Source organism: Chiloscyllium plagiosum, unplaced genomic scaffold (genome assembly GCF_037043375.1).
Source record: "Chiloscyllium plagiosum isolate Xiang-an unplaced genomic scaffold, Cpla_swu_hap1 HiC_scaffold_18, whole genome shotgun sequence".
NCBI lineage: Eukaryota > Metazoa > Chordata > Chondrichthyes > Orectolobiformes > Hemiscylliidae > Chiloscyllium > Chiloscyllium plagiosum.
In genome coordinates this window covers 23735058-23879236 of record NW_028270156.1, presented here as the reverse complement: position 1 = coordinate 23879236, position 144179 = coordinate 23735058, and the positions used below count along the sequence as shown (strand labels likewise).

At 42.0% G+C, this 144179-nt stretch overlaps 1 protein-coding gene and 1 long non-coding RNA gene across 4 annotated transcripts; one reads left to right on the top strand and one right to left on the bottom strand.

Moving 5' to 3' along the window:
* Positions 1–44384: 44384 nt before the first annotated feature.
* On the bottom strand, positions 44385–96425 carry LOC122557683 (uncharacterized). The gene is made up of 3 exons (XR_006313908.2): positions 93549–96425; positions 48979–49066; positions 44385–45301 (listed from the first exon to the last, which is right to left on the bottom strand). It is a non-coding gene; the product is annotated as an uncharacterized LOC122557683 (long non-coding RNA).
* On the top strand, positions 65188–119200 carry chst1 (carbohydrate (keratan sulfate Gal-6) sulfotransferase 1). 3 transcript variants are annotated; one of them, XM_043705517.2, is made up of 3 exons: positions 65188–65688; positions 105240–106616; positions 118776–119200. In XM_043705517.2, exon 2 carries the CDS (start codon positions 105260–105262, stop codon positions 106595–106597), a length of 1338 nt encoding a protein of 445 aa, XP_043561452.2. In that variant the 5' UTR covers positions 65188–65688; positions 105240–105259; the 3' UTR covers positions 106598–106616; positions 118776–119200. The 3 variants fall into 3 exon arrangements, with proteins under 3 accessions (XP_043561452.2, XP_087852463.1, XP_087852462.1); XM_087996337.1 differs by lacking the exon at positions 118776–119200 and adding an exon at positions 110158–112231; XM_087996336.1 differs by lacking the exon at positions 118776–119200 and having other exon boundaries at positions 105240–108528.
* Positions 119201–144179: the final 24979 nt, after the last annotated feature.

Genomic DNA, 144179 nt, shown 5'->3' with positions numbered 1-144179 from the left:
AACATTTTACTATTTGTTTTAGCGCATCCAGTTATCCTTGCTTCATGCCTCCTGTTGGCCCTCCTTATTCCAGCCTTCGTCCTCTCTCTTCATTTGAGATACCTCTTCCTGATTTCTATTGCTATTTTTATTCTAGTATACATCATATACCTCCTTTCTCTTCCATATTTTCTCATCAATATCCTTAGTCATCCAGCTGCTCTAGTTTTAGAGACCCATAGTTATTACTCATGGCTGTATATCTAGTTGGCAACCTATTCTTCTCTGTTTTGAAAATCTCCCATTTTTCGTCCACTGTTTTATCTACAATATGTGTTTCCAATCAAGCTGCTTCAGTTCAACTTGTAGACCCCAAAAATCTGCCCTTTCCATATCTGGGATCTTAATTCTTGACTGATTTTTATCCTTTTCTAACTTGATGTTGAACCTTATTATATTATGATCACTATTTCCCAAATGATCATCCACCTGGATTTTCTCCACTTGGCCTTCCTCATTACCTTGGCCTAGATCCAGCACAGCTTCCTCTCTGATTGGACTGGTAATCCACTGTTCCAGAAAGTTCCCTACACACACTGCAAGAATTTCTTCCCTTCCATTCCCCACAATCTAGCTTTTCCCCAGTCCACTCAAGGGTTATTGAAATCACCAAGTAACACAACCAAACTTGTCAGTCAGATTTCCATAATCTGCCTACAAATGCTGTCTTCTACTTCCTCCCCACTATTTGGAGCTCAATAATAAATACCTAAGAAGGTCACTGTTCCATCCCGTTTCTTACCTCTAATCATATAGATTTTAATTAGGGTACTGCATCTCAATCAAGGACAATGATACCATCTTTGACCAAAACTATTACGCCTCCTCCATTTTTACCTGCCTTGTTTCTACTAAAGACATTATAACCAGGATATAAGTATCAAGTCCTGTTTTAGTTTGAACCATATTTCTGTCAATATGTCTATGTCATGTCCCCCAGAGCAATTTCTGCTTCAAGTTCCGCAATTTTGTCCACTTTACTCCATGTGTTTACATACATACAAGTTAACTCTGCCCTTATCTCTTTCTTATCCACTGGAAAGAGACCATTTCCTTGTTCACTGTCAACACTCAAGTCTTTGATGACCTCCTTTTCCCCGTTCCCCATCTACTCTCTTTTGCCTTCTCTGGTACTTCCAAAGCTAAGCCCATTAGCCAACCCACTCAGCCTGCCTTACAAGTTTAATTCTACCCCTATTCACTGTCTCAGCCAGGAGATTTCTGCTCAAGTGAAGCCCATCTCTTCTGAGAGCTTTCTCCTCTCCCAAAAGTGATCCCAATATCCCAAAAATCTAAACCCCTCCCTTCTACACCATCCATCAAGGCACACACTTCTCTCCCTGATTTGCCTTTGACTAAATAGTGAAGCACATGGCAGAGGTAGTATTTCTAAGATTACTACTATGTTGTTCAAGGACTGCTACCCTCTAGTGCTTCAGACAGATTTGACTTGTGAATTTAAAACCTCCCACATTTTACATTCCACACACAGCACAAGCTTTCCCAGAGGTTCTGCCATTCTAACTAGTTAAGAGGATGCACATTGCTGAAGCTCTGCTGCTTTTCTAACAGCCCCCCCCCACCTTATAGTTTTGGAGGGAGAGAGGGAAATACTACAGTAATGTAATATTGGGGCTTCACCATTTTAAACCAGGTACTCCTCAGTCACTTCTCACTACTGCCCTCTGTTGGATGCTCTTCCACCTATTGCTCCGCCACCAGTCTGTTCTCAGTTTTAGATTATATTAGATTCCCTACAGTGTGGAAACAGGGCCTTCGGCCCAACAAGTCCACACTGACCCTCCAAAGGGAGACCCACCCAGACCCATTTCCCTCTGACTAACGCATCTAACGTACACATCCATGAACACTATGGGCAACTTAGTCATGGCCATCCACCTGACCTGCACATCTTTGGATTGTGGGAGGAAACCGGAGCACCCGGAGGAAAGCCACAGACATGGGGAGAACGTGCAAACTCCACACAGACAGTCACCCGAGGCTGGAATTAAACCTGGGTCCATGGTGCTGTGAGGCAGCAGTGCCATCCACTGAGCAACCAGTTGTGGTGAATAGTCTAGGCAGTATGTTTTAACCAGACCAGAAGTTGTACAACTCAGGTTGCTGACGTGTGCACACGTTTTTTCTGCTGCTGTGCATCCTCGCAATTGTTAAGCTAACAGGGAACATTGTTTATAGATTAGATTTCTCACAGTGTGGAAACAGGCCCTTCGGCCCAACAAGTCCACACCGACCCGCCGAAGCGCAACCCACCCAGACCCATTCTCCTACATCTACGGGCAATTTAGCCTGCACATTTTTGGATTGTGGGAGGAAACTGGAGCACCCGGAGGAAACTCACGCAGACACGGGGAGAATGTGCAAACTCCACACAGAGTCGCCTGAGGCGGGAATTGAACCCGGGTCTCTGGCGCTGTGAGACAGCAGTACTATCCACTGTGCCACCATATATATACCTCAATGCATTCGCTGAAAGCCAGACTGTATTTTCTGCATCTTTAAATGAACATTTTATGGCACCAGTGAGAGTCACATTAAAAAGTGAAGTGCTTACACAATCACTTCTTCTTGCATATGTTGCACCTAATGTGAATAAAGAAGACTTTTTTTGTGAGTTTCACATTTTCTCTGCATCCCAATTGTTTACACTTTTGTTTTATTTTCTGCTAATCAGCTTTGAGATTCTCAGGAAATTCTGGTGTAAATTCCCTTTTGTAAAATGTTGATTATGCCACCACAGAGAAATCCCAGCATATTTTGTCTCATTACTGAGTGAATTCAGGAACATTCACTGCATCATATGGTGCACTGCCTCTTCTCCCTTGTTGTTTCCTCCCACCTTTCCGAAGCATCTTATGTTAATTTCTTTGTTGCTTCAACATTATTCCCTATAATCCACTAAAGACATCTTCCAAACCTGCAGCTGCTAATATCAGAAGGTGAAAGGCAGGAGACGTTAGCAGCTCAAAGGCAGGGTGGCACAGTTGCTCAGTGTTTAGCACTGCTGCCTCACAGCGCCAGGGACCTGTTTTTAATTCCATCCTCAGGTGACTGGCTGTGTGAAGTTTGCACATTCTCCCCCGTGTCTGTGTGAGTTTCCTCGTGGTGCTCTGGTTTGTCCCCACAGTCCAATGATGTGCAGGTTCAGTGAACTGGCCATGCAAAATTGCCCATAATATCCAGGGATGTGTAGATTAGGCAGATTAGCCATGGATATGCAGAGTTATAGGGATAGGGTGGGTCTGGGCGGGATGCTGTTCAGAGGGATTGGTGTGGACCCGATGGGCCAAATAGCCTGTTTCTACACTGTGGGGATTCTATGATTTGGGAACACTACTGCCTCCAAATTCCCCACAAAGATAGTTGCCATCCTGATTTGGAAAATTCCTTCATGACGGCACTACCTTCATGAAAGAACTGAGGGGTGTACGACACTACATGAATTGCATTAATAATTTACCACAGTCTGAAGGACAATTCAGGATGGGCAATAAATACAAGTGGTGCCTGTTTTGTAAGGACTATACACATGTTTTTGAAAGCCCCATTGAATTCTCATGTTTCAGATTTTATTTTATTGTAAATTCAAGTCTTCAGCATATCCTCAACTCTGTTTTTAGGTTAGCCAATGAATGCAGGCACCGATTATTTAGTTTCTTCATCCATGTCTGAAAATTCTTGAAGGAGAAAGTGAGGTCTGCAGATGCTGGAGATCAAAGTTGAAACGGTCCAAGTACCGTCCCCTTGACCATGACCCCACCCCCCACCACCAAACCATCATCTCCCAGACCATCCATAACCTCATCACCTCAGGGGACCTCCCATCCACCGCCTCCAACCTCATAGTCCCACAACCCCGCACCGCCCGTTTCTACCTCCTGCCCAAAATCCACAAACCTGACTGCCCCGGACGACCCATCGTCTCAGCCTGCTCCTGCCCAACCGAACTCATCTCGGCATACCTCAACACGGTCCTGTCCCCATTAGTCCAAGAACTCCCCACCTACGTTCGTGACACCACCCACGCCCTCCACCTCCTCCAGGATTTCCGCTTCCCCAGTCCCCAACGCCTCATCTTCACCATGGACATCCAGTCCCTGTACACCTCCATCCCCCATCACGAAGGACTCAAAGCACTCCGCTTCTTCCTTTCCCACCGTACCACCCAGTACCCTTCCACCGACACCCTCCTTCGACTGACCGAACTGGTCCTCACCCTGAACAACTTTTCTTTCCAATCCTCCCACTTTCTCCAAACAAAAGGAGTAGCCATGGGCACCCGCATGGGCCCCAGCTATGCCTGCCTCTTCGTAGGGTATGTGGAACAATCCATCTTCCGCAACTACACTGGCCCCACCCCCCATCTTTTCCTTCGCTACATTGATGACTGTATCGGCGCTACCTCGTGCTCCCACGAGGACGTTGAACAGTTCATCCACTACACTAACACCTTCCACCCCGACCTCAAATTCACCTGGACAGTCTCGGACTCCTCCCTCCCCTTCCTAGACCTTTCTGTTTCTATCTCAGGCGACCGAATCAACACGGACATCTACTACAAACCAACCGACTCCCACAGCTACCTGGACTACACCTCCTCCCATCCTGCCCCCTGTAAAAACGCCATCCCATTCTCCCAATTCCTTCGTCTCCGCCGCATCTGCTCCCAGGAGGACCAGTTCAAAATACGTACAACACAGATGGCTTCCTTCTTCAAGGACCGCAATTTCCCCCCCCGACGTGGTCGACGGTGCCCTCCACCGCATCTCCTCCACTTCCCGCTCCTCCGCCCTTGAGCCCCGCCCCTCCAACCGCCACCAGGACAGAACCCCACTGGTCCTCACCTACCACCCCACCAATCTCCATGTACAGCGCATCATCCGCCGTCACTTCCGCCACCTCCAAACAGACCCCAGCACCAAGGATATATTTCCCTCCCCTCCCCTATCAGCTTTCCATAGAGACCACTCCCTCCGCGACTCCCTTGTCAGATCCACACCCCCCACCGACCCAACCTCCACTCCCGGCACCTTCCCTTGCAACCGCAGGAGGTGCAACACTTGCGCCCACACCTCCCCCCTCACTTCTCTCCAAGGCCCCAAAGGAAACTTCCATATCCGCCACAGATTCACCTGCACCTCCACCCACATCATCTACTGCATCCGCTGCAGCCGGTGTGGCCTCCTCTATATTGGGGAGACAGGCCGCCTACTTGCGGAGCGATTCAGAGAGCACCTCTGGGCCACCCGGACGAACCAACCCAACCACCCTGTAGCACAGCATTTCAACTCCCCCTCCCACTCCACCGAGGATATGCAGGTCATTGGACTCATCCACCGCCAAACCACAACAACGCGACGGTCGGAGGAGGAGCGTCTTATCTTCCGACTGGGAACCCTCCAACCACAGGGGATGAACTTGGACTTCACCAGTTTCTTCATCCCCCCTCCCCCCACCTTGTCTCAGCCGAATCCCTCCAGCCCGGCACCGCCTTCCTGACCTGCAGTCTTCTTCTTGACCTCTCCGCCTCCATCCTACTCCGACCTATCACCCTCACCTTGACCTCTTTCCACCTATCACATTTCCAATGCCCCTCCTCCAAGTCCCTCCTCCCTACCTTTTATCTTCTCCTGCTGAACACTCTCTGCTCATTCCTGAAGAAGGGCCTGTGCCCGAAACGTCGAATCTCCTGTTCCCTGGATGCTGCCTGACCTGCTGTGCTGTTCCAGCAATAAAGTTTCAACTGAAAATTCTTGAAGTCATCCTTCATATCTCTGACACCTTTAATTTCTATTTCAATCCACATATTGAGACGAAGTGATAGTTGGACAATTAAAACAAAGATGCTGACAAACTCTTGTTCCTCCACCTAAAATCACTCACCAGCAAATGCAACATAATTGGTCTGCAAATATCCCCACATGCCTGTGACTATCCAGACCCTCAAGCAAGTTCTCTGTGGCCAGTTTCCAATCAGAGACCTCTAATCGTTCCAATAATGTGAAATGCCAGCCATTTCATTAGTGTGTCACATCTTGGAACAGTTTTGTTACTCAAAGGTGGAAGCTCTTCAACTAAAGTTGATATGTTAACTTGAACTTCTTTAATGTGGCTAGAGATTTTCTTTTACAACATTTGGTGATGTGGTCATTGATTTCTATTAACATGAATGCGGTCCAAATTTTAAAATGAGTCCAGTGAATGCCTGCAATTCAACAGATTTTGGATGCCCCGATCATATGTTACAGAAACTTTTTGAAATATCTTTCTTATTTCAGATTTGCATCTCAGAGACAGGCTCCTACTGAGCTTCTTCCCTGTTAATTCATCAAAACCCATTATTGAGCCTCTATGCCTATCTCCCTTAAATGCATAGATGATAGTCACTTCAACTACTCCACTAAAAATTATCTCTACAGAATAGAAGAGTTAGGGACAGACTGGTGAACATCTTTAAGATAATGAAAAAGTTTGATAGGATACAGCAGGAGAGGTTGCTGCCACTTGAGGGGAAGATTTGAACTAGATAGTCTTAAATATATAATTGTTACTAATAAATCTCATACCGAATTTAGGGGAAACTTATTACCCAAAGAATGGTTAGAATATGGAATGCACTACCACCTGGAGTAACTGAATTGATCAGCGTGCATATGTTCAACGGGAATTTCAGTAAGTGAGGAATCAAGAAATAGAGGGTTGTGTTGATATTGTAAGAGGATAAAAGAGGTTTATGTAGAGCACAGCTGGACCAGCTTGTGTACTTTGGTGTTGTGAATTTTGTGTCGCGTAGGAAGGTTTGTTCATTTGCTGTTTTTTGCTTGCAAATTGACAACTGCATTTGTCCAAATAAAAGGGAAAACCACATTTGATACAAAGTACTTTGAAACATCCCGAAGCCATGAGAAGCATTGTATTAATGCAAGCTTTCATTTTTGTGTATCTATTCAGTTGTAAATTATGCTTCTTGATTTTAAAATGACAATAATTTCTACCCCATTAACAAAATGGGTCCTAGTCCCTTTCTCTGCCAGTTTTCCAAGTAATGCACGAATAACAAAAGCAAATATTTTAACTGCGCTGTTGGAAAGCCTTCCTTCAATGTGACTTTCAGTGGAGGTCCTCTTAGCTGGCCTTAAAAAAATCCTGCTATCCTGCTATTCTAAAGAGAGGCAGCGAAGTTCTTTCTGAAGTCCTCGCCATTAACTGTCTCTCAACCAACATCACTGGTCCTCTTTTACTATTTGCTGGAATTTGTTTTGTCCAAATTCACCATTGCATTTCACAATTACAACTGTGACTGCACTTCACAGGTACTTTATTGGCTGTAAAACAGTTTAATGCATGTGAAGGTTGTGAAAGCAATTATATGGATGCAAGTCTTTCTTTCTGACAGTTACCTGGCATATTGTACATTTGACTATGAGGACTAAGACATTATGCTTGAGCACACATAACGTCGATGGAGATTGAAGACATCCCAGGCAAGAAACCAATTATTAGCTTATACAACTGGCCACAATTATCCTTGTATTAAAGACTTTAATTAGACTTGCCAATGTTTCAGCTGGCCAGTGCTTATGATAAAACCTTATAACAAGTGATAAAGCTGTGAGACACTTAGTAAATAAAAGAACCATGCTGTTTAATATAACCATCTTGCAAATTTAACTAGCTTTCTCTTTTGAAAAGAACACCAAAAATTGCTCACTGTGCATTTGAGTAATAATCCCTTAACAAGGACCACAGTTCTCTTTGATTTTCCACATGCAAAAATTTACTGCACAATTTTCCAACATAACCCTTGAGAATACTTTATGGAGAACACTCCTAACAAAATTATTCAGCTATTCCAGTAAGTGCTGACACCCAGTAATGGAAGCTTCTGAGCACATCACAGAGCCTCATCACTAACAGCTCAATAATATTACATGGAAAAATTAGATGTATTCTCCAAGTTATGAATCTGCAAATGAAACTGAAACACTTACTTTAGTTTTTAAAAGTCTGCGATAACTTGGCTATCTTAGCAGGTGAATATGTAATACATTTGTGTGATAGTTCTCTCTGCACTTTTAACAGCAGAATTGACCCACTTAACCCAGCATTAAATAGAGGTTTAGTTGCTATTGATTGCTTGAAGCAATTTCTAACCTATACTCTTCATTGATGTCCTGTATATCGTCACTGATTGAGGGTAATTTGAAGGTTGTGCAGTAACCAAAAAATGAGTGATAGTGAAATGACAGCCATTGCTCGAATGGGAGACCAAACATCATGAGAGATGTAAAATGGACTGTTATCTGTTTTGCACTATTGCAGAAAGTCAAGATATATTTAATCTTCCTTTCATAAGGACATGAGAAATAGGAGCAGGCGCAGACCATTCTGCTTCACAATTCAGTGCAATCTTGGCTGGTTGCAACCACGCATTATTAATGGCACAGATGATATTGTACTCTTTACAGGGAAAGCTTCCTGGAGTTCTAAACATAACATCACTCAGTACAGTGAATATCAAGGCTCAGGCATACTTCTGTGGGGGAGATCCAGCTAATTTCCCTTCTACCCATTTAAATGGTGGAAAATTGAGCTGATTGTTTTCCAAAAATGGGGTGTCGGGCAATTTAACCTGAATGGAAATCCAGGGAAATCTACCCTTTCATCTGCAGACCTGCTGCTGCTATCACCTACTGTATACAGACATGAAACAGGAGATAAATGCAGAGATAGATGGTTGAAATGAAGGATAAGTGGAGGGATGGATGAATAGGTAGAAAAATTCAAAATAAAACAGTAACTTCTAAGGTCATAATATAGGAGCAGCCATTGTTCTATGCTAATGGTACCTTAAACCTTCTCTAATAGTTATTCATTGATGCTTCCAGTCAACATCTTGCCACTTTTCATTCTTCTTGTTTCTTGCCTTAATCCAGCCATTTTCGTTTAGTCTTCTCACTGGTCCCTCAATACCGCAAACCATATTATCCAACCCCCATATTAAAGGTGGATCCTATTCCTTCAGTGCTAATAGATAAAAAAAACTTGCTGTTCAATAAACTCAACATTATCAAGTTAGCAATCAAATCAAATGTGCAGAATCTAGAAGATCCTAATGGAAGATTTCCTTCTTGCAACTTTCAAGACATAAAAAAATTATTGAGGCAGACTGCAAAACAGAACATCTAATGGAGAGAGGCAGCAGATGCATGAGGAGACCACCACCCACAAGTTCTTCTCAAGTCACATCCTGACTTGGAGCTATGCCACTGTTCCTTCAGCATTGCTGAGTCAAAATCCTGGGTCTTCCTGTCTGTGAGTACTGTAGGTATGACTACACCAGATGAACTGCAGCAGTTCAAGAAGGTGGATCACTCCCCTCTTCCCAGATGCAGTTAGGGGTGACCACAAAATGCTGCCCTTGCCAGCAACAAACAAAAACTTTTTAAAAAGCAGATGGAATTCATTAGTCCATACCTCAAGAACCAAATAAACAAAGGCAGGGATAGATAATAAATTTCCTCCAACCTGCTAGAATCAAGAACATCAAAGCTGTTGATCAATCTCAACACTTTACTTCTGTGCCTTAATTTCACTTGATTCCCTAGCGCTCAAAATAGGTCAATCTCAGGCTTGGAATATTCTCAACAACTGAGCATTTCAAACTTCTCTGGGGTAAAAAAATTCAAAAACAACAGTGAGAACTCTGTGATGAAAGAATTTCCCATCCTCTCATTTCTAAATGGTTGATCCATCAACCTGAAGCCATGGTTCCTAATTCTAGTTTCTCCAACTGGGGAAACAAACCTCTGTAAATCTGCCCACATAACCTCACTAAGAAAGTCTGACACACAATATGTTACAAAAAACACAAAGAGTAATACGGCTTTTAAAGTGATCCATCAGGCCATGACTGAAGATATTGATGTGGAGACAAGTGAGAACACCTTTTACGGGCATTACAATGAGAAATGATTGCCAATGTATAATCATCTAATGTCTGCATTACTTAGGAAATGACATATCCAGTTCAGCAGCCAACCAGATTCCCCCTAGGGGTGAGACAACCATCACAACTTATATTTTTTGAGTAATGGCTTTACTAATGGTTATGTTTGGCATGGCAGCCAAGCAAAAGAGCAGAATTTTATATTCAACCAACATAGAAATAAGAATAGATTATTCAAGCCTCCATTCATTTAGATCTTGGCTAATCAGTGCCATGCCTCTGTTCTTAGATCAGTCCATGGACTCATCTTGGTCCTGTAACCCTTTATACCTTGTCTCACAAAACTCTACCAATCACAGTTTATAAACCACTGTGTAAATAGCTGCTTCCTGACATTACCCTTGAATGGCATAATGCTAATCTCACAGTTGTTCCTGACCCCTATCCTACTATTTAATCACAGCTAGACATCATCAGTGTAGGCTGGAGAGAACATGAATTGTAACCAATGTATTCAGGGATGTCTGGAGCAGGTGGGGCTTGAACCAAGGTCTCCTTGGCTCAGAGGTGGGGAATCATGCCATCACACAAAATGAGCCTAGTCTATTTTTTTTGTCATCAGCTTCTTTGAAAGCCTGATTTGGAATAAATGCACTACAGAGATTTGAACTCAGGATCTCCTGTTTTACTAAGCAAATGCTTTAATCTACTCAGCCACAATGTCACCCTGAACTTATATTATAGCTGAATGGTTTCAAAGGATTTCACCTGACATATTTAAGCAAGTCAATATTCTTGAAATGATGTGTTCTTTGGATGGTAATTAATGAGCTGAGTTCAATAGATAAGGAGATGACCATTTGTGTTTAAAAAAAATCAAGAGCCAGATTTTCTCTGTGGAGGTTGGAATTGGAAGCTGGGAGTTTTCTGCACTCTCTCTTGCTGGCAGGCAGGATTTTCATCTCCTAGACAACAAGACACGCTAGAGTTGGATCTTCAGCACAAAAATGAGGAGGGCGACTGATGCAGGCTACGGATCAAGATATATATTAAAAGCCATGCCTCTATTTTTAGAGCCATCAACTCAGTTCTTCAGGTCAGTGCAATGGCTCAGTCATCCTCATTCCCATAAACCTTTGCAAGTTTACTCATTGATTCATCCAAACCCTTCACACCCCTTCAACTCCTCACTCACTAGAGTCGTACAGTCATAGAGAAGAACAGCATGGAAACAGACCCTTCGGTCCAACCCGTCCATGCCGACCAGATATCCCAACCCAATCTAGTCCCACCTGCCAGCGCCCGGCCCATATCCCTCCAAACCCTTCCTATTCATATACCCATCCAAATACCTCTTAAATGTTGCAATCGTACCAGCCTCCACCACATCCTCTGGCAGCTCATTTACTACTCATGTATTTCCTCACACCTTCAAAACTAAATTAGAAGTGACCACCTTATAAACATAACTCGGTAAAATAATAACATTTAGAAATTGTACAAATTTTCACATATGTGTCAAGGTAAACAAATACTTAAAAAATTATTATCCTATTCATAAGCTCATAAATGTGTCAAACCCATATTCTCCAAGACAGGCTTATGAAGAAATTCTGCAGATCAGTATCTCGTAGTGCCTGTGAAGGTAACTAAACATTCATACACAAGGCATTGAAATAGCCAAACAAATGGCTGGGTTATATTGCAAAGAATGAATGAATGCAGTGGCTTAGTTCGAATAATTAGATCTGGATCTCTCACTGGGCAAGCCTTTAAGAACAGCAATTCATCTATCTGATAATCAATTCTGTCATATCTTACCACTTTTACAATGTCATTCTTCCACAAGAGCTTAGAACATAAGATATGAGTTATTGGAGCAGAATTAGGTCAATCAGCTGATCAAAACTGCTCTGCCATTCAATCATGGCTGATGTGTTTCTCAACCCTATTTTCCTGCCTTCTCCCCGTTGCCCTTGATCCCCTTACAAATCAGGAACTTACCTATCACTATCTTAAATACACTCAATGATTTGACATCCACACTTTGCTGCAGCATTGAGTTCCATAAATTCACCATCCACTGGCTGAAGAAATTCCTCCTCAAATCAGTTCTAAAGGGTCAACCCTTCACTCTGAGGCTGTGCCTGCAGATCCTCGTCTCTCCTACTCATGGAATCACTTTCTCCAGGTCTACTGTATCCAGGCCTCTAAATATTCTGTAAGTTTCAATCAGATCTGGCCTCATCCTCCTCAACTCCATTGAGTGTAAATCCGGAGTTCTCAATCGCACTTTGTATGACAAGTCCTTAATTCTTGGGACAATTCTTGTAAACCCCCTCTGGACTCCCTCCAAAACCAGCGCTATCTAACCTTCCTTAGATACGGGACCCAAAGCTGTTCACAATATTCCAAATGTGGTTTAACCAGAACCTCACACAGCCTCAGCAATACATCTGTCCTCTTGTATTCTCGCCCTCCTAATGAATACTGACATCGCATTTGCCTTCCAATTGAACCTGCAACTTAACCATAGGAGAAGTCTGAACCACGACTCCTAAGTCCCCTTCTGCTTCAGAGTCCCAAAGCTTTTCCCTATTTAGAAAATAGTCTATGCCTCTATTCTTTCTACTGAAATGTATAACTTCACATTTTCTCATTATGTGTTCCACCTGCCACTTCTTTGCCCACTCTCCTAGTCTTTCCAAGTCCTTCTGCAGCCTGCCTGCCACTTCAACACTACCTGTCCTTCTATCTATCTTTATGTCTTCTGCATACTCAGCAACAATGCCCTTCGTTCCTTTGTCCAAATTATTAATATGTAACATGAATAGTTGTGATCCCAGCACTGACCCCTGCAGGACTCCAAGTGTCACTGAATGCCATCCTGAAAACAATTCCTCTATTCCCACCCTCTGCCTTCGACCAGTCAGTCAATCCTCTTTCCATATCAGCACCTTGCCCCTAACACCATTGGCTCTTATCTTATTTGGAAGCCTCCTGTGCGACACCTTGTCAAAGGCCTTCTGGAAATTCGAATAGATCACAACCACTGGCTCTCCATTGTCTAACCTGCTCATTGCTTCATCAAAGAATTCTAATGCATTTGTCAGGCATGACGTCCCTTTGACGAAGCCGTGCTGACTCAGCCCTGTTTTACCATGCACTTCTAAGTAGTCCGAATCTCATACTTAGTGATGGGCTCTAAGATTTTACTAACGATTAACGTCAGGCTAACCAGCCTATAGTTTCCTGTTTTCTGCCTCGCTCCCTTCTTAAACAAAGGCATTACATCAGTAATTTTCCAGTCTTCAGGGACACTCCCTGACTCCAGTGATTCCTGAAAAATCACTACCAATGCCTTCACAATCTCCTCAGCTTGCCACTTATCAGAAGTAACCATCTGACTACTGCATTGTCATGGACATTTATCTTTAAAAACACAGCACTGTCATCATTTACTTTAGTAAACACAGATATAACTCAGGCTACGGCATTTCACCCTGAATTGTAAAGGAGGCACACAATTTATACCCACATTTTTATACATATTTTCATCGACATATGTTCCAATATGCAATGACACACTCTGGAGTAGGTGGGACTTGAACCCAGATCTCCTGGCTCAGAAATGAGGACACTATCACAGCACCACATGAATCTTAACTTTATAATCTTTCTAGTTTTCAATCCATTGCTCACACCTCTACTCTGCAGGTGCGTCTTTGAAAGACTTCCAAACCATGGGTCTCCTTGCTGAAGACTCCAGAAGGTCTGAAATGCCACTTTCTACACTCATTTCATCAACTTTTAAAGAGAAATGAGTAGGGTTCCTGGCCCATTCCTGTTTCTGTGAAACTGAAAAGAGCCAAGCATGGAAATGGAGGTGGTATTCCCATTGTTGCCACCCAACAGACGTTTCTTTTTAAATCTCTACTCCACATCCCGCAAAATCCTGCCCCAATTCTTTACTATCATGTGATCAGGTAAGCATGGTGAATAGATTGTTCAACATTGTGGACTGATGCTAATTTACATTGTTGGTAAGTGATCCTTGATTTTGGATCCCAAAGTGGGTTCCTTGTCGCAAAGTGTGGACTCTGGCAGGATTTATTATACAGCATATTCACACAAAATATTAGATTAAGACGTCAAGGATTTGGCAAATGTTTTAAATTGTATAGGCTTCCTTCATCAATGCTCCTTGCAATGACTTATGTTCATGGGCATCAGTACAGGAACAAGCCCTGAAATGATCATTTTGTTTCTTTTTGCTTGATTTGGTTCCAAAATGAATGTGCTATCAACTGAGTCACAGTTAGCACCTGAAATTACACTGTATAGATACATCAAACTAAATTGAGTTAGATGTAATCAATCTTGGTCTTTACCAACTGTTAAGCATTTCCTGGGCAGAATGCTGTAAGAAACTCTAGTGACCATGATCACACGCCCTGCATTGAAGCTGTACATTGTCAGGGTATCCTACTCTACCTGGGAAAATGCCAAACACCTAAATTCTAAAGGCAAAAGGTAATTCCATGCTGATTTTCTGGCAATTCACTAGTTCAAAGAATTATTTTCAAATGAGAAAGAATCAAGAGATGCTTACAATAGGTGTCACAAAGCCATACAGTCACCATGACAGCAGTAATTGTATTATGACTGAACTTTAATTTCCCTTACTTTCAGAAATAGCTTTCAATGGATTTTAATTACATCTGTCATTCGAGTCTCACCAGATAGATTTCTTATCTTTCACCTATTCTGTGTGTTTCATTATTAAAGTTGAGAAGCTTTTGACTATTGATTCAGATTATTTCATTTTAAGAGAGAATTTCATTTGAAAACACTTCTGTCTTTCTGCCAACAATCACCACAGAGTCTAAAAGGAAATATGGTCAAGTTCAAGAAAGGAAAAAAAAAAGTTAATTTAAAACAAACATCATAATTTATTGCAGTGGACAGTTTTCAAATATCTATTAACCTTAGCTAGCTTTGGTGTCATTACATGGGAGCCTCATTTATTCCATTACTTCTGCATTGTCTGCTTTCCTTTAGCCATTAGTAAAGGTATAGGCCAAAGCATTATTATTCACCTTAGGGATGAGTTTCTGACATGATCATCAACAATGGAAAAACTTTGGAATGGCTAAGTTCAAAGAAAATACAAGAAGTGTATGTGCGTGTGTGTGTATGTATGTGTGTGTGTATGTGTGTTTGGTTGTGAGCAAGAATACTGCAGACAGCAGGCAGTTATCAATGAACTGGTCTAGGAAGCAAAAAGTGGCAAATGGAATTCAGTCTTGAGAAATGTGAGGTGATGCATTTAAAGATGACAAAACGTACAAGGGAAAAGTATAGAGGAATTCAAGAAACTTGAAGTGTATTTTCACAGATTGCTAAAAGTAACAGAACAGGTCAATAATTGGTTATTTTCCTTTATTAGCCAAGAAACAGGGAAGAATTCTTCCCTCCCTCAAGTATGGCTTGAGCAATGGTGCAAATATTGGGAAAATATGGACAGAATGAAAATCAGGATTGCAACATTGAAGACGTTTTGGTGATTTTCCCGTAGGATTTAAATAATGACCTCAGAATCTCACTATTGAGTGGTGACTATCTTATTTGCGTGTATTTGAATTTCATTACCATCCCAACTCAGCTTATTCATCCACCACTTCCAATTCTCCCCTCCTTTCCTGAGAAACTAGACAGTACAAATTTATAATGTAAATCAGCATGGGAACCTGGCAGCTGCAGCTAACCAAATGCTTACCCCAGCACAATGTCTCAGGGTGCTCTATGGATGCAATCCTCCTTGACCCTTCATCCAGACACATCAGCAAACCACCAGCCTCACCACATCAGCATGCTTGCTCCCAGTCCAACTCACAAACCGTTTCAATGCTTCAATACTTTGAAACTCAGGGACACTAAATACTTGCATACTTCTGCAAGGTTGCATCTGTGCAGGATGCATCTTATTGTTCTTAGGTTACCTTTCTTAGTCCACACTCACTGTGTGCTTGCTTGGAGGCTGCATTGCTTTCTTAATGCACACTCACTGACTCCGGAAACAAAAACAGAATTTGCTGGAAAAACTCAGCAGGTCTGACAGCATCTGGGGAGCAGAGTTCAAAATGATTCTGAAGAAGGGTCACTGGACCTGACACATTAACTCTGGAACTCGAGAATTTCTTTCATCACTAATTTTGTTCAGTTGTCTCCCAGCAATCAGTCAAATACTAATTCTGTGCACAATCAGCGGACAGAGATTCAGGCATTCCCTCAGGGAAACCAAAACAACTGCAGATGCTGTAAATCAGAAACAAAAACTGAGGAAGGGTCACCGGACCCCGAACATTAACTCTTGATTTCTCTTCACAGGTGCTGCCAGATTTGCTGAACTTTTCCAGCAACTTCTGTTTTTTGTTACATTCCTTCATGGTATGCCATTGCTCAATGTCCACCATTAAGCTGATTTGATCCAGTTTACTCGTCTCCACTGTAAGAATATGCAACAGGGAAGAAAATAGCAAACTACAAATATTTTTATTTCACAAGGGGAGACATGCACCACAAAGCTATCCAGAGCTACCAGATCTTTAACCATATCGATGTTATTCATTTCCCCAAATCATATCCTTGACTTCTGGCCATAAATATATCTGTTTAAGTAATGATACCCAACCTCAGAATCAATTTCTCTTTCCATTGCAGGGTACAGGGGGGTGGGATATTTTCATCTGTAATGCCAGCGGTACTCCATAAAGATAAAAGAATTCTCCAAGCTCATGATGCATGCTGAATTATTATGTGCCCTCTAGTTCTACATTTAGATTAGATGTTTACATCCAGATTATCAAGATTTCTCATTGACCTGTTGGCCAACATCTGCCTTGCTAAATAGGCAATGCAACTATAAGTGAATGACCATCCAGGAATATCCAACCTTATTGCTGCTAGGCACAATATTGTACATCTCACAAATATACTGCTTTAGAATGGGTTTGCTGGTTGGAAATTCTAAGGTCATGTTTCCTTGTTCTGGGCTCCCCTGTCATATCAATTATATCAATCAATCACTTATTAGAGATACATTAACTCAGATTAGTTAGTTAGTACAACTTGCAAATCCATAGCAGACTAACGAGCAGGCAGAGTCACAACATTGTATGCACATAGCACATGGAGTCCTTAAATGTGAACTTTTTGAAAGGCATGGTACAAATACAATATCCCCTGTTTTTTCACTAATTACAATAACAAGCAATTTGCTGATATTTTCAGATCTCATGATGGTGATGTCTGCAGGTACTATTGATTTCCACTGTCAATAGTGATATTACCCCTATAATTGCAGTTTATATTGTCACTGCTTTTATTTTATTTAAAGTAGTTACTGTTTCCAAATTTGTTTATCCTCATGAACTGCAACTAAATTTTGCACCTGATTAACCAATGACTGATTTTGTTCCATAAGCTGCTTCACATGGTTCGAATTTCCTTGGCATTGACTGTTGTTTCTCCTTTAAAGTTTCTAACTCATTCCGACTTCTGGTTTCATAACCTGAATTCTTATAATTTGATCAAAGTTTTAGCTTTCTGCTGGTGCAGTTTGTTTTTCTCCTCCATAAACTGCTCAAATCACTGTACAGCCTCTTCAGCTATTTTTCTTTTTGCTTTCTTCCAGATACAGCTTCACTGATTTTTTTTTCTTTTCCTCTGTGACCTACTTTCAGTAGAACATCATAACCAGCATCTATTTCTGGAAGGGCTGACTCATGGGTGATTTGCAGCTCTGTATTATCTGTGCTGTGCATCTCTACCTGTTTTGTAGGACTGTCATTTTCTTCAGCATTGTTGTGACTTCAAGCTGACATTTCTGTAGCTGCTCATGCTGAGCCTGATCCATTTTATATGCGCGTTGTTTGAGATCTTCCTGTAAACTGACAATCTTTTTATTGGTCAGCTCTTCATTCATCTTTGTGAGCTGAGTAGAGATATCCCCTAAAGACTTCCTCATTTCAGAGATGGTAGTCTCAAATGAGGGTATCTTCTGAGAAAGTCATTCCACATTTTCCACTTGAACTCTGAGCTCTCTTCATTCAGAAGAAAGTAAACTGTAGGAATTCTAATTCTAATTCTAATTCTAAACTGTTCCATTCCTTTTTTCATATTCAGATCTGCAAGTGCTTCTTGCATAATCGGTTGTAGTTTCTATTTTTGAATTTATTTCATAGATTTTACTTCATATGAGGTCATCATGTGCTGGTATACCTGCAATTGCTGATCCAGCAGTGTCAACAATGTAGAACATCTGTGATATTCAGATGGATTGATTGATTGATTGATCTAGCACCATTGATCCTGCACATGAATATGGTGAACCATTGTATGCTGGCAGTTTTACATTCATAGGTTTCATCATAGTTTCCCATGACTGCGGCCATATGTATTTTAGAATTCAAGGGAATGGTATATTACTACTGGCCATGTGTCAAATCTAGCCAATAGCAAATAGTCATCCATTTTCTGAGGTTGGATAATTTGGATTTTTGCAAACATTTCAGACAGTTTGATAATAATAATGTTTTCCACAATGTTCACAGTCTAAAACATATATTCACTGTGCTTTGTCTTGTCATGTACATCATCAGATTTTGGTTTGTCAATCACTTTGTGTTTATACGCCCTGCATGACACTAAATGATCTTTACTGTGTCTTTAAAAGTACAATTTGTGCACAATCTATTTGGTTGATGCATGGATCTTTGAACTACATCAACCTTTTCCACAATGCACCACTTCTGCAAATGGCCTTTTCTGCCATATGCTTTGACAAAAACGTTTTGAAAGCTGAGAATCTTTTTGGTGCATGCAGAAGGTCATCCCTTCCTCATAAATGCTATGTTTGGGTGTTCTGGTGATCGCATTAACCATTGAGTGTGTTCTTAGGATATGTAAGCTTCATCAGACCATGAGCATCAGTTGGACTTAATTCATTGCTTCAATAAATCTTTGATACCATAAGTCTTTTGTTTGTAATGCATATCTTTTTGGAAAACTTCCATATGAATTCACCAGCTCAGCCAATCTACTACCTCTTCAAAGGAAAAATCACAGAGAGAGCCATTTTATCTGTATCTACATATGAGGTAGTCTATGGTTTCTATTGGTTTCTGGATGACATGAATTCTGGTCGATGAATACAAATGTTTAAATTGACCTGAATTGGTCTTCTAAAGTACATCATAACTTTTGGGGACCTATCAACCCTTCAGCTATTAATCCTGATGTTTTAAGATTGCTGGACAAATCTTAATGCATTTCTTTTTCTGCATTGGTTTCATCCAAATATGGACATGGTAGTTCTAAATGCTTTTTGAAGGTTTTTCACTCCGTTTATTGGTTTGCTGTGTTCCAATTTAAAGTAGGGAATTTTGACAATATGCTTTCTCTTGCTCAAAATCAATCTAGCAAACAGACTGATCATTTGCCTTTCTCAAATGTTAAATTGGCCTCTTGACAGGGTTTTGTCTATTCGCCAACAAGCGATGTTTTCAGTATCTGGTGTTGGAATGAACAAGGATATTGAAGATTGCCTCATGTCCTTTGATAAAATTTAAAATTACCAACTATGTGTTTTCTCAGTACTTTAACTTGCTTGCTACTCGTTCGGCATGATAGAGCTCTTCAGCATGATGCTTTTACATGTTCATCATGTCATATTAACGATAATAGTCCTAGAATCAATCGCCCAACAGAGACTGATTAACTTTGTGGGATATTTTATTTAAGGCAATTTTACACAATAATGTATAAAGGAGAATTACATCAAAACAAATTATATGCGCAACCTGCACACCTATAGCAGTCTAACTGGCAGGCAGAGTCACGATATTGTATACATACAACACATGGAATCAATAAAGGTGAAATTTCTTAAAGTACGCTACATATAAAACACCTCCAATCAGACCAAATAGTTTCTATCCTATCAACCGCTTAAATCATCTTAAACACCACAATTATATCACTCCTTAATCTTCTATCCTCAAAGTCTATGACTGGATTCTCAAACTTTAAAATTTGTCAAAATTATCCTCAAAGTTTAACACTTCTAATTATTCTGGTAAACTTCTGTTACCTTCATTCCAAGACCAGTATATCCTTCCAGAGATACCGTGCTCCAAATTTGATATAATTTCTTATTGCTTTTACAGTGCAATGATCCATTTGTTTAAGCCCAATTGCTGATTTGTGGATTATTGTGCTTTGCCAACAAAAAGTGCCATTAGACCATGTTGCCAAGAAACATATTAGGACCACTTAAAGCTAATGACAAATACTTCTCTACAAGCATTACATTAAATAATTTTAAATGGGAATTTCAGGCATTAAATATATTTTCATTTTCAATTACTCTGACAGTTTTCTCCTTGAGGCTTTTCATAATAGTATTGTACAGGAAGCACTGTACCTGCATATGGGACTTCAAGTTGCTGTTGAGTCCCTACTTTAAATTTCCTTTTTTCCTCATGTTAGTAGATGCACCAGCTGGGAATGTTTCAACTTCAGGCATAAGGAAATTCTCCAGAGATTATATTGTTAACAATTGCATCTTTTGATATGCAAACAAGGTCCTCATTATCATTCTGCTCTCCGTTTTAATTAGTGAATGGGTGATACAGCATAATCCCCTCTTCACCTGCTCAGGAGTAAACTTCATTTCCACCAACATCAGTTGAACAACAAATCTACTGGAAATTATTGGGTTTGAAGTCCAAGTTCTGTAATAAATATCAAGTCACACTGACTTGAGATGAGTATTAACAAAAATGTTAGGGTTATGAAAACCCTATAATTTCAGTAACTCGTTCCAAAGAAATTTTTGTTTTGTTTTGCTAGAAAGTCATCAACTTGAAATGTTAAGCTGCTTCTCTCTCCAGTGATCTTCTGAGCTCCAAAGAAGAGTCATATTGGATTTGAAATGTTTAGTCCGTTTCTCTGTCCTCCCATGCTGCTGAGATTCTTCAGCATTTTCTGTTCTAATCACTCTCCATAGATGCTCACTGCTAAGCTGCTAAGCATTTTCAATTCTTTATTTATTTTGGGATTGCTTTCATTTGTAAAAGGTCATTCATTTTCCCCACACAGTACACAAAGATAGGGACCATTTGGTTCAGCTTAATGCTAGATTCTTCACTGGAGCTATCTTTAGGCAATGTGTTCTGCTCATCATTTTTTTTCCCTCTTTCCATGTTTCTGGGATGTGACAGGAGGATACAGGAGTGCAGCCAAGGTCACTCACCCCACATTTTTCTACACAATGGATTTTGATTCAAATCTACACATACAGCTCACAATTCACTGAATAAAATTATGTCTTCAGATGTTGTATTGCTGCATAAGGTAAGGTACTGAATTCTTCATTTAGATGGAAAGTTAAGTAGTCTAATCCAAAATGAGAGTCCTAAATCTGAAACCACAAAGGTATGAGAAATGAGGAGCCTAAGAACAAAGAGAACAAAGAAAATTTACAGTCAAGGAACAGGCCCTTCAGCCCTCCAAGCTTGAACTGATCTAAATCCACTGTCTAAGACTCTGTAATGCATATCTTTTTGGAAAAGATATGGTCAATTCCTAAGGCTCTGTATCCCTCTGTCCCCCACCTACTCATGCATCTGTCCAGACTCACCTTGAATGTATCTATCATGCCTGCCTCCAATACCTCTGCTGGAAATGCGTTCCAGGCACCTACCACCCTCTGTGTAAAGTACTTGCCGCATGTATCCCCCTTAAATTTTTCTCCTCTCACCTTGAATGCGTTATTCATTATTGAATCCCTTACCCTGGGAAAAAGCTTATCTCTATTCATCCTGTCTATTACCTTCATGATTTTGTAGACCTCAATCAGGACCCCCTCAATCTCCTTTTTATAATGAAAACAATCCTAACCTACTCAACCTCTCTTCATAGCCAGCACCTTCCATACTAGGCAACATCCTCGTAAACCTTCTCTGCACCCTCTCCAAAACGTCCACATCCTTTTGGTAACGTGGCCACTATAACTGTACACAGTATTCTAAATGCAGCCGAACCAAAGTCATATACAATTTTAACATGATCTGCCAGCTCTTATACTCAATACCTTGTCTGATGAAGACAAGCATATCATATGCCTTCTTGACCACTCTATTTAGCTGTGCAGCCACCTTCAGGGTACAATGGACCTGAACTCCCAGATCTGTCTGCTCCTCATTTTGGTAGTCAGGGTTACATCATTGAAAGGCATGACAGCACATAAGCAATGGTTAATATTTAAGAAATGAATGAACGCAACAGCTAAACATTCCTTTTGGGCAAAAGGATACATCAGGAAAATTGACCCAAACACGTTTAACAAAAATTAATGATAACAGTCAATCCAAAGAAGAGTCATATAAATTTGCTTGAAAAATTAACAAGTCTGAAGACTGGAATCATTTAGAATTCAGAAATAGAAAGGTCAAGAAGTTAATTACGAGAGAAAAATTAGAGAATGTCAGTCAACTTGCAAGGAACATGACAGTGGATGGTAAGACCCTTTATAAGTATGCAAAAAGAAAAAAGATTAAGAAAGACAAATCGACTGAGTGGCCTATTCCTATTTTCTATGTATTTTTCAGAAAGGGTTAATGTTCAAGACTGCATTAAGCTCCACCCAATCTGAAAATGCCATATGATGTTGGATAGAGGAGTCAGAAAAATAGCTCTGGATCTCAGTTCGAACAAATGAATCATCTCTGCCTCCAATGGTCTTAGTAATAATATCTAACTAGCTAATGTAATACATATTCTAATTGCTACAATGCAATAAACTATATTCTTTTAGTGCAAATCACTTCTCATTCAGACTCATTACTGACTGTTCCTCTATCCCTGTAAACCCAATAGGCCTATACATGTAATAAGGGAAAGAGGAATGGTAGCAATATCCTTCTATCCAAAAAAAACCATAGGTCACATTTTTTTCCTGCATAGAACTTGTGCCCTCCTACCACGCGTGGAGTGTGCAATGATTTAAGTAACTGGGGCTGATTTTAATCAACATATTAGTCTCTACTCACTGCATTTTTCTAACACAATCTTGCTTTTATCAGAACTGACTTGCAGTTCAGGTTTTGAGGCGTGTTCACCAGAACATATCAACATGGAGCACATTAAAAAGGGGAAATAGTAAATCTGAAATGTACCGGCATACATCCAAAATAGAAGTAATTAAAAATGTTTCTTGTATAATGTGAGCACATTGCAATTAGAGCCAGTGTCAGGGCTATTGCTATTGTCCTGTGGATCCTTACATCAATGGACAAGGGATCTAGTTCAAGTCAGGTTGAGGATTGGGAGTTTAGATGAGGGACGATGTGGGTGGGAGGTAGTTTAAAGTCTGAAATGGGACAGAATTGGGGATTGTGAGGGTTGTGAGAACTATGGGTTTGGGGACAGTATAGGGGCTGCATTGGTAGTCTCTTGATTATGGGGTCCAGAGGATCACTTCTGCTTCTCCCAGGTCCTTTTGTAAACTCCTTGCCTTCTTTGTTGCAGTGATCCCTATGTGAACTTATGCATGTAATTAAAATCTGGTCCATATACATTAACATAGTCAACATGCAATTAATAGAAAATAAACACAACATTTTCACTAGATTATTTGTTGCATATTTTACAAACGTATATATGGATGAATATGTATTAACATATTCATAAAGTTCTGAAATCAAGTATGAGAAAAGAATTCATGAGACAATTTTGATTTCAACTCTTAACTTGACCTTGGATAAGCTCTATACTATGCAATATGTTACACATATGCACACGCCAAAGTTTCAGCACACACTTCACATTATCTGGGTTTTTCTAACAACAGATGGCTTTGTTTTACAAAACAATGCTGGGATGCTAGCATGTAGTACCTATCCCTTGTTGATCTCGAGAAAATAGCATTAAGCTGCCTTCTTGAAGCATTGCTGTCTTTGTGATATTATTGTATGCACAAGAGGGAAGGAATGCCAGGTGATCCAATGTGGATGAAGTAACAACAACCCATTTCTAAGTCAAGTTAGTGTGTGCATGAGACTTGGAAATGAACTTGCTGTGGTAATGTTTTCATACATCTGTGCCTTTATCCTTCCAAGTGGCAAAGAGTGATGACCTTGGGAGCAATACCAACAAGATAAACATTATTGCCAGGGTGGCTTTACTGCTTACTCACTCACATTTCATCATCAAATTCAATTCATGGTTTTAAAGGCAGATAAGTCTGCTTTGCTTTCCCGTTAAATCCACATAGCCCATTCACACATTAAAATAAATTGTTGGAGCAGTTACATTCAAAATAAAGACCATCAATCCCCAACAGATGGCATGTCTGAAAACTTGGACATCTCACCACTGTTTGCTAAGCCAAACCAATATAAATCAGATCTAATTCATGTCTGGTATTGAGATATTGGATTATAAGCTCTACTGGGCACAGAATGTATTTATTTCCATCATGATGTAAGGATTTGTCTAGGAATTCTATAAATAATTTAGTTTTTCACTTTCCACACAGAAAACAATTTTGAAAAATTAGTTTAAGACTGAAATAGGTTAAGATAAATATATGTGAGACTCGTATGTCAAATACCTATGTACTGCTTATTTTCTAGTCAATCAAATGAAAGCTATTCTCAATAATCTCAGGTTAATGATGTGCTGATTATTGATCCAACAATATTTGCATCCAATAACTCACTAATACTGAACCAGGGCACATTCCAAGATGGTAAAATTACAAGAGAAAGTTTATATTAATTAAGATCACGTGATTTGAAGAGACCAAGGGAACATTAGTTGCATTGCAATAATGATGGAAGACAGATTGTTAGTTACTTGTTAGTTTTCAGGGAACTTCTTCACTTTCTTGTTTCTTTTCCTCAGGTAGAAATAAGCCAGTATCCTGTTGATATCCCTCATTGTCTTCACTATTGCTGACCTTGTCTTCAGCCAGCTAGGTCCTCGGCTTTCGAATTTCCTCACGAAACCTTTCTGATTAAAAAGTATCTTTTTGGCCAACCTTTTGAACACATGTCAAGATGACACTTCCACTACGAGCAAAGCCGTGACAGTAGTGACTACTATCTCCAAGATCTATTGCAGCAAGACTCCTCTAACAGCACCTTCTAAACTCACTATGTCAGCCACATAGAAGGACAAGGGCAACAGAAACATGGGCACATCACTTCCTGCAAGTTCCCGATCAAGCCTCACACCATACTGGAAAGTGGAAATCCTTGGAAATCTATTGTCAACTGTTACTGGGTCAAAAAAAAACCCTGCAACTCTCTCCCTAACCAACACCACCTGCCCTCCAGAAATTCACAAAGTAGTCAGCTCACTCCACCCTCTTGAGGGCAATTAGGAATGGACAATAATAGATGAATTTGTCAATGGTGCTTACATCTGAAGAAGAAACAAATACAGTTAGCTTTGTAGCACTCTGAAAAGGCAACACTCTGACAATTCAGCACTGCACTGGAGTGGCAGCCAAGAATATGTAATATAGAATTGGAACCAAAGCAAGAACACTACCAATTGAAATAGCTATACTCATTGTAAACTGTCATACTTGTAACAGATATGGCATAAAACAACTGCACTAATAGAAAAAGTTGGTTTGGTTAAGAGCGGAGTGGATGATGAAGCCTTTCAATGATTTCCTTTTGCTACCTATTCCCTGGAGAAATATGTAGCATTACAACAGAAGCAGCCACAGCATTTCAGAAAGCATCAGCAGCGGTGTTAGTAATGAAAATAAAGATTAGCTCCTAGGTGATTATTAAAAGATTGAGGGCTGCAAGAGTGGAGGAGCACCAGACTGTGATTACATGTGTTTGAAATTATCAAAGGAAGTGAATTGGGACAAGTTAAACTGTGCTATTGACTTCCCTCAAGAAAATCATTTGTCAAAAATTGTAAATTAAAATGTGAATGAGTTGATAAGGTAACTTGGTGAGATGTGAAAAGAATCTCCCTCTTATTTCTATAAACAGAGGGATAGGAAAACTGACTGAAACTTGATTTGTTGACGATTTTGCAAACAATCTCCAAGACAAAATACATCTGTTTTGCTATAAAGCAAATGCTTAGTTCATTTTTTTTGAAACCTACTTGACATTTAAAGATGTTTTAAAGTTGGAATGCTGGCCAGCTTTATTGGAGAACTGAGATGTTACAAGCGGCTGTGATGGATGTGAGGGAAAGAGCATTTTGGTTTATGTGCTAAACCAATGCAATATCAGTGCTGTACCTTCAGACATGTGCATCAAATGACCATTGTCAGTTGGGCAGCTTTAAGATATTGTCATTGCACATGGCAGACAGTGTACCTGATCTCTCTAGTTTCCCAATGGCAAAAGTCATCCCCCATGGCATGTGACCAGTAAAGTTCGTTGATGTTGGCAGTGGAGGGAGTGGGGTGAATGAGAGGAAGCAAGAGAGTGAGGGCCAGCAACAGATGAAGCTCTTTGCAAGACCTGGATGGGCTCAAACATGTTAGAAACAAAAGCACATTGTTGCACAAGGTGGTTGGTGGAATACTGAGGAAGTGCAGAATTCAGAACTCTTCCATAAATGCTCCATAATAGCCAGAACTTGGAAACATAGAAAATAGGAGCAGGGATTGGCCAAACAGCCCTTTGAGCCTTCTTCACCTTTCAATCTGATCATGGCTGATCATCCAACTCAGTCCCCTGTTCCTACTTTCTCCTCATAACCTTTGATCTCTTTAGTCCTAAGAACTACCTCTTACTCTTGCCTGAAAACATTCAATGTTTTGACATCAACTGTTTTCTGTGGCAGAGACTTCCACAGGCTCACCACTCTGTCAAAAGAACATCTTCGTAAATGGATTCATCAACGTATCTACAATTTTCCACACCCCTCCTGTCTTCTCGTGATGTTAAAATTTCCATAGCATCATGTTGAAAGAGTGAATTCTCTGGGTGCCACCTTTTATGTTTGTCCATTAACCAACTGAGGAAAGGGATTACCATCCAGCCTTTGTCATGTGCTGTCTGATGGAGGTTGCTGTGAGCCAGTTGGCTGCTACATATCCCATAATACAACAGTGATACACTCTAAAAATGCTTCATTGACTAGAAGTTACCTCGAAGTGTCCCTGAGATATTATATAAATGCAAAATCCCCTCTTTCTTTAGGATTTGAGAGACTTCCTAATGCCTGGAGTAATGGGTTTGTTCTGCAGTACCTAAACTGCATGTCTTGAACAGTTTCACATCACAGCCACACGACTGGGGGCAGCACGCTGGCTCAGTTGCTAGCACTACTGCCTCACAGCGCCAGGGACCTGGATTTGATTCCAGTCTCGGGCGACTTGTCTGTGTGGAGTTTGTACATTCTCCTTGTGTTTGCATGGGTTTCCTCCGGGTGCTCCGGTTTCCTCCCACAACCCAAAAGATGTGCAGGTCAGGTGAATTGCCCATGCTAAATTGCCCATGCTAAATTGCCCATTGTGTTCGGGGATGTGTAAGTTAGGTGCATTAGTCAGGGGAATGGGTTTGTGTGGGATACCCTTCGGAGGGTCAGTGTGAACTTGTTGGGCCAAAGGGCCTGTTTCCACACTGTAGGGATTCTAAGATTCTAAGACTGGCTTTAGTGACTGAGCAGCCTCTTGCCTATTTAGAGCAGGAATGCTAGATGCTCATTAAAATGCAAACCTGAAAGCTGAATCAAGAGGGGAAACCAAAATGCAAATTCCCTGCCAGCCTATTAGCAGCTGATCCCAGGCTTTACAAGTGTTAATCAGATGTGTACCTGTTTAATGTTTCTTTTCTACCTTTGTAATATAAGTGGAAGTTACTATTGACTTCATATAACCCTAGCCAAGTGGTTCCGTGAGATATTGGTAGACAACTGGTTTGCTAGCCATTTTAATACAAGTGACATTGGTCCATGATGTATCTGGATTTCATAGAATCCCTACAGTGTGGAAACAGGCCATTGACCCAACAAGTCCACACTGTGAAGATTAACTCACCAAGACCCATTCCCCTACCCTATCATTCTACATTTGCTCTGACTAGTGCACCTACTCTACACATCCCTGAACACGATTGGCAATTTAATATGGCCAATTCACCTAACCTGCACATCTTTGTGGGAGGAAACTGCAGCACCCAGAGGAAACCCATGCAGACATGGGGAGAATGTGCTAACTCCACACAGACAGTCGCCTGAGGCTGGAATCAACCCCGGGTCCCTGGCGCTGTGAGGCAGCAGTGCTAACCACTGAGCCACCATGCAACCATCTAATCTAATTGTGAAAGAAAGTGTTGCCAAGTCAAAGATCTGATGTACAAAATCAACTTACCTTAGGTTGATTAATCAACACATTAATTGTGCAACTTTCAGCCGATGTTACCTGCTACACAACATTTATTTATTTTATCCTGTTCACATCGAATCAAGTTCAAATTAACAAGAAGGGAATTCCAAAACTGAGGGCAGAGATTAAAAGCCAGTGATGGCTAAAGTTGGCAGAAAGGGAGGGGGATGTATAAGAGGTAAAGATCATTTCCCTGAAATGTGAACTTTGTTCCTCTCTACACAGATGCTGAATATATTCAGCAATTTCAATTTTAACTAATTAACAGTACATCTGATGCAGAAAGATTAGACTGAAAGGAATCATTCCGCTGGTCAAAAACACTGCTTGTGGCCCCATGAACTTTTGTGGAGTAAGATTTGGGGCAAAATCTTCCCAATCCCTGAACAACATGGGCAATGGTGAGAAAGTTTGGGAGAACCACGTGATTCCCGCCATTGATAGTAAAAAGTGCTATTTCTCAACTAAGCATTGAACAGTGAGATAAGTTTCTTGCTAGCCAGTGGTGAGAGGCATATTTGCATATATTAGCATGCACTAGCTCCCACAATGATGGCAAAACTTTGCCTCATTGATACACAATTCCCCATTCTCCTACCTGCTGGATAGAAACAAGACAGTGACAACCCCAACATGAAAGTCAGAACTGTAATCTAGTGACTCCAGCTCACCCTTGGTCCTCTGGCCCTCCATCATCACCAACACCTCAGGGCATACTCCATTGGCAGTGACCACATGCACCTTCGTTTCCCCTTCCAGGTGTCTGTTGGCAAAGCTGGAAGCCAATTTCCCTCTACCCATCATGTCTGGAGCAATTGACAGGAGCTGTGCAAGGTAGCTACACTCTCCCTGGTGCACATTCAGTTTTAAAGGTGGCACGAATGCCAGGAACCACAGGAGGTCCCACCAGTGGCTAATACTTCACCTGTGGCAGGTTTAGAGATGCAATGAGTAGAGCACCATGGGAGCACCGTGCGTAGGTAATGGGGCAAGTTTGGAACGATAGTGTCAGAAAACCCATTAGACCTTGGAGAGAGGAACCTTCCATGAAACTTGTCAAAATTGACCCTGAGTCAACTTCTTGAATACTGGAAACCATCATTGATGTGGGAATGACGACATATTATCAGATCCATTACATTAGGCCCATTGTATCTCTGCTGGTTCTCTGAAAGGGTTATCTAATGAATTCCACTCTCTCCCCCTTTTCTGATATTATCTTTCAAGTATTGATCTAATTCCCTGTTCAACGTAACTGTTAAATCTACTTCCACATTATTTCAGGCACCGCATTCCACTTCATAACAACTTGCTCCATATTGATCTCCTCACCTCCCCTCTGGCAGGCTGTGGACCATGTAGTTTGGTATTTGTTGTTCAATATAAACATGGTGGATCGGAGTGCCTGTTTCAATACTGAATGTTTCTATAACTCTATGACTCTATAGTTCTTTTCTTAATTTCTATCAATCTGTGACTCTGTGGTACGAAACATCCTACTATAAGGATTTTATCTAATAGTCAATCTCCTTATTTTCAGATATTTTGCCTTCTGAGTGGCATCTCCTGCTTGGAGCTTAAAAATGTGTTGCTGGAAAAGCGCAGCAGGTCAGGCAGCATCAAAGGAGAAGGAGAATCGACATTTCGGGCATAAGCCCTTCTTCAGGAATGAGGAGGGTGTGCCAAGCAGGCTAAGATAAAAGGTAGGGAGGAGGGACTTGGGGGAGGGGCGTTGGGAATGCAATAGGTGGAAGGAGGTTAAGGTGAGGGTGATAGGCTGGAGAGGGGGTGGGGGCGGAGAGGTCAGGAAGAAGATTGCAGGTCAAGAAGGCGGTGCTGAGTCTGAGGGTTGGTACTGAGAAAAGGTGGGGGGAGGGGAAATGAGGAAGCTGGAGAAATCTGCATTCATCCCTTGTGGTTGGAGGGTTCCTAGGCGGAAGATGAGTCGCTCTTCCTACAGGCGTCATGTTGCCATGGTCTGGCGATGGAGGAGGCCAAGGACCTGCATGTCCTTGGCGGAGTGGGAGGGGGAGTTAAAGTGTTCAGCCACGAGGCGGTTGGGTTGGTTGGTGCGGGTGTCCCAGAGGTGTTCTCTGAAACGTTCCGCAAGTAGGCGGCCTGTCTCTCCAATGTATAGGAGGCCACATCGGGTGCAGTGGATGCAGTAAATGATGTGTGTGGAGGTGCAGGTGAATTTCTGATGGATATTGAAGGATCCCTTGAGGCCTTGGAGGGAAGTGAGGGGGGAGATGTGGGCGCAAGTTTTGCATTTTTTGCGGTTGCAGGGGAAGGTGCTGGGAGTGGAGGTTGGGTTGGTGGGGGGTGTGGATCTGACAAGGGAGTCACGGAGGGAGTGGTCTTTCCGGAATGCTGATAGGGGTGGGGAGGGAAATATATCCTTGGTGGTGGGGTCCGTTTGGAGGTGGCGGAAATGACGAAGGATGATCCGATGTATCTGGAGGTTGGTGGGGTGGTAGATGAGGACAAGTGGGGTTCTGTCGTGGTGGCGATTGGAGGGGCGGGGTTCAAGGGCGGAGGAGCGAGAAGTGGAGGAGATGTGGTGGAGAGCATCATCAACCACGTCTGAGGGGAAATTGCGGTCTTTGAAGAAGGAGGCCATCTGAGTTGTTCGGTATTGGAATTGGTCCTCCTGGGAGCAGATGCGGCGAAGGCAAAGGAATTGGGAATATGGGATGTCGTTTTTATAGGGGGCAGGGTGGGAAGAGGTGTAATCTAGGTAGCTGTGGGAATCAGTCGGTTTATAGTTTACGTCGGTGTTGAGTCGGTCGTCCGAGATAGAAATGGAGAGGTCTAGGAAGGGGAGGGAGGAGTCTGAGATGGTCCAAGTAAATTTGAGGTTGGGGTGGAAGGTGTTAGTAAAGTGGATGAACTGTTCAACCTCCTCCTGGGAGCACGAGGTAGCGCCGATACAGTCATCAATGTAGCGGAGCACGACCGACTCAACACGGACGTATACGATAAACCAACTGACTCCCACAGCTACCTAGATTACACCTCTTCCCACCCTGCCCCCAATTCCTTCGCCTTCACCGCATCTGCTCCCAGGAGGACCAATCCCAATACCGAACAACCCAGATGGCCTCCTTCTTCAAAGACCGCAATGTCCCCTCAGACGTGGTTGACGATGCTCTCCACCACATCTCCTCCACTTCCCGCTCCTCCGCCCTTGAACCCCGCCCCTCCAATCGCCACCAGGACAGAACCCCACTTGTCCTCACCTACCACTCCACCAACCTCCAGATACATCAGATCATCCTTCGTCATTTCCGCCACCTCCAGACGGACCCCACCACCAAGGATATATTTCCCTCCCCACCCCTATCAGCGTTCCGGAAAGACCACTCCCTCCGCGACTCCCTTGTCAGATCCACACCCCACACCAACCCAACCTCTACTCCCGGCACCTTCCCCTGCAACCGCAAAAAATGCAAAACTTGCGCACACACCTCCCCCCTCACTTCCCTCCAAGGCCCCAAGGGATCCTTCAATGTCCATCAGAAATTCACCTGCACCTCCACACACATCATTTACTGCATCCGCTACACCCGATGTGGCCTCCTATACATTGGGGAAACAGGCCGCCTACTTGCGGAATGTTTCAGAGAACACCTCTGGGACACCCGCACCAACCAACCCAACCGCCTCATGGCTGAACACTTTAACTCCCCCTCCCACTCCGCCAAGGACATGCAGGTCCTTGGCCTCCTCCATCGCCAGACCATGGCAACACGACGCCTGTAGAAGAGTGACTCATCTTCCGCCTAGGAACCCTCCAACCACAAGGGATGAATGCAGATTTCTCCAGCTTCCTCATTTCCCCTCCCCCCACCTTTTCTCAGTCCTAACCCTCAGACTCAGCACCGCTTTCTTGACCTGCAATCTCCTTCCCGACCTCTCCGCCCCCACCCCCTCTCCAGCCTATCACCCTCACCTTAACCTCCTTCCACCTATCGCATTCCAAATGCCCCTCCCCAAATCCCTCCTCCCTACCTTTTATCTTAGCCTGCTTGGCACACCCTCCTCATTCCTGAAGAAGGGCTTATGCCCGAAACATCCATTCTCTTCTCCTTTGATGCTGCCTGACCTGCTGCGCTTTTCCAGCAACACATTTTTAAGCTCTGATCTCCAGCATCTGCAGTCCTCACTATCTCCTGCTTGGAACCAAGTTCAGTTGAGAGGATGATTGAGTGTCCCCATTCCCAGATATCCAAGATCCCAAAAGTGCAAAACTGACCACAAGTCTGGATATTGACCTGATCTGATTTGCACTCTCTCCCTGTGCGGAAGGAGGGAGTAGACGATGGGTTAACAGTGCCAACTCAGGTTGAATGTATTTCTGAAATTTCTTCAGATATCAGCCTGCTGCCTTAGTCAAGCAGCACCTCGCTCTCATCTCTGATATTTTCTGATATTTTCTGATAAAGTTGAAACTGCAAACACTGTGATGGAAAATGCACAATTTTTGGAAGCCTCTACGATTTGTTTTCTCCCAGATGTTGCTCACAGTAATGACATTTTGCCAGAGGCGCCAGGATAATTCTGTAGTGTTGGAAAGCCGAAGGTGTTGTGGAAGTAGGCAAACCTCTTTCGGCTAAAGTTGCTGAGTGCGAGTCTGAGGAACCCCATGGATGTGTTCTATGTGCTACCAGCTATGCACAGGATTATATCAGCATATGTGCTGAAACACATAGTAATTAATATTTTTACACTTTCAGGAGATATTTGTTAAAATGATCCTGTGAGCTGCTTGTGAAACAAGTCACAGCTTGCTGGAGTTAAATGAAAAAGAAAAACAGACGTGATAAGCTTTTACCATTAGAATAATATAGTACAGATGAAAGCCATTCAGCCCATTGGGTCACTTTGAGTTATCCAATTAGCCCCATTCCTGCTGTCTTTTACCTCTGGCACTGCAAACATTTCCCTTTCATGGGGTTTCTAATTATCTTTTGAAAACCACTGTTGAATCTGCTTCCAGCACGTTTTCAGACAGCACATTTCAGATCACAACTCACTGATGGGAAAGAATGTCTCCTCATTACACCCCTGTTCGTTCTGTCAGTTATCTTAAATCCGCCTTTGTTATTTTCTTATAAAATCCACCTTGTGAAATAAAGTAGGAGCCTGCTTGTAAACAAATATATTTCCCTGATTGATAACTGTGACTGATTCATCAGAGATTACTTGTTGTTCATTCCAATTTATATAATCTTCAATGACAATCTTTATGAATCTACAATCAGCAGGTACACTAATGATTCAAAAATGTCTGGAATATCTTTCTGCGTGGACAAGTTAGAGGTTCTCCAGAGGGAATGAGTAAGATTTGCTGCTTGGAAAGTTGATGGCTAAATAGCACTTAATACAAATCCCCCAAAAATATAAAAGACAAGCATGAAGCAATCAAAACATGAAAACAGAAATTGAGGGCCTTTTTGTTAAAATCACTTGCATGATATAGCACAGCAATTAGCAAACAAACTCAAACACAAGCACTTAAAATGAAATACAGATGATAAAATTGCAGTGCTGGTACTCACTAACAGGCTGATTATCACAATACCCTACTTTGAAAGTTGTCCAATTCTAGTGACTGAATCTCCACAAAAGATATTGAGTCCTTTCAACAGATTACAGAGAAGGCTTGACTGGCTCTCTGTAATTAGGTTAGAATGAAAGGACTTAGAATCCTATCCTTTGGGAGAAAGATGATCGGAGAAATTTAATTCAAGTATTGAGGGAAGCTACATAGAATAGGAACTGTTTAGGTTTTCACATCATATCAATGTGAAATGTTAATTAGTGAGGGGGAGAAGTTTTAAAAATGAAAAATATAACTTTCTTCTCTTATTGGATTATTGATTTCTTGTGAAAAAAGGAATTGGAGTGAGGATTGATTGAGTTATTTAAAAACAGTCCAGGTGATAGCTGAAAATAGAGACTAAAGAAGCTAGACGCAGTGCTATGATAGATTGAAAGATGGTTAGTGCCTGAGAATACAATTTTGCAAATGCCAATGTACATAAAGCAACAAGTTAGAGAGAATAAGCTCACCTTTTATTATGTATTCTCAACATTTCACATTTCTCCCATTTTCTAAATGGAGGCTTCATCGCACCTTAGTAAATGATACGGGTAACCCAGATGCATGATATGTAACCTATTTTCTACCTGAGAGAATAGAACTAATGGGATTTGTTTTCAGATCGACAAGTTCAGGTTACCAGGTAAAAAAATGAAAGCACACATTATCTGATGGCTGAAACCTCCAAACTGATGACGCAGAGGAAGCCAAATTGAGCAATTCTGAATTTTGCTTTTGGAGAGTTTTATTTCATCTTCTGACAGAAACTCATTCATTTAGGGATTTTAAATATTGGTAGCATTTGCCCACCATTTATTAAAAAGTTCATTCATTGGATGTTGGCATTGCTGACTAGACCAGCATTTCTTGCCCATTCCTAATTGCCCAGAAACCAGTTAAAAGTCAACCACATTGCTGTGAGTCTGAAGTCACATGTAGGCCAGACCAGGTAAGGAATATGAGTGAACGAGATGGGTTTTCAGTGGAATCAACAGTGGTTACATTTCTCATAAGGTCAGCTGTCTATTCCAGATTTGATTGAATTCAAATTTCACCATCTGCCTTGATGGTATTTGAACTCAACTCCCCAGAACAATGGAGAAAGTGAGGACTGCAGATGTTGGAGATCAGGGTCAAAGAGTGTGGCGGTGGAAAAGCATAGCCAATCAGGCAGCTCCCGAGGAGCAGGAGAATCAACATTTCGGGAATAAGCCAAATGAGAATTGTGAGCCAGGGGGCTGAGAGATAAATGGGAGGGGGATGGAGCTGGGGGGAAGGTAACTGGGAATGTAATAGGAGATAAGGCGTTGGGGGCAGGAGAAACAAAAGTCATGGAGGGGGTGGAGGGCATGGGTGGTGTCCTGAACATAGGTGGGGGTGGTTCCTTGACTAAGGGTGTCAAGGTATACAGAGATGAGTTTGGTGGGGCGGGAGCAGGCTGAGACAATGGGTCGATGGGGGCAGTCAGGTTTGTGGATTTTGGGTAGGAGGTGGAACCAGGCAGTGCACCCCCCACCCCAACCCACCTGCCATTTATCTCTCAGTCCCCTCAGCCCACAAGCCTCATTCTTGATGAAGAGCTTATGGCCGAAACGTCGATTCTCTTGCTCCACGGGTGCTGCTTCTCCGGCTGTAGTTTTCCAGCACCACACTCTTCATCCCTAGAACAGAGGCCTGCTGTTTTGGATCACTAATTCAGTGGCATTACTTCCCCTACAACTGTTTTCTACACTCTTAAATGCCATCAAGTTGCATGCAGTATTACAGAATTTTGCAGAAAGAAATGAGGTAAAAACAATGACTGCAGATGCTGGAAACCAGATTCTGGATCAGTGGTGCTGGAAGAGCACAGCAGTTCAGGAAGCATCCAACAAGCAGCGAAATCGACGTTTCGGGCAAAAGCCTTTCATCAAGAATAAAGGCAGTGAGCCTGAAGCGTGGAGAGATACGTTAGGGGAGGGTGGGGGTAGGGAGAGAGTAGCATAGAGTACAATGGGTGAGTGGGGGAGGAGATGAAGGTGATAGGTCAGGGAGGAGAGGGTGGAGTGGATAGGTGGAAAAGGAGCTAGGCAGGTCGGACAAATCAGGACAAGTCATGGGGACAGTGCTGAGCTGGAAGCTTGAAACTAGGATGAGGTGGGGGAAGGGGAAATGAGAAAGCTGTTGAAGTCCACATTGATGCCCTGGGGTTGAAGTGTTCCTAGGCGTCTGGTGGTGAGGGAGCGGCGGTGAAGGAGGCCCAGGACCTCCATGTCCTCGGCAGAGTGGGAGGGGGAGTTGAAATGTTGAGCCACGGGGCGGTTTGGTTGATTAGTGCGGGTGTCTCGGAGATGTTCCCTAAAGTGCTCTGCTAGGAGGCGCCCGGTCTCCGCAATGTAGAGGAGACTGCATCGGGAGCAACGGATACAATAAATGATATTAGTGGATGTGCAGGTAAAACTTTGATGGATGTGGAAGGCTCCTTTAGGGCCTTGGATAGAGGTGAGAGAGGAGGTGTGGGCACAGGTTTTACTGTTCCTGCGGTGGCAGGATGGGAGGGTGGGTCGTAGGGGGGCGTGGACCTGACCAGGTAGTCACGGAGGGAACGGTCTTTGCGGAAGGCGGAGAGGGGTGGGGAGGGAAATATATCCCTGGTGGTGGGGTCTTTTTGGAGGTGGTGGAAATGTCGGCGGATGATTTGGTTTATGTGAAGGTTTGTAGAGTGGAAGGTGAGCACCAGGGGCGTTCTGTCCTTGTTACAGTTGGAGGGGTGGGGTCTGAGGGCGGAGGTGCGGGATGTGGACGAGATGCGTTGGAGGGCATCTTTAACCACGTGGGAAGGGAAATTGCGGTCTCTAAAGAAGGAGACCATCTGGTGTGTTCTATGGTGGAACTGGTCCTCCTGGGAGCAGATACGGCGGAGGCGGAGGAATTGGGAATAGGGCATGGCATTTTTGCAAGAGATGGGGTGGGAAGAGGTGTAATCCAGGTAGCTGTGGGAGTCGGTGGGTTTGTAAAAAATGTCAGTGTCAAGTCGGTCAGTTCCAGTTCCACCAAGGACCAGTTCCACCATAGAACACACCAGATGGCCTCCTTCTTTAGAGACCGCAATTTCCCTTCCCACGTGGTTAAAGATGCCCTCCAACGCATCTCGTCCACATCCCGCACCTCCGCCCTCAGACCCCACCCCTCCAACTGTAACAAGGACAGAACGCCCCTGGTGCTCACCTTCCACCCTACAAACCTTCACATAAACCAAATCATCCGCCGACATTTCCGCCACCTCCAAAAAGACCCCACCACCAGGGATATATTTCCCTCCCCACCCCTCTCCGCCTTCCGCAAAGACCGTTCCCTCCGTGACTACCTGGTCAGGTCCACGCCCCCCTACGACCCACCCTCCCATCCTGCCACCGCAGGAACAGTAAAACCTGTGCCCACACCTCCTCTCTCACCTCTATCCAAGGCCCTAAAGGAGCCTTCCACATCCATCAAAGTTTTACCTGCACATCCACTAATATCATTTATTGTATCCATTGCTCCCGATGCGGTCTCCTCTACATTGGGGAGACCGGGAGCCTCCTAGCAGAGCACTTTAGGGAACATCTCCGAGACACCCGCACCAATCAACCAAACCGCCCCGTGGCCAAACATTTCAACTCCCTCTCCCACTCTGCCGAGGACATGGAGGTCCTGGGCCTCCTTCACCTCCGCTCCCTCACCACCAGACGCCTGGAGGAAGAATGCCTCATCTTCCGCCTCGGAACACTTCAACCCCAGGGCATCAATGTGGACTTCAACAGCTTCCTCACTTCCCCTTCCCCCACCTCATCCTAGTTTCAAGCTTCCAGCTCAGCACTGTCCCCATGACTTGTCCGGACTTGTCTGACCTGCCTAGCTCCTTTTCCACCTATCCACTCCACCCTCTCCTCCCTGACCTATCACCTTCATCTCCTCCCCCACTCACCCATTGTACTCTATGCTACTCTCTCCCCACCCCCACCCTCCCCTAACTTATCTCTCCACGCTTCAGGCTCACTGCCTTTATTCTTGATGAAGGGCTTTTGCCTGAAACGTCGATTTCGCTGCTCGTTGGATGCTGCCTGAACTGCTGTGCTCTTCCAGCACCACTGATCCAGCAGCAAGAAACGAGCCAACTGATCTTGTGGCAGCTCACTGAAGGATCCATCAGCCTCATCCCTTTTTCAATTATTTTCACTGCATTTAGCTATTTTTGTTCCATTAGCTGGCATGGACTCTGCTTGCATTCCCCTTCTGGGTGACACATTTTATATCCTGTGTAAGATATCATTTACAAAATCCAGGTGGTGGCTTTAATCCTGGCAGAACGTGCTGCAGTGCAATATTTTGTGTGGTAACTGTTTGCACTGAATTGAGATCACCAGAAAATGAATAGTGTGTCATTAAAGCTAATGTAACATCTTTGCAAGTGCAAGGGCACACAAAACTGTTGGGCAGGAAGTAAAGCAACAGCATGTCCAACAGCATCATGACTAGTCATTTCCTACCATTATCAGCAACTAAATACCAAGGCCAAGTAACCTACTATGAGATTCAGTGTCGAGCCCTCAACGTCTAAATGCTGACATTTCCTCTCTAAACCTCTATGTTCTTATTAACCTCATGTCCCACCTTTAAGATATTTCTTAAAATCTACCATTTTGCCCAGGATTTTGGTTATCTGACCAAACATCTCCTTTTATGATTGCTGTCCCGTGTTGTTTTTTCATTTTCTTGAGAAGCAACTTATGTTAACAGCAGAGAAAGAAAAGCCTGGAGGAAAAATGTAGGGCCAAAGAAGGTCAGACATGTAACAAAAATTCCTCTCTGATCCACACAACTGATCAAAACTGCTCTTGAATGTCATACTGGTGTTTAGCACTATCTCCAAGTTATCAAGTTGAAATTTAAAAGGGAACAATATAACTAGGAAAATAAAGCAATGTTTCCAAGATTGCATTAAAGAATCAACAATTTGAAGGTTTTTGGGTATTGGGGTAATGTATATTGAAGGACCTCACCTGTAATTGAACCAGTAGGTGGAGTACAGGTCTTTCTGTATTTTGACTTCCAGCCTCCTGACTCCTGGACATTCAGAATCCCCACTGCTGCAAAGTCTAAAGAGCTAACCCAGCCAAGTTTCAGCACAGGGGATGATTAACAGGGAGCCTCACTCAGGCCGTCAAATATAGGAACTAGAAAGTTGTCATTGGTGCAGTTTGGAGTGCACCTCAGGGGATCCTGGATTCCAACATAGATGTGAGTTATATCCCTTTTAAAGCCCTGCTATAAAATGGTTCCTCCTACTCTTCATTTTCCAATGAACACTGTCCTTATTTTGTAGAAACTGTTTTGCATTATTGTGCAATGCTTGATCCAAATCACATATGTGCAAGAGATTCTAATTAATAAGCCTAATACAGGCATCATAGTGTTGTATTTAGAGATCAAAATAGCTAACCCTGAATTTGGAAGTGAAATCTTTCTCCACTTTCAAATTCAAGGTTAACTCTACTTTACCCTCAAATGCTGCAGCCCACAGGTAACTCCAATGACTCCATCAATATCAGCCTGAGACAGTAAGTATCTTTGAACTTTAGTGAGGATGATGCAGCCCAAAAGATACCCTTTCCTTTTCTACTGATGAGCCACGTAGGATCATAGAGATGTACGGCATGAAAACAGACCCTTAAGTCCAACTCATCCATGCTGATCAGATATCCTAAACTGATCCAGTCCCATTTGCCAACACTTGGCCCATATCCCTCTAAACCCCTATTCATATACCCATCCAGATGTTTTTTAAATGTTGCAATTGTACCAGCCTCTACCACGACTTCTGGCAGCTCATTCCATACACGTACCACCCTCTGCATGAAAAAGTTATATCTTTCCCCTCTCAACTTAAACCTATGTCCTCTAGTTCTGGACTCCCATCCAAAGAAAATACTTCATCTATTTACTCTATCCCTGCCCCTCCTGATTTTATAAACTTCTATAAGGTCACCCCTCAGCCTCTGACATTCCAGGGAATAAATCCCCAGCATATTCAGCCTACCCTTATAACTCAAACCCTCCACTCCCAGCAACATCCTTGTAAATCTTTTTTGAACCCTTTCAAGTTTAACAACATCCTTCCTATAGAAGGGTGACCAGAATTGATCATAGTATTCTAGAAGTAGCCTCAATAGTGTCCTGTACAGCTGCAACATGCCATCCCAACTCCTATATTCAATGTTCTAGCCAATGAAGGGAAGCATGCCAAACACCTTCTTCACTACCTTGTCTACCTGTGACCCCATTTTCAAGGTATTATGCACCTTCACCCAAGGTCTCTTTGTTCGGCAACACTTCCCAAGGCTTTACCATTAACTATTTAAGTCCTGCCCTAGTTTGCCTTACCAAAATGCAACCCCTCACATTTATTGAAAATAAACTCCATTTTGCCACTCCATGGCCCATTGGCCCATCTGATCAAATCTAGAATGAATGGAAGTATGGAGGTTTTGAAGAGCAAAGAGAACAATTGTGTGGGAGGACCTGAGCAACTACAATGTTGCCAGTGTAGTGTTCCAGATATCAAACTGACCCACATCCTTGTTTACTTACAAGTGCTAAAGAAACATGTCGACCCACATACTGTTACAGAATGAAAATGAATTGAAGGTACTTTGTTATGTAGCCGTGAGATTCATAATAATCTATAAAGCTAACAATGTATTCATTATCAGAGATAAAAGAACAAAGATATGACTAATTTTCTTACAGCCTTGAGTTCTTTGTTGGTCAGGCATCACATTTTAAAGCATCCGAGATAATCTCAGAGTGTCCTTATTTACAGCAATGAGGTATTATAGGAACAAATGAACTTGACAGGCAGGAACAGAAATCAATCCACTAAACTTGCCCACGCTTCATGATTCTTGGAGCATCGTGACCAAACACTTCCTCCTCCCCTGCCTGCAATGCTTTCCTTCATACTATACCACACTCCAACTCCCCACGTAATCTTCATTACAGGCAAAATAAAACAGAGGAAAATTCGGGGAAAAGACATTGTGGAAACCTCATCTCCAACCTGTCTCGAGCAACCAAGACCAACCCAGGAGTTAAACAGACCATTTATTATCTATTATAGCTTTAAGGAACTAGCACGTCTCATACAGAAAATACATCAGTAGTAAAAATGCATATTTGTTCATGTCATTATAAAAATGCTTATACTACCAATTTGCTGTAAACAATGATGGGGTGGTGCAGGAAAGTTGAGGGGCTCTGCTGATTACTTACATGTATATGTTTTTTGAGAGACTTTAGGCTCAGAAGGATGATAGAGACAAAGGGAAGGTTTTAACTGGCAACCATTCATTTCTCATCTGAAAATTAGCAACCGAGGAAGATCAGGGAAGGTCGAAGGACCCCAAGGGTCAGGGGTGGATGGTAGGTGGTGGGCAGAGAATGGCACAAGTCTCCAGACAGTGTAGATGGTGCTGATGGAGTGATCATTATCAGTAGTGTCTGGCAGGAGTATTATGGAAAATGCTACAGCTGCTTTTGGTTCCAAAAAAATCTGAAAAGGAAGATTGACAGTGGAATAGAATAGAATATCCTTTATTGTCACATACTTATTTATTAGGCCACACTCATGTCTTACAGTGCCTTGCTATAATTTTCCCAAGCCAATCCAGTTTACTTGAGGGATAGACAGACACTTGGCTCTGATTCGCATATTAACCTTAAGACTTACCAATTGCCTTTTACCAGTTCCCCCTGGATTACCTGAGATTGTCCAAAGTCAATTTGACATTGAACGTTTCTGAGTCTTCTTTGAATATGTAGCCCAGGAAAGTTAATCATTTGTGCTCACATTTCTGACAGAAAACAAACCCAACAAATTCCCCTCTGAAAGTCTTGAAGAGAAAATCTCCAACTGAATGAAACTCAGAAAGAAAGAACTTGATTTCATGCAAACTCTTTCCTGACCTCTGGGCATGTCAAAGTGTTTTACAGACCCAGCGAAATTATTAATTAATTCAACATAGCTGTACCTGAAGTCACAGCATTCATCAGTATATTTTTAGATGACGTGCTTTAGTGTACCAAGTGTTCATGGGTTCTGCAAAAGTCATCACTGACCTCTTATATGAATGATCGCACTTTTAGCTCTGGCAGTTCCTCCACAGATAATAAGGGAACTAATTAACAGCATAAAGGAAGCTCGAGAGTGGCTTAGTGAATTGCTGCATTTCTGATTGATTTATGAGTGAGAACCTAATCTGCATTTCAGATCCTCTCATATATCCTTTACCTGCAGGAGAAATGGTTGGGGGATGGGGGGGGGGGGGGGGGGGGGGGGGGCAACTAAGAACAAGAGTCAGAGGCTTACAAATGCTACTTTTCATTTCCAAGGACAACATTGCCTTGTTCATTACTGTTGTCATTCTTACCTGTTTGGCCCTCTGACACTGTGCCCAGCCAACTGAGTTAATTTTCTCTACTCACTATTGAAACATGTTATTGAGAACAGTCCTCGAAGCTGCTGCCAAGCCAACTTCTTATCTCAATGTTATGCCATAGGATACCTCTAAACACACAGCTAACAATTTCAAGTTTTTTCTTTGACTCTGGCAATTTCTTTTAAAAGTTTGTTGCACTTGCAGAACTAAATGTGTTCATTATTTCTATTTTCAGTTCTATTTTACCAGTGCCAGTTCGTTCATGTATTTCCTATCGAGCAGCAACAATTGCATTCATATGGTGCCTTCGGTGTAATGAAATGACACAAAGCATTTCACAGACGTTGCATTAGATTACATTGGATATTGCAGCACACAGTTTAGGGACAGGTTGCTGAAAGCTTAGCCAAGCAAAGATTTCAAAGATTGTTTCAAAGCAACAGAAATCAGGGCTAGAGGTAATGAAAGGAAGTTGGTTTTCCGAAACCTTCCTAAGTCGCTGGTTGAGCTCCATCTGAAGTATCCAGAGCCCACACTTTAGGAAGGATTTTAAGGCCTACGAGAAGGTGCAGGGGAGATTTGCTAGAATAGCAGCAGGGGTTAAAGACGTGTCTAAAATTCTGGAAACTGGAGTTGATCTTCTTGGAGATGGGAGCTTCAAGAGGGCATTCAACAAAGGTTTTCAAAATCATGAAGAGTTACATTAAGAATATCTAATATGTAACTGTTTACATTGGCAGAAATGTTGGTTACTAAAGAACCCAGATCTAATGTGATTGTCAATGGAGCCAGAGGCAGGATAAGGTACTTTGTTTTTAAAACCATCAGGTTGTTGAGATATAGGCTAAACTCCTTAAAAGGATAGCAGAAGCAGATTCAATTAATTTGTGAAAAGGAATTGGATAAATATTTAAAGGCAAGAAATAAATCACAGGAAATTGTGGAGAGAACAAAGCAGTGCAAATCATTAGATTGCTCTTTCAAACAGCTAGCACATTCACAATGGGCTGAAGGTCCTTCTTTGTTACCATGGTATCATTCTGTGATCATTTAATGCGAATGAAACAATTCTGAACCAAAACATTGTGGTCTTCTTCCATTCCCTTTCTCTTTAACTAGCTTTTTCAGATTTGTTCTGTGAAAGGCTTCTCACTCATATGTTTGGGAAATCAGTCTCAGCCTCTCTTAGTTTTCATAACCCGTCAAAAGCACACAGCAATAATAACAGATACTTACTGCAGTCATCTTAATCAAACAGTCCCTCCATTTCACATCTGCCTTCATTCTCGGCAAGTAACTTATGATTATCCAGATAATTTATTTGATAATTGGTGCTACTTTGAAATAAACCTGATTACAAAACAAGACAAGCAATCACATTGCAAGTGTGGAACACCCAAACATTTCACCAGTCCATTAGTGACACTGTCCTTTAATTCAATGTGCAGCAGATTAGTTAATCTAATCGGGAATTTACTTGGTCAGGTCTACAAATCAAATAAATCTGATCAGAGCAATCACTGACTATTTTACATACCTGCTCAGGGTCGGGTCTAGATTGTAAAGGAGGTGTGTTGTGGGGAGAGAGAGAGAGGGACAGATATGACAGTGGAATAAATCAAACCTTCAATTTAAATCTTTTTTGTGACTATCACTATCTGTCACCATCAGATTTATTTCTGAATAGGTTAAAAATGAGCTGAATGCAGAAATAATGTCTGAATGCTGGTCATCAGTAACATTAGAGCATCTTTACCAGTCAACAGAATAAACATGATGTAAAAAAATTGCAATTAAATTAAAGATATAGTCTGAGGAATTAACTGCAGCACTTCTATTTTTGTTAATTTATTGAGTGCAAATTAAATATTATTCTGACGTCAATCAATTATAAATGGCATATAAATAATGAGAAATAAATAAAACACATTAATTCAAGTATTTTCTTTCTTTAGTCCATCTTAGCTAGACACTGTCAGTGCAGTATTAACTGTCTTCCATTTGCTCATTCAGAAAGAATTGATTCCAGTTTTAAAATAGGAAACAGAATAAACCAGATGAAGGCACAAAGCAGCAAGACACATTAGCGACTGTTTTGACTGTGACTGGGTAGTAACACTCTTATCTTTAGATTAGAGGTTATAGGTTCAAGCCTTGCTTCAGGAGTGTTAAGCACAGGGTGACACTTCAGTACATTACCAGCAGTCACCTTTTCCATTTTAGGATAAAACATTAAACTGAAATCCCAGTGTCTACTAATTGGATGCAAAAAACACCCTTGGCACTAATTTAAAAAGAGCTGGAGATTTCACCGGATATACTGACAGCATCTATCCTTGTTTCAAAACAAATCTGGCCATTTATCTGGTAAACTTGTGGGATTCTGCTGTGTGCTAAGTACCTGCAAAGTAGCTTTGACTGTGAACTATTTTACCATTTGAAAAAAATTATTGATGGAGTTGGGCATTGCTGCGCATGTGATGTAGCAATGGGCATAAATGGCTGGCATTTATTACAAATAATTACTAATATAAACATATTTACCACAAACACATCTTGCCCAAGTCTCTGACCTCAAAATTGCAGGCAGTCTGGAAGTTTCACAATTTTTCCAAAACATGTTCTCTTTAGACTTCCAAGATTGGTATCCTTTGGGCTGAGGACTGTTGACCTTGTGTTGTCTGAATTCTGACTCATCATTTGACGACATTTTATCTTTTGGATCTCTTCACAGAGGATGTTACTTTTACCACCCCAGCTGCTTAGTCCATTACCTTGTCTGGAGTATCCTTAACCTGTTGAATTTCATGTGCAGAGGAACACTTTCCTGTTATATCAGATAGTTGCCCTATAACAATAGTACATTAATTACAAGAATTTCATCATGGAAGACAGCTGCTTGGTGGAAATAAATAGTTTTTTTCTTGAAGTATCCTAGATTTCTGACCTAGGTAATTTCTTCCTTTTGACCATATCTTAAACCTGTTGAGTTTAGATTAGAGTGGTGCTGGAAAAGCACAGCAGGTCAGGAAGCATCCAAGGAGCAGGAAAATCGATGTTTTGCCCAAAATGTCGATTTTCCTGCTCCTCCAGCACCACTCTAATCTAAACTCTGGTTTCCAGCATCTGCAGACATCACTTTTGTGCAAGCAAATCTTTAATCTCAATCTGCTGACAGATCTGAATTGATGTATGTAAGCTGTATGACCCATGTGTAAGCTACTTAATTCAACTTAGGTTGGATGTTTTAACTCACCCTCTGTAATCATTGGACTGGTACACCAGATATTTTCTCATCCTCAGTCATCGTCCTGGAGGACTGCACCTTGTCATTAGTTAATCACTTTGTTTTGGAAAATTAAGAATTGAAATGCACTTCTTGAATTTGTGTCATCTCATTATCTGACGTCAAAGTCAAATCTGCTGATAATAATATCTTCTGCACCCAATTTTTCTGCTGGAATAGTTACAGTTAAACTTTCCTCAATGTGCTTAGGAAGGAGCTCATTTTTATGGTCAGCATTTTGTGCTGCTCACAAAGATTCTTCAGTGATGATAAGAATGGAAAACATTTCTATCAGATTAGATTAGATTACTTACAGTGTGGAAACAGGCCCTTCGGCCCAACAGGTCCACACCGCCCCGCCGAAGCGCAACCCACCTATACCCCTACCTTTACCCCTTACCTAACACTATGGGCAATTTAGCATGGCCAATTCACCTGGCCTGCACATCTTTGGACTGTGGGAGGAAACTGGAGCACCCAGAGGAAACCCACGCAGACACAGGGAGAATGTGCAAACTCCACACAGTCAGTCGCCTGAGGCGGGAATTGAACCCGGGTCTCTGGCGCTGTGAGGCAGCAGTGCTAACCACTGTGCCACTGTGCCGCCCACAATGCCACTGTGCCACCGTGCCACCCACAATGCCGCTCCTTCCTAAGCACATTGAGGAAAGTTTAACTGTAACTATTCCAGCAGAAAAATTGGGTGCAGAAGATATTATTATCAGCAGATTTGACTTTGATGTCAGATAATGAGATGACACAAATTCAAGAAGTACACTTCAATTCTTAATTTTCCACTCTTATGTAATCTTTGATTTCCTTCTTGGAGGCAGGACAAGACAGTTCTCTTATGCCAACATAACTAATAGCAATAGATCCTTTCTTCTTTTAGGGTTCTTTCATGAGTCGAAGAAGCCCAATGTAATCATCTGGTTGCCCCTTGACTGGTTTGAAGATGACATTTTGTTTCTAGACCAGGAGCTCTCTGTCATAAGGTTTTCCTCCTCTCGGGATTGGTCTGCGATATTTCTTTGTTTCTTCTCCTAACATTACATGAGCAGTTTTCTCCAAAGTCAAATTTTCTTTGGATTGGAATAAATCTGACAAAGACTCATCATAATTCCAAAGACAATTTTGTCTCTTATGATTTCTGTTCCATTGTTACAGTTTCTAATTACTGCTTTATTGAATGATAGTAATTAGGTATAAATACATTAGCTAACTAGACTTTATTATTAAAATTATTGGGATATATAGATGGCACATCTGCCTCCTTTGAGATCCACAGTTATTCTTCTGAATTAGCTACCCATGACTGTATGACAACATTTGATTGAGTGGAGCTTAATGTAGTTCTAAAATTAACCTTTTGAGAAGCATTGTTAGTACAACAGGAACCAAGTCAATCCAAATCAACTTGAGCTATGCTTTTGTTTTCAACTCCTTTATAAAGGCAAAGTTGCCATAATCCTATGGACCAGAGGCTGCTCTTTTATTTTAGAGAGAGAGAGAGAGACCTGGTGGTAATGGGGGAGATTGAGAAGGAGAGTCCTTCATGGCAACATTAGTTGGTGTGGAAATTGAACCCACACTATTGGCGTCATTCTGCATCACAAACCAGTCATCTGAGCTAACTAATCCCCTTCTCAGTTATATCCCATGAGTCAGTATGTTCAACAGCCACTAATCATATAATGGGTACAACACAATTGGTATGGAGAGCATTAGCTGAATACACAGTTTTTATACACTTGTCAGCCAGTTATTACAACGTATTTGTGAAGGCAAGGATAGATTAGGGTTAATTGAAATAGTTTTGTGTCTCATTAACTGGAGTGAGTTTTTTGCAGAAATAAAGAAGAGGATTGATGAGAGCAGAGCAGTGAAAATGGTTTATATGGACTTTGGTAAGGCAGTCGACAAGGTTCCTCATAGTAGACTGGTTAACAAGGTTAGATCACATGGAATACAGAAAGAACTAGCTACTTGGATACAAAACTGGCTCAAAGGTAGAAGACAGACGGTTGCTTTTCAGACTGGAGGCCTATGACAGTGGTGTGCCGGAAGGATTGGTGTGGCTTTTTGTCATTTATATAAATGACTTGGATGTGAACATAGGAGGTATAGTTAGTAAGTTTGCAGGCGACACCAAAATTGGAGATGTAGTGGACAGCGAAGAGGGTTACCTCAGAATACAGTGGGATCTTGATCAGATGGGCCAATGGGCCAAAGAGTTACAGATGGATTTACTTTAGATAAATGTGAAATGCTGCATTTTGGAAAGGCAAATCAGGGTAAGATATATACATTAAATGGTAAGGCTCTGGAGACTGAACAAAGAGATCTTGGAGTGCAGGTTCATAGTTCCTTGAAAATGGAGTCTCAGGCAATGGGATAGTGCAGAAGACATCTGGATGCTTGCCTTCATTTGAGTACAGGAGTTGGGAGGTCATGCTGTGGCCGTACAGGACATTGGTTAAGCCACTTTTGGAATTCAGTATGCAGTTCTGGTCACCCTGCTCTGGCAATGATGTTGTGAAACTTGAAATGGTTTAGAAAAGATTTACAAGGGGATTGCTGAATATTTTCCATGGAGCTTTAGAGGCTGAGGGGTGACCTTAGAGTGATTTATAAAATTATGAAGGAATAGATAGGGTAAATAGACAAGGTCTTTTCCCAGGGAAGGGGGTGTCAAAAACTAGAGAGTGTAGGTTTAGGGTGAGAGCGGAGAGATTTAAATGGGATCTAAGGGGCATTTATTTCATGCTGAGGGTGGTGCATGAATTGGAATAAGCTGTCAGAGAAAATGGTGGAGGCTGGTACAATTACAACATTTAAAAGGCATCTGGATGAGTATATGAATAGGAAAGGTTTAGAGGGATATGGGCCAAGTGCTAGCAAATGGGACTAGATTAATTTAGGATATCAGGTCGGCATGGATGAGTTGGTCCGTTTCCATGCTGTATATTTCTATGACTCTATGACTGTGGGGGGATGCTGATTATGAATCATTACCAATGGTTTATTATGTGTCAAAACATGTAGCAGACTTAAAATACACTTTGCAATATGTCATCACATCACAGATGCAATAAATATCTAAGCTCCTGAATGCATATGCATAACCAAATATATTTGTAGGGTTTGGCAAAACCACAGAAGATCACAATCAAACTTTACACTCACCAATGGTGGCTCCTCATCGTAAAGGATTTGTCCTCAACAACAACAAGTGTCTTGTGAATGTAGCTCCAATCAACTTGTTTGGCTTAACCTATTAAAATCAAGGAACGCTTATTGATAATTCTGTCAAGCCATCACCTGCCCAAGGTCTTGAGACACAGGATAAAGCTCTCAAAAAACAAGGGAGAATGACATTGTTGAATGGCTGACATGTTGATGAAGAACTATCCGATCTACTAGGACAGAATATCAGGGTCATACATCCTATACAGGGAACATGGTCATCTGTAAAACAGTGCAGTGAAACAAATTCCTATGAAATCGCAACATTGATGAAAAATAAGAAGCCAACTCAGGAATTTCAACATTCCAATTGTACACTAAGCATGGACAAAAACGTATTGGATAAGGAAGTTGTGGAATACCATCAGGACAATTATCAACACACAACAACATACAAAGCTCTAACACATGATAGACTAATGGAGAAAGTGAAGTCTTGATTAAACTTAAAATATAAGCCATAACTATTAATTTAACCTGGGGCAGTGTTTTGTAAAGGAATAAGACAGTGTTATTTTCTGGGTCTGTAGATAGTGAAGGAGCAAAAATGGCCTTTGCAGTGAGATGTTCTTCTTGTCAGACGTGGGAGTTTAAAGAGAGTTTAAGGGTTACTGCAGATTATATCTGCCATAAATGCTGTTGCATGTGAATAGATCGGTTGGAGAGACAGTTAGAAGCGATGAGGAATTTGCAACAGCAACAGTATGTGATGGATGGCAGGTATAGGAAGGGGGGCAAGTCTCAGATACAATCACATCGATGGGTTAACTCCAGGAAGGGTAAGAGAGGTAGGCACCTACGGCAGGAGTCTTTTGTGGATATACCCATTTCAAACAGGTATGCTGTTTTGGAAAATGTAGGGGGTGATGGATTCTCAGAGGAATGTAGCACAACCAGCCAAGTTTCTGGTATTGAGACTGGCTCTAATGCAACGAGGGGTACATCGGTTTCCAAGAGATCAATTGTGTTAGGGGATTCTGTAGTCCGAGGTACAGACAGACGTTTCTGTGGCCAGCAGAGAAAAAGCAGAATGGTGTGTTGTTTCCCTGGTGCCAGGATCAAGGATGTCTCAGAGAGGGTGCAGAATGTTCTCACAGGAGAGAGGGGCCAGCAAAAGGTCATTGTCCACATTGGAACCAACGATATAGGAAGGGAAAAGGTTGAGATTCTGAAGGGAGATTACAGAGAGTTAGGTAGTAATTTAAAAAGGAGGTCCTCAGGGGTTGTAATAGCTGGATTACTCCCAGTGCTAAGAGCTAGTGAGGGAAGGAATAGGAGGATAGAGCAGATGAATGCATGGCTGAGGAGCTGGTGTATGGGAGAAGGATTCACATTTTTGGATCATTGGAATCTCTTCTGGGGTAGAAGGGACCTGAACAAGAAGGACAGATTGCACCTAAATTGGAAGGGGACTAATATACTGGCAGGGAAATTTTGCTAGAACAGCTTGGGAGGAATTAAACTAGTAAGGTGGGGGGGGGGGGGGGGGGGGGACCCAGGGAGATAGTGAGGAAAGAGATTGATCTGAGACTGGTACAGTTGAGAACAGAAATGAGTCAAACAGTCAGGGCAGGCAGGGACAAGGTAGGGCGAATAGATTAAGCTGCATTTATTTCAATGCAAGGGGCCTAACAGGGAACTCAGGCATGGTTAGGAACATGGGACTGGGATATCATAGCAATTACAGAAACATGGCTCAGGGATGGGCAGATCTGGCAGCTTAATGTTCCAGGATACAAATGCTACAGGAAGGATAGAAAGGGAGACAAGAGAGGAGAGGGAGTGGCATTTTTGATAAAGGATAGAATTACAGCTGTGTTCAGGGAGGATATTCCCAGAAATACATCCAGGGAAGTTATTTGGATGGAACTGAGAAATAAGAAAGGGATGATAATCTTATTGGGATTGTATTATAGACACCCTAATAATCAGAGGAAAATTGAGAAACAAATTTGTAAGGAGATCTCAGCAATTTGTAAGAAACATAGGGTAGTTATGGCAGGGGATTTTAACTTTCCAAACATAGACTGGGACTGCCATAGTGTTTAAAGGTTTAGGTGGAGAGGAATTTCTTAAGTGCATACAAGACAATTTTCTGATTCAGTATGTGGATGTACCTACTAGAGAAGGTGCAAAACTTGACCTACTCTTGGGAAATAAGGCAGGGGAGATGACTGAGGTGTCAGTGGGGGAGCACTTTGGGGCCAGCGACCATAATTCTATTAGATTTTAAATCATGCTGGAAAAGGATAGACCAGATCTAAATGTTGAAGTTCTAAATTGAAGAAAGGCCAATTTTGACGGTATTAGGCAAGAACTTTCGAAAGCTGATTGGAGGCAGATGTTCACAGGTAAAGGGACGGCTGGAAAATGGGAAGCCTTCAGAAATGAGATAATAAGAATCCAGAGAAAGTATATTCTTGTCAGGGTGAAAGGAAAGGCTGGTAGGTATAGGGAATGCTGGATGACTAAAGAAATTGAGGGTTTGGTTAAGAAAAAGAAGGAAGCATATGTCATGTATAGACAGGATAGATCGAGTGAATCCTTAGAAGAGTATAAAGGACGTTAGGAGTATACTTAAGAGGGAAATCAGGAGTGCAAAAAGGGGACATGAGATAGCGTTGGCAACTAGAATTAAGGAGAATCCAAAGAGTTTTTACAAATATATAAAGGACAAAAAGGTAACTAGGGAGAGAATAGGGCCCCTCAAAGATCTTTGTGTGGAGCCACAGAAAATGGGGGAGATACTAAATGAATATTTTGCATCAGCATTTTCTGTGGAAAAGGATATGGAAGATATAGACTATAGGTAAATAGATGGTGACATCTTGCAAAATGTCCAGATTACAGAGGAGGAAGTGCTGAATGTCTTCAAAATGGTAAAGGTGGATAAATCCCCAGGACCTGATCAGGTGTACCCTAGAACTCTGTGGGAAGCTAGAGAAGTGATTGCTGGGCATCTTGCTGAGGTATTTGTATCATCGATAGTCACAGGTGAAGTGCCTGAAGACTGGAGGTTAGCAAACGTGGTGTCACTGTTTAAGAAGGGCGGTAAAGACAAGCCAGGGAACTATAGACCGGTGAGACTGACCTCGGTGGTGGGCAAGTTGTTGGAGGGAATCCTGAGGGACAGGATGTATATGTATTTGGAAAGGCAAGGACTGATTAGGGATAGTCAACATGGCTTTGTGCGTGGGAAATAATGTCTCACAAACTTGATTGAGTTTTTTGAAGAAGTAACAAAAAGGATTGATGAGGGCAGAGCAGTAGATGTGATCTATATGGACTTCAGTAAGGTGTTCGACAAGGTTCCCCATGGGAGACTGATTAGCAAGGTTAGATCTCAAGGAATACAGGGAGAACTAGCCATTTGGATACAGAACTGGCTCAAAGTTAGAAGACAGAGGGTGGTGGTGATGGGTTGCTTTTCAGACTGGAGGCCTGTGACCAGTGGAGTGCCACAAGGATCAGTGCTGGGTCCTCTACTTTTTGTCATTTACATAAATGATTTGGATGCGAGGTACAGTTAGTAAGTTTGCAGATGACACCAAAATTGGAGGTGTAATGGACACCGAAGAGGGTTACCTTAGATTACAACAGGATCCGGACCAGATGGGCCAATGGGCTGAGAAGTGGCAGATGGCGTTTAATTCAGATAAATGCGAGGTGCTGCATTTTGGGAAAGCAAATATTAGCAGGACATATACACTTAATGGTAAGGACCTAGGGAGTGTTGCTGAGCAAAGAGACCTTGGAGTGCAGGTTCATAGCTTCTTGAAAGTGAAGTCACAGGTAGATAGGATAGTGAAGAAGGCGTTTGGTATGCTTTCCTTTATTGGTCAGAGTATTGAGTACAGGAGTTGGGAGGTCATGTTGCAGCTGTACAGGACATTGGTTAGGCCACTGTTGGAATATTGTGTGCAATTCTGGTCTCCTTCCTGTTGGAAAGATGTTGTGAAACTTGAAAGGGTTCAGAAAAGATTTACAAGGATGTTGCCAGGGTTGGAGGATTTGAGCTGTAAGGAGAAGCTGGGGCTGTTTCCCTGGAGTGTTGGAGGCTGAGGGGTGACTTTATAGGGTTTACAAAATTATGAGGAGCATGGATAGGATAAGTAGACAAAGTCTTTTCCCTGGGGTCGGGGAGTCCAGAACTAGAGGGCATAGGTTTAGGGTGAGAGGGGAAAGATATAAAAGAGACCTAAGGGGCAGCTTTTTCACACAGAGGGTGGTACGTGTATGGAATGAGCTGCCAGAGGAAGTGGTGGAGGCTGGTACAGTTGCAACATTTAAGAGGCATTTAGATGGGTATATGAATAGGAAGGGTTTGGAGGGATATGGGCCAGGTGCTGGCAGGTGGGACTAGATTGGGTTGGGATATCTGGTCGGCACGGATGGGTTGGACCGAAGGGTCTGTTTCCATGTTGTATATATCTATGACTCTATGACTCTATGACTCTATATGGTATGCAGGGTGTTCTAGCTAGGTGGATAAAGAACTGGTTGAGCAACTGGAGACAGAGAGTAGTAGTTGAAGGGAGTTTCTCGAAGTGGAGAAAGGTGACCAGTGGTGTTCCACAGGGATCAGTGCTGGGGCCACTGCTGTTTGTGATAAACATAAATGATCTGGAAGAGGGCACTGTTGGTATGATCAGCAAATTTGCAGATGACACGAAGATTGGTGGAGTAGCAGAAAGCATAAGGGACTGTCAGAGAATACAGAAGGATACAGATAGACTGGAGAGTTGGGGGGAAAAGTGGCAGATGGATTTCAATCCAGACATATGTGAGGTGATGCATTTAGGCAAGTCTAATTCTAGAGCAAATTATACAATGAATGGAAGAGCCTTGGGCAGAGAGATCTGGGAGTCTGAAGGTTGCTGCTCAGGTGGATAGAGTGGTCAAGAAGGCATATAGTATGCTTGCCTTCATTGGACGGGGTATTGAGTATAAGAGTTGGCAAGCCATGTTAACATTGGTTTGGCCGTATTTAGAATACTGTTTACAGTTCTGGTCGCCACATTACCAAAAGGATGTGAATGCTTTGGGGAGGGTGTGGAGAAGGTTTACGAGGATGTTGCCTGATATGGGAGGTGCTAGCTATGAAGAAAGGTTGAGTAGGTTAGGTTTATTTTCATTAGAGAAAAGGAGATTGAGGGAAGAACTGATTGAGGTTTACAAAATCATGAAGGGTTTAGGCAGGGTGGATAGAGACCAGCTTTTTCCCAGGGTGAAGGATTCAATAATGAGAGGTCACGCTTTCAAGGTGAGAGGTGAAAAGTTTAAGGGGGATACACACGGCAAGTACTTCACACAGAGGGTGGTGGGCGTTTCGAACGCGTTGCCAGCAGAGGTTGTAGAGGCAGGCACGGTAGATTAATTTAAAATGAATCTGGATAAATGCATGAGTAGGTGGGGAGTAGAGGGATACAGATGCTTAGGAATTTACCAACAGGTTTACACAGTACATTTGGATCGGCTCAGGCTTGGAGGGCCGAAGGGCCTGTTCCTGGGCTGTAAATATTCTTTGTTCTATCGACAAGTCATGAATACCAAAGTGTGAAGTCTCAATCTTTGGAAAGCTTCACTATCACAAGATCCAGAAGAAAAACACCTGCATGTGTTTTTCATTAAAAATGGAAATACTTCAAATCTTGCTTCTGCAAAAATAACTTTGCAACTACACTCAGGTTTACATATTTTCAGTCTGAGCATATGTAATTTTATCTCTCTGTGTTACTGCTTTGGAAGCTTGATGTGTTCATGAGTCAAGGGCTGAATGTAAATCACATGACCAATGTGTTGTCCAGCAAGAAGCATGTTCGTAGGAGATGGCATAGATAGTTGACTGTAACAGCAAGCTGAGGTCTGAGCTGTTAATACACTTATTTAAGCTTTTCAAATAACTGTATCCACACTTGCTTGTCACTTATAAATAAGAAAACATCACGGCTATGCTATATCCTATATTTCCATAAGACCATAAAACATAGGAGCAGAAATTAGGCCATTCAGCCCATCAAATCTGCTCCACCATTCAACCATTGCTGATAAGTTTCTCAACCCTATTCTCCTGCTGTCTCCCCGTAACCCTTAATACTCACGAACCTATCTCTCTCAGTCTTAAACATACTCAGTTACCTGGCCTCCACAGCCTTCTGTGGCAATGGATTCCATAGATTCACCACTCTCTGGCTGAAGAAGTTTCTCCTTATCTCTGTTCTAAAAGGTCTTTCCTTTATTCTAAGGTTATGCTCTTGGGTCCTAGTCTCTTCCACCAGTGGAAACATCTTCCCAACGTCTACTCTGTCTAGGCCATTCAATATTCTGTATGTTTCTGTTAGACACCCCCTCATCCTTCTAAACTCCACCGAATATAGATCCTCAAATGTTCCTCATATATTTAAAGATTTTCATTCCTGGTACCATTCTTGTGAACCTGCTCTGAACACACTCCAAGGCCAGTACATCCTTCCTGAGATATGGGGCATAAAACTGCATACAATCCTCCACATGTGGTCTGACCTGAGTGATATAGAGCCTCAGAAATACACCCCTGCTTTTATATTCTAGTTCTCTCAAAATAAATACCATCATTGCATTTGCCTTCTCAACTACTGACTCAACCTGTAAGTTTATCTTGAGAGAGTCCTGGACTGGAACTCTCAAGTCTCTTTGCAATTTAGACTTCTGAATTTTTTCCCCATTTAGATAATAGTCCATGCCTCAATTGGTCCGACTAAAGTGCATGACCTCTCACTTTCTCACATTCTACTCCATCTACCACTTCTTTGCCCACTCTCCTAACCTGTCCAAATCCTTCTACAGCCTCCTTGCCTCCTCAATGTTACCTCCTCCTTTACTATCTTTGTATCATCTGCAAACGTAACCAGAATGCCATCAGTTCCTTCATCTCGATTGTTAATATATAAAGTGAAAAATTGTGGTCCCAACACTGACCCTTGTGGAACACCACTTGTCATTGGATGCCATCCTGAGAAGGACCCTTTTATCCCCATGCTCTGTTTTCTGCCAGACAGCCAAGCTTCTATCCATCTAGCATATTGCCTCTGATATCATGGGCCCTTATCTTACTCAGTCGCCTCCTGTGCAGCACCTTGTCGAAGGCCTTCTTGAAGTCCAGTGGATAACATCCATTGGCCCTCCTTGGTCTAATCTGCTCATTACTTCCTCAAAGAATTCTAGCAGATTTGTCAGGCATGACCTCTCCTTGATGAAACTATGCTGACTGTGCCCTATTTTACCTCACACTTACAAGTATTCAGAAATCTCATCCTTCACAATGGATTCCAGGATCTTACCCACGACCGAGGTTAAGCTAATCGACCTGTAACTTTCTGTCTTCTGCCTTATTCTCTTTTTGAACAAGGGTGTCACATTAACAATTTTCCAGACCTCTGGGACCCTCCTGATTCTCGCGATTCCTGAAAGATCACCACGAATGCCCTTGCTATCTCTTCATCTATCTTCCTTAAAACTCTGGGGTGTAGTTCATCTGATCCAGGTGATTTATCCACTTTCAGGCCATTCAGTTTTTCTAGCACCTTCTCCTTGGTGATGGTCACCATATTCAGCTCTGTCCCGTCATTCTTCTGAATTTTTGAGATATTACTCATGTCTTCCACCATGGAGACTGATGTGAAGTGATTATTCAGTTCCTCAGCCATTTCCTTGTTCCCCACTACTGTGTTTTCTGCATCATTTTCCAAAGGCCCAATATCACTTTTGCCTCTCTTTTACCCTTTATATATGTAAAGAAACACTTACGGTCTTCCTTGATATTCCTGGTTAGCTTACTCTTATATTTAATTTTCTCCCTCCTTATTTCTTTTTTTATTGCCATCTATTGGTCCTTGTAAGCTTCCCAATCCTTTGGATTCCCACTGCCCTTGGCCACATTACAAGTTTTCTGTTTCACTTTTATGCTTTCCCTGACTTCCCTCATCAGCCATGATTATATCTCCGGAATTGCTCCCAGAAACCCCTGCCATTGCTGTTCCACTGTCTTCCCTGCTAGGCTCCTCTCCCACTCAATCCTACCCAGCTCCTCTCTGATGCCTCTGTGGTTGTCTTTATTCAGCTGTAATTTCATATTCCTAGTTGTCTGCAGCACATATTGGCCTTCCCAGCTACCATGACCCCAGCTCCACCCCATCCCCATTTATCTCTCAGCCCCACCGCCCCCCTCTCCCCAATGTTCCTGATGAATGGTTAATGCCTGAAACACAATTCTCCTGCTCCTCAGATGCTGCCTGACCTGCTATGCTTTTCCAATGCCACACTTTTCGACAGTATGTTGGTGTGTTTAATTATTGAACAATTGGTGTCTATGTTATGATGAGACCGCCACGTTGCTCTCAGATAGGATTGTAGCTCAGTGACAATGAAGAAAAGGCAAAATATGTCTCAGTTAGCAATGGTGTAGAACTTGGAGGGGAACTTGGAGGGGGGGGGGGTACTCCATCAACCTTCTTCCTTTATTCTTCTTAATGAGGGAGGCTAAAACCAATATTAATGAAAAAAGTAGAATCCCTACAGTGTGGAAGCAGACCATTTGGCCCATTGAGTCCATACTGACCCTCAAAAGAGCATCCCACCTGGACTCACCTCATCCCTGTGACCTTGCATTTCCTGTGGCTAATCCACCTAGCCTGCACATTCCTGGACTCTATGGGCAATTTAGCATGGCCAATTGACCTAACCTGCACATCTTTGGACTGTGGGAGGAAATCAGAGCACCTAGTGGAAATCCACTCAAACACAGGGAGAATGTGCCCGAGGCTGGAATTGAACCCGAGTCCCAGATGCTGGGAGGCAGCAGTGCCAACCACTGAGCCCCCATGTCACTCCAAGGTTTCAGGAAAAGTCATTTCAGAAAAGTGGGTGATACATCCCAAAAAGGCTGGAGCAGAGGAAGAAAATAAGGAATATTGATAAATCAATAACTGAAGTAATGCTGCAAATCAGAGAGTGGGAGGATCAACAGCAGCAATGATTCTGATAGAGAAATGAAGTGAAGCAAAGTATTCTCAAAAGGTTTGGACAAGTTGGCTGCAACAAAATTTAAGCTCATGAGTATGATTAAATATACACTTCCAAAATCTCTTTGACTAACTTAAAAGCCTTTTGAAAAAAGGGTTTGAAATAAAAACAGATATAAATGAGCTAGGACATTTAAAATTGCCAGCAAGGTCACCTGACTTAAAATAGCCACTCATAGCAATATCCAAATGGATGTCCAAAGGCTGGGACTGAGAACCATACTGGTAAAGATAGATACAAAATTCATCATTTAACTCACAATGATACATTTAAACATTGCTGCATGGGGATAAGACTCCTCAAATACAGCTATTGCTGAAACAAAGACATAAATGCGAAATTCATTATGAAAAGAAGAAGATTGAACACAATAAGTCTATCAATATCAAAGGATAACAGGGAACTCTAACACAAGGGAAGGTCTAAACTCTTTGTAAAAATGGATTTTCCCCATTGTGGGCCAATAGCCAGGTTTTCGCCCATTGAAACCTATCATGACCTTGGAAACCATGAACAAGTGCAAAATACTGGACATTGACACAAATGGCTGTCACGGACAGACCAACTCAAAGAATCTCTTGGAAATACACACTGGAGCTAATATTTCAAGGAATGTTGAAAGAGAATTTGGCAGATAATTGAAGGGAAACTATTATTTCCAGATCAGAGCAGGGAAGGAAAGGTAGGGAAATGTCTATGTAAAGTGATGATAATGAATTAAAACCTTTAAGGTAATAAAATAAAAGGACACAATAATGATGAAAAGCAGGTTGGAGAACAATATTGGTAAGCAACAATGTAGAATGATGTTGAGAAGCACTTAAAATTCCACAAAGTATCGGAAAAATATATTCTGGAAAAGTGAAAGAACAAACTAGACACCAAAGATTCTGAGGAAGGTAGAAAGCCACAAGGGATCAGTTCCATGTTTTACTTCTGCTTCAAGGCACATTGGGGACTCAAGGGTTAAATATTCCACTACCAAAGAGACTCACTGCAGTATCAATTGGAAGTCTGTCCTCTTACAATATAGACAGAACATCTCCGTAGTATCCCAGAAAAGGAACCTAGTGGAGTCACACATGAGGATTCCTCTGCAGCCTCAGACAGAGGTATTTGTCCTTCCCTGACAAGACTGATAGCCTTGGCCACAAACCTGCTAAACTGCCTCCTGCTCCCATTATCTTACTTCCCCTCCATATTAGCATAGGTATGTGAATCCCCCATTTAGAGCAGGCAAAACCCTTCTGTCTTAATCTCTTCCCATCAACATAAAATCTGTAATCCATTCACACGTTATCAAGGACATCGACATGCATCGAGTTTTGTAAATTCATAATTATCCATCTTAAACTATGTAATGACAGTCGACCATGTGACTGATAAACCTTTTGTTTAATCCCTATAGAAAATACTGCCTTCGTGTGTAGAGCAGAGATTCGTGGAGAAGTGTCACCACAAGTAGACACATGACTACTTTTGGAGACATTGAGAATCTCTCACCAGCTGTCCAATAATAAAGCATCTACCATTATACAGAAACTTGTGTCATCCGGATTTGTGGAACAAAATATACATCAACAATTCCTCAGAAAGAGAGAAGATGAAGACAGTAGGAGATAAGTCCAAAAAATTATGACAATAAAGGGGACCTATGAAAATACATTATCATGACGCAACATGATAAAAACTTTACAGACACATCACAGGCACATCATTCAAAATGGAAAGCCTGTGCTGTGAATTGGACTTTTAAGAGATAGAATAATTCCACATGTAATGATAGAGATGACAGAAATTTTAAATAATTTTCTCACAACAATATTTACTGGAAGAAGAGATAGACATGAGAGTGAATGATAAGATGAGTAATGTAATAAGTGGATTTAAAATAAAATAGGAGGCTGTGTTGAATAAACTAATCAAACTGAGAGATGATAAGGACCTAGTCTGAAAGGATTGTAGCCAAGTATTTTAAATGAATCCAGCAAAGTGATAGCATTGCCACGACTGGCCAAATTTAATGATTTATTTTTAAAAATGTAAAGCTTCAGAAGACTAGTAGATAGTTAATGTAATTCCTATATTTAAGAAGGCGGACAGAACATACCCAGGGAATTATAGACCAGTCAGCTTAACGTCAGTAGAAGAAAAAAAATAGAAGAACATCCAGAAATAAAAATATCATAATTAAAAGTCAGGCTGGATTTCAAAAGGGAAAACCTTGATTCCATAACCTTTTACTGAATTATTTGAGTGGTAAACATAAAGAGTAGACATTGGTAATGCAGTGGAAAATGTGTATTTTGATTTTTAAAAGTGCTATAATAGGTTGTTACATAATAGACCAGTGAAAAAGGTCAGCGAATATGGAATCAAAGGACAAATGATGGAATGGATTGCTAGCTGGCTCCAAGGCAGAAGGCAGAGAGTGGGAGTATTCAGAGTGGCTGATGTAGGAAATGGTGTTCCACAAGGACCAATGCAGGGGTCACTGCTGTCCATAATTTAATCATTTGGTATTTGGAATGAAAATATCTGAATTTGCAAGGAACAACAAGTTGAGGGATGTACTGAGGAGAACTGCAGCAATATACAAGAAATAAATTATTGACAAATGAAATCAAACACAGTCAACTGTGAGATAGTCCAACTTGTTAGGAAGATTAGGGAGGTCATTTCCATTAAAGTCCTGATAAGTCAAATCTCCAAGAATTTACCCACAAGTTCATGTTATGTGGAGCTTTGTAAAAGCCAAAGAGGCCCAATTCCCACATGAATACATCCTTCTGAGATATGTCTGCAAACATATGTCAAAAATAACTGATTCATATGCCAGATTAAGCACAGTAAGACAGTCACAAAAAGCGAATTGCTGGAAAGTCTCTGAGACTCTGGCAGCATCTGTGGAGAGTAAATATTTTGGATCCAGTGACTCTTCCTGACAATAGTAAGACAGTTAATGTATTAGAAAAGGGCTGTATTCAAACTGTTTACAATGGCCTGACCTTGCAAAAGGCCAGGGATTTGCATTGAGGAATATTGGGCACTAGCTCTAGAATGATTTTCTGAAACAGTCCACCATGTTGTCAATGCAGTCAAACATGTTTTTGTGCTGCAGTGAAAATTACTGGAGTTCTACCACTGTCTTTGCAGCAAGGGCGAGGGAAACAGACAGGTGTATGGGCAAGCATTTGTCGGACTTTTCATGGTCATCAGCCTCCTCGGGCTTCTCAGGTGAAGATTTCACTGCGCCAACAATTGTCTCATCTGCCAATTCCGCTGTGCTGCACACAACATCATCCATCTCTGCATCTATTTGCAGGGTTTGGTCCCACAGGCGTCCTCAGAGTGAGTGAAGGGTTTTTTCCTGAATGCTTCTGGCACTGCAGATGGTGGTGCTAGGTAGCCTGTTCCATACAGCAAGCCTGCCGAGAAACCGTATCTGCTTCAAGATGTTTCTCTCGTGATGTTGACGCAAAACGGTTGCTCGCAGCTCAAAATGTAAAATGACTGCCATCCCAAACACTGTTGAATCATGCTTTCAAATTAGGAGAACAGATGCTGAATACCGCAAATGCTGGAGATCTAAAACTAAAACAATAAATGCTTCAGAAATTCAGCCTGTCTGACAGCACGTCTAGAGAGAGAAACATCACTCACATTTCCAGTCCAAAATGACACTTCTCTGGAACCCAAAGAAACAGCACATCATGTTCAATTTTTGATTAGCGTAGGTCTGGGACACAGCTGAAGGAATTATCTTTTCAACCATCTCAACTATTAGCTTGGATTGCTTTCATATGCAAGGTCTTTGGTGAGATTGGAAGAGCTGACCATACCTACAGGTGATACCAATGTTAAGGAGTTTCTATTTACCATTGCAAATGTTCATTGAATTTAACAAAGCTCATTTGAAATTTCTTTTCTGAAATAAGTGTAGCCTGTTCCCAATACCAACTGAATCCACCTGGATAATCAATTTCTGGCAGCCATTTTGATTCCTTGAATCCATTTTAAAGCCAGATTAGATTTCTTTACAAAATGTATTTATGACTGTCTCTGAGACATGTAATAGGGAATTCAGAAGAAACTTCACTATGGAAAGAATAATATGAATACAGAGACAGAGGGCGGTGGGTGGAGGGTAGTTTTTGGACTGGAGGCCTGTGACCTTTGGGGTGCTGGAAGGATCAGTGCTGGGTCCATTGCTTTTTGTCCTTTAAAGCAATGATTTGGATATGAATATAGGAGGTATGACTAGTACGTTTGCTGGTAGTGGTGCAGTGGACAGTGAAGAAGGTTACCTCAGAGTACAACGGGACCTCGGTCAGGTGGGAAGAGCAATGGCAGATGGAGTTTAATATAGATAAATGTGAAATGTTATATTTTGGAAAGGCAAATCAGTGCAGGACTTATACACTTAATGGTAAGGTCCTGGAGAGTGATGCCAAACAAAGAGACCTTGGAGTGCAGGTTCATAGTTCCTTGAAAGTGAAGTCACAAGTGGACAGAGTAGTGTAGAAGGTGTTTGATACTCTTGCCTTTATTAGTCAGTGCATGGAATATAGGAGGTCACGATGCAGCTGTACAGGCCACTCTTGTGATACTACATTTATTCTGATCTCCCCGCTATTGGAAAGATGTTGTGAAACTTGAAAAGGTTCAGAAAAGATTTACAAGAATGTTGCCAGGGTTGGAGAGTTTGAGCTATAGGGAGAGGCTGAATAGGCTTGGGCTATTTTCCTTGGAGCATCGGAGTCTGAGGGCTGACCTGAAAGAATTTTATAAAATCCTAAGGGGCATAGATAGGGTGAATAATCAAGTTCTTTTCCCCAGGATTGGGGGAGTCCAAAACTAGAGGGCATAGGTTTAAGATGAGAGGAGAAAGATTTGAAAGGGAGCTAAAGGGCAACTTTACCCATGCAGAGGGTGGCGCAGGTATAGAATGAGATCCAGAAGAAGTGGTGGAGGCTGGTACAGTTACAACATTTAAAAGGCATATGGATGATATCTGAATAGGAAGGGTTTAGAGGGATCTGGGCCAAATGCTGGCAAATGGGATGAGATTCATTTAGGATATCTGGTTGGCATGGTTTTTTTCCATGATGCACATCTCTATCATTCTATTAGACATAAATTATTACAAAAGGGAGTGTTTGAAGGAGTTGCATTTAAGGGGAAGCTAAACAAGCAAATGAAGGTCAAGGAAATATAACATTACAATAATAAATTTAAATGAGGAAAGATGGGATGAGATTTCAGTGGGGCAAAAATCCTGGCATGGACCTGAATTGACTATTTCTATTCAGTACATCTTAGCTAATCTAATGCAATATCAGCACCAGCTGCCTTTCCCTCAGCACCATGCAATTGCACAGGGAAGAGACAGAAATCCAGTTAGAAGGAGGTAAGATTTCAACACAAGATCTATAGTCAGAGGATCAAACTGTTATGGCAGGTCACTGTTGACATCCACAACTTCCTGAAACATGAACTCCTTCTTGATACAGCAATGAACATGCATCACAATTGGCCATCAAGGTTAAAAATCACCAACACCAGGTTATAGTCCAACAGGTTTAATTGGAAACACACTAGCTTTCGGAGCGCTACTCTTCCATCATGAAGGAGCGGCGCTCCAAAAGCTAGTGTGCTTCCAATTAAACCTGTTGGACTATAACCTGGTGTTGTGTGATTTTTAACTTTGTACACCCCAGTCCAACACTGGCATCTCCAAATCATGGCCATCAAGGTGGCTGTCAGCCCAACCGCTCTGCCTGGATTTCTGCCATTGTTTTCAGCTCCTTCTTCAAACTGCTTACTAATCATTAACTTCATTTCTCTTTTAGACTCTTTCTGGCTCAAAGATAAGGAGTCTAAAGGGTGGCGCTGTAAGTTACCTTACAACAGGTAAGGCAGCATCCGAGGATAAGGACAGATGATGTTTCGGGCATAGTAAGAACAGGAGTATCAGACATCTTGTTCACTCTGAGAGCGGGCTCTGAGGGAGCTGGCTCATTGCCAAGAACTGTCCATGTGAGAATAAAGGGTGACTTGGTGACGGAATATTAGCCTCTGTGGAGTACGAGGCAAGAAAATTTCTTTGTTTAATATATACCTGGTAGTAAAGTCAGTGGTAGCAATGTTTCCTGATTGCAAAGGGTTGTGTGCCTAGTGGAACCAGGATTTTAGAAGTACAGCTGAGAGCTGGCCAGTCTCGTTGTTACAATCAATTAACAAAAAAGATGCATAAAATATCTGTGTTTATGCTAGTGGTCGGGACAGGTAGGAATTTAGATAATTGTAATTAATTTACCTGATTAAATACAGATCGAAACTGCATGTACTGTCTGAAAAACTTTTATTTGTTGTAAAAAGATCGACAGATTCACATTAAGGATTCCACACAGGTGCCTGGTGCTTGAATTCAAATGCTTGCAATATCCCAAAGGAAAAGATGGTGCAATCTTCGTACTTACTCTTTCATACTTCACAAGAACTTTGTTACCTTCACCAGAACTCTCTGGATTCAAAATGTATAAGGGCATCCTGAGAACATACTCTAGCAATTCTCCCAACATCCATTCTTCTGAATTCTGTTTCTCCTTTCTTGCCCTTTTTTAGATGAACAAATCATTTTCTCTCTCCAAATCAAAAAGTAAGATTTTGGAAGATGTTTGGTATCCAACGTCCTCCCATATATTTGAATGAACTGCGTGACCACAGTGACAAATATTTAAGTCTATTTCTTACAGTGCCTTCACTTCAAAAGTGCTTCACTGGTAGTTAAGTGCTTTAAGATGTGCAGTGTGGTGAAACAACACTACGTAAACGAATGTTTTCATCTGTAGGGTATAAACATTGCCGAGTTTTCCACATGGAGTGCAGAGATATGTGTGTGAGAGTCTGTGAGTGTAGGCATTTATGTATGAGGTGCTGGTGTATGTGTGTGAAAGTATCTGTGACTGTGAAGGTGATGTGGATGTGAGTGTTGGGGTGGGTGAGGGTGGTATATGGCTGTGTATATATATCTAGGTTTGTGCTGTCAGTATCAGTGGGAGCATGTTTATGTATGCCTTTGCGTGTGACACTATATGTATCACTCCATGTGTAATGTGTATGTCTATGCATCTGGGTGTCTGAGTGTGCATGTATGCATGTGAATATGTATCTTAACGTGTGAATATGTATCAATGTGTGAAATTGTAAGTGTGTATATTTTTATATGTGTGTCTCAGTGTGTCTATATTCATATCATTGTCTATCTTTGTTTCTGTATGCATCAATCCGTGTGTATGTTACTGTGAGTGTATTTGTAACTGCGTGTGAGTCTGTGGGAGGGGGTTTACTGAAGATGTCGACATTGTTAATGCCTGCACTCTCATACAGTCAGTAAGGCGCGGGCTCCAACACATCCCTCTCAGCATCACTGTCACATGGAATCTGTTTGCGTCTCCTATACTGGTCAGGTCACCCGGCACCGAGAGACGAACGGGCAGAGAGCTACCAACATTTACAACGAGAGGGATGCTCCAGGAGAAACACACTTGCTCGAAACGATGCTTTGTCTGTGCGAGCCCCGGGAAGGTGAGAAGGGGTCTGCCAATTGGCAAGTGTGAGTGAGAGCGGAGGACAGATCCTGTTGCTTAAACTAATAGGGATGAGGCACTGCTGAGTTATGGGGCTTGCTGTGGTTTGGGATGCGGGCGGAAGGTTGGGTTATGGGAGGGTGAGTTCGGGACTCGGGGGTGGGGGGGAGGTAAACTGTCCCAGAACCAGCACCCACACACATCGGGCTGGCGGCTGCAGTGAGAGCTCGAGGAGGAAGCTCGGGGGCTGGGAGGGGCGAGTCAGCCAGTCCCCGACCTATTAGTTCAGGTCCAAACGTAATTTACCCTCCCCAAGCCGGGACTTCAGATATCTTTAACATTAACCGGGACACGGACAGAGTTACATCTTGTTAACCAGGACACGGACTTGGTGCACCCGGTTAACAGGGACACGTACTTGGTGCGCCCGGTTAATCGGGTCATGGACGGGGTGCAGCCGGTTAACCGACTGAGTCTGCCTGGTTAACCAGAATCCGGGGTGAATGTCTTGAATTACCGGGATTCGGACTAACTGTTCCGGATTACCGCGATCTCGATTGTCTGCACTAGTTTATCCGGGATCACAAACTGAATGCTGTTTGATATGGAGTGAATGCACCGGATTACCGCGATCCGGATCAACTACACCGGATTATAGGAATCCCGAAGCGACTCCACGGGGATACGGAGTGAATTACCGACTGGCTGCACCCGGTCAACCGGCACACGGAGGAAGGAAGTGGAAAAGTTGGACTATCAGTGGCGGAATATCGATTCGCTGTGTGAGAGAGAGGGAGAGAAAGAGTGATAACAGAGATAGAGGAAGCTGGCCAAATCAGTGTCACAGAGGGAGGAGAAGCAGGAGATGAAGTATATCAGGACTTTGTGAAGGAAGAAAACTAACACTCCCGCTTCAACCCTCCATAAGCATCATTTTATTATGCCAGAGTTTCAAAGATCTATATAAACAATGTCTGCTTTCCATATCTGACCTCGCCCCCAGCATGTGTTGGACGAGACTCAGAATAGCTTTGCTCACTAGAGGGCGTTTTAAGCCCTTCTCTCACCATTTAAAACTTCAAATAGTGAGCGAAAATACAGCAGCAGCAAACAGACCGTGAAGCAGCTATAGTGGAGCAGCGCGGAGACCGTGGCAAAATCAATGCACCCCCATTAAAAGCCAGACAGTTTTAAATTGTTTCCATAACATACCGACATACACAGGAACTGGTGAGAAATCTGGGGAATATTTACACCAGAGTCTCGGTTAGCCAACGCTTTTTTAAAAAAATTCAGTTGAAATCATTTCTCACAAGACAATTGAGCTAGGAGCGAGTGTCATCAGACATCCCCGAAGCCCTGGTTAACCTGCATTTAAAACTGCTGTATGTACATTACAAATATAGGTCTGTTTTAATGGGCTTTCATTTTATTGGGAACATCCTTTGTATAGACGATTCAGCCAGAATTGCAAACGCAAAGAAAGCAATTATTTGCACACATTACCGCAAGACCAGCTTCAAAGTCCTCCAATCCCTCAGCCCCCACCGAATTTTCTAAACTCTTATACAATTCCGGAACAGGTAGGATTTGAACTGGGAGCTGCTTGGGTCAGAGGTAGATACACTGCCAGTGCGCCACAGGACCCCTCCTATTGGGTAGCCGCTGTCCCCTACTTCATGCGCAGGGTTAGCACTTGTCTCTCAGTCGTACCGCGTGTGTATTGGTCATCCAGCAATGTCTGGTAAAAAAAAATGTACTTTTATAATACTAAATTATTTTTAGTCCTGATTTGCAGAGTTGCAACGAATTGTTGAGTTGTTCTAATTTAATTTCACTTTAATATCCAGCAGTAAGTATTCTTTATAGCAAGGAGTCATAATATCATCTGTAGCTTGGACATCTACAGCTTCGAGACTGTGATCCACTGGGTTTTTCGAGTAATATGCAGTGACTGGGCTCTCAAACCCACATTGGAGACTCTTGCACTGCAACAGGAACAATTCATTCCTGACTGCTAAAGTCAATTGCATCTCGAAGATCCCATACGATTTCAACATGGTTTTGTAAATGGTCAGCTGTCTGGATTGAATTAAAATGATTGTTGAGTCAATTCTTAAATATAGATCAGTCACTTTCTTCTTGCTAACATTGGATAATTTTTGACTAAACCACATTATTCCATCACATTGCTAGCCGACTGTCTACATTCTAAGTTCATAAACCTCACATTATTGAAAGCTCTGCTGCCTTTCTGCTTACTGAGACCAAGTCCCAATAACCCACCACTGTGTGTGCTGGTCTGTATTTATTCCCAGTCAAGCAATGCCTTGATTTTAATTTTCTTCATTTTCAAATCCCTCCATAATTTCAGTGCATCCCATCTCTGTAATCTCTTCCAAGCCCATAATTCCTGCAAGATATCTGTTACCATTTAATACTGATATTTTCAGCATCCCAGATTGCAGTTGCTGTGTCATTAGTGCCTATGTCCTAAACTCTGGAATTCCCAGAGCTCCTTTGCTCCACTAAAATGTAACGTGAGAAGCTTTTGCCATCCACCCCATTATCAACTTACATGGCTCAAAGTTACATTTTGCTTTATAACATTCCTTGGATGTAATCATGTTACACAAGCTGTATAATACATGTTGTTATTATTACTTTATTTTTGCAAGACTTTGAGTTGAGATTATTGTCCCAGTCTATGATGTTATGTTTCAGTTACTGTCTCAGTGCTGTATGTGATCCCAGTTACTGATCCAATCTGTGACATTTTGTTGTCATTCTCAACCTTGTATGTGAGTACTTACCCAGGTACTTGAACAATCGCTGTAATTTCCATTCCCATTTCCATCCTGATTCATTATGAATAAGTACATTACTATCACTTTGAATGGTTATATGTCTGTTACTGACTAGGATTTATTAGAGACTGTCCATTGTTATGCTGCATAATGTGTAGTTTCTTTGCTGCTTGTGAGATCTACATTCTGATTTCTATCTTTGTGCACATATTGTCACATACTATGCCATTGTATTAAGAATAACCTTGGTTATACTGCAGGCTTATTACATACAGTCCCATTTACAGTTTATGTGTACTTTAAACATCCTGTTAGGGTGTTGATTAGTTCTCCCAAGTATGTGATGTGCAGTCCTCATCTTAATGATGCATGTTAACTAGACTGCAGTAGTGCAGGGTTTTAAAGATCAGATATTATTCTATTGAGTGAGATAGTGAGGCCAACAGTCTGTATGTACTATGTGTATCCCTGTATTATTCTATTAGTATTTGTGGTGAAACAGCTCAACTACTGTTTTATTCTATGCGAGTTCAGTCTAATTATTGCCTCAGTTTGATTTACATTAGTTACAGTCTGTGTGATATATGGCTCAGTCATTGTTGATGTGATGCATTGACCAGTTCTTGTCTCAGTGTGATATACAGTCCAGTTACTGTCTCAGTGTGCTATCCAGTCCAGTTACGGTCTCAATGTGATATACAGCCCAGTTACTGTCTCAGTGTGATATCCAGTCCTGTTACTGTCTCAGTGTGATATACAGCCCAGTTACTGTCTCAGTGTGATAGCCAGTCCAGTTACGGTCTCAGTGTGATATCCAGTCCAGTTACAGTCTCAGTGTGATATATAGTCCATTTATGGTCTCAGTGTGATATACAGTCCAGTTATGGTCTCAGTATGATATACAGTCCAGTTACAGTCTCAGTGTGATATCCAGTCCAGTTACGGTCTCAGTGTGATATCCAGTCCAGTTACGGTCTCAGTATGATATCCAGTCCAGTTACGGTCTCAGTATGATATACATCCCAGTTACGGTCTCAGTGTGATATCCGGTCCAGTTACAGTCCCAATTACTTCGTCGCTCCCACCCTGCCCCCTGTAAAAATGCCATCCCATATTCCCAATTCCTTCGTCCCTCCCACCCTGCCTCCTGTAAAAACGTCATCCCATATTCCCAATTCCTTCGTCCCTCCCACCCTGCCCCCTGAAAAAACGCCATCCCATATTCCCAATTCCTTCGTCTCCGCCGCATCTACTCCCAAGAGGACCAGTTCCAAAACCGTACAACCCAGATGGCCTCCTTCTTCAAGGACCGCAATTTCCCGCCAGACGTAGTCGACGATGCCCTCCACCGCATCTCTTCCACTTCCCGCTCCTCTGCCCTTGAGCCCCGCCCCTCCAACCGCCACCAGGACAGAACCCCACTGGTCCTCACCTACCACCCCACCAACCTCCATGTACAACATATCATCCGCCGTCATTTCCAAACGGACCCCACCACCAGGGATATATTTCCCTCCCCTCCCCTATCAGTGTTTCGAAAAGACCACTCCCTCCGTGACTCCCTCGTCAGGTCCACACCCCCCACCAACCCAACCTCCACTCCCGGCACCTCCCCTTGCAACCGCAAGAAATGCAAAACCTGTGCCCACACCTCCCCCCTTACTTCCCTCCAAGGCCTTAAGGGACACTTCCGTATCCACCACAAATTCACCTGCACCTCCACACACATCATCTATTGCATCCGCTGCACCCGATGTGGCCTCCTCTATATTGGGGAGACAGGCCGCCTACTTGCGGAACGTTTCAGAGAACACCTCTGGGACACCCGGACCAACCAACCCAACCACCCCGTAGCCCAACACTTTAACTCCCCCTCCCACTCCACCAAGGACATGCAGGTCCTTGGACTCCTCCATCGCCAGACCATGGCAACACGACAGTTGGAGGAAGAGCACCTCATCTTCTGCCTGGGAACCCTCCAACCACAAGGGATGAACTCAGATTTCTCCAGTTTCCTCATTTCCCCTCCCCCCACCTTGTCTCAGTCAAATCCCTCAAACTCAGCACCGCCTTCCTAACCTGCAATTATCTTCCTGACCTCTCCGCCCCCACCCCACTCCGGCCAATCACCCTCACCTTGACCTGCCTCCACCTATCGCATTTCCAAAGCCCCTCCCCAAGTCCCTCCTCCCTACCTTTTATCTTAGCCTGCTGGACACACTTTCATCATTCCTGAAGAAGGGCTTATGCCCGAAACGTCGATTCTCCTGTTCCTTGGATGCTGCCTGACCTGCTGCGCTTTTCCAGCAACACATTTTCAGCAGTTACAGTCTCAGTGTGATATCCAGTCCAGTTACAGTCTCCGTGTGAAATACAGTCCAGTTACAGTCTCAGTGCGATAGACAGTCCAGTTACAGTCTCCGTGTTATAAACAGTCCAGTTACAGTCTCAGTATGATATATATTCCATTTATGGTCTCAGTGTGATATACAGTCCAGTTACAGTCTCAATGTGCTATCCAGTCCAGTTACAGTCTCAGTATGATGTCCAGTCCAGTTACGGTCTCGGTGTGATATACAGTCCAGTTACTTTCTCAGTGTGCTATCAAATCCAGTTACAGTCTCAGTGTAATATACAGTCCAGTTACAGTCTCAGTGTGATATCCAGTCCAGTTACAGTCTCCGTGTGAAATACAGTCCAGTTACAGTCTCAGTGTGATATCCAGTCCAGTTACGGTCTCAGTGTGCTATCCAGCCCAGTTACTTTCTCAGTGTAATATCCAGTCCAGTTACTGTCTCAGTATGATATCCAGTCCAGTTACAGTCTCCGTGTGAAATACAGTCCAGTTACAGTCTCAGTGTGATATCCAGTCCAGTTATGGTCTCAGTGTGATATCCAGTCCAGTTACTTTCTCTGTATGGTATACAGTGCAGTTACTGTCTCAGTGTGATATACAGTCCAGTTACAGTCTCAGTGTAATGTACAGTCCAGTTATTTTCTCAGTATGATATACAGTCCAGTTACAGTCTCTGTGTGATATCCAGGCCAGTTACTGTCTCAGTGTGATATATAGTCCAGTTACTTTCTCAGTGTGACATACAGTCCAGTTACAGTCTCAGTTTGGTATACAGTCCAGTTACAGTCTCAGTATGATATCCAGTCCAGTTACGGTCTCAGTGTGATATCCAGTACAGTTACAGTCTCAGTATGATATCCAGTCCCCAAGGCCCCAAGGGACACTTCCATATCCGCCACAAATTCACCTGCACCTCCACACACATCATGATATACAGTCTAGTTACGGTCTCTGTGTGATATACAGTCCAGTTACTGTCTCAGTGTGCTATCCAGTCCAGTTCCTGTCTCAGTATGATATCCAGTCCAGTTATGGTCTCAGTGTAATATACAGTCTAGTTACTGTCTCAGTATGATATCCAGTCCAGTTACAGTCTCCATGTGAAATACAGGAGAAAGTGAGGTCTGCAGATGCTGGAGATCAGAGCTGAAAATGTGTTGCTGGAAAAGCGCAGCAGGTCAGGCAGCATCCAGGGAACAGGAGAATCGACGTTTCGTGCATAAGCCCTTCTTCAGGATTCCTGAAGAAGGGCTTATGCCCGAAACGTCGATTCTCCTGTTCCCTGGATGCTGCCTGACCTGCTGCGCTTTTCCAGCAACACATTTTCAGCCATGTGAAATACAGTCCAGTTACATACTCAGCGTGATGTACAGCCCAGTTACTGTCTCAATGTGATATACAGTCCAGTTACAGTCTCAGCGTGATGTACAATCCAGTTACTTTCTCAGTGTGATATACAATTCAGTTACAGTCTCAGTGTGATATCCAGTCCAGTTACGGTCACAGTGTGCTATCCAGTCCAGTTACAGTCTCAGTGTGATATCCAGTTCTGTTACTGTCTCAGTGTGATATACAGCCCAGTTACTGTCTCAGTGTGATATCCAGTCCAGTTACGGCCTCAGTGTGATATCCAGTCCAGTTACAGTCACAGTGTGATATGCAGTCCAGTTAAGGTCTCAGTATGATATCCAGTCTAGTTTCAGTCACAGTGTGATATACAGCCCAGTTACTGTCTCAGTGTGATATCCAGTCCAGTTACGGTCTCAGTGTGATATACAGTCCAGTTACAGTCTAAATATGATATCCAGCCCAGTTATGGTCTCAGTATGATATAAAGTCCAGTTACTGTCTCAGTGTGATATCCAGTCCAGTTACGGTCTCAGTGTGATATCCAGTCCAGTTACGGCCTCAGTGTGATATCCAGTCCAGTTACAGTCACAGTGTGATATGCAGTCCAGTTAAGGTCTCAGTATGATATCCAGTCTAGTTTCAGTCACAGTGTGATATACAGCCCAGTTACTGTCTCAGTGTGATATCCAGTCCAGTTACGGTCTCAGTGTGATATACAGTCCAATTACAGTCTAAATATGATATCCAGCCCAGTTATGGTCTCAGTATGATATAAAGTCCAGTTACTGTCTCAGTGTGATATCCAGTCCAGTTACGGTCTCAGTGTGATATCCAGTCCAGTTACAGTCACAGTGTGATATCCAGTCCAGTTAAGGTCTCAGTATGATATACAGTCCAGTTACGGTCTCAGTGTGATATACAGTCCAGTTACTGTCTCAGTGTGCTATCCAGTCCAGTTACGGTCTCAGTGTGATATCAAGTCCAGTTATAGTCACAGTGTGATATCCAGTCCAGTTACAGTCTCAGTGTGATATCCAGTCCTGTTACTGTCTCAGTGTGATATACAGCCCAGTTACTGTCTCAGTGTGATATCCAGTCCAGTTACCGTCTCAGTGTGATATCCAGTCCAGTTACAGTCACAGTGTGATATGCAGTCCAGTTATGGTCTCAGTATGAGATACAGTCCAGTTACGGTCTCAGTGTGATATCCAGTCCAATTACAGTCACAGTGTGATATGCAGTCCAGTTACAGTCTCAGTGTGATATACAGTCCAGATACTGTCTCAGTGTGATATATAGTCCATTTATGGTCTCAGTGTGATATACAGTCCAGTTGCGGTCTCAGTATGATATACAGTCCAGTTACAGTCTCAGTGTGCTCTCAAATCCAGTTACGGTCTCAGTGTGACGTCCAGTCTAGTTACGGTCTCAGTATGATGTACAGTTCAGTTATGGTCTCAGTGTGATGTCCAGTCTAGTTACGGTCTCAGTGTGATATCCAGTCCAGTTACGGTCTCAGTGTGATATCCAGTCTAGTTACGGTCTCAGTATGATATACGATCCAGTTACGGTCTCAGTGTGATATCCAGTCCAGTTACAGTCTCAGTGTGATATCCAGTCCAGTTACTGTCTCAGTGTGATATCCAGTCCAGTTACAGTCTCCGTGTGATATAAGTCCAGTTTCAGTCTCAGTAAGTTACAGTCTCAATGTGCTATCCAGTCCAGTTACAGTCTCAATGTGCTATCCAGTCCAGTTACGGTCTCGGTGTGATATACAGTCCAGTTACTGTCTCAGTGTGCTATCCAGTCCAGTTACGGTCTCAGTGTAATATACAGTCTAGTTACTGTCTCAGTATGATATCCAGTCCAGTTACAGTCTCCGTGTGAAATACAGTCCAGTTACAGTCTGAGTGTGATATCCAGTCCAGTTACGGTCTCAGTGTGATATCCAGTCCAGTTACAGTCACAGTGTGATATGCAGTCCAGTTACAGTCTCAGTGTGATATACAGTCCAGTTACTGTCTCAATGTGATCTATAGTCCATTTATGGTCTCCGTGTGATATACAGTCCAGTTACAGTCTCAGTGTGATATCCAGTCCAGTTACAGTCTCAGTGTGATATCCAGTCCAGTTACTGTCTCAGTGTGATATCCAGCTCAGTTACTGTCTCAGTGTGATATCCAGTCCAGTTACGGTCTCAGTGTGATATCCAGTCCAGTTACAGTCACAGTGTGATATGCAGTCCAGTTAAGGTCTCAGTATGATATAAGTCCAGTTACAGTCTCAATATGATATCCAGTCCAGTTACGGTCTCAGTATGATATACAGTCCAGTTACAGTCTCAATATGATATCCAGTCCAGTTATGGTCTCAGTATGATATAAAGTCCAGTTACTGTCTCAGTGTGATATCCAGTCCGGTTACGGTCTCAGTGTGATATCCAGTCCAGTTACAGTCACAGTGTGATATGCAGTCCAGTTAAGGTCTCAGTATGATATACAGTCCAGTTACGGTCTCAGTGTGATATCCAGTCCAGTTACAGTCTCAGTGTGATATACAGTCCAGTTACAGTCTCAGTGTGATATCCAGTCTGGTTACGGTCTCAGTGTGATATCCAGTCCAGTTACAGTCACAGTGTGATATGCAGTACAGTTAAGGTCTCAGTGTGATATACAGCCCAGTTACTGTCTCAGTGTGATATCCAGTCCAGTCACCGTCTCAGTATGATATCCAGTCCAGTTACAGTCACAGTGTGATATGCAGTCCAGTTACAGTCTCAGTGTGATATACAGTCCAGTTACTGTCTCAATGTGATATATAGTCCATTTATGGTCTCCGTGTGATATACAGTCCAGTTACAGTCTCAGTGTGATATCCAGTCCAGTTACGGTCTCAGTGTGATATCCAGTCCAGTTACAGTCACAGTGTGATATGCAGTCCAGTTACAGTCTCAGTGTGATATACAGTCCAGTTACTCTCTCAATGTGATCTATAGTCCATTTATGGTCTCCGTGTGATATACAGTCCAGTTACAGTCTCAGTGTGATATCCAGTCCAGTTACAGTCTCAGTGTGATATCCAGTCCAGTTACGGTCTCAGTGTGATATCCAGTCCAGTTACAGTCACAGTGTGATATGCAGTCCAGTTACAGTCTCAGTGTGATATACAGTCCAGTTACTGTCTCAATGTGATCTATAGTCCATTTATGGTCTCCGTGTGATATACAGTCCAGTTACAGTCTCAGTGTGATATCCAGTCCAGTTACAGTCTCCGTGTGATATACAGTCCAGTTACAGTCTCAGTATGATATATAGTCCATTTATGGTCTCAGTGTGATATACAGTCCAGTTACAGTCTCAATGTGCTATCCAGTCCAGTTACAGTCTCTGTATGATGTCCAGTCCAGTTACAGTCTCGGTGTGATATACAGTCCAGTTACTGTCTCAGTGTGCTATCCAGTCCAGTTACGGTCTCAGTGGAATATACAGTCTAGTTACTGTCTCAGTATGATATCCAGTCCAGTTATGGTCTCAGTGTGATATCCAGTCGTTACTTTCTCTGTATGGTATACAGTGCAGTTACAGTCTCAGTGTGACATACAGTCCAGTTACTGTCTCAGTGTGATATCCAATCCAGTTATGGTCTCAGTGCAATATACAGTCCAGTTACTGTCTCAGTATGATATCCAGTCCAGTTACAGTCTCCGTGTGATATCCAGTCCAGTTATGGTCTCACTATGAGATACAGTCCAGTTACGGTCTCAGTGTGATATCCAGTCCAGTTACGGTCTCAGTGTGATATGCAGTCCAGTTACAGTCTCAGTGTGATATACAGTCCAGATACTGTCTCAGTGTGATATATAGTCCATTTATGGTCTCAGTGTGATATACAGTCCAGTTGCGGTCTCAGTATGATATATAGTCCAGTTACAGTCTCAGTGTGCTATCAAATCCAGTTACGGTCTCAGTGTGATGTCCAGTCTAGTTACGGTCTCAGTGTGATATCCAGTCCAGTTACGGTCTCAGTGTGATATCCAGTCTAGTTACGGTCTCAGTATAATATACGGTCCAGTTACGGTCTCAGTGTGATATCCAGTCCAGTTACAGTCTCAGTGTGATATCCAGTCCCGTTACTGTCTCAGTGTGATATCCAGTCCAGTTACAGTCTCCGTGTGAAATACAGTGCAGTAACAGCCTCAGTGTGATATCCAGTCCAGTTCCAGTCTCCGTGTGATATACAGTCCAGTTTCAGTCTCAGCAAGTTACAGTCTCAATGTGCTATCCAGTCCAGTTACAGTCTCAGTATGATGTCCAGTCCAGTTACGGTCTCGGTGTGATATACAGTCCAGTTACTGTCTCAGTGTGCTATCCAGTCCAGTTACGGTCTCAGTGTAATATACAGTCTAGTTACTGTCTCAATATGATATCCAGCTCAGTTACAGTCTCCGTGTGAAATACAGTCCAGTTACAGTCTCAGTGTGATATCCAGTCCAGTTACTTTCTCTGTATGGTATACAGTGCAGTTACTGTCTCAGTGTGATATACAGTCCAGTTACAGGCTCAGTGTAATATACAGTCCAGTTATTTTCTCAGTATGATATACAGACCATTTACAGTCTCTGTGTGATATCCAGGCCAGTTACTGTCTCAGTGTGATATATAGTCCAGTTACTTTCTCAGTGTGACATACAGTCCAGTTACAGTCTCAGTGTGATATACTGTCCAGTTACAGTCTCAGTATGATATGCAGTCCAGTTACGGTCTCAGTATGATATACAATCCAGTTACAGTCTCAGTGTGATATCCAGTCCAGTTACGGTCTCAGTGTGATATCCAGTCCAGTTACAGTCTCAGTGTGATATACAGTCTAGTTACGGTCTCAGTGTGACATACAGTCCAGTTACTGTCTCAGTGTGCTATCCAGTCCAGTTATGGCCTCAGTGTAATATACAGTCTAGTTACTGTCTCAGTATGATATCCAGTCCAGTTACAGTCTCCATGTGAAATACAGTCCAGTTATGGTCTCAGCGTGATGTACAGTCCAGTTACCGTCTCAATGTGATATCCAGTCCAGTTAGAGTCACAGCGTGATATACAGCCCAGATACTGTCTCAGTGTGATATCCAGTCCAGTTACGGTCTCAGTGTGATATCCAGTTCTGTTACTGTCTCAGTGTGATATACAGCTCAGTTACTGTCTCAGTGTGATATCCAGTCCAGTTACAGTCACAGTGTGATATGCAGTCCAGTTAAGGTCTCAGTATGATATAAGTCCAGTTACAGTCTCAATATGATATCCAGTCCAGTTACGGTCTCAGTATGATATACAGTCCAGTTACAGTCTCAATATGATATCCAGTCCAGTTATGGTCTCAGTATGATATAAAGACCAGTTACTGTCTCAGTGTGATATCCAGTCCGGTTACGGTCTCAGTGTGATATCCAGTCCAGTTACAGTCACAGTGTGATATGCAGTCCAGTTAAGGTCTCAGTATGGTATACAGTCCAGTTACGGTCTCAGTGTGATATCCAGTCCAGTTACAGTCTCAGTGTGATATACAGTCCAGTTACTGTCTCAGTGTGCTATCCAGTCCAGTTACGGTCTCAGTGTGATATCAAGTCCAGTTACAGTCACAGTGTGATATCCAGTCCAGTTACAGTGTCAGTGTGATATCCAGTCCGGTTACGGTCTCAGTGTGATATCCAGTCCAGTTACAGTCACAGTGTGATATGCAATCCAGTTACAGTCTCAGTGTGATATACAGTCCAGTTACTGTCTCAATGTGATATATAGTCCATTTATGGTCTCCGTGTGATATACAGTCCAGTTACAGTCTCAGTGTGATATCCAGTCCAGTTACGGTCTCAGTGTGATATCCAGTCCAGTTACGGTCTCAGTATGATATACAGTCCAGTTACGGTCTCAGTATGATATACAGTCCAGTTATGGTCTCAGTATGATGTACAGTCCAGTTACGGTCTCAGTGTGATATCCAGTCCAGTTACAGTCACAGTGTGATATACAGTCCAGTTACTGTCTCAATGTGATATAGGGAGAGAGTGCAGTTGAACACGTGGCTGCAAGGCTGGTGTAGGAGGGAGGGCTTCAGATATTTGGACAATTGGACTGCATTCTGGGGAAGGTGGGACCTGTACAAACAGGACGGGTTGCACCTGAACCAGAAGGGCACCAATATCCTGGGGGGTAGGTTTGCTAGCACTCTTCGGGGGGGTTTAAACTAATTTGGCAGGGGGATGGGATCCGGACTTGTAGTCCAGCAAGTAGGTTAGCTGTTTGTCAGGATGCCCAAGACTGTAGGGGGGCTGTGGAGAAGGTAGCACTGACAGGGACTACTAGCGGACACAGAGATGGGCTCAAGTGCGTATACATCAACGCAAGGAGTATCAGAAATAAGGTGGGTGAACTTAAGGCGTGGATCGGTACCTGGGACTACGATGTTGTGGCCATCACAGAAACGTGGATAGATGTGGGACAGGAATGGCTGTTGGAGGTTCCTGGTTACAGGTGTTTCAGTAAGATTAGGGAGGGTGGGAAAAAAGGAGGGGGGGTGGCATTGCTAATTAGAAATGGTATAACAGCTGCAGAAAGGAAGTTTGAGGGGGATCTGCCTCTGGAGGTAGTATGGGCTGAAGTCAGAAATAGGAAAGGTGCAGTCACCTTGTTGGGTGTTTACTATAGGCCCCCCAATAGCAGCAGAGATGTGGAGAAACAGATTGGGAAACAGATTTTGGAAAGGTGCAGAAGCCACAGGGTCGTAGTCATGGGCGACTTCAACTTCCCAAATATTGATTGGAAGCTCTTTAGATCAAGTAGATTGGATGGGGCGGTGTTTGTGCAGTGTGTCCAGGAAGCTTTTCTAACGCAATATGTAGATTGTCCAACCAGAGGGGAGGCCATATTGGATTTGGTACTCGGTAATGAACCGGGACAAGTGGTGGGCTTGTTAGTGGGTGAACATTTTGGTGATGGTGACCACAATTCTGTGACTTTCACCTTGGTTATGGAGAGAGATAGGTGCGCACAACAAGGTAGATTTTATAATTGGGGGAAGGGAAATTACGATGCTGTAAGGCAGGATTTGAGGAGCATACGTTGGGAGCATAGGCTGTCAGGGAAGGATGTGGTGGAAATGTGGAACTTTTTCAAAGAGCAGATACGACGTGTCCATGATATGTATGTACCTATCAGGCAGAAAAGAAATGGTCGTGTGAAGGAGCCTTGGTTGACGAGAGAGGTTGAATGTCTGGTAAAGAGGAAGAAGGAGGCTTACATAAGGTTGAGGAAACAGGATTCAGACAGAGCAGTGGAGGGATACAGGATAGCCAGAAGGGACCTGAAGAAAGGGATTAGGAGAGCTAAGAGAGGGCATGAAAAATCGTTGGCGGATAGGATCAAGGATAACCCCAAGGCATTTTATGCGTATGTGAGAAACCAGAGAATGACGAGAACGAGGGTAGGTCCGATCAAGGACAGTAGTGGGAGACTGTGTATTGAGTCGGAAGAGATAGGAGAGGTCTTGAACAAGTACTTCTCTTCAGTATTTACGAACGAGAGGGACCGTATTGTAGAAGAGGAGAGTGTGAAATGGACTGGTAAGCTAGAAGAGATACCTGTTAGAAAGGAAGATGTGTTGGACATTTTGAACAACTTGAGGATAGACAAGTCCCCCGGGCCTGACGGGATATATCCTAGGATTATGTGGGAAGCTAGAGAGGAAATTGCAGTACCGTTGGCAATGATCTTCTCGTCTTCACTGGCAAAGGGGGTGGTACCAGGGGACTGGAGAGTAGCGAATGTTGTGCCCCTGTTCAAAAAAGGGAATAGGGATAACCCCGGGAATTACAGGCCTGTTAGTCTTACTTCTGTGGTAGGCAAAGTAATGGAAAGGGTACTGAGGGATAGGATTTATGAGTATCTGGAAAGACACTGCTTGATTAGGGACAGCCAGCACGGATTTGTGAAGGGTAGGTCTTGCCTTACAAGTCTTATTGAATTCTTCGAGGAGGTGACCAAGCATGTGGCTGAGGGAAGAGCAGTGGATGTAGTGTACATGGATTTTAGTAAGGCATTTGATAAGGTTCCCCATGGTAGGCTTATGCGGAAAGTCAGGAGGCATGGGATAGAGGGAAATTTGGCCAATTGGATAGAAAACTGGCTAACCGGTCGAAGGCAGAGAGTGGTGGTAGATGGTAAATACTCAGCCTGGAGCCCAGTTACAAGTGGAGTTCCGCAGGGATCAGTTCTGGGTCCTCTGCTGTTTGTAATTTTTATTAATGACTTAGATGAGGGAGTCGAAGGGTGGGTCAGTAAATTTGCAGATGATACGAAGATAGGTGGAGTTGTGGACAGTGAGGAGGGCTGTTGTCGGCTGCAGAGGGACTTAGATATGATGCAGAGCTGTGCTGAGGAGTGGCAGATGGAGTTCAACCCTGCCAAGTGTGAGGTTGTCCATTTTGGAAGAACAAATAAGAATGCGGAATACAGGGTTAATGGTAGGGTTCTTAGTCAGGTGGAGGAACAGAGGGATCTTGGGGTCTATGTACATAGATCTTTGAAGGTTGCCACTCAGGTGGATAGAGTTTGTAAGAAGGCCTATGGAGTATTATCGTTCATTAGCAGAGGGATTGAATTCAAGAGTCGTGAAGTGATGTTGCAGCTGTACAGGACTTTGGTTAGGCCACAGTTGAAGTACTGTGTGCAGTTCTGGTCGCCTCACTATAGGAAAGATGTGGAAGCTTTGGAGAGGGTGCAGAGAAGATTTACCAGGATGTTGCCTGGAATGGAGAGGAAGTCGTACGAGGATAGGTTGAGAGTTCTCGGTCTTTTCTCATTGGAACGGCGAAGGATGAGGGGTGACTTGATAGAGGTTTATAAGATGATCAGAGGAATAGATAGAGTAGACAGTCAGAAACTTTTTCCCCAGGTACAACAGAGTGTTACAAGGGGACATAAATTTAAGGTGAAGGGTGGAAGGTATAGGGGAGATGTCAGGGGTGGGTTCTTTACCCAGAGAGTGGTGGGGGCATGGAATGCGCTGCCCGTGGGAGTGGTGGAGTCGGAATCATTGGCGACCTTTAAGCGGCATTTGGATAGGTACATGGATGGGTACTTAATCTAGGTTAGAAGTTCGGCACAACATCGTGGGCCGAAGGGCCTGTTCTGTGCTGTATTGTTCTGTGTTTCTGTGTTTCTGATATATAGTCCATTTATGGTCTCCGTGTGATATACAGTCCAGTTACAGTCTCAGTGTGATATCCAGTCCAGTTACGGTCTCAGTGTGATATCCAGTCCAGTTACGGTCTCAGTATGATATACAGTCCAGTTACGGTCTCAGTGTGATATCCAGTCCAGTTACAGTCTCCGTGTGAAATACAGTCCAGTAACAGTCTCAGTGTGATATCCAGTCCAGTTACAGTCTCCGTGTGATATACAGTCCAGTTACAGTCTCAGTATGATATATAGTCTATTTATGGTCTCAGTGTGATATACAGTCCAGTTACAGTCTCAATGTGCTATCCAGTCCAGTTACAGTCTCAGTATGATGTCCAGTCCAGTTACGGTCTCGGTGTGATATACAGTCCAGTTACTGTCTCAGTGTGCTATCCAGTCCAGTTACGGTCTCAGTGTAATATACAGTCTAGTTACTGTCTCAGTATGATATCCAGTCCAGTTATGGTCTCAGTGTGATATCCAGTCGTTACTTTCTCTGTATGGTATACAGTGCAGTTACAGTCTCAGTGTGACATACAGTCCAGTTCCTGTCTCAGTGTGATATCCAATCCAGTTACAGTCTACGTGTGAAATACAGTCCAGTTACAGTCTCAGTGTGATATCCAGTCCAGTTATGGTCTCCGTATGAGATACAGTCCAGTTACGGTCTCAGTGTGATATACGGTCCAGTTACAGTCTCAGTGTGATATGCTGTCCAGTTACAGTCTCAGTGTGATATACAGTCCAGATATTGTCTCAGTGTGATATATAGTCCATTTATGGTCTCAGTGTGATATACAGTCCAGTTGCGGTCTCAGTATGATATACAGTCCAGTTACAGTCTCAGTGTGCTATCAAATCCAGTTACGGTCTCAGTGTGATGTCCAGTCTAGTTAGGGTCTCAGTATGATGTATAGTCCAGTTATGGTCTCAGTGTGATGTCCAGTCTAGTTAGGGTCTCAGTGTGATATCCAGTCCAGTTACGGTCTCAGTGTGATATCCAATCTAGTTACGGTCTCAGTATGATATACGGTCCAGTTACGGTCTCAGTGTGATATCCAGTCCAGTTACAGTCTCAGTGTGATATCCAGTCCAGTTACTGTCTCAGTGTGATATCCAGTCCAGTTACAGTCTCCGTGTGAAATACAGTGCAGTAACTGCCTCAGTGTGATATCCAGTCCAGTTCCAGTCTCCGTGTGATATACAGTCCAGTTTCAGTCTCAGCAAGTTACAGTCTCAATGTGCTGTCCAGTCCAGTTACAGTCTCAGTATGATGTCCAGTCCAGTTACGGTCTCGGTGTGATATACAGTCCAGTTACTGTCTCAGTGTGCTATCCAGTCCAGTTACGGTCTCAGTGTAATATACAGTCTAGTTACTGTCTCAGTATGATATCCAGCTCAGTTACAGTCTCCGTGTGATATCCAGTCCAGTTACTTTCTCTGTATGGTATACAGTGCAGTTACTGTCTCAGTGTGACATACAGTCCAGTTACTGTCTCAGTGTGATATCCAGTCCAGTTATGGTCTCAGTGTAATATACAGTCCAGTTACTGTCTCAGTATGATATCCAGTCCAGTTACAGTCTCCGTGTGAAATACAGTCCAGTTACAGTCTCAGTGTGACATACAGTCCAGTTACTGTCTCAGTGTGATATCCAATCCAGTTATGGTCTCAGTGTAATATACAGTCCAGTTACTGTCTCAGTATGATATCCAGTCCAGTTACAGTCTCCGTGTGAAATACAGTCCAGTTACAGTCTCAGTGTGATATCCAGTCCAGTTATGGTCTCAGTGTGATATCCAGTCCAGTTACGGTCTCTGTATGGTATACAGTGCAGTTACTGTCTCAGTGTGATATACAGTCCAGTTACAGTCTCAGTGTAATGTACAGTCCAGTTATTTTCTCAGTATGATATACAGACCATTTACAGTCTCTGTGTGATATCCAGGCCAGTTACTGTCTCAGTGTGATATAGTCCAGTTACTTTCTCAGTGTGACATACAGTCCAGTTACAGTCTCAGTGTGATATACAGTCCAGTTACAGTCTCAGTATGATATCCAGTCCAGTTACGGTCTCAGTATGATGTACAATCCAGTTACAGTCTCAGTGTGATATCCAGGCCAGTTACTGTCTCAGTGTGATATATAGTCCAGTTACTTTCTCAGTGTGACATACAGTCCAGTTACAATCTCAGTGTGATATACAGTCCAGTTACAGTCTCAGTATGATATCCAGTCCAGTTACGGTCTCAGTATGATATACAATCCAGTTACAGTCTCAGTGCGATATCCAGTCCAGTTACAGTCTCAGTGTGATATCCAGTCCAGTTATGGTCTCAGTGTGATATCCAGTCCAGTTACGGTCTCTGTATGGTATACAGTGCAGTTACTGTCTCAGTGTGATATACAGTCCAGTTACAGTCTCAGTGTAATGTACAGTCCAGTTATTTTCTCAGTATGATATACAGACCATTTACAGTCTCTGTGTGATATCCAGGCCAGTTACTGTCTCAGTGTGATATAGTCCAGTTACTTTCTCAGTGTGACATACAGTCCAGTTACAGTCTCAGTGTGATATACAGTCCAGTTACAGTCTCAGTATGATCTCCAGTCCAGTTACGGTCTCAGTATGATGTACAATCCAGTTACAGTCTCAGTGTGATATCCAGGCCAGTTACTGTCTCAGTGTGATATATAGTCCAGTTACTTTCTCAGTGTGATATACAGTCCAGTTACAGTCTCAGTATGATATCCAGTCCAGTTACGGTCTCAGTATGATATACAATCCAGTTACAGTCTCAGTGCGATATCCAGTCCAGTTACAGTCTCAGTGTGATATCCAGTCCAGTTACGGTCTCAGTGTGATATCCAGTCCAGTTACAGTCTCAGTGTGATATACAGTCTAGTTACGGTCTCAGTGTGATATACAGTCCAGTTACTGTCTCAGGATGCTATCCATTACAGTTCCTGTCTCAGTATGATATCCAGTCCAGTTATGGCCTCAGTGTAATATACAGTCTAGTTACTGTCTCAGTATGATATCCAGTCCAGTTACAGTCTCCATGTGAAATACAGTGCAGTTTCACTCTCAGCGTGATGTACAGTCCAGTTACTGTCTCAATATGTCCAGTTACAGTCACAGCGTGTATACAGCCCAGTTACTGTCTCAGTGTGATATCCAGTCCAGTTACGGTCTCAGTGTGATATCCAGTCCAGTTACAGTCACAGTGTGATATGCAGTCCAGTTAAGGTCTCAGTCTGCTATAAGTCCAGTTACAGTCTCAATATGATATCCAGTCCAGTTACGGTCTCAGTATGATATACAGTCCAGTTACAGTCTCAATATGATATCCAGTCCAGTTATGGTCTCAGTATGATATAAAGTCCAGATACTGTCTCAGTGTGATATCCAGTCCGGTTACGGTCTCAGTGTGATATCCAGTCCAGTTACTTCTCAGTGTGATATCAAGTCCAGTTACAGTCACAGTGTGATATCCAGTCCAGTTACAGTCTCAGTAGATATCCAGTCCCGTTACTGTCTCAGTGTGATATACAGCCCAGTTACTTCTCAGTGTGATATCCAGTCCAGTTACTGTCTCAGTGTGATATCCAGTCCAGTTACAGTCACAGTGTGATATGCAGTCCAGTTATGGTCTCAGTATGATATACAGTCCAGTTACAGTCACAGTGTGATATCCAGTCCAGTTACAGTCACAGTGTGATATGCAGTCCAGTTACAGTCTCAGTGTGATATACAGTCCAGTTACTGTCTCAATGTGATATATAGTCCATTTATGGTCTCCGTGTGATATACAGTCCAGTTACAGTCTCAGTGTGATATCCAGTCCAGTTACGGTCTCAGTGTGATATCCAGTCCAGTTACGGTCTCAGTATGATATCCAGTCCAGTTACAGTCTCCGTGTGAAATACAGTCCAGTAACAGTCTCAGTGTGATATCCAGTCCAGTTACAGTCTCCGTGTGATATACAGTCCAGTTACAGTCTCAGTATGATGTCCAGTCCAGTTACGGTCTCGGTGTGATATACAGTCCAGTTACTGTCTCAGTGTGCTATCCAGTCCAGTTACGGTTTCAGTGTAATATACAGTCTAGTTACTGTCTCAGTATGATATCCAGTCCAGTTATGGTCTCAGTGTGATATCCAGTCCAGTTACTTTCTCTGTATGGTATACAGTGCAGTTACAGTCTCAGTGTGACATACAGTCCAGTTACTGTCTCAGTGTGATATCCAATCCAGTTATGGTCTCAGTGTAATATACAGTCCAGTTACTGTCTCAGTATGATATCCAGTCCAGTTACAGTCTCCGTGTGAAATACAGTCCAGTTACAGTCTCAGTGTGACATACAGTCCAGTTACTGTCTCAGTGTGATATCCAATCCAGTTATGGTCTCAGTGTAATATACAGTCCAGTTACTGTCTCAGTATGATATCCAGTCCAGTTACAGTCTCCGTGTGAAATACAGTCCAGTTACAGTCTCAGTGTGATATCCAGTCCAGTTATGGTCTCAGTGTGATATCCAGTCCAGTTACGGTCTCTGTATGGTATACAGTGCAGTTACTGACTCAGTGTGATATACAGTCCAGTTACAGTCTCAGTGTAATGTACAGTCCAGTTATTTTCTCAGTATGATATACAGTCCATTTACAGTCTCTGTGTGATATCCAGGCCAGTTACTGTCTAAGTGTGATATATAGTCCAGTTACTTTCTCAGTGTGACATACAGTCCAGTTACAGTCTCAGTGTGATATATAGTCCAGTTACTTTCTCAGTGTGACATACAGTCCAGTTACAGTCTCAGTGTGATATACAGTCCAGTTACAGTCTCAGTATGATATCCAGTCCAGTTATGGATCAGTATGATATACAGTCCAGTTACAGTCTCAGTGTGATATCCAGTCCAGTTACGGTCTCAGTGTGATATCCAGTCCCGTTACAGTCTCAGTATGATATCCAGTCCAGTTACGGTCTCAGTGTGCTATCCAGTCCAGTTCCTGTCTCAGTATGATATCCAGTGCAGTTACAGTCTCCATGTGAAATACAGTCCAGTTACAGTCTCAGTGTGATGTACAGTCCAGTTACTTTCTCAGTGTGATTTACAGTCCAGTTCCTGTCTCAGTATGGTATCCATTCCAGTTATGGTCTCAGTGTAATATACAGTCCAGTTACTGTCTCAGTATGATATCCAGTCCACTTACAGTCTCCATGTGAAATACAGTCCAGTTACGGTCTCAGTGTGATATAGAGTCTAGTTACGAACTCTGTGTGATATCCAGTCCAGTGACGGTCTCAGTGTGATATACAGTTCAGTTACTTTCTCAGTGTGATATTTTGTCCAGTTATGGTCTCAGTGTGATATACAGTCTGTTGAGAGTCATAGTGTGATTTGTAACCTGTCAGTGGCTGATATGTCAGTGTGTTATATAGTCTGGTAATTATCTGAGGAAGAAGGATATGGTAGCTGGAGAACTTGCGGAAATTACTAGTGATATCTTGCAAAGTGTCCATGTTATCGGAGGAGATGCTGGACATCTTAAAATGCATAAAGGAGGATAAAGTCCCAGACACTGATCAGATGTATCCCAGACCTTTATGGGAAGCTAGGGAAGTGATTGCTAGATCCATTGCTGAGTTATTTGTATCATTGATGGCTATGGGTGAGGTGCTGGATGACTGGAGGTTGGCTCATGTGGTGCCATTATTTAAGAAAGGTGGCACGGAAAAGCCAGTGAACTATAGAGGGGTGAGCCTGATGTCAGTGGTGGTTAAGTCGTTAGAGGGGATTGTGAGGGACACAATTTGCATGTATTTGGAAAGGCAAGGACTGATTAGGTACAGTCAACAGTGTGCCACAAGGATCAGTGCTGGGTCCACTACTTTTTGTCTTCCAGCACCTCACCCATAGCTATCAATGATACAAACACCTCAGCAATGGATCTAGCAATCACTTCTCTAGCTTCCCACAAAGGTCTGGGAAACACCTGATCTGCTCCTGAGGATTTATCCTCCTTTATACATTTTTAAGATGTCTAGCATCTCCTCCTCTAACATGGACACTTTGCAAGATATCACTTTTTATTTTCCCAAGTTCTCTAGCTTCCATATCCGTCTTCCTCAGTGAATTTGCATGAACCCTCAGCTATACTTTGATTGCCTCTTGACTACTCTAAACACACCTGACCAGCCTCCCATCTTTCACCCTATATCAATCAGCAATCATCCACACTGTGCTGCCTATGTAAATGCCATTCATCCATAACCATTGTGCTTGCTGCCCTTGATTGTCTCCAGGAACGATAAAATCTTAATGTTATAATTGTCATTTTTGTTCTAAATTGCCTCCATTTCTTCAACTCCCCAAATCTCCTGTAGCTCCATGAATCTTCAAATTCTGTGATTCCTTTCCTGATCCTCTCCATTTCCTCAACTTTCTTTATTTTCTTTAAGTTGATCCTGAAATCCTATCCTTTTTTCTGATGATTTGGAATGCTTATGTTAATATATATTTCAGTTACTCGGTGTCTGCATTGTTTTACTGATAATGTTCCTGAAAACTGCTTTGGGATATTTTCCCACTTCAAAGCTTTAGGTGAATGCCAGTTGGGTATCATTTGATAAGCAGATAATCTGTTTCTGTGGCATTGCACTAACTAAATATTGACCAGGACACCAGGAAAACCCCCTCATTATTTCTGAAACAGTACCATAAGATATTTTATGCCAATCCGAGTTACTGTCCCAGTGTGCCATGTACAATCCCAGTTACTGTCTCAGTGTGCCATGGACAATCCTACTTACTGTCCCAATGTCATTTACAATTTTTGTTATTGTCCCATTGTGTGAAGCATTATTCTCATTAATATTGATGTAGAATTCCAGTTACCGTCCAAAAAGTCTGATTTTGGCCAATTTTTGCCTGGAGAATGTAGTCTCCTCACCTCGTTCTGTTCTTATATTGGTCAAACAATATGTTGGTCAAATACTACTAAGAGAGAACATACTGTTCTTATGAATTCCTCCAAGGTAATCAAATGAACTGCATTCTGATTTTTATTTCTGTAATTGATGATAAATCCTTTTGAATTATAATTTGATATTATTGCTTACATTGTTCTGCCAATATTCATATATTATTGCAATCGCACTTTATACCCCCTCAAAGTGTCCAACTCTTCACCACATCTTTTCTCCTCAGTATCTGATATGGTCTGTCCTCCATTCTCTCTGTATAGTCAGTAGCAAGCATTGAGTTTCCTTGCTAGCTGCATCTTAAGTTCCATTCTGAACAGACTGCCCACCAAAATAAATCACAACATCTCTTACCATTTCTATCAGGATTAATCTCAGACAACAGCAATTCCTTTTATAAGGAATTATTATGGAAATAAATGGATTAAGTCCAATCACCATTATAGAGACTGGGTTACAAGGTGACCACGGTTAGGAAACAATCATTCCAGAACACACAATATTTTGCAAAGAAAAACAACAGCAAGAGAGGAGGGGCAACACTAATAATAAATAATTATGGGCATTCATGAGGAAGGATCTTGGCTCAGGAAATAATTAAGTAGCATCAGTATGGCTGCAGTTTAGGAATTGCAAGAATCAGAAAATATTTATGGGAGTAGTTGGACAGATCATTAAATAATAAATTATTGGAGTGTGTAATAACTGTAGTGGACTTTAAACAGACTAGACCAATCAAATTGACGAGTGTTATATATTTAGATTTAGATTACTTACAGTGTGGAAACAGGCCCTTCGGCCCAACAAGTCCACACAGACCCGCCGAAGCACAACCCACCCAGACCCATTCCCCTGCATTTACCCCTTCACCTAACACTACAGGCAATTTAGCATGGCCAATTCACCTAACCTGCACATTTTTGGAGTGTGGGAGGAAACCGGAGCACCCGGAGGAAACCCACGCAGACACGGGGAGAATGTGCAAACTCCACACAGTCAGTCGCCTGAGGCAGGAATTGAACCCAGGTCTCTGGCGCTGTGAGGCAGCAGTGCTAACCGCTGTGCCACTGTGCCGACCATATAGAAAGTTGAATTTTTATGACAGTTTCCTGGAGCAATACACTGTGGAGCTGACTATGGATAAAGTTATTTCAGACAAAATCTTGTGTAATAACACTGGGGTCAATTAGTAATATCATAGTAAAAAAATCCTCCAGGAACTAGTGATCATAATGAAATTGAATTCCATGTTACATTTTAAAGCAATGTACTGCAATAACAAACAAGAATCTTAAACTTAAAACTAGTCTCATCGATATGAGAAAAGAACTGGCCTATGTTGATGGGATAAATAAACTCAAAGATACAATAACCATTGTAACCATTTAAAGAAGCAATTCAAAATATACAACAAAAGCACTGAAAAGCAAAATCTCAACAGGATGACCTATCCCTAGCTTGGTCTGGAATGTTTGAGGATAGTATAAGATTAAGAGAAGAGGCTTACCATGTTGTAAAGAATAGCAAGACGTCTGAGGTTTAAGAGTATTTTGTTTTAATGCAAAGCATCAGCATAAAAAATGATGTAAAGGTGAAAAAAGTACAAAAGGAAATTAGTCAGGAATATATAAACATATTGAAAGAGTTTTTACAATTCTTTAAAAAGTGTAGTGAAAGTAAACATTAGTCCCTAAGAAGCAGGAACTAATATTTTATCTGTTTTCACAGTAGAAGATACAAGTCTCGTGCAAGAATAAAGTATAGCCCGGGTGCAAAAAAGAATAAAAAAATGAAGAAAATTAATATCAGCAGAGACAAAACAAAAGTACTAGAAAAACTTGGAGGACTTACAACCCATGGTTCCAAAAGAGATAGCTGCAGAAATAATGGATGTTCTGGCTATAATTTTCCAAAGTTCTTAAATTCACAAGAAATAGGAGCAGAATTAGGCCATTTGATCATGGCTGATATGCTCCTCACCTGTATTCAACTGCCTTCTCATCATAACCCTTCAACCCATTACCAATTAAAAATCGGTCTAACTCTTTCTTAAATTTACTCACTGTCCCAGCATCCACGGCACTTTAGGGTAGTGAATTACACAGATTCACCATCCTTTGGGAGAAATGGTTTCTCCTCAACTCTTTTAACTTTGCTACCCCTTATCCTAAGACTATGACCTCTCAACCTAGAATGTGCCACATGAGGGAGCATCCGTTCCACATATATTTTATCCATACCTATTATTATCTTGAATACCTCAATTTGATCTTCCTTCATTCTTCTAAATTCCAGAGTATAGGCCTAAACTATTCAATCTCTCATTATATGATAAACTCCTCACCTCTGGGATCAATTAGTGAACTTCCTCTGAACTGCCTCCATCTTTCCTAAAATAAGGGGACCAATACTCCAGGTGTGGTCTCACCAATGCCTTGTACTATACTGTAGCACCCCGATATCTCTCCCCATTTAGATAATGCCTTGTATTGTTGCAACAATAGTTCCGTACCTTTATACTCTATTCCTTTAGCTATAAAAGCCAACATTCCATTCATTTTCTTTATTATCTGCTTTACCTGCATGCTAGTTTTCTGTGACTTATGAATGAGGACATCCAGATCCCTCTGTACTGTAGCACCCCAATGTCTCTCCCCATTTAGATAATAGGTTGACTTCCCATTTCTCGAACCAAAATGCATGACCTTACACTTATCCACATTAAACTTTATCTGCCACATTTTGGTCCACTCTCCTAACCTATCTGTATCCTCATTGCAACTTACCATCCCGCCTTTTTTTTGTGATCCACAAATTTGGCTATAGAGCCTTCTATCCCTGTATCCAAATGATTAATTCAGATTGTAAATAGCTGGGGCCCAAGAACCAAACCTTGTGGCATCCCACTAGTTACTTCTTGCCATCCATTAAAAAAAATTATCCCGATTTTCTACCTTCTGCCCATCAGCCAGACACCTATCCAAGCTAATAAACTACCCCTAATAGCCACTCTTGCTATCTTTCTTCCTAACTGGGATATATTTTAGTTGTGAGGAATTGAATACCTCCTTAAACAACTGCCACTGCTTATCCACTGTCTTACCTAATCTTCCTGCCCAATCTTCTCAGGCCAAATCAGTCCCTATTTCTAAGTAATTTCCTTTGTTTAATTCCAGAACAAGTGTGTGGGACTCCACTTTCTCACCCCAAACTGAATTTTGAATTCTATCATACTATGGTCACTATTTTCTCGAGGATCTTTAACTATGATGTCATCAATTAATCTCTCCTCATTACACAATACCAAATCCAGAGTAGCCTGCTCCCTGGTTGTTTCCACAACATACTGCTCCAAGAAACAATCTCTAATATGTTCAATGAACTCTACCTCCAGGCTACCCTTGCCAATTTGATTCTTCCAATCTATGTGCATGTTAAAATCACACATTATTATTGCCATACTTTTCTTGCAAGACCCTAATATTTCCTGATATATACTGTGCTCCATTGTGGAACTACTGTTTGGGGATCTATAGATTACTCCTACCAAGTACTTCTTCCCTTCGTTATTTCTTATTTCTACCCAGACTGATTCCACATCTTAATCTCCCGTGCTTATGTCATATCTCATTACAGAACGGATCCCTTCCTTTACAGCAAATCAGCACCACCGCCTTTTCTTTTCAGTCTATCTTTCTGAAATGCTGAATACCCTTGGATATTCAATTCTCAGATCTGGTCTCCTTGTAACCATGTCTCAGTAATCACCACCAAATCATACCCTTTTGTTTCTATTTGTGCTATTAACTAATTAATTTGTTTCGAATGCTTTGTGCATTTAAATACAAAGCTTTTAAATTTGTTCTATTGGTAAATTTCCCTACTCTTTTATAATTCTTTGGTGCATAAAGACATTCACCTGTTCTGTCGCTCACCTTTATTGTCTGGTAACCGTCTGCCACATCACTAAAGTGCGCTCTTAACTCCTCTTTTAATTTGGGTTTTCTAATTTCCCCTACAACTGGACTCACCCGCCCCCTCCCCCCCCCCCAGTTAGTTTAAAGCCCTGTTTACAGTCCTAGTTATCGTTCCTTAGAACTGAAACAGCAGATTGGGAATCAGTAAATGTAACACTGCTTTTCTAGAAAGGAAAGGTAGATAAATCAGAGAACCACAGGCCAGTTATCAATTAATATTAGTCATCAAGAAAGTGCTTGTATCTATTATTAAATAAGTCTTAATGGTCCCTTTAGAAAATGATAATGTGATCAGACAAAGTCAATATAGTATTACGAAACAGAAATTGTTTTTGAAAAAATTAAGTCTTTTATGGATGAAACTGGTCATATAGATCAAGGAGAACTGAAAGATGTAATATACCTGGATTCTTAAAAAGTGTTCATTAAAGAGCCACACAAAACGTTGACAGGCAAGTTAAGGGCTTGTTTAATTGGGAATAATATACTAGCATGGAGAGGCTTGTGATGAAATGGTAGCATTCGTACCTCTGAACCAGGAGGCATGGGTTCAAGTTGCATCTATTCGGTTTGGAATGACATCTCTAAACAAGCTGATTCAAAAAAAAATTTTAAAAATCCTATCCTGGCATGGATACAGGATTGGTTAACAGTCAGTAAGTATAGACATCTGTGACAAAAGGACTGCTACAAGGAACTGTGATAGGGCTCAGCTTTTTAGTATCTCTATTAATGAATTAAGACTGTTATGACAAGATATCAAATGACATTCTTTAAATCATTTGGTTCTGGACAGGCAGTCACAAACTGTTAAGTTCCCAGTGAGGGTGGATGAACTGGCTCTCCTTCATTATTCATCCACCCTCAGTTGGTTGCAACCGGATTCATTTTGAAAGGATTTCTCCATGTTTAGACCTTCCTCCCAGACCCATTTAAACTTGTTTTAAAGTAGCCAATTTAACTAGATTTTTTTGAGTTAACAAAAAGTGAGTTTATTAATTACTAAATGCAAGAATTAGTAATGTCAAACATATATATACAGTTTAGAAGTAAGAGGTGAATCTGAAAATATAAATGTTAAAAAGCAGATTAGTCTCTAAACTGTTTCGAAAAGAGCAGCTAGTTGAATGGGCCATTGCAGTGGAGCTTACCTGTAGTGTTGACATTATTACTTGAATAGTTCATTTCCCAGTCCTTAAATTAGTTGAGATTCTGTAATTATGTTTCTTTTTGACTATGATTGAATTCCAGCATTCAGGTTGAAAGCTCTTTTGTTGTTGTGTATCCTTTTGCCTGGTTAGGAATACTTTGAGTGAGAAAGTACCTTCCTTTACCTGCAGCAGAGGGGTGACTACCAAATAGGATGATCCCTGGTATGGAGGGGTGTCTTGTAAGCAAAGATTAAACAGGTTAGGACTGTACTCACTAGAAATTAGAAAAATGGTCTTTACAGTATAGTTATTTTTTTTACAAACTCCCTCCCTTAATAACAGTTAGTACATTGGCAGTTTTCCAAGCTTCTGGATCGTTTCCAGAATCAGATAATTCTTGGAAGACTATCACCAGTGACTCCAGTAGTTACTTCTTTCAAAATCCTAAGATGCAACCCATCAGGTCAAGCAGACTTATCAGCATTTAGCTCCATGAATTTCTTCAGTGTTGTCTCTAGTAATAGTTGTGTTTATTTCCTCCCCCCTTTTTCCCTCCCCTGTCATTCACCCCTTCACCATTTAGTATGTTTGGAATGCAGTTAGTGTCCCCATTTGTAAACCATTGGCCATCCTTACAAAATATTGAGTTTTCTTGCTTGTGGGAGACATTCTTATCTAAGCTAAATCTTTTGACTATTCTGGGGACAGAGCAAAAGAATCCTCAAAAGTAGCTTCCTCTAAATTTACTCTGGTAGCAAGTGCAGGCATTTCTCTACAAAAGCAGAATAACTCAAGAAATTTGTTCAAAGTGATAATTTACCCAATCAAATTTCCCAGTTTACTCAATCTCTGTGTTCAAATCACAGAAACAGTCCCCAATTTGTTATGATCAAACATTGGGCAAGGATCTCCAGTTGATTGCAGGATACCCCAAACTGTTAAGCTACCAGGTAAGGAGGAATGACCTGGCTTATTTATTCACCCACCCTTTAGTTGATCATGACAAGATTAATTTTTTAAAAAATCCCTTTCCTTCTTACTCCTAGACCCACATGAACTTATGTTTTAAAGGGAACTAATTTAGCCAGGCTTCCTTGAATAACAAAGCATGAATTTATTAACTACTAAACACAAGAAGAATTTAGTAAATCAATGCCTGCACAGATTAGAAATGAGTCAAAAAAGATAAAAGTTAGCAAAAAGGTACACAGATCAATTTCTGCATTGTTCCTGAAGAGCAGGCTGCTGCATTGGAGTTTACCAGTACCATTGATATTGGTGTGTTTTCTTTAAAGAATCGCTATAGTGTGGAAGCAGGCCATTCAGCCCACTGAGTCCACACTGACCCGCCGGACAGCATCCCACCCTGATCCAGACCCCTACCCTATCCCTGTAACCTTGCATTTCCTATGACTAATCCACATAGCCTGCATATCCCTGGACACTATGGGGTAATTTAGATTGGCCAATCCACCTAAGCAGCACATCTTTGGACTGTGGGGGGGAAACCCGAGTGACCAGAGGAAACCCACGCAAACATGGGGAGTTTGTGCAAACTCCACACAGTCGCCGAGGGTGGAATTAGACCCAGGTCCCTAGTGCTGTGAGACAGCAGTACTAACCATTGTTGATAGTTTCAAAATCTTTAGTTTTGCAGATTGGTTGAGATTCTGAATTCTGATTTTTTTCAGTTGTGTTTGAATTCCAGCACTCAGGGTGAGAGAGAGTGTCCATTTGCTGTCTTTTGTCTGGTTTAGCAGCACTGAATTAGAGATGGTCTTCTTTTTCATGCGTCACAGGGGTGGCTAGGGATAAGTCTCTGAACGTGATCTTCACAGCACACTAACACCTGAACCCAGACTGGTATGTATGAGACCATTTATTCCTATTACCTTTCTCCAATCAAGTTCAAACTGGCTTTTAAACCATAGTCCTTATGTATTCTTCAAAAGGAAAACCAAAATGCATCTAGAGTTTCAGACATAATCTGCACGAGGTGGCTTTCTGTTATGCTGATGATCACCAGCTTCTCATTCTGTTTTCAATCGAGATCGCAGTCTAATCTGGTTTGACTTGCTTCTTCCCCTCTTACTACCACTTTGAAGGACTGTTGTTTGACATCCTCTTTGCATCCAAGTAATGATATTCATTGTGTCTCTCTTTTCAGCCACCTAATTCACATCTACAGCCATTCTTTGTTGTATCAGCCCTTTTTTCACACAAAAAGTGGAATTACAAATTGAAATATTCCACCAAACTTTGGGATAACAACTCACAATGGTGACAAGACAGAATGAAAATAGGTATCTAATTTTGATGATGACACAATACTAGGTGGGAGTGTAAGTGGGGGTACATTACAGAGAGGCTGCAAAAACATTATAGACTAGCTGAGTGAGTGGAGAACAAGATCACAATTGGAATATCATGGAAGGCATGTGTTTTTAGTTCACTTTGGTCATTAGAATAGAAAAGCAGAATGTTTTTAAAAGGCATGAAATTTTCAAAAGTTGCTGTTCAGAAAGACTTGATTGTATTTGTACAAAGAAGACAGAATATTAGCATTCATGTACAGTAACAAATTACAATGGCAAAAGTAATGTTGGCCTTTATTAAAAGGGGGTTTAAAAAACAAGAATAATATTTTGCTATAGTTTCAAGGGCTGTGGTGAATCCACAGTTCATGTGCTGTGCTGGCCACCATATTTAATGAAAGATATACTTTGGAAGTGAAACAGCAAAAATTCACCAGTTTGGTGACGTGATGACAGAGAAAATTTTTTTCACGCATCAAGTTTGACTTGGAGGTGGACAAAGTTAAAAATCACACAACACCAGATTACTGTCCAACAGGTTTATTTGGAAGCTCTAGCTTTCGGAGTGTTGCTCCTTTGTCAGGTGGTTGTGGAGTAGTAGATCATGATCACAGAATTTATAACCAAAGGAGTCCAGTGTCACGGAGATGAGATACATTAAACAATTTTAGATTAAATCTTTCATCTTTCAAAATTGGATATGCTGGTTTCTGTTCTTTGATAAGTAAATCCCAGAACTTGTTTTAAATTAGATTCTCAAGATAGTTCAGCTTTTCTAACAATAGTTGTGAAGTCTGACTGTGTCCCAATGTTTAGTCAGACTGACAAGCCCTCTACATAGTTTTACATGGATTCATGCAGTTTTTGAGCAAAATAAAATGCAATTCTGCAAAAACAAATTCACCCCATAAACTCATATGTGTGCACGTGCAAGAGTGACAGTGTGCATGTGAGTGCACATGATAGAGTGTGTGTAAGCTTGGTTAAGTGTGTGTGATGGGACATGTGTCTGTGAGAAGGTGCATGCATGGATGTGAATGCAGGGGTGTCTATGTGTGCATATGAGATAGAGAGCTTGTGTATGAGAGGGCGTCTGCATGGGTGTGTAAGTATGTAGGAGTGTGTGTGTGAGAGAGTGTATCATGCAGTGGAGTCACCTGTAGTGTGACATGGACCAAGGTCCAAGTTGAGGCTATTCCCATGGATACCGAACTTGGCTATCAGCTTCTGCTGAACCACTCTGTATTGTTGCTTGTCCTGAAGTCTGCCTTGGAGGATGGTCACTGAAAGGTCAGATACCGAATGTCCTGGACTGCTGAAGTGTTCCCCGACTGGGAGGGAGCAGTCCTCCCTGGTGATTGTTGCAGGGTGTCCATTAATCCATTGTCGTAGTGGCTGCTTGGTCTCACCAATGTACCACGCATCAGGACATCCTTGCCTGCAGCATATGAGATAGACCTCATTGGCTGAGTCACATGAGTACCTGCCAAGTAGGTGGTGGGAGATGCCCCAGTGTAGAGTGGTGTATCTGTGTCAATAGTTTGACACGTCTCGCAGCAGCTGCCATGACAGAGTTGTACGGTGTTGTCCTGAAGGCTGAGCAGTTTGCTGCGCACAATGATCTGTTTAAGGTTTGGTTTAAACAACAAAGATCATTGTTCACAGCAAACTGCCTGGCTTTCAGGACAACAACACCGTACAACCCTGTCACGGCAGCTGCTGCAAGACATTTGGGGGCACCTCCCATCATGTACTCAGGTGACTCGGCCAACGTGGTCTATCTCATACGCTGCAGCAAGACTGCCCTGAGGCATGGTACATTGGCGAGACCGAGCAGGCACTACGACAACAGATGAATGGACACTGTGCAACAATCACCAGGCAAGACTGATCCCTCCAAGTTGGAAAACATTTCAGCGCCCCAGGACATTCAGCCTCGGACCTTCAGGTGACCATCCTCTAAGGCAGACTTCAGGACAAACACCAATGCAGAGTTGCTCAGCAGAAGCTGATAGCAAAGTTCGGTACCCATGGGAATGGCCTCAACCGGGACCTTGGGTTCATGTCACACTATAGGTGACCCCACTGCATGATACACACTCACACACACCTACATACTCATACACCCATGCAGAGCCTTTCTCATACACAAGCTCTCTCTCTCATATGCATACAAGACAACCCCTGCACTTACCCAACACGCACCCTCTCACTGACACATTCCTCATCACACTCACAAGCTTACACACACGTATACACGCACACACACACATATAAGTTTATGGGGTGAATTTGTTTTTGCAGAATTGCATTTTATTTTGCTCAAAAACTGCATCAGAGGGCTTGTCAGTCTGACTAAACATTGGGACACAGACAGACTTCACACCTATTGTTAGAAAAACTGAACTATCTTGAGAATGTAAGTTAAAAGAAGATCTGGGAATTACATATCAAAGAACAGAAACCAGCATATCCAATTTTAAAAGATGAAAGATTTAATCTAAAATTGTTTAATGTATCTCCATGACATTGGACTCCTTTTTCTGTAAATTCTGTGATCACGATCTTATATTCCACAATCACCTGATGAAGGAGCGGCACTCCAAAAGCTTGTGTTTCCAAATAAACCTATTGGACTATAATCTGGTGTTGTGTGATTTTAACACATCAAGTAGTTAGGGTAAGCAACGCACTGCCCAGAAATGTGTGTACAGAAGGTTCAATTGAGGTAGTCAATACGGCATTGGATGATTATTTGGATAGAAATGGTATGCATAGTTATGAGGAAAAGGCAGATGATTAGCACTAGATTACAGAACTGCCACAGACATGATGTGCCAAATGGCCTCCTTCTGTGCATAAAATTGATTCTGCAAAATTCTCCAGAGTTGAGAAGAATCATAAGTGATCTAATTGAAAACACAAGGTTCTGAAGGAGCTTTGCAGAGTAGACACTGGACCTTGTTAGCTCGTATCTCTTGGCTGTGGATACTCTCTCAAGAGATGGGGTCATTAATTTAGGACTTAGATGAGAATATTTCTTCACTCAAGGGATTGTGAATATTCAGAGTTCTCTACTTCAGCGAGTTTTGGAGTGATCCAGCACTCGGTCCAACCAGTCCATACTGAACATAATTCTGGATTAGTGGTGCAAGAAAAGCACAGCAGTTCAGGCAGCATCCGAGGAGCAGTAAAATTGACGTTTCGGGCAAAAGCCCTTCATCAGGAATACAGGCAGAGTGCCTGAAGGGTGGAGAAATAAATGAGAGGAGGGTGGGGGTGGGGAGAAAGTAGCATAGAGTACAATAGGTGAGTGGGGGAGGGGATCAAGTTGATAGGTCAGGGAGGATGGTGGGGGAAGGCAGCAAAGAGTTCAATGGGTGGATGGGGGTGGGATGAAGGTGATAGATCAGAGAGGAGGGTGGAGTGGATAGATGGAAAAGAAGATAGGCAGGTAGGACAAGTCATGGGGACAGTACTGAGCTGAAAGTTTGGAACTGGGGTGAGGTGGGGGAAGGGGAAATGAGGAAACTGTTGAAATCCACATTGATGCCCTGGGGTTGAAGTGTTCCGAGGCAGAAGATGAGGCATTCTTCCTTCAGGCGGTGGAGGGAGCGGCGGTGGAGAAGGCCCAGGACCTCCATGTCCTCGGCAGAGTGGGAGGGGGAGTTGAAATGTTGGGCCATGGGGCGGTGTGGTTGATTGGTGCAGGTGTCCCAGAGATGTTCCCTAAAGCGCTCTACTAGGAGGCATCCAGTCTCCCCAATGTAGAGGAGACCGCATCAGGAGCAACGGATACAATAAATGATATTGGTGGATGTGCAGGTAAAACTTTAATGGATGTGGAAGTCTCCTTTATGGCTTTGGGTGGAGGTGAGGGAGGAGGTGTGGGTGCAGGTTTTGCAATTCCTGCGGTGGCAGGGGAAGGTGCCAGGACAGGAGGGTGGGTTGTTGGGGCGGCGTGGACCTGACCAGGTAATCACGGAGGGAACGGTCTTTGCGGAAAGTGGAAAGGGGTGGGGAAGGAACTATATCCCTGGTGATGGGGTCCATTTGGAGGTGGCGGAAATGTCGGCAGATGATTTGGTTTATGCAAAGTTGGTAGGGTGGAAGGTGAGCACCAGGGGCGTTCTGTCCTTGTTACGGTTGGAGGGGTGAGGTCTAAGGGCCGAGGTGCGGGATGTGGACGAGATGCGTTGGAGGGCATCTTAAAACTGGGGAGGGAAATTGCGGTCTCTAAAGAAGGAAGCCACTGATGTTCTGTGGTGGAACTGGTCCTCCTGGGAGCAGATACGGCGGAGGCGGAGGAATTGGGAATACGGGATGGCATTTTTGCTGGAAGTAGGGTGGGAAGAGGTGTAATCCAGGTAGCTGTGGGAGTCGGTGGGTTTGTAAAAAATGTCGGTGTCAAGTCGGTCGTCATTAATGGAGAGGAGATGTCCAGGAAGGGGAGGAAGGTGTCAGAGATGGTCCAGGTAAATTTAAGGTCAGGGTGGAATGTGTTGGTGAAGTTGATGAATTGCTCAACTTCCTCGCAGGAGCACGAGGTGACGCCAATGCATACTGAACATAATCCCAATCTAAAGTATTCCTATCTATCTGCTCCTGGCCCATTTCCCTTCAAACTTTCTCTATTCATGTACTCATCCAAGTGTCTTTTAAACGTTGTAATTGTGCCCACATCCACTTCCTCAGGAAGTTCATTCTGTATAAAACATTTGCACCTCATTTTTTTAAATCTCTCTCATCTTAAAATTTTGACCCCTAGTCTTGAAATCCCCCATCCTAGGGAAAAATATACCTATCATTAACCCTATGGATACCCCTCATGATTTTATAATGCTCTGTAAGGTCACCTCTCAACCTCCACAATGCAGTGAAAAAAGTCCCAGCCTTTCTTCTGAACCCTCTCCAACTTAATAATATCCTTTCTATAACTGGGTGATCAGAACAGGACTGTTGAGAGATTTTTACTCTCTCAGATAATCAAGGGATATATGAAGCAGGTAGGACAGTGGAGTTGAAGCCCAAGATCAGTCAAGATCATACTGAATGGCAGAGTCTATTGCTGCTCACATTTCTTGTATTCTTTTACTTACAATAAATCACATAATCTAACAGCTGTGTCAGAGTTTGTGCTGCACAAGCAGATCCTCCCACCACTCTTCATCTAACATGACTACAATATGGTATTGTGGCCTTGGAAGATTGCAACCTGTGAAATCAAGTGTTTGAATGCCAAATTTGATGCATATTTAGTCAATGAGTACAAAAATTGCAAATATTAGAAGTCTGATGGAAACCAACACCTAGAAAGATGACGGCATAGCTTTTGGGAACTCAAACTTCAAGTCTTCCTCTAAGTCACACACAATTCAGTGTTGGAACTACCTTGTTGTTCCTTAGTTCAATGTCACTGGATTAAAATCCTTTAATTCCTTCCCTGACAACGCTATGGGTGTATTCTGGGAGATCTCCCAGATTTCAATTAATTAGAAATCACTAAGTCAACAGGAACTTCTACTGTTATATTTATTCTTATTTAGGTAACTTTAAAAATGTTTCATGTTGTTGAAAGAAGTATATGTAAATTTTCAACTACATATTTCCCTATTTGCCAACTATGATGACATTTCAATGTGATTGGGCCTTGCCATGGTTTCTGGAATCACTGCTACTGCATGCTTTGTGATTTTACTGACAGTTCCAGATTCAAACTGACATTTGAAAAGGGGAAATCCATGTCACATTTTTTGTAATCTGTACCAACAAAATCTAAAACAAAAATTGTATCAAACATGTCTGAAAAAATGAATTGGCTCTGCATGCTGGCATTGATGCACAATTGAGCAGAAAGTCCCAGAAACTCTTAGTCCATGTACAGTGTCTACTTTGCGATACTGTGTATTAATTGGAATCAAAGAAATGGAGGCGAGGGAACTCAGGAGAATAAATATTGATGTCTTGAAAACAATCCATATTACAGAAGAGAAAGTGCTGGAGGTCTTTAAAAAAAACATAAAGGTGGAAAAGACTCTGGGATCTTACCAAACATATCTCAGGATATTGTGGGAGGTTAGGGAAGAAATTATGAGGCTCCAAGCGGATATGTTTGTAGCATCTACAGCCACTACAGGTAAGGTGCTAGAGGACTGGAGGTTGGCTAATGTGGTGTCTTTATTCAAGAAAGGCTGTAAGAGAAAGACTAGGAACTACAGACCTTTGAATTTTACATCAGTGATGGGTAAGTTGTTGGAGGGAATTCTGAGAGATAAGATTTACATGCATTTGGAGAGGCAGGGACTAATTAGAGATAGTCAGCATGGTTTTGTGTGTGGGAAATTATTTCTCACAAATTTGATTGAGTTTTTTGAGGATGTAACCAAAACGCTTGATGAGGGCAGAGCAATAGTTGTGTACATGGACTTAAGTAAAGACTTTGACAAAAGTCTGCATGATAGACTAATTAGTAAAGTTAGATCATATGGGATTCAGGGAGAGCTTGCTAATTGGATACAAAATTGGCTTGACGGGAAGAGACAGAGGGTGGTGATGGAGGGTTGTTTTTCGGACTGGAGGCGGTGTTTCACAGGGATCGGTACTGGGTCCTTTTGTTTGTAATTTATATAAACAACTTAGATGAGAATTTACGAGGCACGGTTAGTAAGTTTGCGGACAACACCAAAATTGGTGGTATAGTCAACAGTGAAGAAGGTTATCTAAGATCGCAAAGGGATTTTGATCAATTGGGCCAATGGGCTGAGGAATAGTACACGGAATTTAATTTAGATAAATGGGGTATGCATTTTGATAAAACAAACAAAGGCAGGACTTATACAGTTAATGATAGGGCCCTGGATAGCATTGTCGAACACAAGAGACCTAGGGGTTCAGGTATGTAGTTCTTTGAAAGTTACATTACAGGTACACAGGGTGGTTAAGAAGGCTTTTAGTTTGCATGACTTCATTACTCAAATCATTGAGTATTGAAGTTGAGGTGTCATATTGAGGTTCTACAGGTTGTTGATAAGGCCACTTTTGGAGTACTGTGTGTAGTTCTGGTCACCCTATATAGGAAGGATATTAAATTAGAGAGGATTCAGAAAAGATTTACCAGGATTAACGGGTTTTGAGAAAGTTTGTAGCTCAGGTTGATGTTCTGGATATAGGTTTGCTCACCTAGCTGGAAGGTTCATTTTCAGACGTTTCATCACCATACTAGGTAACATCTTCAGTGAGCCTCCAGACGAAGCTTTGTCCAGAGGCTCAATGAAGATGTTACCTAGTATGGTGACAAAACGTCTGAAGATGAACCTTCCAGCTGAGGGAGCAAACCTACATCCATTTACCAGGATGTTGCCGGGACTGAAGGGTTTGAGTTATAAGAAGAGGCTACATTGGCTGGGACTGCTTTCACTGGAGCATAGGAGGCTGAGGGATGAACTTACAGAGGCTTATAAAGTCATGACGTGCACAGAAAAAGTGACCAGCAAAGGTCTTTTCCCTAGGATGGGAGAGTTCAAACGAAGGGGGTAAATTTTTAAGGTGAGAGGAGAAATATTTAAAAGGCATCTAAGGGGCAACTTTTTCCACACAGGGTAGCTTATGTGTGGAATGAACTGCTAGAGGACGTGGAAGTTATCACAAAGCTAGTCCCTTTTTTCCTGAAAAGCTGTTCCTTGGCTCAAGGAGACTCTGTCCTTGATTTTTCTCAGAGGGGAAATAAACCAGGCCAGGCTCTGATCAGTCTAGTTTGGTACAAAGATGAGAAGGATTTTGAGAGGCCTTTTGTTTATATGTAAACAGATGAGACTTCAGGCCAAAGTGGTCATGTTTTAGAAGTGATCTGTATAAAGAAAGGAGAGTGGTCAGCTCTCTAGCTAACTGAGCTGAGCAGTTTTAGTTCATTCTTGAACTGGGAAGTTCAACAGGGAGCTGTATGAAAACTCTCTCTCTTTCTGCCCTTCAACTTCAACCTGTAAGCATGCGTTCTATTTATACTGGTTTTTAAAGGGAGTTTGTTTGTGGGACTGTTGTGTATATTCAGAACAGCATAATTAAGTCTAGTTGGATAGGTTGAGTTCTGTAGGAGTTCTTTATTCAGTTCTTTGTGTTTCATTGTGTAAATTTGTGAATCTTTTGTCTGTTTTAAAATGTAGTAGTCAACCGAGCTATCATACTCCAGATAATTTTCACTGTACACTTACCAAAACAAATTGCAAAGTTATGGGCTGGGCCTGCCTGCTTAAGGATGTTTTGAGTGGTCTGGCCTAGTCCATAATATAGTCAACCCTTAAAAGACATTTGGATAGGTACATGAATAGGAAAGGTTTAGAGAGATATGGGCCAAATGCAAGCAAGGGGGGCTAGTTTAGTTTGGGAAACTTGGTTGGCATGGAGGAGTTGGATTGTGTGACTCTATGAACCTGTTGCCAACCTGTGCATTAATGACAACGTAGTTGTGAACTTAATGTTACATTTCCAGAAAACTTGGCCAAATATTACAACTTTAAAGCAGACTGATACTTCAAAACTGGGAAATTGTAATCAGTAAAAATTTTGCCCAAGTTTTGTTTTTCTATTTCCAAAAATAAACTTTGAAATAGCTTCAGATACTGGAATCCTGAAAAAGCATACATTGTGAGCACACAGCAGGCCAGTCATCATCTGTAGACAAGACAGACGAGTTTAGCTGTCGAGTATTAAACCCTTCATAGGAACCTAATTAATCTATGTGCAGCTTGCTGTTTTGAAAAGCTGAATGTTTACAGGACAAGTTACTTAATTGCATTTAAAGACCAAGACGATGGCTTATTTTTAACAGCTACAGCTATACAGGGATTTGAAACAATTGGAGAGAAAATCAGTCACAGGGCTCTTGTGGCACATTGGCAATATCTAACTTTGGGATAGTACACCCAAAACCAAGTCTCTACCTTCTCCAGAGACTAAGGTCTGTGAGCAAGCTGATAAGAAATAGCTAGTGCTCCAATTTAGACACATATAGCTGTCTTACAGTGGCAATATCTCTGGGTTAGAAGGATTGGGTTCAATCATAGAACCTCTACAGCCATGGAAGCAAGCCATTCAGCCCACCGAGTCTACACTGACCCTCCGAAGAGCATTCTACAACCCCTGTAACCCATTTGCTCCAGAGAAGTGTATTAACATTTCAAATCAAACTCTACAGAGAATGTATCTGGATTGGTCATTCATGATCTGATGGAATGGCAGGATAGGGGTTGCAGATGAATGCCACAGTACGGTTCCTACATTCAACCAAACAAAAGGGGAGAAATAAGATTTCAGTGTGTGGAAAGAAAGGGTGATACTGAATTGAATGACTGATGTCCTTTTGGGTTTTATATTCTTGCAGGGTACAGCACAAGGCACTGAATGACCGGCCACAGGTTTAGGGCCATGGAGTGTTCCTGGAAAGCGGTGCTGCTGCTGGTCGTAGCCTCACTGACCATTCAGTACACAGCCATCCGGACGTTTATCGCTAAGCCGTTCACCATCTGCCGGGTGCCCAAGCACACAGGCTGTGGTCCGGGTCCGAGTGCCTCCTGCGAACCCCAGCGCCGGGCAGTCAGCCACATCCTGATCCTGGCCACCACCCGGAGCGGCTCGTCCTTCATCGGGCAGCTACTGAACCAGCACTCGGACATCTTCTACCTGTTCGAGCCGCTCTACCATGTACAGACCACGCTGGGAGCCGCAGGAGGCGGCTCCAGGGGCAAGCCCTCGTCCTCCACCTCGGCCGCGGGCCGCCGCTTGTTGCTCGGCGCCTACCGCGACCTGCTGCGGGGCCTCTTCGAGTGCCGACTCCACGAGTTGGAGGCTTACATCAAACCGGCTCCGGAGCAGCACCGGACCCAGCGGCTGTTCCGCCGGGGGGCCAGCAAAGCGCTGTGCTCGCCGCCTGTCTGCGCCCCGGTCACCTGGACGCCGAGGCCTCCGCCCGGGCCGGGGGTGCGGGCGACAGACGGAGAGGACGACGGGGAAGGCCCTCCATCCGAGCGCTGGGAGGAAGGCGAGTGCGTGCGGCGGTGCGGGGCCCTGAATCTGACCGAGGCCTCGCGGGCTTGCATCCTGCGGCCTCACGTCGCCATCAAGACGGTGCGGATCCCCGCCATCGGCGACCTGCGGGCGCTGGTGGAAGACCCGCGCCTCAACCTCAAGGTCATCCAGCTGGTGCGCGACCCCCGCGGCATCCTGTCGTCCCGCATCGACACCTTCCCGGACAGTTTCCGCGCCTGGAAAATCTGGCGCAACAGCGGGCGCAGGCCTTACAACCTGGACGCGTCGCACCTGAGCGCCACCTGCCAGGACTTCCTGCAGTCGGTGGGGACCGGCCTGGACCGGCCCGGCTGGCTCAAGGGCCGTTACATGTTGGTCCGTTACGAGGACCTGGCTCGCGAGCCCGAGCGGAAGACGCGCGAGATGTACCGCTTCCTGGGCGTCGCCATGGATACCAACGTGCGGCGCTGGATCGTCCGCAACACGCGCGGGCCCGGAGCGTCGGGGAACCACAAGTTCGCCACGGTGCGGGACTCGGCGGCCACGGCCGAGGGCTGGAGGTTCAGGCTCAGCTACGACATGGTGGAGCTGGTGCAGAGCCTGTGCAACCTGACCCTGGCCCAGCTGGGCTACAGGCTCGTCAACTCGCCCGAGGAGCTGAGGAACACGTCCGTCAGCCTCGCCGAGGACAGGACCTTTCTGCCTTTTTTGTAATTGTAAATAGTTCGTGCCAGTGAGTGATATATTTTTGATATGAAAAAAAAAGTGTTTTTAAATGGTTGAATTTTACTTTGCAACCCTTTTTTTCCTCGAAAACGCGCGCACAAACATTAGGGTTGCCAACTCTCTCTAGAGACGTGGGAGCAAATTGCTGCAGATGCTGGAATCTGTACTGAAAATAAATACTTTTAATTGGAATAACCACTTGCCCCTTCCTCAATCGTCCAGTTTATCATTGGACTGTTAACCCAGAGACCCAGGTAATGCTCTGGGGACCAAGGTTCAAACCCCATCACAGCCCATGCTGTAATTTGAATTCATCAAAAAAATCTAGCATTAAGTTACAAAAGATGAACATTAATTCATTGCTGGACAAGAAACATCTGGTTCACTAATGCCTTTTAGGGAAGGTAAGGCTATTCTTACGTGGCCTGGCCTACATGTGACTACAGATCCACAACAATGTGGTTGACTCTTAACTGTTCTCTGGCTAGTTAGGGATGGGTAATAAATACTGGCCTAGCCAGTGACTCCCTTTACCAGAAGACAAAATAAAACCTTAACACCATTAACAAGATGTAGGAGCTGAAGCAGGTCACCCATCTGAGAGGGGAAAACTTTAAAAGGGATCTAAGGGGCAACTTCTTCATGCAGAATGCATCTATGGAATGAACTGCGAGAGGAAGTGGTGCAGGCCACTACAATTACAACATTTGTAAGGCATCTGGATGGGTATATGAATAGGAAAAACTTGGAGGGATATGGACCACATGCTGGCAAATGGGACTAGATTAGGTTAGGATATTTGGTGAGCATGGACAAGTTGGACCGAAGGGTCTGTTTCTGTGCTGTACATCTCTAAGACTCTATGTCTATTCTGCCACTCAGTGGGATCAGTGATGATCTGATAATCCTCCACTTTACTTTCTTGACTTTTCCTCTTCGATCTAGATTCACTCACCAATCAAAATTTGTTATTCTTCCTTTCTGGAAGAAATGATTCTTGACTGTCAGTCTTCAATACATTTATACCTAATAACTACTCAAAGACTATTTTTAAAATGAGGGCTATTTATCTTCAACACCAATGATTTTGTCCAGGACTTGCTCAGAATAGTGTTGTGGACACTCTGGGTAAATCCTGGAGAGTTGGAGACCCCAAACTAAATTACAAATTCTCAAATAACCCTCCCTGACAGAATGAATCCTTTTGTTCCACAAGCTTTCAGAATAGCTGGTTGGCAGAAGTGGAGGGTCAAAAACATTTTCAAAACATCCCAAACAAAATATATTTTAATGTGAATGAAAATGTTTATAAAAAAACTGAATATTTTTAAATGCACTGTTTCTTTCTAAAATGTCAAAAGATCTTAAAAAGGAACCAACATTTCTGTATTGAAGTATTTTTCATACTCATGCAAATTGCTCAATTATGCATTTTGTCTGCCCTGAGGCTGTCTTGTGGGTTTTAATGTTCTGCATAAATGACAGAGCTCCCAAGATTCAGTGCCAAAACATGCATTTGTTTGTGTTTAAGGCATTTAGTTCAAGCAGCCTGTTGTGAAAAGAACCACTACAAAATGGACACACAAAAAAAAATCAAACAAGTGTTGTCCAGTAAGCCAAATGTAGTTAATTGGGAATCCAGATATGGCTAGTTACATTTCTGATGAGTAAATACAAAAATTAGTAATAGATAGTCATTGGGTATGTGATCTCAAAACATATTCGCATGGCTTATACCCATGAACTTAACCTTTTTGTCAGTTTGTTAGTAAAATGGTGGTACGAAAAGCATTGTCCAAATGATTATTTTGATTGTGCTTTACTTCCTATGTTTTTGAATGGTGCTCAAGTAAATATACGTGATGTACAATTGCTTGTATTGTGTATACTGCATTTTCTATAAAACTTGTGCAATGTTATGACTTTTAAATTTGCAAATTTAACTTCCTAATTATTGAAAGAAATGAACTGAGGGACAAGATTTCATGTTTTAACACTTTTTACTGTAATAACCTAAACACCAGCATAGATCAAATACTACTTAAACAATTAAGTAATCCATTGAACAAAAAGAAAATTTTTTTTTAGCATTTACTAAGGCAAAGTTTGTGAGAAGATTTGTAGCTCGGGTGCTCGTTGTTGTGGTTCTGTTTGCCGAGCTGGGAATCTGTGTTGCAGACGTTTCGTCCCCTGTCTAGGTGACATCCTCAGTGCTTGAGAGCCTCCTGTGAAGCGCATCTGTGATGTTTCCTCAGGCATTTGTAGTGGTTTGTCTCTGCCGCTTCCGGTTGTCAGTTCCAGCTGTCCATTGCAGTGGACGGTATATTAGGTCCAGGTCGATGTGCTTATTGATTGAATCTGTGGACGAGTGCCATGCCTCTAGGAATTCCCTGGCTGTTCTCTGTTTGGCTTGTCCTATAATGGTAGTGTTGTCCCAGTTGAACTCGAATGACAAGGAACATTCAAAAGTTGATTCACTCAGACTCAATCTCTTACATCCAACTAATCCCCACCACCACCACCACCTCCCAAGCAAGGCCTACCTAAAGGCAATGCAAGTTCCTTCAATCTCCAAAGGTCCTGCTAATTCTATTCCCTTAATTAGATTGTCACAGAGATTTTGGCTGTCTTTACCCAAGTCTCTCAAAAGCAGCTGTCCTTTTACAATGTGAAGATGAGAAAACTATTGCTTGATATTTTTAAATAGGTTTCAGTTTGGATTTCTTCTGTCTGACAGTCATACCACACAACCTGTTTCTGAGCTAGAGATCAGTAAATCTCACTTAAACCAGAGCATTCAAATTTTAAAACACAGCCATCTTGAAAAATCCCACATTCTCACCCCAATAATATTAAGCATCAATGTAATAATAATTATTTTCACAACAGTATCAAAATGCAACAATTCAGTTTCTTTTTCAATTTCTTCCATGAATTCAAACTTTTGCTTTTCCAACCCCAATCTGATCCTTATAGAAGTCTTAAGTAGCTAAACTTGTGTACTTCAAGGTGACTGATTTTCTCCCCGGCGTTTAAATGCTGAAACAGTACTTCAATAATCACCTGTTCTGAAGAAGGGTCACTGGACTTGAAATGTTAGCTGTTTTCTTTCCACAGATGCTGTCAGAGTTGCTCAGTTTCACCAGCAATTTCTGCTTTTGTGTGTTTCAGATCTCCACTGTCCATAGTTCTGTTTTATTTCAAATAATAAGTGTCTTTTTAAACCCTACTTTCAAATCAACCTCTAATTTTTCAGCCATTGCTGCCAACTTAACGTTTGTTAACTAGGCTCGAATAGATGGAAGGTCATTGTGCTGAAATAATGCTTCTCTCCCCACTCGAGTTGCCTAATCCGTTATGTAACCAGCAATTTCTGTTACAACTTCAGATTTTCAGTATATGTAGTATTTTGCATTTCCTTTGAAAACAATAGTTCTAATTATTTAACAATCAGTGGTGAACCAGGTACACTTTTGGCATTTCGAAAAAGCTAGTCTAAAAGACAAGATTTCAAAACTAAAATGGATACTGTCTTTATTCTTTTACAGAGAATGGATCAGTATTTGGGGCCAGGAGTTGTCAAACCTTTCTCAAAGAGAAGTTGACTCCTATCTTTGAAATTAGAAACAGAATTATAGGAAAAAAGGTGCAAGGTATATCTCAGATCATAAAATCCTTTTAAAAGCAATTCATGAAAGACTCTTGTCATTTCACAAGAATTCCCCTTTTTTTCCCCTCAATATTTTGTTTTTTTTTGTTGCTTGTGGGTATGTTTTACAAGTAGTTAACTTTCTGGAACTCCCTCCCTACCAGCACGACAATTACACCTATACCTCTAGAACTGCAGTGATGCAGCATGTTGGCTCTCCATCATCTTCTCAAGGGTGATTATGAATGCTCACACTGGAGAAACACACTTTAAGAAATAGTACTTCAGCTCTTTTCCTTGCTGACATTGTTTTGTTTCAAAGTTGAATGATTAAACTGTAATTGAAGTTTTACTCATAGTTCCAAATTACATACTAAATCAGTTCATTAAGTAACATAGTCGAGAGTTTGGTGCTTGAAAAGCACAAGGTCAGGCAGCATCTGAGGAGTAGGAGAATTGATGTTTCAAGCATAAGCCCTTCATCAGGAAGGGCTTATGCTCGAAATGTCTATTCTCCTGCTCCTTGGATGTTGCCTGACCTGCTGTGCTTTTCCAGCACCACACACTCAACTCTGATCTCCAGCATCTGCATGCCTCACTTTCTCTCATTCAGGAACATGTCTGACTTCCAAATGTATATTCTCTGTTCTGTAGCATGCATCTTATTTTTATATCTGTTAATATTTAAAATTCAAAGTATAACAACAGGAAATATACAGATTCATGTAAAAGTGAATAAAACTAAATGAAGACAGCACAAAAATCCATTCAGATTTATTGAAAAATAAACTCCTTGAAACTATGGTTCATTAAATATCATGAATGGTCCTTTATTGGTTACATTGAGAACAGAAATTCAAGTGTAATATAAATGATCACTAAAATGCAACCTTTGTAAAGGATGAAATGAAAATGGTAAAGTTAAAAAGGACTGAAAATAAACTCAAAGGGAATCAACAGACAATTGAGATCAGTAAGTAGAACAAATTATCATGCTTACAGTATGTGTAATGAAAATGTAATATGCCTGTGGTAGAAAGCTGGCTGAGTGTTTCAGACCAATTGTTTTAAGTGGATAAAAGCAAATTACTGCAGATGCTGGAATCTGAAACCAAAAGAGAAAATGCTGGAAAATCTCAGCAGGTCTGGCAGCATCTGTAAGGAGAGGAAAGAGCTGACGTTTCGAGTCTAACTGACCCTTTGTCAAAGCTAAAAAAAGGGAGAAATAGGGAGATATTTATACTAGGGGAAGAGGAGAGGAAAAAGGTGATGAGAGAGTGGGGAGTGAGAGAAAGAGAGACAATCAAGAAACGAGGTACAGAACAGTGAAAAAAATATAATAAAAGGTAAATAAAATGAATAAAATAAAATAAAATTAATTTAGCAATTAAGGTACAGACAATTTAATGACCATCAATGCAAAAGAAACAATGTTTCTGGTTATGTTACAAATTTCACACTGTGATAATCAAACTTCTGCTTTTTAATAAACCAAGTCTACTCTGTCTGTGAAAAACAAAATATTATTAAAAACATGTCTATGGAAATCCTGAGGACTTGATACTTGGTCAGCATTAAAACAAACTGCATTTTCAATACTTAAAACAATTGAAACCAAAAGAGAAAATGCTGGAAAATCTCAGCAGATCTGGCAGCATTTGAAAGGAGAGAAAAGAGCTGACGTTTCGAGTCTAACTGACCCTCATGATTTTATAAAAGTCTATAAGGTCACCCTTCCGCCTCAGACGCTCCAGGGAAAAAAGCCCCAGTCTATTCAGCCTCTCCCTATATCTCAAATCCTTTACCCCAGCTACATCCTTGTAATTCTTTTTTGAACCCTTTCAAGTTTCACAACATCCTTCCAATAGGAAGGAGACCAGAACTGCATGCAATATTCCAAAAGTGGTCTCACCAGCATCCTCTACAGCCGCAGCATGACCTCCCAACTCCTGTACTCAATACTCTGAACAACAAAGGAAAGCATACCAAATGCCTTCTTCACTATCCTATCTACCTGCGACTCTACTTTCAAGTAGCTATGAACCTGCACTCCAAGGTTTCTTTGTTCAGCAACACTCCCCAGGACCTTACCATTAAGTGTATAAGTCCTTCCAAGATTTGCTTTCCCAAAATACAGCACCTCGCATTTATCTAACTTAAACTCCATCTGCCATTCCTAAGCCTACACCTCCAATTTTGGTGTCATCTGCAAACTTACTGACTGGACCTCCTATGTTCACGTCTAAATCATTATATAAATGACAAAAAGTAGTGGACCCAACACTGATCCTTGTAGCATTCCACTGGTTACAGGCCTCCAGTCTAAAAAGCAACCCTCTACCACCACCCTCTATCTTTTACCTTTAAGCCAGTTCTGTATCCAAATGTCTAGTTCTCCCTGTATTCCATGAGATCTAACCTTGCTAACCAGTTTCCCATGGGGGAACCTTGTCGAACACCTTACTGAAGTCCACATAGATCATGTGCACTGCTCTGTCCTTATCAATTCTCTTTGTTACTTCTTCAAAAAACTCAATGAAGTTTGTGACACATGATTTCCCACGCACAAAGCCATGTTGACTATCGCTAATCAGTCCTTGACTTTCCAAATCCATGTAAATCTTGTCCTTCAGGGTTCCTTCCAACAATTTGCCCACCACCGATACCAGGCTCACAGGTCTCTCGTTCCCTGGCTTTTCCATACCACCTTTCATTCCTCAGTGGTACCACGTTAGCCAACCTCCAGTCTTCCAGCACCTCACCTGTGACTATCGATGATACAAATATCTCAGCAAGGGGCCCAGCAATCACTTCCCTAGACTCCTACAGCGTTCTAGGGTACACCTGATCAGGTCCTGGGGATTTATCCACTTTTATGTATTTCAAGACATTCAGCACCACCTCCTCTGTAATATGGACATTTTTCAAAATGTCACCATATATTTCACCATATATTTCCCCACATTCTATATCTCCCATGTTCGTCTCCACTGTAAACACTGATGCAAAATACACATTTCGTATCTCCCCATCTCCTGTGGCTTCACACAACAGACTGTCTTGCTGACCTTTGAGGGGCCCTATTGTCTCCCTAGTTACCCTTTTGTCATTAATGTATTTATAAAAATACTTTAGAATTTCCTTAACCCTACTTGCCAAACCTATCTCATGTCCCCTTTCCTCTTAACTATACTCCTACTGCCTTTCTACTCAAAGCATTCTCTTGATCTCTCCTGTTTGTACCTGATATATAAGGTAAAAACAATGACTGCAGATGCTGGAAACCAGATTCTGGATTAGTGGTGCTGGAAGAGCACAGTAGTTCAGGCAGCATCCAAGGATCAGCGAAATATGTTTCCTTTTTAAAAAAAAACCTGAATTTTTCCAATCATCCAGAATTTCCTACACCTAGCAGCCTTTCCTTTCACCCAAACAGGAATATACTATCTCCGGACTCTCATCTAATTTTTGAAGGCTTCCCATTTTCCAGCTGTACCTTTACGTGCGAACATCTGCCCCCAATCAGCTTTTGAGGAAAGTTCTTGCCTAATACAGTCAAAATTAGCCTTCCTCCAATTTAGAACTTCAACTTTTAGATCCAGTCTATCCTTTTCCATCACAATTTTAAAACTAATAGAATTATGGTTGTTGGCCCCAAAGTGCTCCCCCGCTGACATCTCAGTCATCTGCCCTGCTTTATTTCCCCAAGGATATGTAAAGTTTTGCACCTTCTCTAGTAAGTACATCCTTATATTGAATCAGAAAATTTTCTTGTACGCACTTAAATTCCTCTCCTTTTCAACCCTTAACACTATGGCAGTCTCGGTCTATGTTTGGAAAGTTAAAATCCCCTACCATAACTACCCTATTATTCTTACAGATAACTGAAATCTCCTTACAAATTTGCTTCTCAATTTCCCACTATTAGGGGGTCGATAAATACAATCCCAATAAGGTGATCATTCATTTCTTATTTCTCATTTTCATCCAAAATAACTTTTCTGGATGTATTCCCAAGAATATCCTTCCGAAGTACAGCTGTAATGCTATTCCTTATCAAAATCGCCACTCCCCCTCCTCCCTTGTCCCCCTTTCTATCATTCCCATAGTATTTGTATCCTGGAGCACTAAACTGCCAGTCCTGTCCATCCCCGAGCCACATTTTTGTAATTGCTATGATATCCCTGTCCCATGTTCCTAATCATGCCCTGAGTTCATCTGCCTTCCCTTTAGGCCTCTTGAATTGAATTTAATGCAGTTTAACTTCTCAGTCCTACCTTGTTATTTGCTTTGTCCCTGTCTGCTCTGACTGTTTGACTCACTCCTTTTCCCAACTGTACCAGTTTCAGATTGATCTCTTTGCTCACTATCTCCCTGGGTCCCACCTCACTTACTAGTTTAAATCCTCCTGAGCAACTCTAGCAAATCTCCCTGCGGGTATATTGGGCCCTTTCCAATTCAGGTGCAATCCATCACTTCGACCCCAGAAGAGATTCCAATGATCCAAAAATGTGAACCTTTCTCACATCACTAGCTCCTCAGCCACACATTCATCTGCTCTATCCTCCTAGTCCTACCCTTACACCGGGAGTAATCCAGATATTACTACCTTGAGGACCTCCTTTTTAAATGCCTGCCTAATTTTCTCTATTTTCCCTCCAAAATCTCAAGCTCTTCCCTTCTTAAGTTGTTGCTTCCAATGTGTACAATGACCTCCTGCTGGTCCCTCTCCCTCGGAGAACATTCTGCACCTTCCGAGACATCCTTGATACTGGCACCAGGGAGGCATTCTGCTTTTCACCATTTCTGATGTTTTGCTGCCAGCCACAGAAATGTCTGTCTGTGCCTCTGACTAAATAGTCCCCATCACAATCAATCACTTGGAACCCAACGTACCCCTCATTACATTAGAGCCAGTCTCAATAGCAGAAACTTGTCTTTCGTGCTACATTCCTCTAAGAGTCCATCATCCTCTACATTTTCCAAAACAGTACACTTGTTTGAAATGGCAATAGCCACAGAAGACTGCTGCACTACCTGCACACCTCTCCTACCTTTCCTGGAGTTAACCCATCTATCGGACTGTATCTGCAGCTCTTCTCCCTAATACTGCCATCTATCACACCCAAAGCTCTTGTAAATTCCTTATTGTCTCTAACTGTCACTCAAACCGATCCATTCAATCTTATAGGATTCGCAACCAAAGGCATTTCCTGCAAAAATAATCCTCAGTAACATGTAAGCTCACCCTAAAATGCTCACATTGGACAAGAAGAGCATCACTCTACTAAAGGCCATCTTTGCTCCTTCACAATCTACAGATCCAGAAAATAGCACTGTCTTATTGCTCTAAAAAAAACTGCTCCGGGCTAACTTAATACTTACAGCTTATATTTTAAAAATTTAATCAAGAGACAGTTCTCAATAAAACATATAACCACGACAGAACCAACTCTACTCACTACTGTAGATTTACTTGCAGAACGTTTCAGAGAACACCTCTGGGACACCCAGATCTCCGATGTGGCCTCCTCTATATTGGGGAGACAGGCCGCCTACTTGCGGAACGTTTCAGAGAACACCTCTGGGACACCCGGACCAACCAACCCAACCGCCCCGTAGCCCAACACTTTAACTCCCACTCCACCAAGGACATGCAGGTCCTTGGACTCCTTCATCACCAGACCATGGCAACATGACGGTTGGAGGAAGAGCGCCTCATCTTCTGCCTGGGAACCCTCCAACCACAAGGGATGAACTCGGATTTCTCCAGTTTCCTCATTTCCCCTCCCCCCACCTTGTCTCAGTCAAATCCCTCGAACTCAGCACCGCCTTCCTAACCTGTAATCTTCTTCCTGACCTCTCCGCCCCCACCCCACTCCAGCCTATCACCCTCACCTTGACCTCCCTCCCCCAAGTCCCTCCTCCCTACCTTTTATCTTCGCCTGCTGGACACAGTTTCCTCATTCCTGAAGAAGGGCTTATGCCCGAAACGTTGATTCTCCTGTTCCTTGGATGCTGCCTGACCTGCTGCGCTTTTCCAGCAACACATTTTCAGCTCTGATCTCCAGCATCTGCAGTCCTCACTTTCTCCTCACTGTAGATTTACAGCAAAGCTATACTTAAAAACTATGCACTTGTCTGTTCCTGTGCTGTGAGCTCTCCCACATCAAGATCAATTATGAATTTTGCTGTTTGCTACGTTTTCCTAGATGCACTCCGATGTCCAAAGATACATGAATTCAGTCAGCAAAGCAGTAACTGTGCAGATTCACTGCCATGTCAGTTAGCAGTGTAAGTTTCTTTCTCGGTCTCCTTCACTGACCATTTCCTGCATTTTGTCTGTCTTTCTCCCTTTTAAAAGTGCCATTGTTTTGACTTTTTTTTTCTCCAAAAGTTCCAAAACAATGCAACAGCATATGAAACAGTAATTGCTGCTCCTGGAATTTGAGGAAATCACACCTAAAACCTAAATTACTTCAAAAAAAAGGAGCTCTTACAGCCACAATTTTTTCCCATCCATCTTGGATTACCTAGAAAATAATTTATGCTAACTGGAGAGTGCCACAGAAGTTTGGAGGTTTATAGTTTCAAATCATCAAATACTGAGTTTAGAACGAAATATAGTACCTGCTGTCATGCTCTGGCTACTGATCAGATTATTAACTACAATATGGATTTGCAGTTGGCACTACATTACTTCTGCTATAAAGCTGATTTTCCTCACAAGGTAAGTTTTCGATGTATGCAGGCTTGAAATTCTATTCTTGGCTGGTAAACTTGGAATAATTTAATAGTATGCGTGGGAGAGCCTGGTTATTTCAAAACATTTTAATCATCTCTGCATAAGCATGTAAAAAGCCTGCAGAATCTAACCGATTTTCACCAGGTTTGACACTGCAATACAATTATACATCATGCTGTGTCAAACATGATGTAAGACAGCTTCCATGAAGGGGATCTCATTCAATCCTCTCCAGATTCCTATTATCCTGCCTTTTGTGGCTGTGATGCAAAACTGACATTCTAACTGTCCTCTCTCTCAACAAATCACCTTGCCAATACTCATACAGTTGTACCTGATAGTTTCTTCCCTTTAATTATAATATTTTGGTGTTAGCTATTCGAAAGTTGAAGTGACTTTTTGTTTAGTAGGTAGGTACAGGGAGCTTGAGCCTTGTTGAGTGCAGATTGCTCTGATAATTTTCTGTAGCTATTCTGTACATTTCTGTTGTGCAGCACTCTCCTCAACTGTGGAGCCTACCACATTTCAGTCATCTTTCCTTACATCCTGAAAGTCTGACAGAATAATGCATCCCGCTTGCATCTCAGCTTGATTTCATCTGGCTGTAATGACACTGCATGCCTAAGAAATTTTAATTTCTTAATGGGATGTGTGTGTATTGGTAAGGTCAGAATTTATTACCCATCTGAAGTGCCCTTTGAAAGGTGTTTGTGAGCCACTTTTATTATGGACTACGCCAGACCACTCAAAACATTCTTAAGCAGGCAGCCCATACCATAACTTTGCAATTTGTGTAAGTGTACGGTGAAAATTACCCGAAGTTAGCAAGGTTGACCAACAGGTTTTAAAACAGACAGAAATTTATTCATAAAATTACACAGTGAAACACAAAGAACAAAATAAAGAACCCCTCCAGAACCCAGTCTATCCAAACTAGACTTAACAGCTTTTAGAAAAAAGGGGCCAGCTTTGTGACACTTTCATGAATCATATAATCTGTGTGGTGTCAGTTTTAAATCAGAGGCTAGGAGTTCTGCAGTGACTAACTCACCACCTGACTCCCCAAAACATGTGGACCACGTACAAGGCACAAGTGTGATGAAATATCTCATCTGTCTAGATGAGTCCAGCTACAGTAACACCCAAGAAGTTTGATAGCTTCCAGTACAAAGCAGTCTTAGTACAACATCCACAATTATTCACTCCTTTCACCATCAATGGACAGGAGCATCAGTGTGTGCTTTTTGCAAGAAGTATTGCAGAAATTCACCAAGTTCATTGAACAACACCTTCCAAACTCATGGCCACCATCATCTAAAAGGACAAAAGTGGTTGATATTTGATAGTTGATATTTGGGAACAAGCCCCCTCCAAGTCACTCATCATTATGACTTGGGAATATATCGTCATTTTTGCAGTACCAAAATCCAAAGTAGTTCACTGGTTGTGAAGTCTTTAGCCATTATAGAAATGGGATCTTTTAAATGAAGAGAAACAGTTTTTTTTTGAAGTATTAATTTACAATTGACAGGTAATGAATGGATGTGAGTTTGAGCTATTATTTTTTTTCACTGTCACAGACTTTCTCACATCTTGCGGATACTTTCTTTCCCTAATTGTAAGAAAGAAAATCCTTATTAATTCACCCTACAGTATCTTATACATTTTCTGAGTTGGTGGCCTCAGGTTCTAGATTCCCCAGGTAAAGGAAACATCCTTCGAGCATCAATATGTCAAATGTTATAATTTTGTGTTTCTATTACATCGTTTAGTGTTTTGTCAAATCAATATATCCTCATAGGACAATCCTCTCTCAGCCAAGGAACCAGTTTACTGAACCAACACTGCACTCCTCTCAGGCAAGTATATCCTTCCTTTGATGTGGAGACAATAGCTGCATAGAATCCTTTTGGTGTGGTCTCACCAAGGCTATATACAATAACAGAAAACATGCTTCACTCTTATACTCCAAAGCCTTTGCAATAATGGCTAAAATATCACTGTTTTCTCAATCACTTGCTGTATTTGCGTTTTTACTTAGTGAAAATAGATAGGTCCTCTGGGCCTGATAGCATTTATCCTAGGATTCTCTGGGAAGCAAGGGAGGAGATTGCAGAGCCATTGGCCTTGATTTTTATGTCCTCGTTGTCTACAGGAATAGTGCCAGAAGACTGGAGGATAGCAAATGTGGTTCCCTTGTTCAAGAAGGGGAGTAGGGATAACCCTAGTAACTATAGGCCAGTGAGTCTCACTTCTGTTGTAGGCAAAGTCTTAGAGAGAATTGTAGGGGATAGGATTTATGAACATCTGGATAGGAATAATGTGATCAAGGATAGTCAGCATGGTTTTGTGAAGGGCAGATCGTGCTTCACAAACCTTATTGAATTCTTTGAGAAGGTGACTAAGGAGGTAGACGAGGGTAAAGCGGTAGATGTGGTGTATATGGATTTTAGTAAGGCGTTTGATAAGGTTCTCCATGGTAGATTACTGCAAAAAATACGGAGGTATGGCATTGAGGGTGAGTTGGAGGTTTGGATTAGGAATTGGCTGGCTGGAAGAAGACAGAAGGTAGTAGTTGATGGTAAAGGTTCATCTTGGAGTGCAGTTACTAGTGGTGTTCCGCAAGGATCTGTTTTGGGACCATTGCTGTTTGTCATTTTTATAAATGACCTGGAGGAGGGGCTAGAAAGTTGGGTGAGCAAGTTTGTGGATGATACGAAAGTCGGTGGAGTGAGGAAGGACGTGTCAGGTTACAGTGGGATATAGATAAGTTGCAGAGCTGGGCAGAAAGGTGGCAAATGGAGTTCAATGTAGGTAAGTGTGAGGTGATTCACTTTGGTAAGAGTAACAAAAAGATAGGGTACTGGGCTAATGGTCGGATACTTGGTAGTGTGGATGAGCAGAGGGATCTTGGTGTCCATGTACACAGATCTCTGAAAGTTGCCACCCAGGTAAATAGTGCGGTGATGAAGGCATATGGCGTATTGGCTTTTATTGGTAGAGGAATTGAGTTCCAGAGCCCTGAGGTCATGTTGCAGTTGTATAAGACTCTGGTGCGGCCGCATCTGGAGTATTGTGTGCAGTTTTGGTTGCCATACTATAGGAAGGATGTGGAGGCACTGGAACGGGTGCAGAGGAGGTTTACCAGGATGTTGCCTGGTATGGTAGGAAGATTTTATGAGGAAAGGCTGAGGCACTTGGGGCTGTTTTCATTGGAGAAAAGAAGGTTTAGGGGTGACTTGATAGAGGTGTACAAGATGATTAGGGGTTTAGATAGGGTTGACCATGAGAACCTTTTTCCACGTATGGAGTCAGCTATTACGAGGGGGCATAGCTTTATATTAAGGGGTGGTAGGTATAGGACAGATGTTAGGGGTAGATTCTTTACTCAGCGAGTCGTGAGTTCATGGAATGCCCTGCCAGTAGCAGTGGTGGACTCTCCCTCTTTATGGGCATTTAAACGGGCATTGGATAGGCATATGGAGGATAGTGGGCTAGTGTAGGTTAGGTGGGCTTGGATCGGCGCAACATCGAGGGCCAAAGGGTCTGTACTGCGCTGTATTTTTCTATGTTCTATGATTCGTGTACAAGGACACCAAGTCCCCTCTGATTTCAAACACTTCTCAGTTCCTCAATCATTTAAAAATACATTTTTAAAACCAATTTCCAACAGACGTGGATAATATTGCGCTCGTTTTATATTCCATCTGCCATATGCTAGCTTAACCAATCTAAATCACTTTGCAGTCTCTGCCTCTTCCTCACAGCTTACTTTTGCCAAACATTGTCAACAAATCTGGATACATTTCATCTGGTTTCCTAATCTAATTCATTGTACACAGCTGAGACTAAACTTCTGATCCTTGCAGTATTTCGCAACTTATTGTCTACTAGCCAAAAATGACCCATTTATTCCTGCAGTCTGCTTTTTGTTCATTAACAAATTCTAAAACCACATGATGACATTGCCCAAATCCCATGGTTCTTACTTTTGTGTAACATAACTTGAAAAACAAGACTTCGATTTAATAAGTCTACATTAACTCTTCCTAATGGTATAATAATTTTGTGCCGTATCATACACACCATACAATAAATTCTAGATTACTTAGTGATATATAGTTCTCTGTTTCTCTTTCTCCTTTTATTTAATGGCAGGTTCTTTCCAGTTCATGAGGAGGCTTACCTGGAATCTTGGGAATTCTGGAAGATTAAAGCTAATGCATCCACTGACTTTGTATCCATCTCTTTTAAAGCACTAGGATGTAGACCATTTGGTTTGGGGATTTGGTGGCTTTTAATTAAGTATGTGCTTATTATCTAATGTGCTAAATCCCTAATTTTCACATGCCCATTATTCCCCATCGCTTTTTATATCCTCTGTAGTGAAGATATTTTAACTATCTGAATCATGCCCCTGTGCTATTTCCTTATTCCTCATTGTAATCTTTCCTGTCACTGCCTCTAAGAAACAATATGCTCACTAATCTCTCTTTTAATCTTATTACTGTGGATGATTTCAAAATCCGGTTTTCTGTTTGTGAATAATTTATCATTTTTGGCTACATTATAAACCTCTTCTGTTAATCTGATACGATTTTTAATTTCTTTTGTTAACAGTTGCACCACTTTTATCTCTTGTTTTTATCCCTTTAAGTGATGTATCTTTCATTTGTTTAATTAATATGCTCTTTCAATACATTGCGAAAGGCACAAATGTTTAATTTTATGTTTAAAAAAATGAAATGGATGTAGGAAGGTCAATCAAAAACCATATGAAATTGAGCAAAAGAAAAGGTCATCAAGCTTGCCACGTATGATAAGTGAAGTATCATGATCAGACCTCTACATCTGCACCCTTCCCTGTAGTCATGTCACCTCCTAGAAGAGTAAAAATGTACAGGAAAAAGAATTAGAATGACTAAGGAAAAAAAGAAATCTCTGGAAAGTTCATTTTCAATCCCCCTCAGATGCTTGAAATCAGTCCAGGACATCACACAAGTAAAAACAAAGTACTGCAGATGCTGGAAATCTAAAATAAAAACAAAGTGTGGAGAAGTTCAGCATCTATGCCAGCATCTGTGGACAGAGAAATAGAGTTTATGCTTCAAGATGAGCTCTGAACCAGTTCCAAGTAAGTCATAATCGATTTGAAACATGAACTCTGTTTGTCTGTCTCACAGATTATGCCAGATCTACTATCTCTTCTACTAGGAGGAGAAAGTGAGGTCTGCAGATGCTGGAGATCAGAGATGGAAATGTGTTGCTGGAAAAGCGCAGCAGGTCAGGCAGCATCTAGAGAACAGGAGAATCGACGTTTCGGGCATTAGCCCTTCTTCAGGAATGAGGAAAGTTGGTCCAGCAGGCTAAGATAAAAGATAGGGAGGAGGGACTTGGGGGAGGGGCGTCGGAAATGTGATAGGTGGAAAGAGGTCAAGGTGAGGGTGATAGGTCAGACTGGGGTGGGGGCGGAGAGGTCAGGAAGAAGATTGCAGGTTAGGAAGGCGGTGCTGAATTTGATGGATTTGACTGAGACAGGCTGGGGGGAGGGGAAATGAGGAAACTGGTGAAATCCGAGTTCATCCCTTGTGGTTGGAGGGTTCCTAGCCGGAAGATGAGGCGTTCTTCCTCCATGGAAATGTGTTGCTGGAAAAGCGCAGCAGGTCAGGCAGCATCTAGGGAACAGGAGAATCGACGTTTCGGGCATTAGCCCTTCTTCAGGAATGAGGAAAGTTGGTCCAGCAGGCTAAGATAAATGATAGGGAGGAGGGACTTGGGGGAGGGGCGTCGGAAATGTGATAGGTGGAAAGAGGTCAAGGTGAGGGTGATAGGTCAGACTGGGGTGGGGCGGAGAGGTCGGGAAGAAGATTGCAGGTTAGGAATGCAGGTTAGGACCAGTTCCAAAAACGCACATCCCAGATGGCCTCCTTCTTCAAGGACCGCAATTTCCCCCCCGACGTGGTCGACGATGCTCTCCACCGCATCTCTTCCACTTCCCGATCCTCCGCCCTTGAACCCCGCCCCTCCAACTGCCACCAGGACAGAACCCCACTGGTCCTCACCTACCACCCCACTAACCTCCATGTACAGCGCATCATCCGCTGCCATTTCCGCCACCTCCAAACGGACTCCACCACCAAGGATATATTTCCCTCCCCTCCCCTATCAGCATTCCATAAAGACCACTCCCTCCGTGACTCCCTCGTCAGATCCACACCCCCCACCAACCCAACCTCCACTCCCGGCACCTTCCCCTGCAACCGCAGGAGGTGCAAGACTTGCGCCCACACCTCCCCCCTCACCTCCCTCCAAGGCCCCAAAGGAAACTTCCATATCCGCCACAGATTCACCTGTACCTCCACACATATCATCTATTGCATCCTTTGCACCCGATGTGGCCTCCTCTATATTGGGGAGACGGGCCGCCTACTTGCGGAGCGTTTCAGGGAACACCTCTGGGACACCCGGACCAACCAACCCAACCACCCTGTAGCTCAACATTTCAATTCCCCCTCCCACTCCACCAAGGATATGCAGGTCTTTGGACTCCTCCATCGTCAGACCACAGCGAAACGACGGTTGGAGGAAGAACGCCTCATCTTCCGGCTAGGAACCCTCCAACCACAAGGGATGAACTCGGATTTCACCAGTTTCCTCATTTCCCCTCCCCCCAGCCTGTCTCAGTCAAATCCATCAAATTCAGCACCGCCTTCCTAACCTGCAATCTTCTTCCTGACCTCTCCGCCCCCACCCCAGTCTGACCTATCACCCTCACCTTGACCTCTTTCCACCTATCACATTTCCGACGCCCCTCCCCCAAGTCCCTCCTCCCTATCTTTTATCTTAGCCTGCTGGACCAACTTTCCTCATTCCTGAAGAAGGGCTAATGCCCGAAACGTCGATTCTCCTGTTCCCTAGATGCTGCCTGACCTGCTGCGCTTTTCCAGCAACACATTTCCATATCTCTTCTACTAACCAATGTATCTTTCATTTGTTTAATTGATATGCTGTGTCAATACATTACAAAAGCCACAAATGTTTAATTTTATGTTTAAAAAATATGAAATGGGTGTAGGAATGTCAGTCTACCAACACTTCTTGGTTATTCTGGGATGTCACATGCTAACTATAAAATGGAACAATTATCAATCAGTAAAAATCAGACAGGCCTAACAGACCTGGAGCCAAGACAGATCTTGCACAACACAGTGTATTCTGAACAATGTTATATTAATAGATCTCCAATGATATTAGTTAATGGTGTCAGAAAATACACTTACCTAATGATTGTAACATTATTCAACACAACAGACAATGTGTCAATATAATACAGCCAAAATCACTAACAACAGTTAAACTTGTCATTTAACTAATTTGCTTTTCTTTCTGGAAATTTACTGTGCACAGAATTAGCTGCCAGAGTTACTTACACAGCATTGACTGTTAACTACTTTGGAACATCACAAATGGTTCTATATAAATACATATAAATAAGCTTTCTGCATACATTAATACAATGGACGCCTGCAGATTTGCCCAGATATTATAACAGTGTGATTATACTTTGCAAATTACTCTAACTTTCTTTGAGCTCCAATGTTTAACCTCCTCTTCATCTCTGTTTTTGAAGATGCCAAGTCCATGACTACACAAATCTGTAGCCATCTGTAGCCAACCTGGTTTTAATTCCAACTATCGTGTTCAATCGTTCTGGTCAAAGCCACTAAGATTATTCTTTGTGATAGTTACTAGGCAGTTGTTTCTTTAAACCTTGCTCAACCTTTCCATAATTTTCAGTACAGTTGACCACTTCAGCCTCTTCCTCCTCTTGACTTAACATCTATGATACTACGTTCCTATGAATCACTGATAAGATCCATATTTGTTTTTAGATTACTTACAGTGTGGAAACAGGCCCTTCGGCCCAACAAGTCCACACCGACCCTCCGAAGAGCAACCCAACCAGATCCATTCCCCTACATTTGCCCCTTCACCCAACACTATGGGCAATTTAGCATGGCCAATTCACCAAACCTGCACATTTTTGGAATGTGGGAGGAAACCGGAGCACCCGGAGGAAACCCACACAGACACGGGAAGAATGTGCAAACTCCACACAGACAGTTGCCTGAGGCGGGAAATGAACCCGGGTCTCTGGCGCTGTGAGGCAGCAGTGCTAACCACTGTGCCACGGTGCCGCCCTTCTTTTGCCCTTCTGAAAGTGATGAAAAGCCAGCTTCTTGAACTGCAGCAATCTGTCTTTTTACAAAGGGCTTTTATGATTTTGAAGCAGAATTGATGGAGGAATGGCAATGAGTTTTCAAGTAAGAAAGATATCCTCAGCTAGACAATACAAATTACAAACTACATGAGATTGAGTAAGTTCATGAATGGGGTGCCAACTAAATAGTGCTTTCCCGTGGACAGATCTTTCACTGTTTTTGGAACTCCAGGCAAATGAGTATTCCATCACACTCCTGACTTGCAAGTTATTTCGCACAGAATTTGCAGCTTCTGATCTGCTCTCATAGCTACAGCATGTATGTGCTCATTCCAGTTAATTTTCCAAGATATTAACATAGAACGGTACAGCATAATATTGGCCTTTTGACCTATAATTTTGTGCCAAGCTTTTATCCTACTCTAAGATCAAACTAACCTACATTTTACTATCATCCATGTGCCTATCCAAGAGTCACTTAAATGTCCCTAATGTATCTGACTCTACCACCACTACTGGCAGTGCATTCCATGTACCCACCACTCTGTGTAAAGAATCTACCTCTGCCATCTCCCCTAAATCTTCCTCCAATCACCTTAAAATTATGTCCACTCGTGACAGTCATTTCTGCCCTGGGGAGAAGTCTCTGTGGCTACCTACTCTATCTATGCTTCTCATCCTTCTTCACTCCAGTGAGAAAAGACCTCGCCCCCTTAACCTTTCTTCATAAAACATCCCCTCCAGTCCAGGGAACATCCTGGTAAGTATCCTCTGCACCCTCTCTAAAGCTTCCACATCCTTCCTATAATGGGGCAACCAGAACTGAACACAATATTTCAAGTGTAGTTGAACCAGGGCTTTATAGAGCTGCAAGATAAACTTGCGCCTGTTAAACTCAATCCCCCTGTTAATGTAAGTCAACACACCATAAGCCTTAACAACCCTATCAACCTGTGTGGCAACTTTGAGGGATCTATGGATATGGACACTGCCAAGAATCCTGCCTTTAACCCTATAATCATCATTCAAATTTGACCTTCCAAAATGAACGACTTCACACTTTTCCAGGTTGAACTCCATCTGCCACTTCTCAGCCCAGCTCTGCATCCTGTCAGTGTCACATTGCTATGTGCAACAGCCCTCCACACCATCCACAACTCCACCGACCTTCATGTCATCGGTGAACTTACTAACCTAACCTTCCAGTTCCTCATCCAAGTCATTTATAAAAATCACAAAGAGCAGAGATCCCAGAACATATTCCTGTGGAACATCATTGGTCACTGAGCTCCAGGCTGAATACTTTCTATCCAATGCCACTCACTGTCTTCTGTAGGCCACCCAATTCTGTATCCAAATCACCAAATTTCCCTGTATCCCATGCCTACTTACCTTCTGAATGACTCTACCATGGGAAACCTTATCAAACACATTGCTAAAATTCATATACACCACACTCGCTGCTCTACCTTCAATGTGTATTGTCACACTCTCAAAGAATTCAGTAAGGCTTGAGAGGCATGACTTGCCCCTCACAAAGCTCTCTTTATCTCTAATCAAACTGTGCTTTTGTAAATAATCACAAATCCTATCTCTCAAAATCCTCTCCAATGATTTGCCTACAATTGATGTAAGATTTAATGGTCTGCAATTCCCAGGGTTATCCCTCGTCCCCTTCTTGAAATGGAGTAACATTTGTCATCTTTCAACCATCTGGTACTACTCCGGTGGACAGTGAGGATGCGAAGATCATCGCCAAAGGCGCAGCAATCTTTTCCCTCACTTCCAGGACATTGAAAAATTCAGTGACGATAATTCCATTGAGTCTCTGGGGGAGGTGATTTGACAACCTAATGTTGAAGTTGATCATTACTTTGTGCTTGGATGGCCTGAAGATTTGCCATTTATCAGCCGAAATCTGAATCTTGTCCAGGTTTCACTTCCTGCAGGCACAGATGGAAATCATTTGGTTGGAAACAGCTCTGAACATTTTGTAATTAGAAAATTGCCCCACTTCTGGCCTCATGATGGAGGGATATTGTTGATGAAGCAGCTAAAGATGACAAGGCACAGGTCTTGTGAAACACCTGCAGTGATGTCTGGGGCTTAGATGAGTGGTGTCCAATAGCCATAACAATCTTCTAATGTTAAGTATGACATTAGCCAGTGAAAGAAAGTTGTCCCTCTGATTCTCATTGCTCTCAGTTTACTGCAGAGCCTTGATGCTAAACTTGGTTGAACGTTTCCTTGATGTTAAGGGCAGTTTATCTCATTGCAACTCTTGAATTCAACCTTTTTTTTCTGATTGAACCAATAACCGAACATGAACTGTGCATCAGTGAGCAGGTTCTCGATGATAATGGACTGTGAGATAGTAGTGTTGGTGTTCTTTCCAACACTTGGTTGAGGGTTGACTGATAGGACAAAACCAATTAAGCTGAGAATTGCCCTGTTTTCTAAGAATAGGACATACTTGGGCAATACCTCAAATTGTTGGTTAGGTTCCAGCACTTTAATTTCACCAAACCAGTTTCACTAGAAGGGGAGTTTAGATTTTTTAAAAAATCTATTCATGGGATAGGTGTGTTGCTGGTTATGTCAGCATTATGTTATTCCAATTTGCCTTTGCAACCCTAATTACCCTGGAGGTGGTGGTGAGCTGCCTTCTTGAATGCCTGTCCTTGTGGTGAAGGGATAATCCCACAGTGCTGTTCGGAAGGGTGTTTAAAATTTTGACCCAATAACACTGTATAAATAGTGGTATATTTCATAATCACAATGGTGTGTGGCATGGAGGGGAAGTTGCCGGTGAGAGAGGTTCCTTGCATCTGTTCCATTTGTCCTTGCAGATGTTTGGAAGGTGCTATTAAAGGAGCCTTGCTATTTTACTGTAGTGTATCTTACAGATAACATACACTGATGCTACTGGACATCCGTGATCAAGGGAGTAATTGTTGAAGATGGTAGATGGCTTGCAGACTGTTTTCTCCTTCATTTACTGAGCCTCTTAAGTGTTAGTGGGCTGCACCAATCCAGGCAAGCGGAGACTACTCCATCACACTCCTGACTTGTTTGTTGTCTTTCTGGAGCACAAGGTCTCAGCTGTACAGTCATCAGTGAAGATGCTCGGCCTCAAGCAATCACAACTATCTTCATTTGCAGGAAATCAATTCAGAAGCTCCACAAGGTCGTATCCCAGATCTAAACTATATCAGATGTGTCAATAACCTGTGGGTGTTTGGTACGCTTACATTCATTGCTCAGACCATTGAGGTTAGGAGTTGGAATGTCACATTGTGGTTGCTGAAGCCACTTCTGGTGTACTGTGTACATTTCTGGTTACCCTGTCAGAGGATGGAGAGGGTGCAGAAAAAATTCACAAGGATGTTATTGGCACTGAAGTTTTGAGTTATGTGGAGAGAGTGGATAAGCTGAGACATTTTTCACTGGAGCACAGGAAGTTGAGGGGTGACCTCAGAGGTTTATAAAGTCTTGAGGGGCATATAAGGTAAATGGTTGGGGAGTTCAAAACTAGAGGACATAATTGTAAGGTGAGAGGAGAAAGATCTATAAGAGTCATGAGGGGCAACATTTTTACACAAAGGATCATTAGTACCTGGAAAGAACTGCCAGAGGAAGTGGTAAATGCAGGTACAGTTACAATATTTAAGACATTTGATAGATACGTGAATAGGAAAGATTGAAAAGGATGTGGGCCAAATGCAGGCAACTGGGACTAGTTTAATTTGGGAAACTTCATTAGAATGGATGAGTTGGACCGAAGGGTCTATTTCCGTGCTGAGTCAGTAAGCTTAAATGGAGACATTTGTTGATACTTGTATTATGTTCAGTACTGTATACATGATTTCAGATGTGCCCAGGATCTAGACAGGATTCAGGTCTGGACTTCAATTGTTGCATTTAGTGTGTTCAGCCATTGTTTCATAATCCTGTGGAATAACGCTAACAGATTGACATCTGATATCTATAAAGGTGATAACCTGAAGGAGAGACTGTGCTGGAATATCCACTGAAAATGATTGCAAATGCTTCAACCTGGAATTTGCACAGATTGCCTGGGTTCCACTAGCATTGAAGATGCATGGAACCTTATCTCCTCCAGTTAGCTATACAATTGCCCACTACAATATACAACTTAATGAGACAGGAATGCAGAGCTTTGATGTGATCTGTTGGTTTATAGGAAGCTGCTGTTTTGGTTTAGCATGCACAAAGTCCCATATTGTAATTTCCCTGTAGTGGCTTGTGGATAGTCTCCATGTTTGATTTCTTTATGGCTATTTTCAGTAAGGCCCCAGATGGCACACTAAGCTATTTCCATTTTTCATGTACATGATACATGATACAATAACACTTTGTCTACGTATCATGATGACACTGAGACTTGGTTATACACCCCAAAACCAGACTATCACAATGACATACAAGAGATATAAACAGGAGAAGTCAATGTCGTCCGTCAAGCCAGCTCCACCATTCTCTACCACCATAACTGATTGTGGGCTTCAACTCCACTTTCCCACCACTTCCTTTATGATTTGATTCCATGAGAAAAAAAAATCTCAGCCTTAAATATATCCAATAACAGCTTATCTATAACTCTCTGGAGGAGACAATTCTGAAAGGTACACATCTGATGCTAAATAATCATTTCCCTAATCTGAGACAGCGCCACCATGCTTTAGATTTCCTGGCCAACGGAAGCAACCTCTCAATGTTGACCCTGTCAAATCCATTCAGAATTTTGCATCTTTCAATTAGATCAGGCCTATTCTCCTAAACTCCAGAAAATATGGGCCCAATTTATTCTCATCACACTGGCAAATGGGATTAGATTGAGTTGGAATATCTCGTTGGCATGGACAAGTTGGACCAAAGGATCTGTTTCCGTGCTGTACGTCTCTTTGACTCTATTTCGCAGGGCAACTTTATCATTCCAATCTAGTTGTTACAAAGCGGAGGTCAAACCCCTTCTGCTAACTAAAACCAAAGCAGCCAGAGAGGCTCCCCCCACCTTTTAATCTGTTAAAAGATGTGCAAAAAGTGCTATAACCTACCTCTCACCCCACAATCTGTTATAAAGGAGTGGCTAAATGAAATGAAATCCTTTCACTCACTCTATAATCAACAAGTAACAATCTGTTTAATCTAACTCAAAAAGTGAACAATTTAACAGAACCACTAACAAACTGAACAATTCCCTTGTAACTACTATTCCCGAATAAAACAAAATTCTAATGGTATGCTGGTTCAATAAATACAAGTCCCACTTACATAAAGTAAAAATAAAACTTAGAATTTAAACTCTCAAAATTTCAGCCAGGTTATGTCTTCCAGAATGCTCCTCGCACTCTGCTCGGTTCATTTTTTAGGAATGCCTTTCTCTTTCAAATTCTTATGTCCATTCTTGTCAGGAATGTTCTGTGAATTCTGCTGTTTGTTTAGTTAAGATTGCTGCGGTACCTTTATTTATTATTCTGAGAGCTAAAAATTGTTATTGCTTAGCAGATGGCACCGATTTTCAAATGCCCTCTTGCTTTATATCCTTGATGGCCTATTAATTTCTTACAGTAGAATTGGTACTAGGTAGTCAAAGCCATCAGATTTAAATTTAATTGATTTTTAATGTCTAAGGGCTTGACTCAAGTCGCTAAATTCAAAATTTGATGTCTTGATAACAAAACTGCTGCTTTACCTGCTAACTGCACGACTTTTTGATAAAAATATTTCAATTTGAATACTTTCAGTGCTGGCATACTGCTGCCCACACATTTTCAAAATCGCTAAGCATAGAAAAACAAACTTGTTTTAAAGGGGCCATGCACTCTTTCTCCCCTTCCATCATTTTACAAATATCAAATTCTAACATCCTGTCTTCCAATCCATAAATACTCTACCCAACCTCACAACATAGTAATGCCTCTGATGCAAGTACATCCTTTCATAAATAGGGACCAAAAATTACACATTTTAAATATGATCTTGCTAAAACCCTGTAGCATGACTTCTATATTCCTGTAATTCCAAACTCCACTTGCATCACAGGTCAACATGCCGTTTGCCTAATTTTTGTAATCGTGTGCCAACTTTCTGAGATCCTTGTATATGCACATCCAACTCCTTCTGAACATTCTTAACAGGTTTCACACCTTTTAAAAAACATTTTTTTTCTGTTCTTATGATCAAAGTAAATAGTCTCTCACTTTCCATCATCATATTGACTGAAGGTCTCATCAACAGTGCCAACAAGCAATAACTTGTTTGGGTTCTGCCAGGGACACTCAGCTCCAGACCTCATTTAAATCTGGACAAAACACCTGAATTCCAGAGATGGGTGTGCCACTGATATCAAGGACATATTTGACCAAGTGTAGCATCAAGGAGTCCTAACAAAATTGGAGTTAGTGAGAATCGGGGAAAACTCACTGTTGATTGGAGTTATACATGGCACAGAGGAAGATTGTTGTTGATGTACTTGGTTGTCAACCATCTCAGCTCCAGCACATAAATGCAGAGTACATTTTTCTCAAACTGCTCAGAGTTGTTATTACATACCTCTGGAGCAGACGGGATTTGTAATCAGACCCCCTGATTCAGAGGTCCTCAGTGTTATCTTCTTTTTCTTGAGATTTTTACACACTTGATGCAACTGCAATACACTAACCTCTGTGAAAAACCAAAATTTATTCAGCACAGTACAGTACAAGCCTTTTGGAGAAACCCTTTAACACACTTCACAGGGTTTGCAGAGCTATGTCAAAGATCTCTCTCTGAACAAAGGAAACAGTCCTTCCTTTATACAAAATCTTGACATCACAGTCCATAATGGCCAGAAGACAACCCCCAGTCATCCCCCCACAGTCACATACCACTCAAGACACAATGCAGCGATCTGATCATCTTCAGAAATAATGTAATGTAAATCATCCCTTAATGGCCAAATCTGTTCTGAATTATCTCTTAACTACAGGGATTAGTCAGAATTTTTAAATTGCAATGTTCTTATTGATTTCTGAATGAGGGATGAGAATGTAATTCTTTTACTTTCAATAACTAGGAAACGGCCATATAAATGGCTCTGAATGCCAACGGATTTCTTACATTCTACCTGTGAGACAGAGACATCCCACCCTAGCCTCGGGACATCCAATTTCCTACAGGTCAACAGAACAAATTAACCCTTTAATATCTCAGTGTCCTGGGCCCAGGTGTTCAGCTGCTTTATCCAAAACCTTCCCTTCATCAGATGTTCAGAAGTCTGGATAGTCATTAATGATTGCACAATGTTCAGGATTGCTCAGACACTAAAGCAGTCCATGTGCAAATATGATAGGACCTGAGCAATGTCCAGGCTGGGGTTGACAAGTGGCAAGTAACAATTCATTCCACACAAATGGCCATCTCTATCAAGAGGGAATTTAACCACCATCTCTTGACATTCAGTTACATTACCATTGCTGACTTACCAACTGTCAATGGCCTGGGGTTACCTGAACTGAGCTTACTGTATAAATGCAATGGCAACAAAAACAGATCTAAGCTGAGAAATTCTGCAATTAGCTCAGTTGGCTGGGTGATGCAGAGTGACACTAATAGCATAGGATCAATTCTTGCATTGGCAGAGGTCACCATGAAGGTTCCACTTTCTTGATCTCTGAGGAAGTGACAGCCTCAGATAAAACTCACCACCAGTTGTCTCTCTGTAAAGAGACAACGGTCTTTTGTGACTATAGTAACTTTACCATTACATAGTTCTTCATATATACATTAAAAATAGTGAATAGATGTAGGGGTGGAAAAGCTCAGATAGCATCAGCACAGGCTGAAACCGTACTGTCCAAGCTTGGAGAATATACAAAAACTACTACCATAGCCTGAAAAGCATTACACAAAGGAGATTTTTTCCCTCTGCATTTCATTTACTACCTCTACAAAATTCCCAATTTAGCACTCAATCTTCGTCACACTTCCTTATCGTTGTGCTTTCTTGATACCAAATCATTGCTGCAGTCAATAGCAGTAGGACTGAAACCATCTTGTTTCATTCCTTTGTAAATTCCAAATGCTCAGCCTCCAGTTCATTGGGTGCAACCTGTTAAAGCACAATGGTTTACTAATTTGTTTAAGGAATCATGATTGCTCATGATATAACAACTTATCTTTCATAATAGGTAGTGAAATGATGGGAAATCAGAATGGCTACTAGCAGGACCTGGATTCTCTCCAGGACCAATATTCTCTTATGCTGTTCTGATCTGAACAAGGGGTTACATTGCTGAAGTGTGACTTTTACCTGACCTCCATCTCCATGGATGTTTTGTGTCCTATGGACTCATGCCAGAAGGAAAAGATTTAATTATACAATTAGATATACTGAAGTGTCATTTATGGTAATTGAAAAAGTAAATTGATCATGATGTGCAAGGTCAGTTCAGTAACAATTATGCTGGATTCACGATGTAATCTCATTTTGGGAAGAAAAATGCATTTGTAAAATCACAGCATGGGTTTGAACATGATATAAAATGTTTTCAACATTAGAATTGTGAAATACAGAGTGACTGTAATAAAAGTTAATTGATTCAAATAATACAAGCTTTTTTTGACATTTTTTCAAGAATCTTTCAAGCTCAACACCCCCCCACCCATCTCCTCACCTAGAATCACAAAAATTTAAGTAAATTCCATAAATACTATTTATCATCTTTAATCTTCTAGTTTTTTGAGTGGTGGTGCACTTCAATTAATCACATCTAAATGAAATAGGTTATGAAATGATTTTCAACTCAAGTTTATGCAGTGAGATCCGAAATCCGACCAGTCTAATGAATTTCAGTAGGCAATTTCGGTTCAGTGAGAATGGCAGATTGGACAGTGAGGCTATTTTCTTCTGTCCCTATAAAGCAGATTTCCATGGTAACATGCTGTTCAGTTGCTGACGATTTGGTGTTCATCCAAAATTATGAATCTGTCAGAGGATCAAAATCACTTTCAGCATCATTTAGAAACCCAAATCTGGATCTCCAGATTGTTTAATTCACTTGTAGTAGTGATCTCCTAAATATTTACAACCTTTAGGATATTTTGAGTAATATTCAAAGGTAGGGTTCAGAAAATTGGGAAGGTATTCTTCTAATTAACAATAATGAACAGCGAAAAATAGAACCATCAATATACAATATACAGACTTATAAAGACCATAAGATGCCAGCTGAAAAACCTTTGGTGACATGAGATATTAAAATGAAAGGACAGTGTTAGCAACATATCATGATAAATAGATCATTCTCAGATTGAGATAGCATAGTGTGCCCGGGGATTGACTGCTCCTATTCCTCCTAAGGATCAACAAATTTTGTAACTTGGATATGGGCATTGTACGTGTTCATGCCTTGTATGTCTATCTGCTTCCACTGGGATTATGTTCCACCCTTCCATTATCCCCGCACAATGTACCTGAATCTAAACTGGCAGAGAAAACTCTCTTTTGTAAGTCCCGACAAAAGTTCATTGACTTGAAATATTAAAGTTTTCTCTCCCTACTCATGCTATCTGGTCTGCTGAATGTTTCCAGCAATTTCTACTTTAATTCCCTTTTTTTAAGGTGGAGCTTGTGGTACTCTAAAAAGATTTATTTGTGGGTGGCACGAGTTAGGCCAGCATTTATTGTCTATCCCTAACTGCCCTTGACAGACAGTGAGCTGCCATATTAAACCTTTATTTGGGGTGTTGTAAGGAAGAGAGTTTAATGATTTTGACCCACTACAATGAAGAAACAATAAAATAGTTCCAAGTTTGTCCTGCTCCCATGCACGTGATGCCGTGCAGTCAAAGCTGTGATGAGTTGGTGAAGGACTTCCAGTAGATGGCACACACATTACTCGCTATGCTGTACCTGCGTGTCAGTAATGAAAATTGAATGAGGTACTAATAATGCAGACAGGTTTGTCCTGAATATGTCAAGCTTCCTGCGTAATCTTGGAGTTGCACTCATCCAGGCAAATGGACTAAGTTTCATCACACTCCTTGATAGTCTTTGGGGAGTCATGGGGCACGTTATTCACCACAGAATTCCTAGCCTCTGGCCTGCTCTTATATCCATAGTATTTAATTGGCTGATCTAGTTTCAGTTTCTGGCAATGGCCACTCCCAGGATGTTGATATTGAGAGGGACTTAGCAATGGTAATGTCATTGAATGTCAAGATGATGTGATTAGATTCTCTTTTGTTGAAAATGGTCATTGTCCCATACATTTGTGGTATGCATATTACTTGCCACTTGTCAGCCCAATGGATATTGTCCAGGTCTTGCTGGATATGAAATACTGTTTCAGTACCTGGGATGTTTGCAGGGAGCGTGCAATTATTAGCAAACATCGATATTTCTGACCTTATAATGGAAGGTCGGCCATTGATGAAGCAACTGAAGATGATTGGACCTAGGATACTCTGCTAAGGAATTCTTACAATGATGGCCTGGGAGTGAGGTATCTGCTCTCCAATAAACAACTACCTTTCTTTGAGCGAGGTATGGTCCGACTAAATGGAGAGTTCCCCTCAGTTCTCATTAACTCCAGTTTTGTTATGCTTGGACCAAGGCTGCAAATGGTCAGGACCTGAATGGCACCCATACGGAGTGTAAGTGAGCAGGTTATTGTGGAGAAGGTGCCTCTTAAGAATACCACTGATGATACCTTGCAACTGAGCTGGGTTTTTGCACTCGTTGTGGACGTGACACTTGTGGAAAATCTTCTTCATTGCCAGGAAGATAATAATGCATATATGCACTGAAATAACGTGGTTATTGTTATGAAGTCAAAAGAGTACGTGGTCACTTTAAGACAAAGTGCGTATCGGAGTTTATGATACATTAAATGCTGCCTGTGTATACCGAATAGCTGGGAGACAGGCTGTTCCAAAACAGATACATGCAACAATTGGCTGGTAAGTGGATATCTGAGTTTTGGTTGTTGCTTTGACAACAATTCAAAGCTGACCAATTGCATTAAGCCAAACAGTCAACCCTTCAAAACCAATCAAATTTAAAATCTGATGATGTTGACAGTCTGAAACCAATCAGACTATAATTTCAGGTGTAATCAGGGATATAAAGATGAGGGCATTTTGAAAACTGGTCAGAGCAACTGCCATCGTACACGATAGCACACATCATCTGAAAGGAAATCTCTCAGAAGGCACTATCAAAAGGTATCTTTTCCAATAAAATCAATAAACAGTAAGACAACGACCCAGGAAGATGACAGCAGAATCAGAAAGATGGAAGGAAACGGATTCTGAAGACCAGAAGGAAGAAAACAATAATAGACTGTATGAACTTTGAGAGATTAAATAGATTTAATGTTTAACCATTGTGTTATTGGAGCAGCATTTTAATAAAGGAGAAAGCGAGGACTGCAGATGCTGGAGATCAGAGTCGAGAATGTGTTGCTGGGAAAGCACAGCAGGTCAGGCAGCATCCGAGGAGCAGGAGAATCGACGCTTCGGGCATCAGCCCTTCATCAGGAATGAGGCTTGTGGGTCGGGCTGAGCGATAAATGGGAGGGGAAGGTAGCTGGGAAAGCGATAGGTAGATGAAGGTGAGGGAGAAGGTGATAGGCCAGAGGGGGAGTGACGGACGGATCCGGAGATGAAGGGCTTTTGCCCGAAACGTCGATTTTGCTGCTCGTTGGATGCTGCCTGAATTGCTGTGCTCTTCCAGCACCACTGATCCAGAATCCGGAGAGCGGTGCCGAGTTGGAGGCTTCGGACTGGGATAGTGTGTGTGGGGGGGGGGGGGGGGGGGAGAAAGAAATGGAGGAAGCTGTTGATATTGACTGCCTCGGTTTCGGGCATAAGCCTGATTTGATTCCTAATGAAGGGCTTATACCCACAACGTCAATTCTCCTGCTCCTCGGATGTTGCCTGATCTGCTGTGCTTTCCCAGCAACACACACTCATCTTTTAATACAGTTGGGGCCAGATAGTGATGAGTTAACAAAAAGGGGGCTCGGATTTATAATAGCTTCTGTTTATTGTTCACTGTTAGGAAAATAATTCATTTTTACTGTAAACAGTGGAAATCAGGGGTTTTCTTTCACTCACTCACAATTTTAGTAAATGACAAGCTTTTCTGAGTTGTTAGTTTTAATTAGCAGAGGGGTTTTACGTCTGTGTCATAATACTATGTTTGCAGTTAATTCTGGAGCACAAGTCCTATTGCCAGCATGTTGACAGGCTCAAAGCCTTTGCAGGATCCAACTCAGTCAGCCACTTCTTGGTATCACATGGAGTGAATCGTACTGGCTAAAGATTAACATCTATGACTCTGGGGATGTCAGGAAGAAACCTATTGCCGTAATACTTTCCCTACATCTTCACCTCAAAAACAACTTACTTATATAGTGCATTTAATATAAAAAAAACCCAAAGATGCTTTATAAAATTACACCTAGTCATAAGAGGAGATATTAGGACAGGTAACTGTTAAACTAAAGTTTTGGTTAAGTTTTAACAAGTGACTTAAATCAGAAAAACAAATTTCGAGAGGTGGAGGGAGGTTATTCCACTGCTTAGTGCCAACACAACTTAAGATATTGCCAATGATGAAGCATTTGAAATCAGGATGCACAAGCAGCCAGAATTAAATGTATGCAAATATTCTAGAGGGTTGTGGAGCTGAAGGAGATTATAGCAAGAGACATGGAGGGTTTTAAAAAGAATGAGAATTTTAAAATTATAATTTGCTTGACTGGGAGCCTATGTAGGTGAGCAGAGTGTTTACAGCAAATGGCACTAACTGCAACTTAAGACACAATTTTGGATGGTCTTAAACTTACAGAGAGTGGAATGTGGGAAGCCAGGAATGCACTAATAATCAAGTGATGGACGAACTGAGCAGCAGCTGAACTGAGATAGGGTTATGAGGAAATAGATAGTGATGACATCAATGAGAGTTCAGAAACTCATTCAGAATCAAATAGGACACCAAAGTTGTGAACAAATTGGCTTAATATCAGATTTTTGCCAGCAAGAAGGATGAAGTTGGTTCCTGGAGAATGGAGTTTGGAGTAGGGACAGAAAGCAATTGAGTCTTCAGCTTCAGAGTTAATAAAAGTAATACTCTTTAGCTTCACAGTTAACTTTTAATTCTCTTGCCCAGATATCGCTACGATCTCTGAAACATAATAGGACCTGATAGCCCAAATAGGATTCTTCTAGTCACTTTTATAACAATTACAATCACTAGATTTGTGCTCAAACACACCGGCTATACTATCATTTGTCACTCTCCTCAAATTTGAATCCATCAAGTTTAGTTGGCTTGGTTTCAGTCTCTTAGCATGTCGGAAATCAGAATCAGAAAGAGGAAAACTAAAGCTGGGGTCACAAAGTAAACCCTTTATCACAAATCTTCAGTATTTCAAAATCCAAAGATTTTTATGATTTGACTTATGAATATACACAATATTACATAGATTTCCAATGGTATAGAACTTTGTATTGTTTCAACTTAATTATAAAAAGTGATATATGTGTTTGAATTTAATCAACTTTTAAAGTCAATAACACCTCCATGCCAGAAGTAAACTAGTTATCCTTCTGATCTCTACTCCCTTTTGTTATAGAGCATTTATCGTTGGAATATACAGTGTTACAAATTTGTGTAGAGTACTTGTGAAGTGGAAAGCAGGAAGGTGGAACTTGTTTGTAAAATGAGAGGAGGAAAGCGTGCTTGGTCCCGTGAAGACAAAGTCATTTTCTAAGTTTGGAGTTTCAAACCAGGAAATGTCTGTCAGCAGCTGATGTACAGACAGCTCTAAAATTGAAACATGTAACAATTTCCTGTGTGATTGGAAACCTTAGGCTTGTTTTGATGTTTTGGAAACTAGTTTGAATCAGCCAATTAATTTAAACTAAGCCCTCAGATACTGAAAACCTGTCAAAATTTAACTCTGATTGTTTGACTACCTGGAACCAATCGGATCATAAAGAAATTAATAGGTCATCAAGGGTATAAAAGATGAAAGCATTTGGAAATTGTGGAGAGTCAACTGCCATCTGAAGTGACAGCAAACTGCCAGAGAAAAACATCTCTTTCAGAAATTGCCACACTCTCTAAAATAGCACCATCTATTCATAAAGGGTATCCTTAGATAATATTCCTGACACCAAAATTCTACGGAAACACATTCAGAAAAAAACTCCCAGTGAAATCATCCCTGAAAGAAAGATATTTGTGATAGGTGAGACAGTGGAAGAGACATTCTGGAAGAGACATTCTGTGTGGAGTTTGAGTCTAAGTGTTAATTTATTGTTTTCTTATTACTTGGGCTTTATTGGAACAGCATACTATTAGAATTTTGTTTAGTTAGGGAGTAGTTAGTGCTTGGGGAGAATTTTTTGGTTTGTTCGTAATTCTGTTAACTTGCTCACTGTTAGAGTAAAATAAATAGTTACTTGTTGCTCATAGAGGTGAATATCAAGGATTTCTTTCATTTAACAGATTAAGAGGTGAGGTGAGCTTTTCCAGGTGTTTCCGGTTTAATTATTAGACGGGACCTCTACTCCTACCGTAACAGTTTGGGTTAATTATCAGAGAGGTTCAACCTCCCCTTCGTATCAATAGGCATTATTTTCAAATGAAACCCGAGAAAATATGCTACATAACACATCATCTACACACGTTTTCCCATCAAAACTTTCTGTGAGTATATCAATTTCTAAGCTTTTAGTGTTTTTTTTTAAATCTACCTTTGCCAAGTGCCATTTATGCAACTGACTTTTAAGATGGTCAGTTATTGCTGTTTTAAAATTGATCAGTATGTAAAAGCAGCCCAGTTGCAATTTTCTGCCCAATTTTCATCTCTCCTTGGAGGGATCAGTGAGCTTTCATCTTGATATCTCATCAGCACTGACAGTGAGAAAAGCACTAAGTACAAATGTGCCGTTTCACCTCGACTCCAGGATTTCCAACAAAAACACTACTCTTCCTTCCAAATATTGAATTCTAGCAACAATGAGAAGAATAAGTATGGAAATGTTAATTATAAACAAAATTCTTTCCACCAGCTTACATACCCAAGATAGGCCTGATACACAAAATCACAGTGGAAAACTAACCTTTTATGTAGCTTATTAACGAGAAAAGTTACAAGTCTAATCTTCCAAGTTTCTGTAATGGTATGGAGGTAGTTAAATCATGGAACATTTGATCTTCATTTATATGTATGTCAATTTAATTTTTATCGAATTTGTAAGTCAGTATGCAGTGATTGCTGTAGCACCGAATTGCAAATTCGGATTGTGCAAAGTCTTTGAAATCTACTTGATTCCAATCTTTTAATCCAGAGAAGAGGCATAACAACTCACCACACCATGTTTCTCTTGCAACTCCACTCTATTTCCCAGGCCATGTTTAGTTCCACTCTTATCCACCTGCTAATCAACACCCAGATCACTCGACTACATCTGTGCTATCAGGCTATTTGTCTGACATTCAGTACAGGCAAATCCACAATTTTCTCCAATTAAAAACGGAAAATCCAAAGGCACTAGCTTAAGCGGTCAATCCCTTTTTACCTCTATTTAGATGTATTCTAGTTTTTTTCAATTCAAGATCATTTCTTGCCAGCGTATTTATACTATCCGATAGGTGCCCAGAATGTTTTCCTTCTTGACTGTCCTTTTGAAAAATTACATACCCATAATTACTTAGTTCTCAGCTATGAACCCCTTTTAACTATAATGGTCATAACATCATATGTATTGTGCAATTAATTGTTGTGTTTTGCTCCAAATACTCTGCATATTTAAGTATCATTGATAGTTACAGGTGAGGTGCCGGAAGACTGGAGGTTGGCGAACGTGGTGGCACTGTTTTAAGAAAGGTGGTAAGGACAAGCCAGGGAACTATAGACCAGTGAGCCTGATGTCAGTGGTGGGAATCCTGAGGGACAGGATGTACATGTATTTGCAAAGGCAAGGACTGATTAAGGATAGTCAACATGGCTTTGTGCGTGGGAAATCATGTCTTGAGTTTTTTGAAGAAGTAACGAAGAGAATTGATGTGATCTATATGGACTTCAGTAAGGCACTTGACAAGGTTCCCCATGGGAGACTGGTGAGCAAGGTTAGATCTCATGGAATACAGGGGAACTAGCCATTTGGATACAGAATTGGCTCAAAGGTAGAAGACAGAGGGCACTGTGGAGGTTGTTTTTCAGACTGGAGGCCTGTGACCAGTGGAGTGCCACAAGGATCGGTGCTGGGTCCACTACTTTTCTTAATTTATATAAATGATTTTGATGAGAGCATAACAGGTACAGTCAGTAAGTTTGCTGATGACACCAAAATTGGAAGTGTAGTGGACAGCGAAGAAGGTTACCTCAGATTACAATGGGATCTTGATCAGATGGGCTAATGGGCCGAGAAGTGGCCGATGGAGTTTAATTTAGATAAATGCGACGTGCTGCATTTTGGGAAAGCAAATCTTAGCAGGATTTATACCCTTAATGGTAAGGTCCTGGGGAGTGTTGCTGAACAAAGAGACCTTGGAGTGCAGGTTCATAGCTCCTTGAAAGTGGAGTCATAGGTAATAGGATAGTGAAGAAAGCATGTGTTTTGCTTTCCTTTATTGGTCAGATATTGAGTACAGGAGTTGGGAGGTCATGTTGTGGCTGTACAGGACATTGGTGTGGCCACTGTTGGAATATTGCATGCAATTCTGGTCTCCCTTCCTATCGGAACAATGTTGTGAAACTTCAGAAGATTTATGAGGATGTTGCCAGGGTTGGAGGATTTGATCTCTCGGGAGAGGTTGAATAGGCTAGGCCTGTTTTTCCTGGAGTGTTGGAGGCGGAGGGGTGACCTTATAGAGGTTTACAAAATCATGAGGGGCATGGATAGAATAAATCAACAAAGTATTTTCCCTTGGGTCGGGGAGTCCAGAACTGGAGAGCATAGGTGTAGTGTGAGGGGGAAAGATATAAAAAAAAGACCTAAGAGGCAACGTTTTCATGCAGAGGGTGGTACGTGTATGGAATGAGCTGCCAGATGAAGTAGTGGAGGCTGGTACAATTGCAACATTTAAAAGGCATCTGGATGGATACATGAATATGAGGGGTTTGGAGGAATATGGGCCAGGTGCTGGCTGGTGGAACTAGATTGGGTTGGGATATCTGGTCTGCATGGACAAGTTGGACTGAAGGGTCTGTTTCCGTACTGTATATCTCTGACTCTTCAGCTATTGTTACTCCACACTCCAATACTCTCCTTAAACCCCTTCACATTTAAAATTTTCCTTTCCTTCATGACTCTTAAAATCCAAGCCAGTTTCCAACCCAACGAATATTGCCACTCTGTCAGTGATCCATTTTGACCAATACCATCTTCGAAGTGCACTGAAAGGTTAGTGTCAAGACACTATTTATATGCAATGCAATCATTGTATTGGTTAGCTGTTAAAATAGTTGAATTAAACTGCATTGTCAACATTAAAAGATTCAAAAGACTTGCATCGTATTGCATCCATCACAACTGCAGAACATCCAAAAGTACTTCAGTCACGGCAATCATTACCTTCCTATTTGGTTGTCATAGAGATAAGCGCAGAGAGAAGCTAATTTAAGACCACTTCCTGAGGGAGGATTCTGTATACAGGTAGCTGCTTGCAAATATCAACACTGTCCTGGGCAAGAAACTGAGTTAGCACAAAAAATCTATTAGGAAATTAGTCATGTTACTAAAATTACTGAGGAGCAAGTCAGAAGTGAAACATTTGGAAAACACAATGTTTTCAAACATTTAAAACATTAAATATTGACATCTAATATCAATGCATTGCAAAATAAATGCAACAAACCAATCTGTAGTTTTTAATCATTTCCCCCATTCATTCACCTTCAAGACAAAAAAATCCATATTAATCACATTTTATTTTGTATTTCCACTACTGGAATTCTGAAACATAATAACTGGCTTAACCAGAAATATGTCAATACAATACAGGTGGACAAAGTGAGGACTGCAGATGCTGGAGATCAGAGCTGAAAAATGTGTTGCTGGAATCCTGAAGAAGGGCTTATGCCCGAGCTGTCGATTCTCCTGCTCCTTGGATGCTCCCTGACCTGCTGCACTTTTCCAGCAACACATTTTTCAGCCTTTCTGTAGTCATATAAAAAATCTACTTCTGTAAGTTAGGATCTATTAAATTTAGTACTAGATCATAAGGTTTTATAATTAGATTGGATTACTTACAGTGTGGAAACAGGCCCTTCGGCCCAACAAGTCCACACTGACCCTCCGAAGAGCAACCCACCCAGACCCATTCCCCTACATTTACCCCTTCACCTAACACTACGGGCTATTTAGCAATGCCAATTCACCTAACCTGCACATCTTTGGACTGTGGGAGGAAACCGGAGCACCCGGAGGAAACCCATGCAGACACAGGGAGAATGTGCAAACTCCATACAATCAGTTGTGTTAACAGTCCTTGAATCAATTCCTTCTGTATTTACTTTGATTAACTGTTCTCTGCTTCTGGAAAACACTGACCAAGTTATATATGCTGTTTAGTTCCAGCTTCTGAGAAACTGGTGGGTCCACCTTCTTGCCGTAGAAATGATGTGTTAGTACAATGAAATAGTGACTTTCAGCTACTTCATAGTGGTATACTATTACAAATTACACTACATAATAGCACTAGAGTTGAGTATTGGCCAGACGAGGTCAGGGTAACTGGTATCCTTTCCTGCATGTCGAGCATTATTTTTAAAGATTTATTTAAAAGTTAGATAGCTGGTGTTATATTTTGATGCTAGGACACCAATAGACAGACTTATTGGATTTAAAGTCACACCTTGCGATGCTGAACTCTCAATTTCTAGGTTTTGTCGAGGACCATAATCATTCTATTGTTGATTTGAAGTGTGAA

Bases quoted from the DNA above. Each gene is read 5' to 3' on its own strand.
- chst1 (XM_043705517.2), top strand. From the start codon at position 105,260: ATGACCGGCCACAGGTTTAGGGCCATGGAGTGTTCCTGGAAAGCGGTG.